Source organism: Lytechinus pictus, chromosome 14, assembly GCF_037042905.1.
Source record: "Lytechinus pictus isolate F3 Inbred chromosome 14, Lp3.0, whole genome shotgun sequence".
NCBI lineage: Eukaryota > Metazoa > Echinodermata > Echinoidea > Temnopleuroida > Toxopneustidae > Lytechinus > Lytechinus pictus.
The window spans coordinates 11,109,240-11,228,863 of record NC_087258.1 but is presented as its reverse complement, the minus strand read 5'-3'; the positions used below and the strand labels follow the sequence as shown (position 1 = coordinate 11,228,863).

The window sequence follows — 119,624 nt, the reverse complement described above, 5'->3', positions numbered from 1 at the left end:
TTGTTCACGACCATGCATGTAGAATCGCCGTTCACATGTCAAAGCCACGGTGCGTTATCATTTTACTATTGACCTGTTGCGAGTTGCATAAATTATACCCAAGCGTTCATGAACAATCAACTCCGCTTTATCTCAAAACTCCTTGACACAGCTGGGAATTTTCGCAACATTATTACGCATGCAAAATACGAAAAATTGTTATCCTTAACCCCAGGTTGACTTCGTAAGTTAGTGATAAACATTTCTAATATCGTAGATAATGAATTGTAGTATGGGAGATGTTGTTCACGGTAAAACACATCGGTGCTCTCTTGGAGATTAATAGTAATTTGGGTTCGACGCATAAAATATAATCAACATGAAGCTACACTCTAAAAAAAAAAACGCTTTCTAAAATTTTAAGCACGTTGTTTAAGCCCATCACTCTGAAAACTATTGTTTAAACATTTTAAACAACTGTTTAAACTTTTAAAACAAGTTGTTTAAAAAGTTTAAACAATTACAAAAAGGTTTAATAAACTTGTTGTTAGAGTGACAGGCTTAAACAATTTGCTTTATTTTTTTACTGTGTAATGTTTTCATGTTTAGCAATTTGAGTTTACTTTGTTGACCTTGAAATTATGTTTGTAATAGAAACGGGGTCCAAACAACAGAATTACTCAATACTGCTTGATTCGTTTTTTTCAATGAGCGTTACAAAAGTCGGTTTAATTCATTGACTTAATATGGTTGCCATTCTTAAGCTTGATTCCCACAACACGAAATGGATTTCATCATAGTCAATTGATCAGCTGTTTGGATCAGTGGAAGGGAGTGGGGGTTGCCAATATACCCCAAATAATTTATTAAAAAAAAGCAAAGAATACATATTGTCAATAACCATATTTCTCAACATTTAATTTTCATTCAAGAAGTTTGGATTTCACTTTTCGTCGCACTCACGGGCAAGAAATAATAAAATATGCCTGAAAATAAAAAGACAGCAAAAATAGGCCTACATTTCAAACGTTTTTCAACAAAACCCCCTACTTTTCATGCATGCATACTTGGTGAAGCTAAACATATGTGTTCTAAGTTCTTCCTTTTCTTCATAACGATCTTGCTGTTTAAGCCTGCATTATTGCATGTGCACTTTGTGAAAGCCTTGCTTTCCCCTTTACTTTTCTACCTCTTGCGCGTTTAAAGCCATTTACATGTATAGTAATTAAGCCAGCATAATGAACCTTTCAATCTGAACATTGCTGAACCCCAACCCAAAGTTCATTCCACCTCGTTTTTCTGCAAAAACCGTTTAGTTACCAAACCATAATAGAGCACAAACATCTTCGAACCACTGGAGTGCGAAGTCACAGGTGTTTAGGCCAAGTTAGGGAAACAATTTTCTCACAATCTGACAAGCTCTTTGAACGCAATTCTTTTAATATTCATTCCAGCGCATCGTCTGCGCTGCGTTGTTAAAAATTGTGCGAACCGCCTTTTTTTCTCAACGTGTGTACACCAGCGCTGGGCTGAAATCATCTCATCAAATCAATGAATAAAACTGTAAATGCAGTTTATCGCTGGAACCGTCCAAAAAGCTGAAGAAATTTGATATCATCATGTCCAGATTGGGCCAGATATCAAGGATTCTTCTCCGCAAGAAGCAAATCAATATGGATCCGAAATCAGCGGCGGCTTCAAGGCTTAGGAGATGCCTTTCCGTATGGGATTTGATCCTTCTTGGTATTGGTAATACGTTGGGCGCCGGTATCTATGTCATCACGGGTGAGGTGTCGAAATGGGTCGCTGGGCCAGCCCTCATACTCTCCTTCATGATTGCTGCTGTTGCCGCCATTCTAGCAGGTATGCTATCAAAATTATTGATATTTTGTTGAATAACTTACTATTTAATAATATATCTATGTTGTGTCCTCAAGGGAAGTTGCCATGGCAATGATGCAAAAAGAATGAATGAATAAGTGAATGACCGAATGACTGACTAAATGAATATATGATTAAAGGAATGGTAAATTAATAAATGACTGAATGATCGAATGAATAAATGATTGATTGATTGATCCATTGATTGATTGATTGATTGAATGAACGAACGAATGATTGAAAAAATGACCCAAATTGAACGAATCCAAATGAATTGACGTATATTTCTGATAGGTTCAATTGATAATTTAAATTAGGTTTTATGTATAATTTGCATAATTTAGCAATTTGATATTTGTACAGCGCATATAGAGTCTCTTGACTATTATGCACTATAAATTTCAAATATTATTATCATCATTATAGCAAGATTCAACTTTCAACATATTCAATCAGTGTTTCTCATGTTTTACGTTTTGTTTAGAATATGATTGCTTAGAAGCTTATGTTAGGAATATATCGTCGTTTTAGAAACAAAAAGTCTTGGCAATCATGCCCGCTCTTTTAACATTTTCTCAAACGTTTCTTTCTTTCCCCATAACCCCCTCCCCTTGATCTCTCGCCTGCCCCCCCCCCCCACCCTTCACTGCGCTCCTGTTTTTAACCAGTCATATATCCTGTAATCCTTGCAATTAGAAACACATACCTATTTCGCGATTCATTTATATTATTGGAAATCATCTGTATGTGTCTAATCTCTCAAGTAATTACTCATTATTTTCAGGAATGTGTTTTGCTGAGCTCGGGGCCCGCGTTCCAAAGGCGGGTTCTGCTTATGTCTACACCTACGTCACGATGGGCGAATTCATTGGATTCTTCGTCGGTTGGAACGTCCTCATTGAAAATATTCTAGGTATCAACAAAATATGAAAAAATCCGAAAACATTCATTTAAATAATTTCACAGAAAAGGGTGACATACATCAAAGGAAGGACAATTTTCAATACACAGTAAATCAAGAAATTGACATGTATTAAGTTCTCACAAACTGGTTTGCTATCGTTAACTTTAATACGGTTAATTGATTTTTTTTAAATTATCTTAACATCAATGTTCAAATGTTAAGCAATAAATACGGGTAATTGAACAGTGCTATTTTTATTCAAACAATACATTATCACTTCATACAATAAACCAAGTTGTATAAAGCGCTTTTATTGTATAATTTCAAAACCTTTTGAGCTAAGATTTCGAGGTTTTTGAGGCTTTCTTTAGGTCTGGCATGATTCGATATACCATTTCCCGGTAATTTCTACCTGAACTAGAAAAATATTATATAATCCTTCTAAATTTCTTTCCTTAAATATTTTTGGAAATAGGAGCAGCATCGGTTGCCAGGGCAACCTCAGCCTACATCGACGCCATGATAGGAAACAAGATGGATGCCTTCCTATCCGCCAATTTTGCCATGCACACGTCATGGTTAGCCGAATATCCGGACTTTCTTGGGACCGGGTTCTGCATTATTTCATCAGGTAAACTAAGTATATAGAGATCCGAGTTAAGGATTTTGAGATGATGATGATGACGGCGGTGACGATGATGATGGTGATAGTGATGGTGATAACAATGATGATAATAATGGTAATAATGATAATGTTTACAATAATGATGATATGATAATGATGATAATATTGGTGATGGTGATGATGGTGATGATGATGATGATCATCATCATAATAGTGGTGATGATGATGATGATGATCATAATAATGGTGATGATGATGATGATAATGATAATAATCGTAATGGTGATGATAATGATGACGATAATGATGTTGATAATACTCGTGGTGGCTCACAGTATTTTTGTGGCGGCATTGATTTGTAAACAAATAAGACGCAGAACAAAAGAAACAGCTCTAGAGTACACGATATAATACACACTTAAAATGTTGGTTAACATACTGTCCACTGTGTTGGGTAATGTACAGTATGTTGGTAAAATATATATACTGGGCAATTATTATCCAATTTAGCAAATTTATTACCCAATTCTTAGTTTTTATTTCCCAATTTGGGCAGATTTTAACCAAAGTTGTGTGGACAGTATGTTGCCCAGAGTTGGTTAAAAGTTGGGATTTTTTTTTTTGCCCAACTATTTTAAGAGTATGTTGCAGAAGAAAAACGGCAAAATTTTATATATACCACCCGTTATCTTTATATCACTCCCACATTTGCCCTTCATGATTTTTTTTAGTTTCTTATTCATAAGTTGAGACTTAAATTATTGGCAATTATTGGTACCACAGTTCTATCGTTGTAAATCATTTTTCTGGTCCTCATTTCTTCAGTATTAATGGGCATCGGTGTGAAGACGTCCTCTGTATTCAACAACGTGTTCACCGGTCTCAACCTGATAGTCATCGTCTATATCATCATCTGTGGTTTCTTCAAGATCGTCCCTTCAAACTGGACCATACCCATGGATCAACTTCCAAAGGTAGATGAAAATATCTCTCTTTATATTCCGAGATACAGCATTTTTATTATCATCATTATTTATCCGTAATACTCTTCCGTTGTATGAAGCGCTGCGGTTTAAAAAGCGGATGATTATTATTTTCATTATCAATATCATTATTATTTTTATCATTATCATTATTATTATTATCATTATTATTATTATTGTTATTGTTACTATTATTATTATTAATATTAATATCATTATTATATATTATCATTATTTATTTCATATCTATTTTTATTGGGGCAGGGTCTGATAAAATTACTATTTATCATAAGATCAGGCAATTCATTCTACAGGGATTCATGCTCCATACATTCTTAAAATCACGCATAACAGAACACACAGTTTACGAAACCCCATCGACTTGGATTATTTCGGTAAAAATCACGAACATCATCATGCGCTTTCATCTAGAGTAGATGTGAACTGAGCATGCCCAGTTGGTAGTGCTCATTGTAGGATTGAATTAGTATACCCTTACCTAATTCCGATAACCGTGCTAGATTCAGTGAGTATACCTAATACGTATTCCCTATGCACTTTGTGAAGAGGTGACGATCTTAATTAGTACCTCTGCAAATATAGTAGTACGTCTTATTTAGTGAGATAGAACCTGTATATTGCGGTGCTAACCTAAAAAGGTTCTCTTCAAAAATTCCGATCGTATCCTTCATATTCCATTAGGGTCGTTTTATTGACAAAAATAATAATGCTGCCAACACATACATAAGTATATTTTACAATAATACCACTGTACACAATGTTTAATAAACTCTAAATCTTAAGATATACTATATTTTGAATTAAAGATTCAGTTATTCATACTTGACCAATAACTCGATGTGTAGATTAGCTGAAGCAAGGAGTAAATGAACCGGTTCGAAAAGAAAATTAACAAAAATTTTGTTCCATGTTTTTGTTTGCAGGTGCCTTGCGACAGCCAACCAAGTTCGTCATGGATAAATAGCTCCTCATCATCATCGTCATCAGTTGTAACAGATGGCCCAGAGATGTGCTCCGAGTTCGGCACTGGGGGGTTCTTCCCCTATGGACCCGGAGGGGTGTTTGCTGGTGCAGCTGTCTGCTTCTATGCGTTTATTGGGTTTGAGGTTGTAGCTTCTGCAGGTAAGAGCAATAATGCACATGAGTTTTAAAGATTTTAGAAGAAGAGTGTGGAGAATTTTGTTTTAATAATGCTCGGCAGGCAGCGATATAATAGAACTTAGTAACATATAACTTGACATACAGGGCAAAATAGAGAATAAAGAGTGAGAGAGAGAAAGGGCAAGACAAACTACACGTGTCGATTGAAAGCGAGGTAGAAAGAGAATAATGTAGAATGTAAAATGCTCAAAAGGGGAAGAAAGAGAGAAAGAGACACAATAACAAAAGAACTTTATACAACCGTGAAAAATTACTTTTGTCATTTACTGCTTAAGTATGTAGCATTTATCGATTTCGAAACCGCGGCTTCTCATGTATTCATCGACAACATTGCTGCCATCCCTCTTAATATTTACGTGTATATATTATATACACTTTAACCTTAACCACGTGACCCGAAACTTCTGACCAATCAGGTGAAGAGGTACGCAATCCGCAGAAGACCCTTCCAATCGGCATCATGGTTTCTTTGCTCCTCACCTTCTTCGCATATTTGGGCGTGTCCTCGGTTATGACGCTCATGTGTCCGTATTTCCTATTGGACGAAGAGGCTCCGCTGCCCGTCGCGTTCGACAAAGTGGGTTGGACCGTAGCTCGCTACGTCATTGGAATGGGCGGGATCTGTGGGCTCATAACAAGGTAAGTTGCTGAAAATGACTGATGAAAACTTAATTATCACCTAATTAAGACGGTAGATTCTTGGGGGCATTTTCTCTTCATTTTAATATTCACAATTTCAGTTTTATTCCCTTGGGCGGAGAGGGCGCTGTACTACGGCGACCTGTTACATGGTATTTTGTCTCTGTTTTTGTCGCTTATTTTCCGGATTTTGTGATTTGTCTTTGAAGTTATGTTTATGTCATCATGTTCGTCAAATCCATCTCGTGCATCTGGGTATGTTTTGTGCTACTTTTCGTAATCGTTCTACCACAAAATAGTCATGTATATGCATCACCAGGACAAACTACTACTATCAAGTATTCGCGAGAATACTTATATTACCTAGCCGACTACACAACGTCCAAGTCTAGCCCATTGAATCTCCCAGAATGGACACCGACCCGCGAGGATGATAATGGCATACCTCAGCAAAAGCGGAGAGGGAAACGCGGAGGGATCCGCAACAGAATTCGGAAAAGGGGAAACAGACCCCCATTACCTGCAATTACACTAAGCAATGTTCGTTCACTGTACAATAAACTGGATGAGATTCAAGCTCTAACAAGGTACATTAATGATTTCCGGAATTCGAGTATAATATGTTTTACAGAGACATGGCTAAACCCTGACATTAATGACGATTGTATACGAATAGATGGTTTTAATGTAGCGAGATTGGATCGTTCATTTCAACAAACCAAGAAAAGACGCGGTGGTGGGATATGTCTCTATGTAAATGATAGATGGTGTACGAACTTTACAATTAAAAATTCTACATGCAACGAAAATCTGGAAATGCTATGTGTGTCACTTCGCCCGTTCTACTTGCCCAGAGAATTTCCCCAAGTTCATTTATTTCTGGTCTACATTGCTCCCGATGCTAATCAAAATGAAGCAGAACAGCTTATTCAAAATAAAGTTAGGGAGATGGAAGCTGAATCACCGGACTCCCCCAAAATTGTACTCGGTGATTTTAATCACTGTAGACTGGAAGCTATGTTGCCGAACTATTGTCAAGTAATTGACAAGCCGACACGAGAAGGGAATATATTGGATAGATGTTATTGTTCTGTTAAAGATTCCTATAAGACCGTAATTCGACCTGGAATAGGACTTTCGGATCATAACGTAATACACTTGCTACCAAAATATCGGCAGAAACTTAAAACGCAAAAAGTACAGAAACGAGTGGTACGAGTGTGGAATAATGAAACAATTGACAACCTCAAAACATGCTTTCAAATAACTGATTGGAATGTGTTCTTTGAAGCTTCGGACGACATAAACGAAATTACAAGTGCAGTTAATGATTACATCGTCTTTTGTCAGGATTTACATATACAAAGTAAAACGATTAAGGTGTACCCAAATATTAAACCCTGGATTACTAAAGATATTAAAGGAATCATCAAAGCAAGAAAGGAAGCATTCGATGCCGGTGATCGACTAACCGTAAAGTCGTTTCACACTAGACTGCGTCAGGAAATAAACAGAGCGAAACGAGACTACCGAAGAAAGCTCGAAAATCACTTTCAAAATAATAATCCGCGAGCAGCGTGGCAGTGTTTGCAATCAATGACCGACTATGTTCCCAAAAGAGATCAATCACTCGCGAATGTTGATGACCCTTTTAAGATTGCAAATGAACTTAATAGGTTCTACGGACGGTTTGATACCCATGACTTCAGTGATATAATAGACGGACAGATAGCTGAATTAACTGACTCTCGAGATGATACTATTAAGATTAAAGAAGGAGATGTATTAGCCCAATTCAATAGAATCAATCCAAGGAAGGCATCCGGGCCCGATCTAATTACCGGAAAGGTACTACGTAATTGCTCGAGAGAACTGGCATTGCCGTTTTGCGTTTTGTTCCAAATGTCGTTAGATAAACAAGTGATACCCCTTTGCTGGAAGTCTTCTATTGTTATCCCTGTAGCAAAAAAGCCCCGCCCCTCTGAACATAACGACTATCGTCCAGTAGCATTGACTTCAATAGCGATGAAGTGCCTAGAACGAATTATACTGAAGTATATTCTCCAACCCATAAAGCACCTGGTTGACCCCCATCAGTACGCCTATCAGCCAAAGAAGTCCGTTCAAGATGCGATCCTTTATTTGACACATCTTCTCTGCAAGCACACAGATGAAAAGAAATCGTACGCTCGCACTTTGTTTGTTGACTTTTCGTCCGCATTTAACACTATTCAACCCCATCGACTTGTCGAGAAGCTGAAATGTCTGGATGTGAAACCGTCCCTAATTTTATGGCTAACTGACTTTCTTCGGAATAGAATCCAGCGCGTGCGCGTCCAAGATGCTTTGAGCAATCCCATGGTAACGAATACAGGTTCACCCCAGGGCTGTGTGCTCTCTGCAATCCTATTTGTTCTATATACCAATGACTGTCGTTACCTTTCTCAAAATGTCTCTATTCTCAAATACGCAGATGACACAGTTATAGTTGGTCTAATTAAGGAATGTGAACTTGAGTATCTAAACTGTGTAAAATGGTTTACCGACTGGTGTAATGACAATTTCTTAGATCTCAATGCAACAAAAACCAAAGAAATGATATTTGACTTTAGAAATAATAAACAAGTAGAACCAAGTGATTGTCGTGTTAGAATCAATGAAGAGGAAATTAAAATAGTTCATAAGTTCAAATACTTAGGTACCATTATTGACGATGGATTAAAATGGGGAGATCAATGCAATTCAATTTACAAGAAGGCAATACAACGGATGTATTTCATAAGAAAATTGAAGTCATTCCATGTTGACCGCACCATAATGGTTTTATTCTATAGATCACTTATTGAAAGCATCCTCATATTTGACTGTGTGGTTTGGTTCACAAGCTGTCGCAAAAAAGATCTGAATATACTAAGTAGAATGGTCAGACAAGCAGAAAAAATAACAGGACACGACCTAAACCTCACTGATGTATGTCGAAACAGAATACTTGAAAAGGCAAAAGAGATACTATACAATAATGATCACCCATTGAATGTAAACTACGAAAGGATGAGATCTGGTAATAGACTACGGTCAGCACGTTGTCGAACAAATAGGTTCTTAAACTCATTCGTGCCAAGCTCAATCCGAATGCTGAATGAGGAAGGGATTGTATAAGAATAATGATATGCCTAATAATGTAAATTTACCTTGTCGGGTAGTTGATGTTAATTCTTTAAAACAACAATATTGAAAATAAAAATAATATGTAAATACTGATAACAATAACAATTACAAGTGGACAACGCTGTGAAGATTTCTAGTACTGATTTATTACAATTTTAATGTAATTTCAATTCAATATCCGATATCTAACTTTCAGTTCAGATTTCCATTTCAATCTTAATTTTAATGTCAATAACAGTATTTTTTTTCAAATGCTACCCAGTGGGTAGCATTTGCACGTGTATATCATAATTGACTATATGTGATTGTTTGATTTTCTGTAAATATGTTCATTTTCTATGCTGTTATGTATGTTCAATACCATGTAAAAATGCAAATTTCCACTTATTTATTTATCTGGACAATAAATACTACCTTATGAACCTTATGAACCTTATTAAGTACTATGTATTGATGTTTGTATATCATTGATGCTTAATTTCTTAATAAACACTGGATTTTTATTATTCCAAGCTTGAATATTCTTCGTCCATGGTAGACTATACAATTTATACAAATCATTTTCATGATGAATATTAAAACTTTTCTTTTAAAATCTTTTCTCATATCAAGCAATACACTTTTGTTATTTTCAAAGTGTCTTTCAATGCCACACCATGGTGGTAGACATTAAAATGTAACACTTTTCTATCGATTTTAATTGTTAAAAGGAAAAGTCCACCTCAACAAAAAGTTGATTTGAATAAAAAGACAAAAATCCAATAAGCATAACTCTTAAAATTTCATGAAAACCGGAAGTAAAATAAGAAAGTTATGACATTTTTAAATTTCGCTTAATTTCACAAAATAGTTATATGCACATCCCGGTTGGTATGAAAATGAGGGAACTGATGACATCACTCAATCACTCACTATTTCTTTTGTATTTTATTATATGAAATATTCTTATTTTCTTATTGTCCTGTGAAGCAAAGTTTTATTTCTCCCTGAACATGTGGAATTACCATTATTTCACACTTTATGGTTCAGTAAAGTTGATCCTTACTGTCAAATCTGTAAAAATGAAAATATTATATAATTCAAACAATAAAAAACAAAAGAAATAGTGAGTGAGGGACGTCATCGATTCTCTCATTTGCATGTGAGTAAATTGTGCATAAAACTATTTTGTTAAAAATAAGTGAAATTCTAAAATGTCATAACTTTCTTATTTTACATCCGATTTTGATGGAATTTTCAGCATTATGCTTGTCTGATTTTTCTCTAATGATTTAAATTAACATTTTCTACTTTTTTTCCTGATTTCTCTCCTAATAGCTTGTATGGTTGCATGTTTGCTTTGCCACGTTTTCTCTACTCTATGGTCGAGGATGGGATGATATTTAAGTTTCTTGGAGTTCATTTAATCTACATCATAATTCATAAAGGGTCTTTTAATGCTCCATCATGGAGGCAGACATTATTCCCCAACCCTGTCCTCATGAATCTTATTTCTGTTTTAACTTGTCTCATTTCTTTTGATTTCTCTCAAATAGCTTGTATGGTTGCATGTTTGCATTGCCACGTTTTCTCTACTCTATGGCCGAGGATGGAATGATTTTCAAGTTTCTTGGTGAAGTTCATTCTCGTTTCCAAACGCCTCTCTATGCCTGCCTTACATCTGGAATAATTGCAGGTATCTCTCCTTGAATCAAAACGACTGATTTAAATGCCCTTTCTTTCGAGTAATGTGTGAAAAAAAAATGAAAAAATGTGTTCGGTGTCAATAGTTGGTTGGATATACGGAGGAAATAGCTCTTGAATAAGGTAGAACCTTTAGATGAATATAATCGATTACGTAGCTAAGGTTGATGGTTAATGCATAAGGCCGAACTCATTAAAAAAATTTGAAGGAGACTATATTTTCGGATTACTAATGTTCTTTTGCATTGCATCTTATGTGCTGACATTGATAGAAATTCAAATTAAAAATATATTATTTATTTACTCCAAGGTCCCTTAACACAAAAGTTAGCAATTGATCGAATTTCACGATTGATTGCACATTGTAGTCAATGGAATCAATCGTAGAAAAATGTTCTACGATCATTGCTAAGCTATGTGTTATGGGCACCAGGTGCCTTTTTTTAATGAAATAATTGTGCATTTTTAATGTTCGACTATTTTCGAACAGAAAGGAGACAGAAGAAAGTGAAATTTATATTTTGAAGTGATTTGAAAACAGGCTTGATTAGATTAAATTCATCTTATTAAAAGTCACCGTTAAAGGAAAAAAAAACTTAACTCTTCTCCATTCAGGTATCATCACGCTGGTCATCGACCTCCAATCCCTAGTTAACGTCGTGGTCATGGGCGCATTGGTACCTTTCCTCACCGTGGCGGCATGCGTCATCATACTCAGGTACAGTACATAGGTCAAGAATGATTTTCGACCATTGAAGATGTTTTAAACTTGATCCATCACTTTATTATATTCTTTTCATTATCTTTTATCCCCCTCAAAGACCAGGGGCCCCGTTGCAGAAAGAGTTGCAATCAATTGCAACTCTAAAAATCATGCGCAACTTGATTTTCAACCAATCAACAGCGCGCATTTTTGACTTGCGATTGATTTTTTGACTTGCGTTTAAACGCAACTCTTTCTGCAACAGGCCAGATCATTGGAAAAAAACGCGTCAACGTGCTATTCTTGATTCCTTTTATTTCATTTGTAGCTGTACTTCTCAACGTTTCTATCTCTATGTAGGCTATATCATCATGCATACACAATGACCGATGGTGATACACTCTGTAATCAATCTTCTTAAGCTTAGAGATGCATTGGTCAATTAAGAGGGCACTTAATAGCATTTCTATTAAAAATACCAGTTTCTTGTAAAATAATGACAAGATATTATAATCATTTTTTTTTAAAGATAATTCATAATAAGTGCCCCTCTGACAATGTATTCTTTTCAAATTCGAGTAGATTCTATAAAAAGCGAGAAATTCATTTGTAAAATATTTTACATCCTATACTAAAACTCGTGATTAATCTTTCAAGACGCAGCTTATCCCCATTTGCTCCATGAAAATATGTTCCCTTGTCTTCCTTCCTCTTGTTTTTAAGGCAACATTTGTTTTTCTGTTTCAGGTACGAGCCTGACATGTCAGCCCCGGCCTCCTCACACACCTTTCTCTTCCCGCAGATCGACGGGTACACCACGGGATATGCCGATGCCAAACGATCCAGCGTATCTAAGTTCCTGAGCCAAGCGTTCAGGCCAGTTTATGACGAACCGACGCCCCTGTCATTCAAAGTCGTCATATTCTGTGTGGTTTTATTCAGTAAGAACCAGATGAACCTTTCGGATTTTGATATTTTATTCAAAACTATTGGGGGCATTATTCTTGAACCTTATAAAAAATTGTATCCTTTTGTTAACTTCAAACACATTTCAAATGTGCTTGATTGCTATATGAACGTGGTGGGATGATGTCATTTAGAGATAAACAAAAATATAAGCAAAGAAACATTTGCTTGTTCTTAGCCGTACACTCTTCGCAACAAATCATTTCTACATTAGTATAATCCAAAAATATATGGTTTTGCAATAAAAGCAAGCTTAATTTCGCATTAATTTTCGTTATCATGCTGTATGAAAGAAAATAAAAATTGTGACATGTAAACTCATAAATCATAGATATCTACTTTAGACGTGGAAGAATTTTATATCGATTGAATACTTTAAAATCAAAGTGTATTTATAATTATCTCATTATGTACAATCATATTTCGTTACCCAGTTTGTACGTGTTTCGGAATGGAATCCATGATCATATTTGCTGAGGAAGATCTCGCGAATCGCGAGATTTGGGCAATTACTACGGCGTCTGCAATCGGAGCATTAATGCTCATTCTTTTGATTGTCATTTGGAGACAGCCGGAAAGCAGAGTCTCAATAGCTTTTAAGGTAACTGAACTATCAGAGAAATTGGTGGAAATTCTTAGATATTCGTAATTTTCAGAATAATATGTAAATATAACAAACATGATAAAAGGACTGTTTACAGAAATATGATATTCAATCGTTCAATTCTTTATATGAATGATTTTACACTTTAATCTGTATAACAGCTTATTCCTCATTTGCAAATTGTTAATGTAATTTATTCATAAACGAATGCTGTGCTGTGGGACTACTGGATATACAATTAATGTTTTATAATAGAAGTCATAAAAATCATGCAATATATGAATTGTATACATGCCATATTTGAATTGTATTTTTTTGGGGGGGTACTTTCAAATATCTGTTTTGTTTGAAATTAGGTATTACCGATTGGAACCGAATTAATTTAACTTTAAGTCACAGCTAATAAAATCAGACAAAATGCATCTTAGCAAGTCTGTAAACAATAAGGTATTGTAGATTTGATAAGTATTTAAGTGGGGACAGAAGAGAGTCCGAATACCTAATGATGGACTGAGTGTTTTGCCAAATAGATGATACGGAACAGTTTTGGTGGCAGCGGTGGGTTGATAATATAGTACAGTCGCATTCAGTCTGTATTCTGCATTCGTTCACGCCACTCTAAATCTTTCTAGTGTATACGTTCTGCATCACTTCCGATTGGTAGGGAGTTTTTGATTCGCGACGCGGAACACTTTCAAGAACCTAGTAAATGTATTGTCAAACTCCCTTCATGACAATGAGCAACCAAGAAGTCTGTCGAAAATCAGTGAATTAAAACAGCAATATCGTCCTTGACTATGGACATTCGACATATTTGCAATTTTTCGTTTAGCTCCAAAACTTAGAACGAACAGCTGGTCTGGTTCACCAATTTTCGACAAAGGCCTCCCACCTGTCCATTGTGATTCTACGTGAATTTTCAATACATTTACTGTGTGCTTGGATTTGTTATGCGTGGCAGTGCGAAAACTCGCTAGTATTATCGGTTGTGTGTTCAACTCGTGTCTCTGATACCAATAAGAACTTGATTACTAACTTATATCTCTATTAACCCTTTGCGCGCTGATGTTGCAATCTTGCACATTCGTACAATTAAATTCAACAATAATAATAATTAGTTTTCTCCCCTACCTTCAAATAAGAGAAGCTAATGAAAGGCAATAATTCTTGAATAACATCTAAACTATAATCACAAGTATCAATGGTGCAGTATGGAAATTTAAATTAAAAAAAAAAATAAATGGAAAAAATGTCATTATTATCCCCCAAAAATTAATTCAGCGTGCAAATAGTTAAGAGTAATCTTCTAGGGCACTCTTGATGTTTCTTATGCAAAAATTTCATGTAAGGTTAGGTACTCCTCATACTCCTTTTTTCGGTAGACATGGTAGAGCAGCCCGCTTCATAAATAGTTATACAACTATAGAGTTTGGAGTTGACTCCCAGCTGACGCCTTTTCCCAGTCATATTTGACTTTGTAGAAATAAGAGTATCTCTTCGTTTCATTTTCAGGTACCCATGGTACCGCTACTGCCTGCTCTTAGTATATTCATCGATTCTTATCTCCTCATGAAGATGGACGCCATGACATGGGTTAGATACGTCGTCTTAATTCTTGTAGGTAAGTTATTCAGAGGTTGGTTGAGTAATACATTTTTAACCAATCAAAAACGCATTTTTCAATTAGGTTTTTTGTTTAAGTTGCGTTCAATCGCAACTATATCGGGAATGTCCCTTGGTGAGATCAAGTTAATGAAGTATCTATAGATGATTTAAGGAGAATTCCACATTTTAATCATCTCCCGTAAATCTTCATTTTTTCTACTTTATGGATTTTGAAAAATAAATTGAGTGCTTCCCCCAATAGCAACTCACCAAGAATTATATTCATATATTCAAACCTAAAAAACGAAGTACATTATACATACGAATGAGTTCCATAGATTGCTGCCACTCTTAACCAACATGCCAGAATCCTTAACCCTTATAGATGCCCCAGATCTTGTTCTTTCACTTCAAAGACACGGTTGGAGAACTGACCCTTGGGAAACAATTATTTCTTGAGGGTTTTTATTTCTTTTATTATAACTCATATAAGATGATTGAAGCTAAATGTGGGTTAGCATGTGCGATATTAAATAAAACATTGTATAGAAGTAGAAAATAAACACGATTCAAATTTACTGATCGTTTTATTTTAATATTCAGGTTTAGTCATCTATGTGTGCTACAGTGTTTGGAATAGCAACGAGCGTTACGTGAAACCGAAGCGATTCCGCTACCCAAGCACCCCGGCCGAGGCCCAGCAAGGCGGACGATGTCGGCGTACTAGCAGCATCATGCTTTGTAGCGAATCCGGCTGCACCCACGATCTTCCGCATAACCTGCTTGACATCGGAAAGAAAAATAGTGTCCAGAATACAGAACCGACTGAGATTACTAAACTTATCAGCGAAGCTTCAACTTGATCGCTTTTCTCGATTCGATCTCCTTGTCGCAGTCCGCTGTCGACACTGATTGCTGGTGGGACCGTATCCGCCGCTACACCAGACGTGCGTCATTTTAATAAGGAAACGTCTAAATTCAATCGATTAATATATACCTCCATTCTCATCTATACTTTAACAGAATTTCGCAAATATGCTGGAAATGCAAGACGCCTTGGCACTTTTTAAGTGCTAGTTGTGTGTGACCTTGTTTTCAGAATTCGCATTGAAGAAAGCAATAGTACTTTGGCGATGTCCTATTCACAGATATCCAGCAATATATAACTCATAAAGTGCAATTGAATAAATTTGTGCTATTATTATATCATGATATTGTAATATCATAATTAATAGGTCTAGCATGTAAGAGCAAATTCCAGCCGATGTAAATATGGGTCGTTTCCAATATATGTTCTTAAATCAGTAATAACCTCGTATTATTGGACACTTTTAAAGACTATCAACAATACTGCTCCCGTCATGTGGATGAAGACAAATATTTTAAATGCCTTTAACATCATTTACGAGATTTATTGAACTAGATAATAGAGGGATCCTTTTCTATAGGCTTCATGTTTGAATTGTCGGGGCTTTTGTTATCACTCTCATATGTATTGATCATATGCTGATGCTAAGTTCTCTTAAAACATGCAGGCTTTTTAATTGAGTGCTAAGTGGCCAGCGTAAGCTATCAATATATTATGGGCATTCCCAAAATGATTATCACACAATTGCTACATGCGATGTCATTCCAAACTTCCAAAAGGATTGGTCAAAATGACCATTCTCTTGGTTGATATGTGTCTGACCATTAAAAATTGTCTATCAACCAAATTCCTGGTAAATTTTAACCCATAATTTGGTTAATTTTGACAATTTTTTCTTGGTCGGACACTATGAACCAAGATAATCTGTTTTTTAGAGTATTGTTTGAACGCTGTTTGTCATACATAAGAATGAAAATGGTGAATATAAATCATTTTAAATGACTTGCCTCTTCAATTATCTTCCCAGCAATTAAAAAATAAAAGTAAATGGAGATAATGTGCAATAAAGGACAGGCAAAAGGGAACTTGATCTAATTTTTGTTGAATGGTGCACCGGCACTTCGGAAAAACACCCTTAATGAATGAAATTCGAGTAAAGATGATCAAAATACCAGAAAATGAGACATGCGCCCATTTTTGTACATTTAGGAATTAAAAGATCATGAATAAAGAACTTTGCACTTTTAGTATGAAGTTAATGAATAAAGTGTTAATTAAAACAGGATAAATTTCAGAAAATAAAGTATTTGATATTCGCCGTTGTCTCCGAGCGAGCAGTTAGGTATATACGACAATGGAAAAGGCCCGGAATAAAGATGTAATAAAAAAAAGGTTAAGAAGAACAAGAAAAAGAGTTTGATTAACTTATCAGATATGTAAAGCTTAAGATGATTAAATAAGAGTTCGAAGTATCTCTCAGAAAAAGGTGTAAATAATTTAGAATTTAAACCGAATCCTTTAGATAGAAGATATTACGTCAATCCACAAGCACTCATTGCATGTGGAAAAATGTAATATTTGCATCTCAAATGGGAAAATGACAATGAAAAGGGTCACCCTTTGCAAGAGAATATTTTGATTGATTGGTGCCAATTATTAGTATATCTGCTGAAAATGAGAATTATTGAAAGATCTTAATAAGCAATAATCATAAGGCCGAGGGAGAGAACGCCTGAAGTTCTGAAATACTGGATATACTCTCACACCCCCACTTCCTCTCATCACATGGTTGCAAATGTATTATTTCAATGAATCTCATTAATTTACTGACACTTTAATATTTATGTATTTGGGAAATGGGAATGTCGTATATCAGAGAGAAAGCGCGACAGAACGGTTACGAAACGGCCGAGGACTTAGAGAACAATGTGAATACGTGCGAATAATCCCTGTGCACATGGAGTAACTTTTATAGCCCATTTCATCTTCAGGTTTTTCAAGACATTATTTAGACAATATAGCTCCTTTTGCTCGAACAAGTCAGAACGGTGCTCTTTTCTTGAGCAATGCACTGTGTGACCATGGGTTGTCCATATAGTTTTGGCTAGTACAGGGACATTGAAGTGTGCTCGCATTGATTTAAGCGTTAGGTCACTTCCACGAATGCACTGAATACTTTGGAAATACCATGTTCAACTTTTCGATGAGAAATTTCTATTTGTGAAACAAGGGTTAATTAAGTAGATTGTTGAACCTGTTGTCTATGACTTTTGACTTTTTTCCAAAAATATAAATCGTTTAGCATGACATTACAGGTTTACTGTTATAGTATAGCATTCACTTTTGAGCTCTCATTCTATCCAGGCTTAATAAGGAAAACACTTATAAGAAGTCGAGTTCGCGCTCCTCGTTGACCGACATCTGAGTGCCTGATTTTAACCCGGGATTGTTAACCGATTTTCTACCTTTTAATTTGGTGGATCAGTTTTGAATATTTTCATAATTTAATGAGCGATTTCAAATGATAAAAATAATCTCACTAAATTTCTATTCATCCTGTTAATGAAGCATGATTATTCCTGTGAACACATATGTATAAGTTCAAGAAACGAAGAATATTTGTGTCGATAATGCCACGGAAATTCTACTTTTTTATTAACGTAGACTTTGAAGGAGAATGTTCGATAATCTTCCATTATTTAAATTGTATGGCGTTCCAACGTCTAGCTTTTAGAAATACCGGTATTAACTTAGTTTGAATACTACTGTTTTGATGTAGCAATAAAGCATATCGCTTCATGTGACAAATGAATTCAATTGACATTTATCCCAGCCTGTCTCATTTTCACCTTTCCAAATTATTGTAAGACCAATGACTGCAAAAGATAACTTTAGAATACGCTATTTTTATATATATATCATTCGATTTTCATAAACAACAGATTTACCTTGAAAATTATCAGCAGAAATGTGTTTTTATTGTGAGAGTATTGGTGTGATGATGTGTGTGCTTGTGCGAGGAGAATGTGATTGTGTGTTTTCGCGTATGAATGTTTGGCGTTTGGGTGCATTTATGTGCACGTGTGTCATGATGATATAGAAGCCTGATCCGCCGGGGAGTTGTGTTATCAGTTGCGTATTTGATTTTGATCATAATGAATTCATCATAAAAATGAAACATCTATTGATATAAATTAAATGGAATGGATCATCATTTACCTATGTATTCACCTATCTATCCATCCATCCATTCCATCTCTCCAGTCATCCACCCAGCTATAAATCCCTCTACCTCTCTATTCACTTATCTATCAACATGTTTATCACTCATCTATAACTCCTTCCCTCGTTTATCAATCTTTGCACAAGCCCATTCACCTATCTATCCAACATGGCTATCACTTTATGAATCAGTCCATTCATACTTCCATCAATAATTCATTTCATCCATCAATTCATCTATCAATCGAAGTATCCATCCATAAATCCATTCACTCTATCCATCTATCCATTCATCTACAAATGGGTGAGTGTATAGATGGATTATTTCCTACACATTTGACTAAAATATCCATCTATCCCTCAATCTACCGATGCTCAATTCATGGTCATCTTACAATTATCGATGTAACATTTTCTGATTTGAGTTAAGAAGAGACTCATCAGTAAATCCATCGATTCCATTAGTCTCCATCTCGGATTGATGTTGAATTTTTTTTTCAAACAATGAGAAATGGTGATCACACAAATCGATCTGGGGGGTGTTTCACAAAGATTTAAGTATGACTTAGAGTCGCACTTAAATTCCGAGTTGCATACAGTATGAAAGGCTTGACCGCATTGGTCAGATCGTGTCATGATGACGCGCACTCCTGTGTATCTATCAATAAGATCGCACGTTGCATATCATGTACGCGTCAGCATTTAAGTGCGACTTAGGTCATACTTAAATCTTTGTGAAACACCCCCCAGATCACTCCCCCAAAATAAAATGTGTAATGATCAAGTTTTAAAAAGCAGATAAGTGGAAAGATGTAAATGGAAAAAATACAAAAAAATAGGAAGAAAGTAAAAATAATAGAAGGATTTGTGCTTTGAATGCATATATTGCAAATGATTATTTCCCTGTGGACCTCTTTACTATGCAACAATGCAGTCTTTACTGGAATTGGAGACAGTAACTCCACACTACATTTTGAAACTCCTAAACAAAATGGTAGACTAAATATAAAACATATCAGAAAGATTTATATTATCTTTATTCATATATTAATGACAAAGACATTTTTTCAAGCATGATATACAGGTACATGTATTCACATATGTATAAACTAAATGTGTATATACTATTGATGAAAGAGCTGCACATAATACACGATAAAACCTGTCTAAAAAGGCAATCTGTGAAAACATGACCAGGCTTTGGTAATGTACACAGTGGACCTTTCTTTACAGTCTGCCCATTGAACATGGACCCAGTTACATGAAACTAACTACTAAGGCAACTCCGCCATCCAATACTGACAACTTCTATTGAATGATTGATTCTAATCGGTTTTTGAACAATGATAGGTACAACAGTAGCTATTGTACAACGCCTACTTAGCTTGTTGTACGAGAACAAATGGGAGGCTGAATGTCAAACATTCGTACCGTTGCACAAAAGACGTACCATCCAAAATGTACCGTCCAAAATGTACCGTTGCACGGCTTTATGAGGTGACGTCACAATACGATTTAATTCATCGCGCTCGATAAAAATGAACAATACGCGTATAAGCCAGCTGGCTAAATGCGCAAGGCTGCCCAAGGTTATGTGCGCTTGTGGGATTTTGCTTTCTGCTTTCGGTATTTTTGCTCCCTTTTCATAGATTACTATAGGGATAAACTCGTTGTTTTTTCATATTTTCGCTAAATTCCGAGGCGTTGTACAACACAAATAGCGAATATTCTTATTCGTGCAATGGTGCGAGATTTCGCATTCGGTGAAAGAAAGAAACGCTCTATTCAACTCATGCGAAATCTCGCACCATCGCACTCATGCCTATTCGCTATTTGTATACCATCAGATGGCAAAGTTGCTATAGTGACAACTGTTATGCAATGGGACATTGATCAGAAAACTTCTCAACACCTAAATTAAGCCCATAGGCCATGTCTCTTCCAAGTTAATGCATATATCTTTGTGGAATACAAATTAAAATTGAATGATCAGAAAGGGGTAGACTTATCTAAAGTGTATGCATTTCCAGTACACAACAATTGAATTCAACAACAATGCGAACAACCAACATGTGTTCACATTTTAAGTGAAAAATGATAAGGATTCAAAATGATGTACAAGAGTGTGTCGTGGAATCTTTGAGCTTGAATTTGTACAAATTTTAATACATTTTCTGAAAGGATCTCACAGAATCATGTTTCATTTCATGAATTCTGAAATTTTCTCTTAAATGATTTCTCTATTTTTTGGTGATGGATCTGCTCATAAAAATTACACTACTTACAGACCAATCACAATAAGGTGTGTTTCTTTCCAAGGAAAAGGATTGCAATATTTAATCCAGTTGCATAGATTGCTTGTTGCCAAGTCTACAATCCTCTGGCAAACTTTCAAGTTGTTAAGAATAGCAGTACAGTATGAATGAGTCAGCAATGGAGTATTTTCAAAATATACCCAACTCAAATCATTGTGTACCTTGAAATGAGCTAGAATATGAATGAACAATTGACCAACAAGAGAAATTACCATAAAAGAGAGGCGACCATTGGGACAAATTTGACGGAATTACTAGTAATAAAAATAGATGACCCCAAACAACACATCAACCATTAAAACAATTGAAAAAAATAAGAACATAACTTTATACAAATAATATATATATAATATAAGAGAATCATATGTGCATCATATGCACTCCAGTTCAGCCATTGTAAATTTAATTAGCAGAATGTAATCACATGACCTAATAATTTTCTGGAAAGTACGTAGATTTTCAGAAAAGTACTTAAAAACATTATTCAACAGAAAAAAGACAGAAGTAGATGATTTAAAATGATTGAAAATGAAACACAGAATTAATTCATTAATAACCCCAAAACATAAAAATAAAATTATAATAATAATAAAGGATATTTTGTATAGCTCACATATCCACCTTGTTAGGTGCTCAAGGCATGAATTAGGGCAATCATCTATTTAAAAAAATATGCCCACTACAATGGATGAAAAAAAAATCAATCTTTGGTCAATTTTACAAGGTTTAAACATATGCAGAATAGAATTTATTAAATTTCAGTTTCTAAGTAGAAAGAAAGACAATGTATTGGATTGATAATCAAGGTGATATGAAATCATACTTTAATATACAAATAATAAACATCATCAATGGCATTAGTAAGAATGACACACACAAGATACCTTTGGAACAATTCTAACATGCCCAAAGCAGAGCCGAGGGCGATTTGACTGTTTCAAAGGTAACAAGTGTGTGTAATTATTCTAATACCTGACCAAATGATGTGTATTTATTGTTTTACTATATAGTGATGTGGATCATTATTCTTTGATAAACCATTCTCATATTAAAACCAAGACCGGTCAATAGAACGAGTCAATGATACCAGTCACCTTGAAAATTTCCTGTTAAATGACCAGTCATGTGATCAAATTCAGTCAATCATTTGTTCATTAAGATCCATATCACCATTCTATAATGCTTTATACTGGCTGCATAATTATATCACCAATTTGTACTGGTTTATACTTGCTGAAAATATATATCTCAAAAAGATACACAACAAATACAGAAAGGAATGTATTTAGAATCAAGGTGAATTAACGTGGAAAGATCCTGAATGTATTTTTCTCTAAATATATAAATTCCAGCCTGTTTATTAATCATGATATGATATACTAAATACAAATTTTTTTGCAATATTTGAATCATACTTTTTGACAATTCATGAATAGCTATAGCGCCTATTTCCAATTTCGGTAGGCATTGAAAATGGTTCATTGTTTTAAGGAAGTCAGTGACAAGTTCAAGCAATCTTATTGAGACTACAAAGTTGTCCCCCCCCCTCGAATCAAATAAAATTGAGAGCTGAAATGTGACTGATTTTCCTCTGTCGAATTCCAATGACAAAGCTTATACCAACACTTGTAAAACCAGTGAGTTTCATTTGCACATGAAACAGTGAAAAAGGGGCCAGATAATCTAAAAAAAATATGTACTGGCATACCCAGACTGTCCCTAAATTACATTGATATTGCATGTGGTCAATGTGTAAGAATTTTTGTATGTTTTGATAAACAAAATTGTACAATCATGATACTCACCCCATTTTTCACCATACATACATACGAATTAGACAGACAATTTGACGAGTCATGGTACATATATTTCTACTTTTAGACTCTATTTTAGCTGTCAAAGTTGAAACTTTGCGCACATGTCCAATTGTAGGCCCCCCAAAAATTGACTTACCTACCCTAATTCCCGAGACATCAAAATGGCAATATGATCTGTTTCCTGCACTAATTGCACTATGAGGGTAGGTGGCATGAGAGGCCTAGGCGTATGTCACAAAATGACTATAACTTACTGTGCTCCATACACAAATCAAAAAAATCCAAATAAAAATGAAAATATAGATATTTTGAGATTGTAGATGCACACTGACCATATTTATACCCTGCAAACTGGATGTAAGCATCAATTGTAAGTATATGAAACTTACACTGTTTCGGGGTGTTACATGAATATATTTTCAACAAATTTTAATACGTTTTAATTGCAATTTAAAAAATGATCGACCAGTTTCACAATTGATACAATTTTACAATTAATTCTAGATGTAGTAAATCAGTTTCAGTCCTGGTTGCACGAAGCAGATACACAATCAGCTGCAAAACTGTGATTAAATGCAAGACATATGACTGATTTTGAAACCCCAAACAGATTTGCAATTAATTTTTAAGTTTCTGTACAATGCCCAATTAGTCTCTTCTGACAAGATAATTGAACAGCAAGGTATTAGGAATGGACGGGTCGTCTGTGTCTTTCCCCAGTAACCGGAAATAGTAATATCCACTGTAGGGCAACTGTAGCATGAAAGTGACAAAGCCTTCCCCAAACTCGGATCGAACGGCTTGTGTCATATCCCTTCCATTATAGCTCATCTCATGCTTTAGGAAGATGCGAGCATTGGTACCGATGGTGATTTCTGTTTCCGGTTCTTTGGTCACGATGAGAGGATCTGCATTGGTGAAAGCGGTTAGCCCGAGCGATGAAAACGCTGGGGTGGCACCCCAGATTCCGTGTTCGGGCTGCGGCATTGGCTGGACGTTCTGGCGTACTTGGTGCGCTACAAGGAGATAGCTGCAGAGATGAGAAGGTTTGGGTAGACCAGAATAATGGACGTAGATGTGAAGGGCATATCGCCCCATGTTGGGCGGCGTCACGGTGAATACAAGTTCCTCGTCTACCGTTCGCTGCATGGTGTAAGGCACAAGCCGTTGGTCATCTACGCCAAAGCTTGTCAATGTATGGGTGAATTTCAATGGCTGGGTCATTTTAAAGCGGATGGTGAAATCGCTGCCATCTGTGGACACAACCACACCTGATGTATGTGAAACCGGGACAAGTCCTGCACTCATCGTTCCAATCGGACCCCAGTGGTCTGCTGGCGAGTACGGGAGTGGCACGTTATCTCTGCTTGGGCTGTTGCATCGCACAAGATACCTGCAGATCTCGGTGTAGCTTTCTAGATTAAGCTCTCCATCTAGGTACTGTTTCCTGGCGTACATAGTCAGGTAGAACTGACCTGCTTCTGGGATCCTAACGTAACACGCCATCAGCTCATCCCCAACCTGATGGATGAACTCATAAAGGTCAAAGGGGACACCACTTGCAGCTACATCACGGTCACCGTTCACAGTGGACAATCGGCACGACAGAATGAATCCCGATGGACAGTGGATCTGAACATTTAAGTCTCCGTTGGGCACATCGATGATGACATTCTTGTGACTCCGAAGGCAAAAGCCAAACTGACAGAAGTCCGGCTTCAGTAGAACCTGGACATTGAACTCATCTAGAGATAGCGGTGACTGAAGCAACTGCCATGCAGGGTCATTTGGAAAGTGGCTCAAGATAATCACATCCGGGTCAGCAAGGAAGTAGTGTTCATCGTACTCGAAACGGAAGGGGTCATAGGTCACAGAGCCAGCAATATGCGACACTCCCCAGTTGCAGTCGACGAAGTGCCAGAATCCATCGATACGGACTGAGTTCCAGGTGTGCTGGAACTCTGGCTCTTTGGGTGAGATGAACTGCCCTGCATGGTAGCCTTTGACCTTCGCGATACCACAGATCTCAACACACTGAAGTCCAATGTATCTGGATAGAAAAAAAAATCATTATTCAATACTCATTGTCAAAGTGGTTGCATCTAAATCACACAGGACACATGAATAACTCAGTGAGCTCCAGTTACACAGAGCAGATTTATGATGATAATTGTGCATTTTCCTTGCATTCTCAAACTAAATCTGGAGTCAAGTCGAGATGCTAACTTCGATTAAAATTAATATCAATGTGCCATCTCCATAGCTATGTTTTACCATTTTTGTCTACAGCATGTTTTTATCAAGCTCTATTTTTTGTTTGTTTCCCTCAAGATTCCTAGATTTCTGTCACTGTTATATAAAGATGTCAATATACCTGCACATTCTCATGAACAGTGTCGAGAAGGTGATCTTCTGATGATAGAGCCCTTTCAGGACCCCCAGCGGAGTATCATCAATGACATCATTCAGGTCCATTTCCTCACAGTTCTGAGCAGTCAGCCACCGGAAGATCAGGCGCACCTTCTGAAGTTCGGTTGTCCCAAAATCGGTCAGCTCGTTGACCAGAGAAGAGAAGGATGGCTGGGTGACCAAGCTCACTGTCTGGGCCAGCTATGGGGGCAAAGGACAGAGGGGTATGTCTCTGGTTGAGCTAAGATCCAAATAAGTTAGTAAATTCTATATATGAAACAAAATGTTAATTTCTGGACAAGGTATGCTTGTTCACCAGATTAGAAAGGGATGGCTGGGTGATTAAGCTAACTGTCTGTTGATTAGCATTTTGAATTTTGATTTTGATAAGATATTTTGAAACTTGGTTAGCATTTCTGGTTGGAAGAGAAAAGCTTTTAAATATATTCTGTACAGAACTAGGGAAAAAAATTGATACACAATCTCAAAAAGAAAATTTTGTAAAGCAGTCATTAAAAAAAATATGTAGAGCATATTGCAATGTGATACAGGGAAAATTATTCCCCAAGGAAGAATATCTATGTAAAAAGGTCTATAACAAAGGAATGCTACTAGAATTCCCCTCTATCACTTAGACCAAATGTGGTGGACCAATCACTCTCAGAGCATTGATTAAGCAGAGGGTCAATTTGACAGTTCTCCTGACATTGCGCAACTTACAAGTATTCCACAATGTCTTGTAGTCTGTAGTCTCTCTGTTAGAGTCTGGGAAAATTTGATCACGAACAGTACTCCTGTTCATTCTGTTTTTGAACTGCATTAACAACATGCATATCAAAACTTTCAGGCTGGTCTAAGAATCGAACATACAAACATGCTAAATGCTACACAAAACATGCAACCATTGATCTAGAACTACCTTTATGGCATGGGCATCAATCTGGCGGAAGATGGAAGGATCGGTGAAGAGTTCCCGCTTTCGTTTGCTGGGGTACTCCTCCTTCAGGGGTATGATGACGACATCGTTGGACTGCGTGGGTGTGGTCCAGAGGTTTGTGGAGGTGAAGACGGCCAACTGACTTGCATCAATCCCAAGGTCCTATGAAAGGTCAAAGGTCGCATTAGAGTTTACATTATAGTTTGAAGTTTTGGAGTGACCCAGATGAGATGAATAACATTGGGGCCTGTGTCGTAAAGAATTACAACTAAGGTATCTTTGCCATTATTGTAATTGTCATTTCCATGGAAACCTAGATTGTGATTGGCTGATGAGCCTTGATACCATATAGCACACTTTTAGTTGCAATAATCACAGACAAGAATTTCCCTCTGGAGATTCCATGGACAACTGCTCATCCTCAAATATAAAAGACCTCATAATGAGACAACAAATCTTGTATTGCATGTAGCATTTCATTAAGATTATTAAATCAAATTTTGATTATCAAAAATCCTCTCATAGAAATTATTTTTCTTCCATTAGGGGATGCCAGACTTGGAAATGAAATTATTTTTAGGAAAGGCAAAAATCAGATGAGAAAGAAGATCTGTTTCTGTGAATTCTTTTGTTCTTTTAGAGCAACTTTCCATGAATATAGGTTCCTGTTAACCCATTTTTTTATCTTTTCAATTATACTTTTCTGATTTTCTGGCGGTGAGTCTTGGGATTGAAGCCATAACAAAAGAATACCATACCATTGAACATCTTATGAAAAATATATGCATTTTGTAAGGGTGGGTGGTAGTCACTTTTTACTTACAAGTGATGGTGCAATCAAATGCATATGTTAAAATCACACACACACAAACAATAAAGAAATACCAAAGTTATGTTGATTTCATAAATCCCCTATTAAGAATTGTCAGAAAATGAATAAAGCATGGAATTGTAGGAGACAGCAGTTTGAAAATGAAATGTTTTCTTTATTTCTTTGGTTTGGGATCATACTTGTATTTGTGCTGAGCTTGGGAAGAGGGTGCAAAAACATTAACAATATTTGAATACGTGTGTTGGCAGGCATACACAAACTCAAAACTGCAAATACATTTTTCAATACATCATTTAAATCAAGGTTAAATGACCCCCTCCCCAAATCAACAAAACAAAATTCAAAATAACTCATCAATATGCAAAAACAAAATTGTGTAAGGAAAACTAATATGGATTTAGTAAATTAAAAATAGCTTCTGGGGTATATATTTATCATATTTCACACTGTAGGATGGCTTGCAAAAATAATGATGTGCATAAAAAAATGAGAACAGCCCACAAGGATAAAATGAATTCGTTTTTAAAAGGTATTAAGATAAAATGAAATAAATGCCCACTTTCAATCAAAACACATTTACAGTATACCTTTTGATCCTCCTTGTAAATTAGAAAATAAAATGGGGAAAATAGCATGATTACACAAAGAAAAGAATTTATTCTTCATCTCACATCAACAGAATTTTTCTTTCCAGAAAAGTGGTAGCATCAAACTTTGTTAAAGACCCAGACCGGACCCCAAAATGAAAATGACAAATCATATACCAATCGAAAGTTTACAGACTACTAAATACAGCAATGTAAGCTTTATGCATTTTCACCACTTAACAGCTGAGTATTTTGCCTAAGAACAGCTCCAATTATCAGGCTTAGAAAACAGGCTTTATTGTGCTTTTCACCGGCCTCGAGACCGTGACGTCACGTTGTGATTCCATAGGTTTGTACACAGAACAAGTGGAACGCCTCTGGCAGTCTCGCCTGCATTACGCGATTTAATATAGTAGCAGTGCTAACTTTGAAAACTACTATAAAATACTACAAAAACACCATTCATATAATGACATAATACCACATTCATTGACCATAAATGACATTTGAACGGTGACTTAAGCCTTGTCAACTACACCCATGTCCACATTTCATTCACTCTATCCATAAACTTTGATGGCAATTCAACAATTACCCCAACATGGCCTAAGTTTATTGACCTTAACTGACCTTTGACCTTGGTTTTGTGACCTGAAACTCACAGGGGATGTTCAGTGATACTTGATTACTCTTGTATCCCAAGTTTTATGAACTAGATCCATAAACTTTCATAGTTAGGATGGTAATTCAACAAATACCCCCAACATGGCCGAAGTTTATTGACCTTTAATGACCTTTGACCATGGTCATGTGTCCTGAAACTCGTACAGGATGTTCAGTGATACTTGATTACTCTTATGTCCAAGTTTTATGAACTAGATCCATAAACTTTCAGAGTGAGGATGGTAATTTAACAAATACCCCCAACACAGCCAAAGTTCATTGACCTTAAATGACCATTGACCATGGTCATGTGACCTGAAACTCGCACAGGATATTCAGTGGTACTTGATTAACCTAATGTCCAAGTTTCATGAACTAGATCCATAAATTTTCAAAGTTATGATGGTAATTCAACAAATACCCCCAACTTGGCCTAAGTTCATTGACCCTAAATGACCTTTGACCTTGGTCATGTGACCTGAAACTCGAGCAGGATGTTCATTAATACTTGATTAAGCTTATGCCCAAGTTTCATGAACTAGGTCCATATACTTTCTAAGTTATGATGACATTTAAAAAACTTAACCTTAGGTTAAGATTTGATGTTGACGCCGCCGTCGGAAAAGCGGCGCCTATAGTCTCGCTCTGCTATGCAGGCGAGACAAAAACTGGGTGATTTTTTTGCTTTCCAGATTACGCATTTCATTTTCTTCACTTCCATCACAGAGTGATATCACATATATTTTTTCCCGCACGCTTGACTTTATGAAATCTACAGTTTTGGACTAGTTATTGCCATATTTTATTTCCTGCTTATATGGCGCAGATTTCAATTCTATCTGCATTCAGATTAAGTGTAACAAATTTTCCTGACATACCAATTTAGGCCCAATAAGAGCCAAACAAAACAAGTGGAATGCCTCTGGCCGTCTCACCTGCATCACGCGATTCAATATAGCAGCAGTGCTGATTTTGAAAACTACTATAACTCGCACAAGATGTTCAGTGATACTTGGTTACTCTTATTTCCACGTTTTATGAACTAGACCAATACACTTATAGAGATATGATGGCAATTCAACAAATACCCCCAACGTGGCCAAAGTTCTTTGACCTTACATGACCTTTAACCTTGATCATGTGACCTGAAACTCGCACAGGATGTTCAGTGATACTTGATTACTATTATGTCCAAGTTTTATGAACTAGACCAACACACTTTCAAATTTATGGCTGTAATTCAACAAATACCCCAATTTGGCCAAAGTTCATTGACCCTAAATGACCTTTGACCTTGATCATGTGACCTGAAACTTGCACAGGATGTTCAGTAATACTTGATTACTATTATGTCCAAGTTTCATGAATCAGATCCATTAACTTTCAAAGTTATGATGGTAATTCAACAGATACCCCCAATTCGGCCAAAGTTCATTGACCCTAAATGACCTTTGACCTTGGTCATGTGACGTGAAACTCATGCAGGATGTTCAGTGATACTTGATTAACCTTATGTATAAGTTTCATGAACTAGGTCCATATATTTTCTAAGTTATGATGACATTTCAAAAACTTAACCTTAGGTTAAGATTTTGATGTTGATTCCCCCAACATGGTCTAAGTTCATTGACCCTAAATGACCTTTGACCTTGGTCATGTGACATGAAACTCAGGCAGGATGTTCAGTAATACTTGATTAACCTTATGGCCAAGTTTCATGAACTAGGTCCATATACTTTCTAAGTTATGCTGTCATTTCAAAAACTTAACCTCAGGTTAAGATTTGGTGTTGACGCCGCCGCCGTCGGAAAAGCGGCGCCTATAGTCTCACTCTGCTATGCAGGTGAGACAAAAATCACAAAAAAGTAGTGAACAGTTGTAAGTTTCCCTCCATTTGAACACTGAATAATTGTGACTGCCATTTTCATCTGAAAATGAACAAAAAATATTGAATTCATAATCTGGAAATCAGAAAATCACCCAGTTTTTTTGTACACAAACCTATGGAATCACGACCCTCCATACACAACATGACGTCATCATTTTCATGCGACGTAGGGGTGCTCAATCGAAACAAGTTCAGGAGGAGCTATTTCATTGATTTCTATTCAATTTTTTAACTAATGGAAGGAGATATATGTTATATTTTTTATATATTTCTATTCTTTCTGTTGATGTATGGTTGTTTTTACCCTGGTAAGGGTCTTTTAGCCATGGTTTATCACCAGGGTCCCTTAACACAAAGGTCGGCGATTGATCAAAGAACAATTCTGATTGGTTCATATTCAGTCTACTTAGCAAAATGTGCATGCAACGAGGATCTTGATTTGTCATTTCTTTTAGCGATTAATCGCTGACCTTTGTGTTACATGCCCAGAGGTGTTTATAAGCTTATGAAAGAGATGTGAGCTTTGACTTATCACCGTTTAAGACAGCTTGCATGAATAATCTTTTTTTTTTAATATATACTGTATGTTTCTCAAATGTATTTCTTACCTCTGTTTGGCAAAAACTAACACTTCCAATTGATGACGAAAGAGTCTGAGAAAAACAATTTTGCCTGTTTCAAGTGTTTTCCACAAATTCATGTATCTCTATATACATGTACATGCAATTTGTAGCATGAAATGGTACTCTTTATACATACTCTTTGAAAACTGAAATTCACAATCTCTAAATACTTCATAAAGGAACCATTCATGTTAAGGAATAACTCTTTATTTGTTAATTATTAAAAGTAGTGCTTGATGAACTTTGTAAAATGCACATTATAACTCTGATTATCATCATTATTATTGTTAAAATTATGTAAAATTTATAAGAATAAGCTTGTTTTTTTCTCTTTGTCTCCTGTAAATATTTATGAGACAAGTTTTTTTTTTTTAATCCTGGCCTACAATAGATAAATATAACATAAAGTTTAGATTTTGAGACAATATCCCAACCAACCAATTTAAAACCATAATGTGATATTTCCATCTTGAAAGAAGTCACAAAAATCCACTAAATAATGATTAAATTTAATTCTAGTGAATTGAAATCTACATTTTTATTTTTCTTGTTATGGTTTTATGAAAATCTTTGTTGATTTATAATCTACAAATACACATAAATTTGCTTTCTTCCACTACACATTTCAGATTACTTTCCTCTCAGTATTGATAATTTTGTATGATATTTCATATGTGGAGTACATCTAAATGGAATACGATAAGGTTTGATTAAATACAATTCAATAAAGATAAAATGTTCTGATTGATACATTTACAGAAAAATTTGCATGAACTGAATAGAATCAAATAATGATATACAGATATCTATATATAAGTAAGGTAATTTCTGGCCTGCATCAGCTTTTAAATGCCAGTTAAGTCTTTAGGTTCATTAAAGTTTTCCCTTTCCAAGGAAGCCTTGACAATTTGCAAAAAAAAAAAAATTTCGGGGGCTACTTTTCACAATCTACCGTGTATATCTGCAACATTGGATAAACTTTAACATTGTAAATTAAGGATTTTTCTAAGGATCCTTTTTAACTTTCTAGGGCTCATTTGAGCATTTCCGTGTGTAATGTTTTTCCTGCAATATAATGATATAATAAAAAAAAATATAATTAATATCTAGCATTTATTCATATATGAATGATAAAATAATCATTTACTCTCAAATATTTATTTTCTTACCATGTCTCCATCCTCAATGTCCTCATCAGATCCATCATCAACAATAACAGCAACATTTACAGCTTGACCTTTGACATTAGAAATGACCTGTTCTGTGTTATGAATATCCGACTGTAATCTCTGGGAGGAAAAACAAAACACAAAAATAAGGATGATTCATAGGGGAACAAACTGAAGGTATTTGAAAGATGGCAGTATAAATGAAGATCTACGGCCTCATGCAGAAAGAGTGGCGTCATTTTACAATTATCATTCTCATTTTTTGTTGAATCAATGTAAACTACAGAATTCTATGAATAACAGCAAGTTAATCAGATTACATTATAACTTTTCATTATTGTCATCGTTAATGTCATTGCCATCAATACCATCCTAGTCGTGGCCATTAGCGTCATCATCATCATCACCACAACCATCATTATGATTATCATCTCACCACCACCACATCCACCACTCTCTCTCATCACTATCATCATCATCATCATCATCATCAACATCAACCTCATTCTCATCATAATCCTCATAATCCTCCTCCTCCTCATCATCATCACCATCATCATCACCATCACCGTCACCATCACCATCACCATCATCATCATCCTCTTCCTCCTCCTCATCATCATCATCATAATTAAAGGACAAATTACCTTTTGGTCTAAACTTTGGTTCATCTGTTCCATATTCCTTTTATGTTCTGCCTTCATCTTGTTATACTCTTCATCTGAAACCTGCCCCTTCTTGGTTTCTATGACAGCAGACATGGAGATGTCGTAGAAATCGATTGCATCTTCGAGTTCCTCAAGCTCTTCTCCGCTCAGACGATCAACTTTAGCCTTCATGGGTTCAAAGGAGAGGAAGAATAAGAGAAAGACTTTTTACCTTTTACTTAAGCAAATTTCTACTTAATCTCTGTATTCCTATTGATAAAAATATGTTTGCCAGGATTCTAATCTCATGCTGTGGTAATCTGAGAAAGTACTAAAAATACTGATAAATCTGATAGAGCTTGGGCCTTTTCAGACAACTTCTATGAAACATGTTTCATGCTTGGTAGAGACAAAATGCATGATGCAATCAAAAGATGGTCTTTCTATAGAGGTGGCCCCTAACACAAGATACATACATGGCCACTATAGACAGATGGCCACTTAAACACAGGTGATATTACTCATGAATTGCTCCAGGAGTCTCTTCCTCTCCTCCTCATTTCCACTGAAGCATCTTCCTCCATTATCTTCTTCTTGCTTTTAGTTTTTATCTAAAGCTTCCTCATCACACCTTTTTCTCAAAGGACACAACATATGACCACTACAGACAGGTGGCCTTTCTATAGAGGTGGTCACTATCACTGGCTACATGACTCTGCAATTGCTCCATCGATCTCTTTCTCTCCTCTTTGTTACAAAGCATTTTCCTCCTTCTTTTCCTTGCCTCTAGCTTATCAAAAACTTTTCATTATCCTTTTCCCCAAGAGCAGAAGACACATGGCCATTAAAGACAGATGGCCTTTCTACAGAGGTGGTCCCTAACACATGTTACATTACTCACCAATTGCTCCAGGAGTCTCTTTCTCTCCTCTTCTTCGTTTCCAAGCATCTTCCTCCTTCTCCTCCTAGCCTCTAGCTTATCTTGAAGATGCCTTGCCTGTCTTCCTTTAGCCCAACCTAGCCTCTTCTTAAGATCGTCCATCTCCTCCTGGTGTTCCCTCAAGAGACGCTCATACTCATCATTGGGCATCGTTGATTTACTTTGTTCTACTTTGGAGAAGAAGATGGCCTCCTGTTGCTTCATCTGATCTTCGATGCCATTGATTTCTTCATTCCTGCCTTTGCCCTGGATTGAGAGGGGAAAGTAATGTAATTAAAATTGAATTATTTGGTTTTCTAGTTCTGACATTGCTTTGTAAGGTGAATTTTTCTATTGACCGGTCAATCATGGCCTTTGAGATGATAGTGATTAATCGAATTACAAGGTTCCACATCACTATTTCATAAATATATATTACACACATCATTATAATCGGGCAGTAGAATAAATTACCCATAATTGTTACCTTTGAAACGGTCAAAGGGCATTAGAAATGTTCCAAAGTTACCTCATGCATATAATTCTTACAGGGGTGTGAGTGGTCACAAATAAAAAGATCTGAAAAAAAGCTGAAGAGTGTTGAAAAAGTCTGAAATAAAAAGAGCTCCCATACTTTTTGTAAAGAGGAAAGCCAAAAATAAGCTGAAATCAAGCTGAAAATCAAGAAAAAAAATGAAATCAGCTAAAAATCTGAGCTCTCACATCCCTGTTCTTACCAACGCCCTCAATGTTGTGTATTATTTGTCTACTGTTTAACATGGTATGATGAATGGACATTTGTACAAGTACATAATTTACAGAATTCCCCAGTGTCCGAAGAAGGGAAAAATTACAATGGGGCTTGGGGCGATTTTGCTCTCAAAATGATCAAATGAGCTTTGAAAAATATAGAAAGAGACCCAGGAAATACCCATTCACTCCAATGTTGAAGGTCACCCAATGTTGTAGATTATGTAAAGTAGCACCCCCTCCAAAAAATAAATGAATGAAATAATGAATAAATGAATGATGAATGAATAAATAAATGAATGAATGAATAAATTAATTAATCAATAAACATACAATTAAGTAAATAAACAAAAAATAAAATAGCAATTAAATATAAAATAATAATATAAAAAAATAAATAGAAAATAAACAATGAAATAAACAACTTGAATAATTTTCTTTTGCCTTATTGTTAAGTGTAAAAAATCACTGTTTCATGAATGTGGAATGATGAAGGAAATCAATCTCACCTTCTCAATCAAAGTCTGTTCCAGTTTGTCCATATTCCTCTTATGATCATCAAGCATCTTCTGATATTCCTTGTCAGAAACCTTGCCCTCTTTCTCTTTGATGTCGGATTGGACTGCTTCATCATAGTTCAAGATGTCCTCCGCGATGTCGTTGAACTCGTCCTTGCTGAGTGGCTCAGATTTATCATTCTAAAATGATAGAATTGAAAGTATCACCGACTATGATATGCCACCTAAAATATGATAATGACAATACATACAAGTGGCTATGCTATCATCAAGTGCTAATCACTCAAATTTAAGTGCCACTTGTAGTTACATGTACTATCTCCAAATGAGTTTTAACAGAATCCAATAAAATGACCGCCCAATTATTTGTAGGAATAAATTAAAAATATGTGCAAACGATTCTGGTACAAAATACATAATTGCTGATAAATTAGCAATTTTTTTATTTTTATTTTTTATTTATATCAATATTCACCTAGGGTAGCCACTTCAGCTCTTATGATCTGTTCTCTCAACAGGCCCTGCATAGCAGCATAATGTCATTTTACCCTTCTCCATTCTAATACATGTACCTCAAGCACTTCAAAAGGCAGAAGGTCCCATTTCAAAGTCTATGGTATGGCTCGGCCAGGAATTGAAACAACAACAAAAAAATAGTGGTACCGAAACATTTCTTGGTCTCAACATTGTTTACACACAGTAGTTCACCCCTCTAAACCTATAACTTTTAAGATGAACTTGCCCTGTTGGGCAAGTAAATTTTTAAATAGTTGGAATATATTTGCCTGAAAATCTATTTCACTTGCCCGAAAAAATCCTTGAAAAAAAGTTTTACTTCTTCAAAAGAAAATATTATGGTTTTAGAAACCATTGACCTTTTTTTCTCTCTTTTGACATGCACTAATGTACCTTGTTCTTGCATTTTTTTTACAAAAAGATTTTATCTTGCCCGACATGACCAAATTTAGGGTCGGTAAATCATATCAACCCTAATTTTGGTAATTCTACTGTTAGAATTTTGCTTGCCCAATTCGGGCAAGTAGTTTTGGTCTTTACTTCAAATCACTTGCCCGACTATAACTTTTAGTTGCCCCAGGCAATCGTGCAAGTGCTTATGTAGCACCCTGGTCTGGCCATATCGTTCCAGCGCCACTGGGACCAAAGGCATTGTAATGAGATACAAATATAAATGGCAATGATTAGTGGCGGATCCAGCCGGATAAGACAAAATACGTTGGACCAGCCACCTACTATGCACAAACAATATGGACCGTGAAATGGAATTGTGTCAATCCCGGCTGGATCCATTGCTGATAATGATAAATCTCATGAGATACAAAAAGAATCAATAAGTACCAGGAGCTTCATCAGTCTCATCCGCTCCTCCTCCTCGTTCTTCCACATCTGTCTCCGTCTCCTCCTCGCATCCAGCTTATCTTGGAAGTGCATCATCTGCCTTCCCTTAGCCCGGTCCATTCTCCTTCGAAGCTCCTCCATCTCCTTCTGATGCTGGGCCAGGAGACGCTCGTATTCTTCCTTGGACATCTGTGATTTCCTGGACTCCACCTCAGCGAGGAAAGTGGATTCCTTGACCATCATTTCTTTCTCTAGGGTCTCGACATCTTCTGATTTGTCTTGGCTCTGTGAGTTCATATCAAAATGATAGGGTTCATGATCATAGGACTATACTATCAAATGTATGGCTACTCAATCATCATCGGGATTACTATCAGGAATTCTTCATCAGATCACGGATGTTATCCCTCCCCCAACTCTCTTCTCATTTGTAGAAAGAATATATTTTCTCATGTCATCACACCAATTAGAGGAACCTTTTCAGTGAATAATATTCTGTGTCTGTACAGCGCTTTAGAGAAGTTGTTTTGATATGATAATCTCTTCATAAAAACAGAATATTATCATAATTAATATTTAAGCGTAACTTAAAGACAGAATATTATCATAATTAATATTTAAGCGTACCTTAGTAGAAGTCGCAGACCCTGGTCTCTTGAACCTCCTGGCGGCCATCTTGTCCTTGATATTCTGCTCCATACGAAGCCTCTCCAGGGCCAACCTCTTCTCCAGGCTCTCCATATCTCTCTGGTGAGCATCCATGTACTTGAAGAGGTCCGCAGCGGACATTTCCTTCTTGGCCGACTTTTGGCGGTTCTTGAAGTCGTGGGACTTCTGGTCGAGGATGACCTGGAGTTGTTTGATCTCTTCCGCAGACATTGGTTGCTCTGTCTCATCAGCTTCATTGCTATTGCCTCCCTGAATTTAGGAACACAGAAATTATTGGGCACACAGTATATACATGTATACAGTATAAGATAGAGAATTTGATAACTGATGCTGTAATTTCAGAATTAATCTTTTTCACTTCTTTCAGACTTTTTTTTCAATTCCATATAATTCCTTATTTATCATAGATTTGTATTTTTTTAATATTCATAAAATGTTTTTATTATACTAAAGACGATGTAGAAAGAGCATAAGAGTATCTTGTACAAAAGAAGCTTGTTTCACAAATGGTGTTACAGGTGAAAAGCAGTCACTTTATAACAACTAAACATGAAATCCTTGGTTTTGATTGGTAAAAACCTTCATGAAAATGGAAAGTGATAATTGATAAATTATGTCTGACATGTCATGATAAATAACTAAACAAATTTTTATAAATAATAATAGTTATGGTATTCAATTTCTCATATTTCTTTTCTCATTTTTGATTATCAACCATATCTTACCTTCTTCCTCCTAGCTTCCAGCTTGGCCATGAGGACCGCCTTCATCCTGGCTTTCTCTAGGTCTAGCTGGGACTGCATCATATCCATCTCCAGACGATGTTGGTCAATGAACTTCTGGGCTTCGGCGTTCGACTTGGAGGCTAAACATCAAGAAAGTCAATGTAAAATACCAATGAATTTTTAATTTTTTGATGTTAAGAAATAATGAGAGATGAGAACAAAGTAAGTCCTTTTAGGATCTAACTTTTAGTTTGCCTTGTGGCCCAAGAAGAAGAAGATCCTAGCTTTAACCCTAAACTAAGTCTTTTGGGTTGTGTGAGCCCCAGCAAGGGATAATGTGAGAAATCAATTTATGAGGACAAGAAAGGAGAAGGAGGAGGAGGAAGAGGAAGAGAAGGAGAAGAAAGAGAAGGAGAAGAAAAACTGTAGATAAGGACAATTCATCTTGAAATTGTTTGCAATGACAAGATTACATACAGCTTCTTGCAAGACAAACCGTTTCCACATAATCAAAATAAATTATGATTAGAAAGAAATATATACATGCATATTACAATTCAAACAAACAGCAAACTGCCACCAAATGAAAAGGCAGGATTCCAGAACTTTGGATATGCAATCCTAGGCCCCTTCTTACAAAGAGTTAGAATTGATTCAATCAACCTCAACTTTAATGTAAGAAAAAGAGAAGAACACTGAATTAAAAAAAAAAAAACAATGAATGTATAAATATGCATCATATCAAGAAAATATTTTGAACATATATGTATTTTGGATGTTGACATTTCTGGCTTTCCATAGTTGTGGTTTATCGGATCAATCGCAACTCTTTGCAAGACGGGGCCCTGAATGTGGCAATTTGCTCTCAAAATAGAAGATCTTTGGCCCATACCTTTGATCTCGTTCAGTTTTTTCCTGAAGTTCATGTCTTTCTTGCTGATAGCGAGTTGTAATTCCTTTATTTCATCGGCAGACATCGCATCTTGAAGGGTGGGGTCCTTAGATACAGTATCCGGATTGGTCATGGCAACGGTTTTAGCTTCCAATTTAGCGATGAGTTCCTAAAGGGAACAAATTATTTATATGTTCCATGGTCAAAAGATTTGTAGGTGTATACTGGTGCTCTTGTGTGAGGTTGAGAATGCGGTCAATTTATCATCATTATCTTCTTCACCATCATTGCTATTACCATCATCAGCACTGTTGTTGTCATTGTCTTCATCATCATTTTTAATATCATCATCATCACCACCACTACCACCATCGCCACTAATGGTCATTATAATCTTAATCATCATCATGATCATCATCACCATCATCATCATCATCATCACACTCACCATCATCATCACCACGACTACCACCACCGCCACTAATGGTCATCATAATCTTAATCATCATCATGATCACCATCACCATCATCATCATCATCATCACCACCACCACCATCATCATCATCATCAATCACCATCATCATCACCACCATCATTATCATTAGCTTCATTATTCCTACCTGTTCTTCTTTCTTATTTGCTCTCTTTGCTCTCCTTGCAGCAAGCTTGTCCAGCAAGGCGTCTTGCTGCCGCTCCCTCAGTCCGTCAAGTTTTGTCTGCATATCAGCAAGCTCTTGCTTGTGAGCGGCGATAAGACGCTTGTATTCTTCCTGGGACAACGTGCTCTTCTTCTCCTTCATCTCCGCCTCAAACTGGACCTGTCGTTGCTTCAGCTCCGCTTCCATCCTCTGCAGCTCTGCAGCTGTCATTGCCTGTGAAATTGGAACATCACAATTAAAGTCCCAAGTTTTATTATTTTTTATGTGTATTTTGCATTCTCCAGTGCAGACTTGATGCAGTGTTTTGGTGACATAAAAGCATTTGATAAAAGTGTGAGTATTCATTACTGTATGCATATACAATGAAAAAAAAAATTAATCAGCAGGTTTTCCCCTAATTCATGGGGCTTTTTTTTCTTTCAGATTTTGCTTAGATTTTCATAATTTTTACTGTAATTGTAATTCTTGTAATTATTTTTTTGGGGGCATGAAAAATTGTATTTTTCAAGAAATACCTTTTCCTTATGACAGAAAACTGAGGACTTTAGGATAGATCTGATTCATACACAAATTAATTATTCCTTACAAAATCATTGTACAATGTATTGAATTATATAACTTACATTCCACAAATCCAAAATACTGAAGAAAACAAGAAATTTCAACAGGTACAGAAGGTCATCAAGTTTTGATGACACCCTTAATGGACTAACAGGACAAGTTTCATAACAGATAAGTTCTCTGCTAAATGATTCTTGGGTATAGGATAGCTCCCTAAGGAAATAAACTCCTAAGATTTTCATTGAAGGAGTTGCCTTTTCGGTAACATAAACTCTACATAGACAGATATTTGGGGGGGTTCCATCATAAGAGCTGCATTCTACAATAATGCTATATGGGCAATTTATTTTGCGGGAGTGGTCTTCTCAGGATCGAGCCTCGATCTTCTGCATTAATTCTCACCTGTCAACTCCCTCAGAGAATGCCCCCATCCCTCCTTACCCCAAGATCACCTCCCCTGCAGGCAACCCTCTTTGAACAATCAACATGATTCCTAGACAAGGGGCCCAGTTTCACAGATGTGCTACAATAACAAGTGCACAACTTCTGTAACAAGTTCACCATTGACCAATCAAAATTCAATAATTTCAGTAGCTTTAAACTGTTACTGCAAATTGGTTATCATGACAGGTTTTATGAAACGGTACAAAGATGTTCCTCAAGGGCAATTCCCCCTGTCAACAGTCCTTCTGGGAAAGTTGTGCAGGAACCTCTTACCAGAGAGCATGTATTTGTATTCTCCCTTCTCTCTTTTTCCTTGATACATGATAGTTTCAATAGCCCGAAAATTCAATAATTGGAACATTTGATGCAAAATGGGTTGAGCCCATTTGATATAAGATTATCTGAGGATTAGACCAAAAGCTTACAGACCACGTAAAAATAAACCTACAGAAGTGCACTTCCACAAACCTTCTCAGTGTTAACCCCATCTCGTCTCCTCCGTCGCGCATCCAGTTTATCCTGTAGGTTCTGTCCTTGTCTCAAACGCTGGATGTTCGCCTTCCTCGACAACTCCGCAATCTCCTCCTCGTGCTTGGAAAGCAGGCGTTGGTACTCATCAGCCGATAGCTGTGCCTTCTTGCTCTCCACCTCCCTCTGGAAAGCAGCCTGTTTGGCCTCGATGTCTGCCTGGATCTTGTCAGCTGAGGCAGCCTCTTCTGCATTTTTCGCATCTTGTTCGGCCTTGGCCTACAAAAGGATGGAGGCGTTGAGATCGATTGCCGACTTACTCAGATATTTTGGTTTTATTTTGCAATTCATTAACATAAACAATGCAATATTTCATAAATGTACATGTATAGAGACAGCATGACCCTTGGCCTACAAAATGACTCGGGATAAAATTGATTACAGGCTTACTCACTATATTTAACGCATAACTGACCATTCTGTTTTACATGTTAAAATCGCTTAGAAAAAAATATCTAGTGCTATACACAGTAACTATCAGTGTTATGTTCAAGGCTGTAAAGCTGAGGTCATAAGGCACAAGGCCAAGGACTTTAGACCTCCTTCAGACGTCAGATGCCAAAGCCAAGGGGAAAGCCACATATCTGTCCCTTGGCCTAACCAATACTATATAAGAAATGGCCTCTAACCTCTGCCATCAGCCTCATCTCTGCTTCCTTCTCCGCTTTCCTCGCTTTCCTTCTCCTCTTCCGCTCCGCCAGCTTGGAGTTCAGCACCTCGCTCCGCTTCTCCTGCTCCCTCTTCAGCTCCGCCTCCAGCTCTGCCATCTTCTTATTGTGGGCCTCCAGGATCTGCTCCGACTCCTGGCCCATCGCCATCCCCTTCTGCTGCTCCAGGGCCAGCTCCATCTGGGCCTTCTGCTGGGCTATCTGCTCCTGGAGTTCCTGGTAACGAGCTGTGCTCTGAAGATCAAGCTAAAGGAGCATGGAGAATAGGGGGAGGAAACATATTAGTATGGGCATAGCGGTTTGGTGGTAGTGACTCTTGCCTTTGAAAGAGAGGATCATGGGCTAAAATCCTAGTCATGGCATAATTTCCCCCAGAGGGATATTGATTAAATTGTGCTGTCCTCATTCTGGGTGAAATGAATGCTGCCAACATTGGATAATTAGTTGAGAGTGAGACCGGCCAATGAAATAATTTAAGTGTAGAAATGATTGAGATCAATAGAAATGCATGCAAATGAAACAAAATCTTATGGTGAGAAAGGACGAAAGTGAGTGAGTACATCACTCTCAGTAAGTAAGAGTTAACACAGCATCTACATTTATAGCCAATAGATGATGCAAATCATTTGCAAAGCACCATTTTAACTTTGAAAACGTTCAAAGGTCCTGTCGCCCACAACATATCACACATTATTCACACAGTTACATGAAAAATTTGGTCTTTAAATATACATTTATTATGCCACTGAATTTCGACTAGATACACGTAATCAGTGCTTTACAAATGCTATGTATTATCAATCATGTATTCTATGTTATTCAGGGACATTTATGTATTGCTTGACAGGCAAAACAATGTCTTTTGAATTTGTATGGTTTAACCAATGAGTGGTCAGAACATGTTAACATTATCAAAATTTTTGGCCATTTAAATTTTCCCTAAAATTCAACCTGATCTGTCACATTTGCTATTTGCTACCCATATCTAAACAAAATATTTACACATTAAAATATAGAAAAAATATTCACACTGCTCTAACTTAAAGAGTACATCTTAAAGAATAATAGGCTGATCTATAAAGATAAGGCATACATGAACCTATTCATTCGTAATGTTACGCAATACATGTACTTACATTTGTTGCATCACCTCCCCCATCTACATCGGTTTGTTTATTTTTCCTCCTCTTCTTTTTACGAGCAGCTACCTTGGATGCAAGAGAAAACTTCTGCCGTTCTTTCTCCTTCTCTCGTAGGAGGGTCATCAGCTCCACTTCTTGTCTGGGGAAAGAAAGTGAAATATGTGTACTTTTTGAATGATTGTTATTCTGCAATATTCTATTGTTTTCTACAGATGGTGAAAAGGACTGTGGATTTACAACTTATTAAAACTAACTTGTCATAAGGGTGGACTTCCCCTCATAATGCATCTGCTGTCCTTTACAAAAGTAAGCAACTGATTTTTTTCTTCAAAATTTAGTTTTTCTTGATTTGGGATATTTTCTGCATGCTCTACCTGATACTAAAGGAATTTGAGTTACTTTCCTAATATCTGAAATATAGACGTTTAAAAAAACAACTCGATATAGAAATGGAAATAGAATGGAAATTTGAAGTACTCTACTCGTATGATTTTGTTATTTTTAGTTTAGCTTTTCAAACAAAGTCTTTGCCTCATGTCTTAACCCGAACTAGGTCAGGGTGGGGTACCAAATTAGCCTGGCCTACTTGGGGTTAAATTAATTGTTACCATGTACTGGAGATTAGTCATGATAGACTAACTTTTATAGGTTATAACTGTATACTGTTAAGGCAGTGCTGCACCAGCCCGAGTTTGCTCAATCTCGAGATATTAGCCCGATCGGCCCTCTTCGCGATTAATCTCAAGATTCAAGGAACCCCGTCTCCACCATCGCAAGAGCGATTCCAGCTCGAGCGAGGTATCGATGCATTATGGTCTGAGGCCGTGAATAAATAATCCAGAGTGCGTCTGCATGCACCTGCGAATTGGGGGATAATTCGTAAAATAGCATGCTATTTTGCAAATAATTCCAAGTTGACTTGGGATTGCAATCTCGAGATTAATCCTACGAACTAGCGCGATAATCGCGTCTCCATTACAAATAATCTCGAGATTGTTCAGATCGGGATAATTTGCCGCATCAGAAATAGCGCGCTAATTTGAAAACTCGGGCTGGTCCAGACGGCCCTTAAGAGACAGTAATTTTGCTGAGTTTTAAATTACTCCTGGTCCCTGTTTGAAGAAGAGTTGCAATCAATTCAGGCCAATCATACATTTCAGCTTGATATCAACTTAATATTGAATGTAGTCAATAATGATAATTATGTGTTTTCTGACAAGGCTTTACCATCTGATAATAGCATAACGTTGTTTATTTAAATGCATAAACATTTCATATTGACTGGGTATTATATTTGCACATGGAAACAAACACTCTTTATTATTAAGTTCTTTGTTTTAATAAGTAATGCATCTGAACATTTATTGCCATTTTATACCGATTTCATTTATGTATATTTGTTAACCCCGACTAGTGAGGAGAGCTTCATAACAGAAACTAGTTTTTCTTTTAGTCATCCTCAGGCACTAGTCGGTGGTAATTACTTCCTCTTATACATATTCTTGTTGTCCTTTGCCTGGAAATAAAATATATAATTAAATAAAATAAATAAACTATTTATTTTCACATAAAACATTGACACATTTTCCTCATGTCCTAAGAAAACCCATTCCACAAATCTGCTTCCTCTTGTCACTGGATGGCAGAATTGGTCATTTTATTCTTACTTATGGTTGGCAATCATCTGTTCATATTCCTGCTCGGAAAGTTTTGCCTGTTTGCTTTGAAGTGCTTCCTCAAGTTGAGCTTTCCTGTCTGTTCCGTCTTTGTTTTAATAAGTAATGCATCTGAACATTTATTGCCATTTTATACCGATTTCATTTTTGTATATTTGTTAACCCGACTAGTGAGGAGAGCTTCATAACAGAAACTAGTTTTTCTTTTAGTCATCCTCAGGCACTAGTCGGTGGTAATTACTTCCTCTTATACATATTCTTGTTGTCCTTTGCCTGGAAATAAAATATATAATTAAATAAAATAAATAAACTATTTATTTTCACATAAAACATTGACACATTTTCCTCATGTTCTAAGAAAACCCATTCCACAGATCTGCTTCCTCTTCTCACTGGATGGCAGAATTGGTCATTTCATTCTTACCTATGGTTGGCAATCATCTGTTCATACTCCTGCTCGGAAAGTTTTGCCTGTTTGCTCTGAAGTGCTTCCTCAAGTTGAGCTTTCCTGTCTGTTCCGTCGAGATCTATCCGGCGACCACTCTTCTTCTTCTTCGGGGTCTCCTCAACGGTCTGGATCACTTCTTCCCATTCCACTTCATCGTTCAAGTTTTTGTTGGACTGGTTTGCAATGATATACAACAAAGTTTTTAAAATTCTATGCCCTCAATGTACCGAGCTGGGCACCAGCAAGACTTTGCCTTTTTAAGCGAAGAGGCAATATCCTTTACAGTGAAAATAACAAAATAAATACATTCTACAGATATGATAAGATAATCTGGATTGGCACATATCTTCTTTTTTGGAATGAGAGCGCCTTTAAAAAAACTACTCAACAGTAACAACAGGTGCGGAGATCCATGAAGGGGGGGGGGGTGCAAATGTGGTACCTCCAATTTCCATTTGGAGTTTTTTTTGCTTGTCATGATCTTTTTAAGAGGAAAATGCTTCCAATGGAGGTGAACCCTGCCCATTTTTTTTTTTTCCGGGGGGGGGGGGGGGGGGGGGGGCTTGCCAGAAATATCGCATACCATACTAACAATGGGATACAATAAAAACAACAAAATACTAGGAAACTATAAAATTCAATTCACTGAATACATTTTATTACATAGTATTACACAAGAATACAATGGGATACAACAGAGACAAAGAAAATTAAATCTACATTGTAGTGAATAAATTGTGTAAAGAGAATCGGGATCGACTGTGGGGTCTGATGAGTCCTATCTACATTTCACTTTTCTTTGACTCAGGCGATAAGGTCTTAGTATTGTGTATATTCCAGGGCCCTGTCTTACAAAGAGTTGTGATTGATTTGATCAATCTCAATTATGGAAAATCAGTAATAATATCTAGAATGGAGACATTCGTTCATAACGCTATCTTAATATGATGTTGACGTTGACTTATTTATTACATTGATATATCAATGTGATCGTATTTATAAATGGACAATGTGTGTAATTATTATAATAAAAATAATGGTTTCAAAGGATTTCTATAGTTAAGACTGGTCAGATCAATCAATACCCTTTGTAAGACAGGGCCTTCATATATATACAAGTATCCCTGAAAAATTCTTGCTAAATTATACCATTATCATTAAAATAAAATACCAGCTTAAAGGGTGAAATATTTATTGACTGGCCTTGAGGGGGGGCATAAAGTATATTGCCCACAACATTATCACACTGCACTTCTGTGCAAGAAGCAGATCGGCAATCAGTTTTGAATTTGCAATTACCTGCTAGATATATGATTGATTTGGGTATCCCACATAGATTTGCAATCGATCATAAGTTTCTTGCAACGGCCCGTAAGACGGATCTCAAATACTCACCGAATTGTCTAGTTGGATGACCATTGTATCATTGTTCGAAGAAGCCATCTTGTCCCCGTCTTCTGCGACAGTCTCTATATTCTTGATGGTCAGCGATGCGGTGTTTGCCAAGTAAGACGAGAAGTCTCCACCTTCTCCTGTGTCGGATGCTTCAAATGTCTATAAGAGATTTCACAGACAAAGTACATATCCTATTAAAAATAATAATAATACGCAACATTGATGCAGCACTTAATATGTTCTGAAGTGCTGAACTTTACCTCGACTTTAGCACAGCTACTCTGATCAGGTGCTCAGGCATTCAAGGAATTATTTCCTATCATCCTAAAATACACCAGGGTGGAGAGTGGCAAATGTACATTAATGCCTTGCCAAAGGCTGTGACTGCTGTGGTTCAAATTCTAAAGACCTAGATCCACTGATCCACAATAGGCAGTGCTGCACCAGCCCGAGTTTGCTCAATCTTGAGATTTTTGCCCGATCGGCCCTCTTCGCGATTAATCTCGAGAATCAAGAAAACCGTCTCCACCATCGCAAGAAGAGCGATTCCTGCTCGAGCGAGGCATCGATGCATTATGGTCTGACGCCGTGCATAAATAATCCCGAGTGCGTCTGCAACTCCGAATTAGCGGGATAAATCGTAAAAAGCGCACTATTTTGCAAATGATCCCAAGTTGACTTGGGATTGCAATCTCGAGATTAATCCTACGAACTAGCGCGATAATTGAGTCTCCATTACAAATAATCTCGAGATTTTCAGATTGGGATAAATTGCCGGATCAGAAATAGCGCGCTAATTTGAAAACTCGGGCTGGTGCAGACGGTCCTTATATCTCTAATAACATGGTTACAGGGGTCAGCTTCACATTGACAGAACAAAATCAATCCTTGATCAAACCATTTCATTCAGTCACAATTATTTTACTTACCGGTATATAAATTCAATAAAAATACATTAGACACGGTCCTCACTGCCACTTTTTAAAATCCTACCAAAAATACATTCATTCTTCATCGTATGTATCCAGAATAAATATCAATTTGAATACCTCACAAATGACCCGTACACAAATGCAGATGAGCAAACATCATTTGGTATGGAATGTTTTTTCTGTATCCCCCACATACCAGGTGGAGCAGAACATTGCAGTGTAGAACTCCTACAAGCGTGTGAACAACACATATATGTCACAAGTTCAGCATATATCACAATAAAATGACAACACCACATATAAAAAGTATATATGACTCATCTTCACGCTTTTGCACTACCGTATCTTAAGTTCAAAATTAGCTACATGTATTGATACATCGTACTGTCTTGACCTTTGAGCCAATTAATAAACAAGGCCCATAATTGCCCTAACAGTGTTTTCAGTGCAACCAATTTGCTTGTTTTAAAAGTTATTGCATCTTTATTCAAAAAAATTATGATATGATACCTCCTCAATTCCTAAAACATGTAATTCAAGATCAACCAGGGGCATAGCCTATTAAATGGCCACAATGCCCGTTATTGGCCTCCGACAATTTTGGTGCCCTTTTTAAATTGTTCCTATTTATAATAATAACAATACGTCCATTTATATAGCACAGTTACTATGTGCATATAGGCCTACTCAACTGTGCTTTGATTCATGGTATCATATAATATCATATTATTTGTGCTATAATAAAGAAATATGTCCTACAAAGAGTGGTCTTGCCCTAGAATATATTGGAATCTAAATGGAAAGTTGTTTAAAAGAAAACAAAATAAATCTCTGATGGGCTATTAAAACCTTGTATCTCAAAACTTGAAAAAAATCAGGATTACTCAGAAAAATATTTGTTTTAGAGCTGACATAAATGACAACACTCTTTTGCCTAGAATTAGTTCTCTTTCAAATATTTGGAGACTGTTTTCATATGTAGAATATAAAGAGGTTGCAACTATTGTCATAATTCTAAAATACAGCTCTTCTTTTACCTGTCCTCATTTTTTTTTTTGAGATACAGGTCTACAATACCCCAACTGCCAATTGTCAACGATTAGTCTTAATAAAACATGCTTTTGTGACACGTGGAAGTGCAAAAAAAATAACTGACCCAAATGGACCAATATGCAACTGATAATTATATGATGTTGTTAAGACAATTCCTGCTCTGAATCTGTTTTTCATAGATTTGGAAATAAAGTCTACATCTACTCTACTCTAGTACAGATAAGAGTTAGGGGGTGTTGCAAGAAAATATTTGCGATCAATTGCAAATATTCTGTTGCAATTTTACAACTGATAGTACCATGTTAGCTGTAGCAAATCAGATTAAACTTCTTGTTTTAAGGAGCAGATTAGCAATCAATCACTAATTTGCAATTAACTGCAAGACATATGAATGATTTAGGGACCAAAAATAGACTTGCAATTGATCGCAAGTTTCTTGCAACACCAATTAGAGTTAAAGGATTCTTAATATGTCATGTCCAGTGTGCTGGTGCTAATGACTTACCCCAATACTTTTATCTCCGACTTGCAAGCTAAATTTATTGTGGCCGACTTCCTTTACAGTCGCCTGTCCGCCACTCCCACTGGTGGGTGGAGCTTCGTCCAACTCTCCCGTTATCTTGATTGGCTCTGATTTATTGGGGACGACCACTTCTGCTACCACCACGTTCTTGGCCCCGCCCTTTGGAGGAGGGGCTCCGTTCTTGGTCTTGGAACTCCCTGAACCCATAGTGATGATCGGTTCCTGGTCTTGTTAGTTAAGCATCTGACAGTGATATAAAAATATGAATATATAATAATTCTAACACCTTTGCATGTTAAAAACCCCGCTGTAGTGGTCCACCTGCACTCCCCTAATCAGTTAGTGATTCAGTTCGCTCTTCCCTCCCAGGCACAGGTGATGCCTAACAAATAATATTAATGATGATTTTGATGATGATTCTGATGATGATGATGAAAAGAATTCTAATATACTAGATAGAACATGATATAGGCCTAACCCCACAGGGATTGAATTAATTCACGGCCATTCAGGGCCATAACCATGGATGTCCAATCAACGGGCCTTGGTGCCCCTCTTAATGGGCTTGGAAATTTTTGGTGCCCTTTTTAATGTATGCCCTGGCGAAATATAATAATAAATCAGTTTAAAGAAGAGAGAATATCTAGAGAAGCAATTTAAATAATAAATTTAAAGAAAAGAGAGAATATCTAGAGAAGCAATTTATAGGACATATCTATCAAAATAATTTATGAAATACTTGGACCAAATTATATATGGCTTATGACATCACTTGAAACTAGAAGGGGCAAACTCATCAGACTTTGCCCATGGCCGAACGCAGAATATTCTCAGGGGGGCATGATGTACATGTATAACAATTTTCAAAAATACTAAAAAGGGAGGGAGCAAAGCGACTGAGCATGTCATAGGGGCACATTTGCGCTTTCAAAAGAGAAACCTAATAATTTCAAGCACACTTTTGGTGAATTATGTAAAAATATTAAGTTAAGAAATGTAAGATTTCAAAAATTCTAAGAGGCGAGTGGCCCCCCCCCCCTTGCTGTGTACGGCCATGACTATGCCTTTAAATAAAAAACAAATTTATTGTAAAAATACCATCATCATCCCCCCCAAAAAAAAAACCAATGAAGATTCCATTTTGCGAAAAGTTAACAATACAAGTACCAAGAATTTATTTGCAAAACCAAGATTAAAATACACCACTCCAGTCTGACACAGCTGCTTCACTAACATTCTGCAAGCCTAATCTTGTCATGGTATACAAACTGTGCAATACTGTGTTACTTATCTTCTATCCCTATTTCAAGTGCAAATATTATATTCAACTGACATTTTGTATGCTTTTAAATGCGCATTTTATATTTTTCTTGTTTCATATCATATTTCACTGGCCCTTAAACCTTGATTGAACGGAATTGAATTGATATGAGCTAGTTTCAATTTGCATTTTATGCAAATCCTCAAAATGGCAATGTTATTTCAAATTCAAAATGACAGGTTTAGTACAACCCTCAATATATATTTCGTACATATTATTTCACATTTCCTATTATATAAAAGGAAAAAGTATTTGACACAAGGGGGGGGAGAAGTGTTTTATGAAAGTTGTCAGCACTGACTTAATTGTCAGTACTGATAACATTCATGAAATGGTCTCCTAATGATTTTATTAAAAGGTGAGCTCTATGTCTATAAAGTGTTTATTTTCTTTTCAATTCAGAGGTAAGATTCTTGTCAATTTAAAGATTACTGGGCATATTAATTAGCACAATATAGCATTAATTCTGTGTCTTTAAGTAAAATCAAATCAGATGAAATACAGGACAATCGACAAAAAAAAGATCAAGAAAGAAGGCTACACAGTGTTAGACTTGAGAAAAAAAATATACAGAATTGGAAGGGAGGGTGAACGAGAGAATGAAGGAAAGAAAAGAGATGAATTGAGAAGAAAAAAGAAAAAATGAAGGGGAAAATGAAGGAAATAATACAAAATATAAGAAAGTTCTAATAAAAGGATGAGAGAGAGAATAAAAATAGATAAAAAGGTTTCCGTCATTCTTTGAATTGAATATAGAAAGAAAAAAAAAGAAAAGAAGGGAAGATGAATAAATGTGTAAAAGTCAAAATAAAGAAGAGAAAGACAAAAAGAAAGTAAGAAAAAAGGAGGAGGAAAGAAAGAATGAAGGAAAGAAAATGTTTCCTTCATTCTTGAAAGAAAGAAACGAAGAAAGAAGAAAACAGGAAGGAAGGAGGGAAGGAATGAAGGAAGAAAGGGAAAGAAAGTATAAGGGAAAAGAATAAGAAGGACAAAATGAAATAAATAATGAAAGAAAGAAAGGAGGAAAGAGAGGGAGGAAAGAATGAAGGGAGGCCAGAATGAAAAAAAAAAAAATAATGGAAGGAGAGAAAGAACAAAAATAAAAACGAGTGGAAGGGAGAAGGAATGAAGGAAATAAAAAAGGAAATGTAATAAAGAAGGCAAGTAAGAGAAAGAAGGAAAGAAATACAATGTACAGAGAGAGAGAGAGAAAGGATCAGGAAATAAAAATAGATATGTAACAAAAAAAGGGCAAGAAGGATATAAAGATAGAAAAGAAAGAAAAAGGAAGAAGTTCAAACTTCAAGCAAATAAAAACAATCCAATCATATAACAAAAATCCTAATGATATTTGGTGTTTTTTTTAAATATTTTTAAAATTAAACAAAAAACTCAAATGGTTTAGAAATGAATAAAATACAGGACGTCTGGTCACCCTGGTCCTGGCCGAGTCAGTCCGAAGCTTGCATGCATTCAGCGCGATCTAGCTCGAGAGTCGACTGGCTCGCGATCGCTCGTGTACGTCCGTACATGTAGAGCATGCGCTCAGAGGGCGAGAGAGGGGTTTCCCCAGCTAGCTCCTTCGTCGATTAGTAGCGCAGCATGCGCATAGTGTAGTTTAGAAAGTAAGATGGCAGCCCCCATCCAACGGGACCGCTGGCGATAAATTGGCTCTGATTTGACATATTTCCACTGTTTTTTTACTGGTATGACATTGTATGAGAGATAATTGGCCGATATTTGCAATTTATCAAAAAATTATTAAACTTTACTGTCAATTTATCTTTTTCATTTTCAAAACAACCACTTGCCCGATCGGGCAATTGACTTTGAAAAATGCTTGCCCGCACATCAATTTCACTTGCCCTGGGCAAGCGGGTTTGCCGCGCCCTGGATTGAAGAAGTATTACTATTGGATTTGGAAATAAATTCAGAATTGTCGATGTTAATGCATTCCTTGATGATTTTACATCTGTTTATTTAGTTTTACGCTGTAATTCATATTGTGACAAACATGCAATAATATTAATAAAAATAAATAAATTACTTACTACTATAATGAAACTAAGATCATTACATTCATAAAATCAGAACTCCAGTTTCATCATTGCCTATATGAACTACACTGTGGTCTGTGCGCAGTGTTCACACCTGTCCGTACCCGGCACCCCGCCCGCGCCCGATACCCGGCTGCAAATGCAGGAGTCTCGACCCTCGAGGCTCGACTACAATTTTGCAACTCATTCATTCATTTTCAACCAGAAACTGGTCTCGAATTCCACTCTCTACTTCGGCTTATGAGTTATGTCACGAAACGTTCCTCCTTTTAATAAACATTCATCAGCATCAAAATTAAACTTAAAGTAATAGACTGATAAAAAGGGGCACGTCTTACTCTGAAATTTTGGTTAGAATAATCACTCAAAACGTTAAGTGTCCATAGCGACGTCAAGCGGACTCCATCTTTCAATAAAGAGTCTTCTCGTGATTCACTGCACTGCGCATGCTCAGATCAATTAAGTTAGGTCTCTTCACCCTCTGGAACAGGTGTACAATTCATCACCCCCCTCCCCCCCCCACTCCTCCTCCCGTATTACCTTGAACACCGTACCCTCTCTTTCCTTTACCAGTCCCTTTGGCTTACTCCAAATTATTTTGATTCAAGAGACAGTGTAAACTAAATATACAATCAGTTCAATTTACATTTTAGAGGAAGATGAGATGATAAGATGAATTGAGGTACGATGAGGTATATAAGATGGAATACTAAGATTGGTGATCCGGATGATAAGTTCATATCCTACTTATGTTTATTATTGAAGTACTTTATTTTCATTTGTATATTCAGCAAAGTTGATCCAAACTTTGGAGCATTTAGATCTTTTGTTAAGAAGCAAAAAGAAATGGAATATTGTGTGGCAAAAAAAAAAAGACTCAAACTCGCGGCTCATTTTAAGAAATGGAAGTTTGAATAATAATTTTTGTCATCTGCACATGTATCATTGTATGTATCCTGTTTACTGTGTATGAGCATACGTATACTTGCCATCAAAGCTGTGTAAAATATCACGTCTGTGTCATTGCATAAATCTTTCAACTTTTTTGAAATTATTATTTATATTTGTTTTTGGTGTTTTTTTTCTAATGTTGTTATGATTACTTGTATATAGTTTGATTATGTTTGATTTTTTGGTTTATACTTGGTCTGTTTTGACCCAATAAAACATATATATACCAAAAAGTATTGGTTTTGTGATAATGGTGATGATAGCGATGTTGATGCCGACGGTGATATGGTGTCTAGATTGAGAATAAAAATATTAGAAGGGTAGAAATTAAAGGAGAATGAAACTCTTGGAGCAAGTTAGCTTTTGTGAAAGCAGAAAAATCAAAGAATAAGATCAACAAAACTTTGAGTAAAATAGGACTAGCAATAAAAGAGTTATGAGCATTTGAATGTCGAGATCACTAATGCTATGGAGATCCTCCCATTGGCAATGCGACCAAGATCTGTGATGTCACACACGTACAACTCTCCCATTTGGACACTGAAAATATACCCCAAAACATCTCTTTTTGCTCATTCTAATCATATGACAAACGATTCATCAATGATATAGTGTTGTGAAACCTCTGTACTTGTCATCTCATAAAGAGAACACCTCACCTTGTGATAGACTCTATAAAAGTGAGAATATAAGTGAAATAAGTACTAAAGTAATGAGGGAGTTGTACGTGTGTGATATCACATATCTTGGTCGCATTGCCGTTGGGAGGATCTACATGGCACTAGTGATCTCAATATTCGAATGCTCATAACTTTCTTATTATTCATTCAATCTTCCTCAAACTTTCAACAATATGTTTCTTTGATTTTTCTCTTTGATATGGATTCAGCTGGTTTCAAGGGTTTCATTCTCCTTTAACACACATGAATTTCACTAACTATCTTGCACTAATATAGCTGAGTTTAGTTTTAAAGCCGGTGGATTAAACTGAATTGAAGTATGATGTAAGGTAGCACAAATTGTAGGACAAACACGAAGAGTGTAAATTGTACCAACATTTAAAAAAAACCAGTAGGCCTATGCTCATTTTATTTTAATCTCCGATGACAAAATGAATCCATTTGGGGGCTGAGACTATAGGGCCGCGCTCACTCAACCATGCCGTGGTCTCAACCTATGTTTTATCATGGACCTATTAATAGGTCCATGGTTTTATCATGATATGCGAATACTAATACTTGTATAAATGCCTAAAACAACCACTTCAACATTTATGCGGATGTCATGCATTCTCAAATTTAAAAATCAGTTAGCTATACTAGCTAGCCGGAGATCGACAATTTTTCAATCGAGTTCAGCGAGTACGAATAGTGCTAGAAAATGCGTAAGGGTGAAACGATTGAGATGGATAGCACTATTATAATAGCATTGATTATATACAGGAACTATCATTATATTTGTAAAAATTATGTTCCCTATAAATTGCACAAAATGTAAAACTTGGTTTCCAGACATTCTCACGGCTTGCATCGGGCATTCTTATTTTCAAACACTGAAAAGGGTGAGTTGGTGGCACTCTAGTCAAACAATTTCTTAAAACTGTTTGCAAAAGCCTCTTCTCCTAAATTTTGAAAGGGGATTTACTCTTCATGATGTGTCTAAACAGGGTTGTAGCTACGAGGGGGTGTGCCCCCCATGGTGCCCCCCTCCTTGAAAAAAATTGGCGGAGCAAAAAATAAGGAGAAAGAAAGAATAAAGAAAAATAAAGGGATATATAGAAAGGAAAAAAAGGAGAGGAAAATTAGAAGAGGGAGACGAGTATAAAATAATAAGACATGCAAAAAATAACTTTCATGTCACTATATCAAATTTTCTCTCGCGCTTCGCGCTCACATTGCTTGTTCGATGAGATTCATATATTGTTCAAAAGGCTGATATGGAGCTTAACATATCAAGTTTTGAAGTCAAAACGTAGGCATATCAGCTAGTGTTGCGCGCTCGCATTTTGATCGGTGAGTATGTATACCTCTATATTAAGTTTATAACAAGCTACTTAAATTCCCCTTTTCATTAGAGTTTATAACAAAATCCGGCTCGCGATTTGAGCTCGCATTAATTTATCTAAAATATATTAACCCATGCGTTCTATTCATAATTACAAAATTGTTAAAATATCCACAGTTTTCAGGCCTTAATGATAATTCATCAACAAATTCCACGCTCTCATTAAGCATATTAGATTAATAAATGAGTAAATAATATTTTCATAAATTCCTAATAAATAAATTGGCCCCTTTTCAGAATGGAATATCGACAAGTTTCATCTCGCGCTTAGGAATAATAGGAAGATAAGCATCATTTTCATTATGATGACAAAATGTCCTTAGAATGTCCCGGCCCTATGTCAAAATGATAATAAAAAATATCAGCTCGTGCTTCGCGCTCGCATGTTTATTAAGTGTGTTTCACATCCACTTCAAAATTTCCCTACACAGTGCTTGAAATAGTTTTTAAATTGACTCTTTTTCAGATCGGAATATCGAATGTTTCCATCTCGCGCTTCGTGCTCGCATTATTAATCTTCATGATAAAAAAATGTATTCAGATCGATGCTCAGATTCTAGGGCTAAATCTAAATCACGCGCACGCATGTTTATTGAGATAGGCAGCTTGTTCTTTATATAAAACGTTCTTAACTTATCAAGTTTCAGAACAGAATATCAATAATTTTCTGCTCGCGCTTCATGCTCGCATTATTAGGAAGATGCCCAACCCTATTCATGATTTACAAAACATGAATAGAGTGTCCCGTTTTCTCAGGTCTAAAATCTGAATCGCACCAATTGTTTAGTTACATACCTATTCCTTTTATGATTACAATTGCTTAGAATGACCTTTTTTAGGTCGGAATATCAAAAATTGTCAGCTCGAGCGTCGCGCTCGCATTATTTAATTGCTGAAATATGTATCGTCTTTGTGGCTAACTGCAAACAGTTCTTATCAGGCCAGAACGGTAATTTAAAATTTCTGCTCGCAGTAATCATTTCACGCATCTTGTTCAAGATCACAAACATGGCCCAGAAGGTTAAATTTGAAGGACAAAATACATGAAAGTTAAAAAAAAAAAATCACTTTTTTATATAGGGCTTATGAGATTATTTCATATTTATGTTGTTTTCAAAGCTAAGAAGCCCGTAAGAAGGAACTGTGACTAAACTACCCCCGAAATTCAAACAAGCAAAAATCCACTTTGAGCGGCCGATCGGGGAAAATATGGGTGAAAATAATATCAGGCCCCACTCCCTAGTGTCGAAAGCTGGATCCGCCCCTGTGACACATACACACAGATGAAAAAAAATGTTCCCCCATTAAAAAGCATGGACCCCTGTGCCCCCCAGGAAAAAAATCCTAGCTACGCCACTGGGTCTATAAAACGTTTAGCTATTTATACACCTCGAGTTGGCTTGAATCTCCATACCTATCATATTAATTTCATTCAACGTTAACTGAATAACACCGAGGCATATAATGGCTATCTATCATACGAATTGAAGAGTTTTTGGAAGTACATGGATTCATTAAAGAAAACTAAAATGATATACCACAGTGGTGCAATTAGTCAAATCTTTTTCTAGCGCCGGACGAAAAATATATTGCCTGTTGACAAGATGATATCGTTTTGTGATAAATTTTGACCTATAATCGAAAAAATAATATTCACTCTTTATCATTTCCCTTTCTCTCTCCTTTTCCTTTTTTTGCTTGGTCGGATCTTTTTTGGGGAAGAACGCACAAAGTCCGCCCCTTATTTATTCTCCAGTAATAGGATATCAGCCGACATCACTACATAGGGTGATAGTCTGGTGGCCCATTTCAAAATAATTAATAATTATTTTTCGTTAATTTCTTGCAGGAGACAGTGTTCGGGGGTGAATTTGCATCCTGCTATAACTCCAAAACCGGGGACCTCATCGGCTCATCGCTAGCATAGATAGTAACTACATCTTCAGCAGAATCGGCTCTCATTCTTGAAAAATCTGATTGAATTTGCATGTGTTTTTACGGTGAAATAAATCAACATTGTGATCCCTTGTTTTCAGGTCTAATCGGGGGTCTAATATATAATTACATAATCACGTACATCTTTGCACTTTGGCTTATTATATAACATACCTTGTAACATACCTTGTTGTGGGCGTAAAGTTTTACCTAAAAAACTTGTTTGCCCCTCTCCTCCTTCCAATTTCTATGATTTCATGAAGTCATTATAGTGGAAGATAAACTGGTACAGGTTATATGGCGATGTGTGGTTTCAGCAGGTAACGTTATTAATGGGAACATGGGCAAGTAAAGGATTGGTCAGGGTTAAACTTTTCCTTTTTGAGGTTCCAAGATTTCTCTAAGTTTGATTTGAAAGAGTTTATGGAAGTACTCTTCACAACTTGATTTGGCAGGTTGTTCCACTCTGATACTACTCGGTGTGAGAAAGAATTTTGTCTTTTTCGAGTATTTGCTCTGGGTTTCTCAATCTTATATATATGTCCTCTAGTTCTGGAGTCTTCATTGAATTTGAAGAATTTAGAAGTCTCTAGATCGTCAGTTCCTTGAGTTATTCGGAATACTTGGACAAGATCTGCTCTGTGACGTCGGTAAGATAATGAAGGTAACTTCAATTGGGCCAATCTTTCCGGGTAGCTTTTGACCTGTAAACTTGGAACTGCTTTTGTAGCTCTTCGTTGAACTCTCTCGAGTTTCTCCTGATCCTTCTTCAAGTATGGATGCCAAATCTGTGAACAATACTCCAAAGCAGGTCGAACTATGGACTTATAAAGTAGTTTGAAGCTCTTAGGTTCAAGGAATGAGAAAGATCTCTTGATGATCCCCATCTTCTTATTTCCTGCTTTTGCTATCTGATCTATGTGTTGAGAAAAACTTAGCTGATCGTCGAAAATGACACCCAAGTCCTTTTCACTGTGGCTGACTTCGATGGTCGGGCCATCCAAACTTAACTTATAGTCATAGTGCAGGTTCTTTCTGCCATAGTGAAGGACTTTACATTTTCCTGTATTGAAGGGAAGTTGCCATAAGATTGCCCAACTTTGAATCCTCAGTAAATCAGCTTGAAGGATTTCCCATTCTTGATCGTTGTTAACTTCAGCAAATAATTTGGTATCGTCAGCAAATAACTTGATAACACTTGCTTGAGAAGCTAGGACATCTGGTAAATCATTTATGAAAATCAGAAATAGCTCCGGACCGATAACACTCCCTTGGGGAATTCCACTACTGACTCTAACAGAATTTGAGAAAACTCCATTAACAACCACCCGTTGCTCTCTGTTCTTTAAGAAGGATCTGATCCAATTCAAGACACTACCTCTGATTCCATATGAATGAAGCTTAAGCAGAAGTCTTCGATGGGGGACGCTATCAAATGCTTTTTTGTAGTCCAAATATATACAGTCAATTGATTTTCCTTTATCCAAATCCTTAGTCCATTCCTCAATAACTTCCAGAAGTTGAGTAGCACATGATTTGCCTTTTCTGAATCCATGTTGATGTGAGCTATACAGCTGGTTTGTAACCATGTGATTAATAATATTTTCACGAATAATCTGCTCCATAACTTTGCCAATTGTACTTGTTAAACTCACTGGTCTATAATTGTTGGGATTACGTTTATCTCCTCTTTTGAATAATGGAGTTACATTCGCCATCTTCCATGCTACAGGAACAGAACCACTCCTCAAGGATTCATTGAAGAGATCGGCAAGAGGTTGGGCTAGTTCATCTGCAAGTTCTTTCAATATCCGATTTGGAATCTCGTCCGGCCCTGGAGACTTAGTTTTGTCCAGCATCAATAATCTTTCCAAAACCATATCTCTTGTAATGACAATATCATTAAGTGTAGAGTCAAAGGGTCTATCAAGAAATGGAGGAAGATTACTGGTATCTTCTTGCGTAAATATTGATGCAAAAAAGTCATTTAACACCTCAGCTTTATCAAAGTCATCATCCACAGTTGTGCCGTCTGGCCGAGTCAACTCTCCAAGACAGGATTTGGATTTTGTCTTCTTATGCCACTATTATGTGCAAAGTTTGGTGAAAATGATATGGATTTCATTTTAACTGTGGAATTTCCTTAATCACTACATGGTACTATCTTAATATACTATGGTAATTAAATGAAGATAAGGGGAATTTACGTTCGGTGTAATCAAGTATACACAGATTTTTATCTGATTTATAAATTCTAGCCAAACACTTCCGGGTGTAGAATGCGTGGTAGAATGAGGGTGATAAGAAATAATTCGTTCACTCTCTCCCGGGATTCTCCATCAATAGCTGAAGGAATTTCCTTAATTTGATTGATCATTAATTATTAGCTGATGGTTTGTTATAGATATGAAGAAATAGTCTGAAATTAATGAAAACTCTATAAGACAATGAAAACTGATGTAGAGTTTCGTCTTGAATATTCATGCAAAGGCCTTTGGTATTTTTGCCAAATAAGGAAAACCACTGGGAGGGCGTCCCTATTTGAAAAGCCCGGATGTACTTATTCTGCCATTTTGGGAGGGTTCACACGGAAGAGAGCGGCGACCGTAACAAAAACAAAGAGTCATAATCTATTTCTGAGAGCCTAAATTCAACAAAAAAGATGGTAAGTGAAGCTTAAACTCCTTGTAATATATTTATCTTATTTATTTCCATGGTTCTTTGTGATTGTATGAAATAACTGTTATTTTGTCGCTGGTTATTTGGAGTCGCTACTGTAAAGTCAGTCCCACACGTTGACAAATTTGTAGGGTGAGGTGAGACTACCGGGTAACATACCTGAGTAAAAAAAAAATGACAGTGACACTTCACAAATTCCCAATTTAAGGAAAAATATTTCATGAAAATATGATTATTATGTATGGCCTGAAAGAGTATATTCTCCCAAATATACTTTGATACCATTATTTATGTTAGGTAGGACCAAAAAAAAACGAAACTAAAAAGTAATCAGTAAAATTAAAACTTTTTCAGATTCAGAAATAGGCCTACTGTCTTTTAATAAAAGACAGTATTTCTGAATCTGATAATAAGATAGTGATACTGCTAATTAACTAGGCCTAAGTGATATATTTGATAATCATTGACAAATGTCATGACAGAAGATCTATTCTAGGACAAAAAAAAAATGAAACAGCATTCATCTGCTATCTCGAAGATGAAATTAGACTAGATTTGAATGCACGTTAATATGCATGTTATGAGAGGAGTGATACTTAAGTCTTAACTCAGTAGAGGCGCACGGCCAATATGGGAGACTCTCCGATAGGGGAGACAATCTCCCATATTGGAGACTTGCTTTGCAAAAGAACAAAAGAAACAACACCAACAAAAGCGTTATTTTTTCCACCCAAAATTTTGTCTCACTTAGGTCAGAAGCACTCACACGTATTGCGAGGTTAGTATTAGTATACTAACCTCGCACCACGAACCGCGTTTGGCAGTGGATTTCTAACTAGTGGGTCGCGCGTGCTGGGATCTCACTTCTTGGGTCCACAACACACGACTTCTATGGCTTGAATTTTCTGTGCGCGGCGGCATGTAATGAACCCTTGGGTGGGTCAGAAGCCCATTTGTTTTGTGTGTGGATGACAACAAAAATCCTTATCAAAACAAAAGTAGACGGTGAATTTTTAAAGTAGACGGTGAAAAGGGGTAATTTTTTCATGAGGAATCTGCCAATCACATTTTTATTTGCCGCCGAGGTAAACCTTTTGCAGCAAATGTAAACAAAGAAAATTGGTCTCCCAAACTGGAGATTGTCTCTGAAATTGGATACCCAAATTATTTACAAAAGTCTCTGATATTGGAGATAATCTCTCTCTTGGGAGACAGTCTCCCATATTGGCGATGCGCCTCTAGTGTAACTCATCATGTTCATTAAGAACACAGATTCTAACGTTATACTAGTAAGTAGGCCTAAAGTGCCCAAATATCGGACACTTAAGTTAAGCATAATTGGACCAAAACAAAAATACAATCATTGAATCAAATAAAAATCATGTTTATATCTGTAGGACAAATGTTGAATATCAATTTCATAAAAAATAGAATCGAAAAAATTATGGTAAACCGAAAAACGGAAATTATTTACTTACTACCAGAGGCTTTTTTTTGCAGAAAATCGGACGCAGTTTCCAAATATCGGACGCGTAGAGTTGTGCGCCGCGATCAATTTGGCGATTTAAATCACACTCTAGACCCCAAAATAATTGCTTAATTGTTGATAAAATAATATATTTTAGCTGTGCAAATGCCGATTTTAATTATTAGGGGAGAGCGGGGTTATTTGGAACGCGGGGTAAGTTGAAGCATTATAATTTTCTTTAACGCCTAAGTTAAATAAATTTATGCAATACTGCCCTCAATTTATTGCTATTATTGACAGCCATCCACCATATTACAGACAACACATGTGCAACAAGCCTGGTGAAGTTAGAAAGGAATTTTTGTTTTTTCACCTTCTGAGTAATTTTTTTCTCTTTCAAAAATTTTGTATTATCTCAGAGAAGTTTATAGGGGCAGGTCCAAGCTATTGTCCCCTCTGAAGCCAAAATTAAATCTTTGCCTAAATATAACATATTGTATGTCCTTTTAAAGCTTATACTCTGAAGTTTTTGTCTCACCTGCATAGCAGAGTGAGACTATAGGCGCCGCTTTTCCGACGGCGACGGCGGCGGCGGCGTCAACACCAAATCTTAACCTGAGGTTAAGTTTTTGAAATGACAGCATAACTTAGAAAGTATATGGACCTAGTTCATGAAACTTGGCCATAAGGTTAATCAAGTATTACTGAACATCCTGCCTGAGTTTCATGTCACATGACCAAGGTCAAAGGTCATTTAGGGTCAATGAACTTAGACCATGTTGGGGGAATCAACATCAAAATCTTAACCTAAGGTTAAGTTTTTGAAATGTCATCATAACTTAGAAAATATATGGACCTAGTTCATGAAACTTATACATAAGGTTAATCAAGTATCACTGAACATCCTGCATGAGTTTCACGTCACATGACCAAGGTCAAAGGTCATTTAGGGTCAATGAACTTTGGCCAAATTGGGGGTATCTGTTGAATTACCATCATAACTTTGAAAGTTTATGGATCTGATTCATGAAACTTGGACATAATAGTAATCAAGTATTACTGAACATCCTGTGCAAGTTTCAGGTCACATGATCAAGGTCAAAGGTCATTTAGGGTCAATGAACTTTGGCCAAATTGGGGTATTTGTTGAATTACAGCCATAAATTTGAAAGTGTGTTGGTCTAGTTCATAAAACTTGGACATAAGAGTAATCAGGTATCACTGAACATCCTGTGCGAGTTTCAGGTCACATGATCAAGGTCAAAGGTCATGTAAGGTCAAAGAACTTTGGCCACGTTGCTGGTACATGTATTTGTTGAATTGCCATCATATCTCTTTAAGTGTATCTGGTCTAGTTCATAAAACGTGGAAATAAGAGTAACCAAGTATCACTGAACATCTTGTGCGAGTCATAGTAGTTTTCAAAATCAGCACTGCTGCTATATTGAATCGCGTGATGCAGGTGAGACGGCCAGAGGCATTCCACTTGTTTGTCCTTTTTTTTTTCTTCTGAAAACTTAAAGTTAATGAATGCCAAGGTCACGATTCCAAGAAATCATTAATTAGCGTGACGTACGGGACATCACATTTTTTGATCTGCAGATAATGCAAATTATATATTTGAAAATATTTCTGTGGGGACTTGTAGTGCTAAGTTAATGCAAACATTTGAAAGAAAAAAATATTTTGAAGTTAAATTAATTAAGTTAATTATCTGGTGTCCAACAGGCAGTGTCCCATACGTCACAATTTAGCATATGTTTTTTTAGATTCTAATGAAGAAAAAGTTGAACAGTTTTCTTCACACTTTGGAGAGTTCTAATTTATATTACTATACATACAAAAATTAAAGTGAATTTACTGAATTAATTTCATGTCTAATTATATCAGTTCATTAAGCTTTGTGACGTACGGGACAAAAGTGTGACGTACGGGACACACCATAGGATTTCTATGTAATTCTAATTAGGTTATTTTTCAATTGGGAGCAAAGGTAAAGTAAATTGAGATAAATAATATATCAGTGGTTGAATATTGGTAAAAGGCTGATAATAAAGTTATGATTTGTAATAAATAACAAGGGTGCATGTATTAGCATACTTGTTAACATATGTTATTAAATAATCTTTCATAAAATATAAGGTCATAAAGTTTTTTTATGTTTTGTTTGTTCATATACCGGTAGAAATATATATATATATCAATCATAATTATCCATGTAAAACTTACTTACTTTGGTTTACATCCAGTTAATTATAAATTTTGATGAAATGTCACTTCCAATTCGTTTAACACATGGAATTATTTGCAAGACATCTTTCATAATATTCATAAGGTCGTAAAGTGTTTGCTATGTTTTGTTTCAGTGTATGCTATTAAAGAAATATATATCAATCATGATAATCCATGTAAGACTTAACTTACTTTGGTTTACATCAAGTTGATTATAGATTTTGATGAAATTTCACTTTCCCCATTCGTTTTACACATGGACAAATGTCCCATACGTCACAGCGCGGATGTTTATATTTTGAGCTATTACATGGGCGGAAATCTGTCCCGAAAGGTAGGGGGGACCATAGGGGCGGATCCAGCCTTCGCCAATAGGGGGGGGGGGCGATTATTTTTCTGCTATATGTTAATCCCCGATCGGCCGGTCGAAAATGATTTTTGTTTGTTTCATTGAAGGGGTAGTCCTCATGGTCACTTCTTAGCTTTATTCTTATAAATCAACATAAATATATAATATCATAATCCTTATTTATATAAATGCGAGCGCGAAGCGAGAGCAAATTTTTTTTTTTGGGGGGGAGTTTTATGTATTTTCCCCTAAAAATTTGAACATTCTGGGCAATGTTTGTTATCATGAAAAAGATGTGTGTGCAACTAAATAATTACTACGAACGCGAAGTGCGAGCAGAGATGAACTGATGAAAAAGGTACCTGTTAAAGACTGCTTGCAGTTAGCCATGAAGACGTTACATATTTCAACAATCAAATAATGTGAGCGCGAAGCGCGAGCTGAAATTTTTTGAAATTTTTACCTACAGAATGGAAATTCTAAGCACTTTTTGTAACTTAAACATAATAGGTAGGCCTATATAACTAAACAATTGATGCGGAGCGCGAGCGGAAAATTTTGAGATTTAGACCTAAGAACGAGACACTCTATTCATGTTCTGTAAATCATGAAAAGGATGAGTTATTGGGGGTCTTCCTTACATTAATAATGCGAGTGCAAAGTGCAGCCAGTTTATATATGTTTATATTCGTTTAATTTAAACTGATCGAAAAGATACTTGTTAAGGACTGCTTGCTCTTAGCCATGAAGACGTTACATAATTATTTCAACAATCAAATAATGCTAGCGCGAATCGCGAGCTGAAAACTTTTGACATTTCTACAAAAAGAATCGAAAATTATAATCAATTTTTGTAATCGTGAACAGGGTAGCTATATAACTAAATTGTTGCAAGCGAAGCGCAAGCAGAAAAATTCGAGATTTAGACCTAAAAACGGGACAATCTATTCATGTTTTGTAAATCATGAAAAGGATGAGTAATATCATGAATATAGGGGATCTTACTATATTAATAATGCGAGCACAAAGCGCGAGCAGAAATTTTTTGATATTGTGATCTGAAACTAGACAATGATTTAAATAGAGAACAAGTTGAATATCTGAATAAACATGCGCGTGTTTCGGATTTAGACCTAGAATCTAGGCATTCTACACATCTTTTATCATGAAAAATTAGAGCGAGCGCAAAGCGCGAGCTTAAACTATATGATATTCCAATCTGAAAAAAGAGTCAATTTCAGCTATTAATTTCAAGCACTCTGTAGGAAAATTGTGAGGTGGATATGGATCGCACTTAATAAAGAGCTGATATTTTTTCATTATTATTTGAGTTTTGACATAGGTCCGGGACATCCTTAGGACATGTCATATGAAAATAATGACTATCTTCCCATTCCTCTTGCTAAGCGCGAGATGAAACAAAAGGGACAATTTAATCATTAAATTAATATCTTATTTATTAATGCCTAATGAGGGCGAGAAATCTGATGATATTATGGCCTGAAAACTGGACATTTCAAGCACTTTTGTAATTATGAATAGAATGCATCAGTTAAAAATATTTTTTAACCATTAATGCGAGCGCAAATCGAGAGCCAAAATCTTTGATAAACTGTCATGAAAATCAATATTGAGACATACATAACTCGCCAATCAAAATGCGAGCGAGTAGCGCTATCTAATACGTTTTGACAATCAGACTTGAAAAGGGATATTTTTCAAACTAAATGGAATACACTAAAATAATAGGTACTTTATTCGAAATTTGCGAGCGCTCAGCGCGAGCAGAAAATGTCAATATTCAGACCAAAAAGCTGTCATATTAACAGAGCACTTTTAAAAAATCAGTTTGTAAATCACACAAAATAATGAAAGTTCGATTTCCGAGGTGAAATGTGTAATGTATATTGACTTCCAAACTTGATATTTAAAGGAGAATGAAACCCTTGAAACCAGCTGAATCCATATCAAAGAGAAAAATCAAAGGAACACATTGTTGAAAGTTTGAGGAAGATTGAATGAATAATAAGAAAGTTATGAGCATTTGAATATTGAGATCACTAGTGCCATGTAGATCCTCCCATCGGCAATGCGACCAAGATCTGTGATATCACACACGTACAACTCCCTCATTACTTTAGTACTTATTTCACTTATATTCTCACTTTTATAGAGTCTATCACAAGGTGAGGTGTTCTCTTTATGAGATGACAAGTACAGAGGTTTCACACAACATTATATCATTGATGAATCGTTTGTCATATGATTAGAATGAGCAAAAAGAAATGTTTTGGGGTATATTTTCAGTGTCCAAATGGGAGAGTTGTACGTGTGTGACATCACAGATCTTGGTCGCATTGCCAATGGGAGGATCTCCATAGCATTAGTGATCTCGACATTCAAATGCTCATAACTCTTTTATTGCTAGTCCTATTTTACTCAAACTTTTGTTGATCTTATTTTTTGATTTTTCTGCTTTCACAAAAGCTAACTTGCTCCAAGAGTTTCATTCTCCTTTAAGCTCCATATTCTGATATTGAACAATCCCCTAACAGGCAATGCGAGCGCGAAGCGCGACCGAAAATTTTAAATAGTGACACGAAAGATTCTTTTTATTTTCCAAGTCTTCCCCTCATCTTATTTTATTCACTTTGCAAAATTTGACAAGCAAAAAAAAGGTTTTCACCCAAAATGTAAGGTCATTTAGTCCAAAATACATGTATTATTTCTAAATGTGAATGAAGCATTTTTTTTCCATCATAAAAGACCAAAAATAGTAGGGGGGACATTTGATATTGTGTCCCCCCTACTATTTTTGGTAGGGGGGACACGTCCCCCCTGTCCCCCCTGGGATTTCCGCCCATGAGCTATTACATAATAACAACAATGAGTTCTATCATTTCATTCATGGCTAATGAAACTTGATAAGATACAAGATGAAAACATGATAATGAGAGATTTCCAGCTTATTCCAATTCACAGAGTTTTAATGACAAACTTAAAAAAAAAAAAAATCAGCTTTTGTCTGGTCCCGTACGTCACAGTGCATATTAATTAAAATATTACTTCGTTAATGGAATTGTAGATCACTAAGTTTTTTACTGAATAAAGAGGGGACAACTGGCCTTCCAAAATCCATAAAAGATTCTCTATTGTGCATTTATTTTTTATGTTACACAACTTTATAAAAGTCTCTAAATGTCCCGTACGTCACAAGTCAAATAGCTTGGACCTGCCCACAGATCAAGTTGGCCTGTTTGAGGGTATAATGGACACTTGTACCAAGCTACTAAATTAGGTTATTAATATGCTGTGGGGAAGTCCCTTTTTTGAGTTATATCATAACCTTGTTCATTGAATGAGTGCTTTTTTGTGCTGTAAGCTTATAAATTTCAAATGGGCCTCTGGGGTTAGTTGGAACAAAATTGAAGGGGCTAGTTGAAATATGTTCCAACTTACCCCAAACATAATTATGAATAACATTGGATATGAGAAAAAAATGTATTCAGTATTTCACACTTGTCTGAACATGTATTGTATACCATGCTTGTTTTGTTTCTCAGTTAGGTCTGAGTGTGCATTTAAGGCCTATTGTAGGCCCCTAATGCAATATTAACCCTTATCAAACAGGGGGGGGGGGTCAACTTGAGCCCCCATTTGACAAATTTCGTCACTACGCCGTTGCGTGAATTTTTTTGACCGCACCGCTCGCTGACTTCTTACTTTCAAGTCTTGCGCATCTTTTGAGACCAAATTTGCGATGCCTGGGTGCGCGTTTTCTGAATTATGCAACCTTTTGTACGTGCATGTCAGACCAAAAATTGCTCAAAAACGTGATTGCGTGTACAAGGTCAATGCAAATTGTGTTTTTCAACCAAAAATCATAAATGTATGATTTTATTTACTTTTGTTGGTTCAAATGGATTTATTTTATGCTATTTGTGATCGCAAAAGAGTCCCCAACAAAGTTAATCAGAAAAAACAATAAAAAACAAAGGTTCGAAAAAACATAGAAATACAAATCTAAATAACAAAAAATACATAAGAAATTGTATTTTTTGCAATTTTGTGTGGATATTTGTTATAAAGGTAAAAATTGATACTCTCACCAAAAATTAGCATTCTACTAGCTTAATAAATAGAGTTAAAGACAAAAACATACAAAATTTAGGGCAAATTTCATATGCTTATTTGCATAATTAATTAATAAAAAAATATAGACAGTTAATTTTTGTCATGTAAATTTGATGCAGAAGTACTGTACATGAAATTGCTGATAGTACACTTAATTGCATGTAAAATCAAACACACACAAATGAGCGGAAATCTACTACACAGTTGGCTGGCGTGAGTGGCTGTATAATAAAAAACAAAGTTCAACAAATCCACTTTTAATATTTTAAACTTGAAAAAAAATAAAGCAAATATGCTAAAACCATGTACATATGTAATATTAAGGTTGTAAGTAGTTTAAGTATAATTTTTAATTGACCATGCAGTGTTCCAACTTACCCCATACCATGTTCCAACTTACCCCGTACAGGGGTAAGTTGGAACGCTTGCGATGGTCTTGTTCAAGGTGGATTTTTTTCAGTAACCATCATAGAGTTACAAATTTTATGGGGTACATTTGAAGCCCTTAGATATATGTGTTGGAACGTTTGCAATGGTCTTGTTCAAGGTGGATTTTTTTTCAGTAACCATCATAGAGTAAAAAATTTTATGGGGTACATTTGAAGCCCTTAGATATATGCTTCAAGCTGATATATTGATTGTTTCTTAAATAAAATCTATTTGGATTTTACAGCCATTTTTGTCAAAAATGTTCCAACTAACCCCGGTCTCCCCTACTATCAATAATATTGATATACATGATATAGAAATCGGTAAATAATGATAATTTACTTACCAAACGGACGTCTTTCGACCTCGAACATCGGACCTCTTCGCTCAGTTGCATGCGACTTTGTTCTGAAAACGAGCATGCGCGCGTCAACAGCACGCATTTCCAATTCAATATATCCGATGTCTAGGATCATGCCATATTTGGAAGAGTGTCGAATTTCCCGCCGTAAGGAACCCCCGCGGAGGTCATTGCAGTTTTTTGCGATAAAAATGCCAAGGAAGAGAACAAATCAAATTTGTGCCGACACCTTCAAGATGTCTGTGACCAAAATATCATCATCTAATTCACATGTGCATTTAATAGTATATGAAATTAAATTGGGATGGTGTTTTTGGTCTTTATCTTTCACTCCTTTGGAACACAAAATAATTATTTTCAGATTCAAGTGTTACAGGGCTTCATTTTTGACAACATACCAGAGATGCAATTGGCAATGTGATCTTGCTTCTCAGATATTAAAAGTCGCTCTAATTTTAACCAGTGTCTTTTGTTTTATATCCCCTCTTCTTTTTTTTTTTTTACAGGCTGATGTTCAACTTGATTGTGCCTTGGATTTAATGAGGCGGCTTCCACCACAGGAAATAGAAAAGAATCTCAGTAACCTTATTGACTTGGTGAGTAAAATTACAAGATTTCTAACAAAATCTGTATTCAGACGGTCAATCCAACCCTTTAAAGGTCAAGTCCACCCAAGAAAAAATTTCCATTTGAATCAATAGAGAAAAATAAAAAAACATTGAATTGGATGTAAAATAAGAAATACATTTCAAAGTTTCAATATTTTTCACAAACAATTATATGCTCCATTCAGGGATATTCAAATGAGAGAGTTGATGATGTCTCTCACTCATTATTTTTTTTTATTGTTTGAATGATACAATATTTCATTTTTGAAGATTTGACATTAAGGAGCGACTTGACTGAACCATACAATGTTAAAACAATAGTAATTCCACATGTTCAGGGACGAATAAAACCTTTAATACATGACAATGAGGAGAAAATTAGTTGTGAAACCCTTCTTATTTCCTTGTCAAATTTCTCAGTCAACCCCCCCCCCCACCCCGGGAAAAAAGCTAGATCCGCCTCTGGGTTGATGTCATCAGTCCCCTCATTGGCATATATTGACGAGGATGTGAATACAACTTGTTTTTTCAAATTAAGCTAAACTTTGAAATGTCATAACTTTCTTATTTCACATCCTATTTTAATGATATTTTCATTGTTCTGCTTGTTTGATTTTTCTCATTCTGTTCAAACTTTTCAACTTTTCAACTTTTTATAGGCTGGACTTGTCCTTTAATTGACTATTAAAGTTCTATGTAAAAAAATTGAATTGAGGTGTCAATCTACTCTCCAACCAGGTGTTCAGTCAGTCACTACACGGTAGGATGCAAAAACCTACTCTTTGTAGTATACCATGGAGCTGTGTTAATAGCTCCATGAGTATACCTAATATAGTAATAATTGAGTCTTGGAACTGTTGTTGAAATGCTCCCCAGTGAGAGTGGAGAAAGTGCATTCATTCTGTAGGGGCATGAAATGATCCAATAATGAGGGTAATTACATTTAATACAATGTATATTGGATGGCTCAGAATGGAATACCAGAAATATTCCATGAGTTTGGGAAAATATTCCACGAAACGCAGATGAGTGGAATATTTCTGGTATTTCATGAAATAAAGCCATCCAATATAATTATTATCATCTACAGTGCGTATCAAAAAAAAGTTTACACTTAGAAAAAATCCTGTAAAATTATACATTTGAAATATCCTGAAGATTTTTCCACATTCAAACATTGGTACAGATCCATTTAAGCAAATGACATATAACTGTCGAAAAATATTTCCGTTTGAGTGAACACCACTTACTATTGGAAAGTTAGTGAAAAATGATTTTCGCAGAACTTTGAAAGAGTTATGCAAATAAAAGTAGACCTTAATCATGAAGAACACGTGGCATTTAGCTAGAAAATTGATTTCAAGATATCTTTTACCTTTTTCAACTTGTTTCCTTGCCCAAAACTTTTCGAAGAGTGCATTGCGCCCCACCCCACTCCACACACAGAGGCCATCGTGACGATATTTGCTTTACACTGAGCTGTGATTTACATGAAATGGCTTAGGCTTGATTTTCATTTTGTTAATCATTGTCAAGCTTGGGAAAAGTGTGGAGAAAGAAGTATTAAATGAAAAATGATATTTAAACCCACTTTAAATGATAAAAACTTTGTGAAAACATGCTGGAGATGTCTGATATAAACTTTTGTTCAGATCCAGTTATGTCCTCAGATCCAGCTGGAACAAAAAGGGTAAAGGATGTGATTACCAAGTGTTGAAATTTCAATTTGGGTGGCAAAATCGTTACAGAATGCTTGAATGTATCCGTTTTATTTCGATTGACTAAAAGTGCAAGGGAAATGTATGAGAAATGTTTCGCAGGGTAAGTTTGATTTTGCCCTTTCCCCTTGACACAACGAGAAAACAAGCATTTCTGCGCAAACTGATTTCTGCGAGCTTTACAAAAATGGACAGTGATCACTCAAGTGTAACATTCTGTCAAAACTTTTACTTTCATTGGATAGATGAGACCCAAACCGAAGATTATATGTGAAAAAATTACCCACATGTTGTATATTTTTTTATTCCCAGGGCTTTTTCAAAGTGTAAACTTTTTTTGATACGCACTGTATACAACCCACTCCCCCCCCAAAAAAAGAAATTTGATTTAACAAGTCATATATCACTTATCACATTATGGCATGATTGGCATCATCACTTTAGAATTAATTCTGGTCATTGACATGCGACTTACATGTAGTTTATTATGACGTCATCTGTATGCTGTGCATCGCATTGTTTTCATTGTCGTACGTGTAGTTTATTATACGCATTTGTACATGCGCACTAGACTGTTGAATATGGTCTCATTTATTTATTTATTATTTATTTATTAATTTGGTTTTGTTTACCCAGGGTAACCCCATCAATGGACTAAGCACTGTTTTTCTTGGGAGCCCTGCATACGAGTAACAAATACATACATATAATAAATACAAACAATGAGAAACAAGGAAGAAAATATGTTCAAAGAGACAAGCAACCTGCAGGACATAGACTCATACTCAATGTAAATTTTGTACAGGAGCCTATGGGATATTCGTCGGATTTCTGTCATTTTAGGGATACACTCTGATACTGCACAGGCTATTGATGCAGACCAAAATATGCATTTTTAATGTATGGCTAAAACACTCTATATAGATGATAATGATGATTACTTGTGAAGTGCCTAATATTATTACCGGTAACTGATTTGGTCAAGCATGGATGAGTATCCAATTTTGACTTTAAAAATTAAAATATGTTTTTAGTAAGTCACAAGTGTCATCTGCAGAATTTGTAAAGATCATTACCTTCTTTTTTCTGGTGAATTATCAAGGGTTTTGGTTGATTATTATTAACCACTAGACCTTGGGTATGAATTTCCTGATTGATTAACAAAATTTTGGGGGAAATCCCAGGTGTTAAATTTGGAATCGTTCAATTCATCTGAATATTGTAAAACATTAGAAAACAGCTTTTAAAAGAGTTTTATGTCTCATTCAAATCATCCCTTTTTTAAGGGTGGACCTCCCCTTTAAAACCAGTTTTATAATACAACTATACCATGGTGCCTAGAACATTAATAAACGAAACCACAAATTTGCTTGTCATAAAGTGATAGATCAAAAGACTGCCTCATTAGAACTTGGCGAGTGGTTTCCTGTGGATTATTTTTAACACCATTATTAGACTTCCCTCGCATGTAGATTGACACTTTTGGTAATCACTGCTGTTAAAGTGTGTCTACATGTGTGCATAGTATGAGCGATTTCTCTTCATATTCTGGTCAATGATCAATCATACTATTAATTGTATTGTGTGCATCTACATGTACATGTACCTGTTAGTACATTATGTACTATTATAGACCATCTGTATAATGCAGAGTTGCGAAGTAGTACAGATTTTCCATATTTAGTACTGAAAAATAAGAAGAACAATGGTTTCATGCAAAATACTGATTTTTTAAAGTTTCAGTTTTATGTGTTGTCCTATGGTTACGTATTTCTTTGAAAGTACTCTTTCTGCAACGGGCCCCTGGGGCCCGTTGCAGAAGGAGTTGCAATCAAACGCAACTCAAAAAATCTTGCGCAACTTGATTTTCAACCAATGAAGCACCCGTATTTGGGACTTGCGCTTGATATTTTGCCTTGCGTTTAAACGTAACTCTTTCTGCAACAGGCCCCTGATTTCCTTACCAAAATACTGATTTTCAGCTAGATTGAAATGTTCTTGTTCATGTTGGCAGCTCTGATAATGGGATTTTCTGTGTGCATGAAAATATATATGTTATAGTTAAAAGCCTGTGCATATTTTGTTATTGCAAGATGAATCCTTCAAATACTTTCCATCCTTTATAATCAATGCAGTCGTAAATAGGCCTATTACATGTCCATGGATGCAAATAATAAAATTTTGAACTTAAGCCCTCATAATATCACCTTGTGCAATATTTCCTTTAAAGCCTTACATGTATAAAGTTTTGGGAAAGGGTCAGTAATGTGAACTATATTCAAGTATCATCAAACATTACAATATTACAAAAGCGGAACAATCAAATAATGTGGCAGTTTTGTGGCTGTTAGGATTCAAATTCAAATCGAGTGCCCTCTCTTGGTAATGATTTTATTTGTATTTCAAATAGCAGTTTGAACTTTAGAACATTTACTTTTCATATTTACATGCAAGACTCTTTTTCCAAATGTGTTGGGCACGATGATGCCATGATAATTGAATGGGGCAGGGTATTAATCAACGTCAATGATATTTATATTTTCTTTGTGTGTGTGTGTGTGTGTGTGTGTGTGATATAGGTACCGGACCTATGTGAGGACCTGCTCTCTTCTGTTGATCAACCACTCAAGATTGCTAAAGATAATACATGTGGAAAAGATTACTTGTTGTGTGAATATAACAGAGACGCAGACTCATACAGGTGAGTAATCACAGGGTGTATCAATAATAAGGAATCCAAAAGGAAAGGCTTTACGTGTGACCTCTTCGAACTCTCCTATATGTACATTTTTTACAGATTGTACATGTTGAAATTTTTGTCTTGCCTGCATTGCAGAGCAAGACTATAGGCGCCGCTATTCCGACGGCGGCGGCGTCATAAACATTGAAATCTTCACCAAGGTCAATAAATAGAGTAAAATTCACAAAGCAAAATGCTGAAAATTTGATCAAAATTGGATAACAAATAATGAAGTTATTGAATTTTAAAGATTTGCATTATTCCGGTGAAACAGTTCTAGGCATGTCTTTAGGTGGACTGATGATGTCATATCCCCACTTGTTGTTTTGTATTTTATTATATGAAATTAGGTTTATTCAAATTTTTTCTACCAATAACTAAAACAATTAGATTGACAACTGATTTTTAGTGCATTAGTTATCTATTGCCGCAACTTATTTCATCATAATGGAGACACATCATTAACACATGTATGATAAAATGAAACATTTATGATTTCATGTAGTAACCTAAGAAAAGTGAAAGTGGGGATGTGACATCATCAGCCCACGTAATGAATATTCATGACAATGTGCATATATTAAACTGTTTTCACAAAGTATTGACAAATTTTAAAATTCAGTAACTTCATTATTTATTATCCCATTTTGAGGAAATTTTCAGCATTTTGCTCTGTGAATTTTACTCTATTTTAATATTTAGATATAAATATTTTCAGCCCGGACCATCCCTTTAAGTTTTTGAAATGTCATCATAACTTAGAAAGTATATGGACCTAGTTCATGAAACTTGGACATAAAGTTAATCAAGTATTACTGAACATCCTGCCTGAGATTCAGGTCACATGACTAAGGTCATTTAGGGTCAATTACTTTGACCATGTTGGGGGAATCATTATCGAAATCTTAACCAAGGTTAAAAAGTTTTTGAAATGTCATCATAACTTAGAAAATATATGGACCTAGTTCATGAAACTTTGACGTAAGGTTAATCAAGTATTAGTGAACATCCTGCCTGAGTTTCAAGTCACATGATTTAGGTCAAAGGTCATTTATGGTCAATGAACTTTGGCCATGTTGGGGGTAGCTGTTGAATTGCCGTCATAACTTTAAAAGTTTATGGATCTGATTCACGAAACATGGACATAAGATTAATCAAGTATCACAGAACATCCTGTGCGAGTTTCAGGTCACATGACCAAGTTGGCGGTATTTGTGGAATTGTCATCACAATTTTGAAAATTTATGGATCTAGTTCTTGAAACTTAGACAGGAGAGCAATTAAGTATCTCTGAACATCCTGTGCAAATTTCAGGTCACATGACCAATGTCATTTAAAGCCCAACTCAAAAGTTTATTCATAATGATGTATGCCAAATAATCACATAATTCATTTTCACACTGTTTACCTACCCCCCTGTAGGTTTAGTGTATTTTTTTCTTCCGTGTTATTAGTATAAATTTATATATTGTTACACTTTTATGTATTATGGATCGGGTGCCCTATTCATCAAGCTTCTTCTTTTAGGGGCACCCTAATCATTTAAATGATTCTATTTGCAATGATATTCATGTATGATTTAAATACAGTTGTGCTCAAAAATGTAGTGAACCCAACCACAAAATGCACTCCTTCGTGCTGAGTGTTGAATGTAGACAACAGCATTACAATTTTCTGCAAGCCCAGAGAAACAAACTTTATGAATGTAATATTTTATTCCCTGACTTCACAATCAAATATCTAAAACATGGCAGAACTTGAATACTTTTAAATATGTTCATTTCCTGGTGGGGTTCACTAACTTCTGAGCACCACTGTATATATTAATTTGTAAATGATTGACTTAGTTGAATTGAATTGAATTGAATTCCATGATTGTTTGTGAGAAATCATGACTCATTCATAACCATTGAAAGATACCAAATCAGGATTGGATGACCATGCTTCACTGGATACTATTGTTCTAAATATTTTCTGTAAAGCCCCAGTCACATATAGACACGGATCCTCACGGATCAACACGGCAATGCCGGCATGATCCGGGGAGGTCCGGGATAGCTTTGCCCCGGATGACTGTAAACACGGCATCAACACGGCAGCTTCACACGGATCTACACGGACCATGCCGGCAGAGCACGTCGTCAACACGGACCGACACGTCAGCAACACGGACCTACACGTCAGCTACACGGACCAACACGTCAGCAACACGGACCAACACGTCAGCAACACGGACCATCACGTCAGCTACACGGACCAACACGTCAGCAACACGGACCAACACGTCAGCTACAAGGACCAACACGGACCAACGCGTCAGCAACACGGACCATCACGTCAGCTACACGGACCAACACGTCAGCTCAAGGACCAACACGGCAGCTATATTGACCAGCACGGCAAATGAAAATCTGTTCATAATAATGAGCTGATATTTATTTATTTAATTTTTTATTTATTTATTTTTTTTTTTTTTATCATCCTTGTCGCAACATTATATTATGTTGTTTTTAAAAAATATATCAAAACTCAAAACTTCCTTAACCAGTAAAAACGCTGTTTTTTTTATACAACACAGTTTACTGTTTTAAAAGTAGTTGTTAAGTACTTTAAATCTTGAACGACAAATTTAATTTCGATTTGATTTGATATCACTTTATTGAAATCACAATAAAGGAAAGAAATTTACAAAGTCAATAGAAAACATAATACAAATTAAGATAGGCCCAGGTCATGACGCATAACTGTCGATGCAGGGCAGTAGTATAACACTTAATGTACAATTTCGATGTAACAGGTACATTACATAAATTATATACATATAACATATTTAAAAAAAATGAAATGTGAAATAATAATAACAGACAAAGTTGGGGTAAATATTAGAAAAAAAAATATTCATACATGCACTAAGTTTACAAATATTAGGTTGGGGCCAATATCCAAAGCGTAAGAAAATATCATGAATCATTTAATCATCCATTTAATCATAAATAAATTGAGCATGTTTGTGTCAACTGTTTAACAACTACTGAAAAGTTCATAAAGTAAATAGCGTTGTAAAGATTTGATGGGAAAAAAGAACACGGACTGCCAAGGATACTCCAGGCAGCCACACGGACTTACACGGCAGCTACACGGACCTACACGGCAGCCACACGGACCTACACGGCAGCTACACGGACCATCCCGGATGGCTTTGCCAACCCGGCAGTCCACGGATGACGCCGGATGTTTTTGACAGTCAAAAACTGCCGTGTTGGCCTCCCGGACGTTCAAGGACCAACACGGACCACCCCGGACCTCCAAGGATGCCCAAGGCGCCAACACGGATCTCTCCCCGGACCACCCCGGATCAGATCCGGGGTGGTCCGGGGTGGTCCGGGGTCTATATGTGACTGGGGCTTAAAATAGCAGATGGTTCATGCCCACTGCACACACATGTAGCATAGATAAATTGTGAAAAGTTACCCAGGCCTGAGTTACCCCTGAAGAAGGGAATGCTGAATATTCTCTCAGGATTACTTCCAAAAAGTATAATTTTTATGTGTTACATTGAAATTACTCACCATGTTCTTACATAAAGACAAAAACAGACTATTTATGAGAAATTGAGAAGTGGTAAGATTTCTATTTTGTCCTTTAAATTAGTTGGGCAATTCCACAAAATGATCAACCTTTTTGTACATAACATCCGACCCCCCATTTTCTCAAGTCTTACTTCACTTTATAAACTGACCACGTCAAGGTCCATTAAAAACATTACAGACTGTCAAAAGAACAAGAAATCAGAGACAGAAAATTTCATGAAGGTCCCACATGTAGGGGGTCCAATCGGATGTACATATTTTATGGAATTGCCCAGTTGTAGATGTATACATCATGTCGGTTCTAGTGACCTATATGAAACTTTTCAATATTCCTGTGAGGCTACATGAAGCTGTCTTTTCTCATTTTGTTCTAGTGCAAACATGCTTTATGACTTCTATTTTTAACAATTACAAGGTACATGTGTATGACACCAACCAAGATATATCCCTCTTTTCTGCAATCCAGGTCTCCGTGGAGTAACGAATATGATCCAAAACTAGAGAATGGGGCTGTCCCCTCCCCAGCCCTCAGGAAACTTGAAGAGAATGCAAACTCTGCCTTCGATACGTACAGAGAATTGTAAGTTATAATCTAAGTCTTAGCAACTTATTGTTTCATTGTTAAACTGCAAACATGTAGTTGTTTGTGTTCTGTTTTCCTCCCTGTCTTTAATGCTCTGAAGCACTTTGAGCGTCTAATCAAGATGGAAAGTAAGCGATAAGTCTTAATATTATTATCATTATTATTATTATTATCATCATCATTATCATTATTATTATTATTATCATTATTATTATTATCATTATTATTTTTATTATTATTATTAAGACTCTGTTTTCATCTACTTTCTTGAACTGGTTTTAAACCAATTTAGGAAACCATTTTTTTCTAAAGATCGCTTTGCTGGCATTCTCATCACCATCTCCTGAACTGGTTTCCAGGTCCACCTCATGTAAAGTGGTCCTGTTGCTATGGTAATGCACTCATTGGAGTCACATGTTCTGTGTGAAATTTGAAACCACAGCGTAGGCAGTCAACACACAGTTTGCTCTGAGTAGCATGCCCCTACACTCCCCTCCAAAAGTTTGGGAACACCTGCATTCAGTGTGTGCTTTTCTATACTTGGTAGACTTATTGATATTCAGGCTCATAGCACAGTTGAATTTTTGTTTTAAAGTGAAGATTATACAGCAGTGTAAATTTTGATATTGATTCAAACAAATTTATACTCTCTTAAATGGCTGGCTACCAGTCAAGATGGCATTCTCTCAAAATGCTAACTTCTTTTATTACATGCAGTTATTGCAGTTATTCAGAGCTTTTACACTAATACATGTGCAACTTAATTCATTTTTCCTTTTCCTAGTCAGAAGTCAGACACAAAAATAAAATTAAACAATACTCAGTGTTTCACTGATATGGAAAACACAGATGAGTCTCACTTGTTGGGCAAGTTTCTCGAACCTTCCTGTCTAGTTCTTCCCAAAGCAGCTCGATGGGATTGAGATCTGGGGACTGGGGCGGCCAATCCATGATTTCCAGGACTTGTTTCTCTTCCTTTTTCTTCAAGTATTCTTTGCATAGTCTTGACGTGTGTTTTGGGTCATTGTCCTGCTGGAAAACGAATCCTCCGATCATGCGTTTCCCTGAAGGGATGGCCTTCTGCTGTAGGATTGAATGATAGCCGTTCTGGTTGAGGATACCCTCTACTCTGTGCAAGCTGCCTACCTTTCCTGCACCAAAGCAACCCCATACCATGACATTACCACCACCATGTTTCACAGTTGGCTTGATGCACTGGGCCCAGCATCTTTTCTCCCTTTCGCCGTCTCACATAGGTACGTCGCTTGCTGCCAAACACCTCGAACTTTGATTCGTCAGACCAAAGAACCTTCTGCCACTGCTCCAAAGACCAGTCTTTATGCTTCCTAGCTCAAGCAAGCCTTTTCTTCCGGTTCTTTTCTTTGAGGAGAGGTTTCCTTGAAGCCACACGGCCCATCAGCCCTGCTCCACAGAGATGTTTCTAACAGTTGAAGAACATACAGGCATCTCACGGGTGTTGTTGAGGTCAGCTGTAATCTGTGGGCAAGTCAGACAACGGTTGCGTAGACTGCTCACCCGAATGTATTTATCTTCAGCAGGAGATGTTGTTTTTAGCCTACCACTTCGTCTCCTGTCCCCATTAGACCCAGTGGCCTCTTTGCGTTTCAGGCTGTAGTGAACAGCATGGATACTGATCTTGAGTTTCCCGGCTATTTCTCGCATGGAGTAGCCTTCTTTCCTCAAAACTACAATTGACTGACGTGTTTCCAAAGAAAGCTGTCTTGTCTTAGCCATTTTAATTTTGTGACTGACTTCTGACTAAGAAAAACTGAATAGGCAAAATGAATGAAGGTGCACTGGAATAAGTGTAAAAAACTCTGAATAACTTTTGAATTCATGAATTTCAAATTGCACTGATGTCTACTCCACTTCCATGAATTTTCTTTAAAGAAGGATTAGGTATTTGTCAAGTTCAGATGTATTCCATGATAAAGATGCAGATTTCCATAAATTAACTGTCTTATGAACAATACTGAGCAACAAATCCTGAGGACATCTGCTGTAACATTCACAAAATAATGGGAAGAATTTCAGAATAGAACCCCAAACAGAACAATGTTAAAAGAAGTTAGCATTTTTAGAGAATGCCATCTTGACTGGTAGCCTGCCCTCTTTGGCAGCTGCACGGCTCTTAAGAGCTTTGAATTTGTTTTAATCAATGATAAAATGTACACTGGTGTATAGCCTTCACTTTAAAACAAAAATACAGCTCTACTATGAAGCTTAACTTCAGTAAAGTCTACCAAAGTTCGAAAAACACACGCTGAAGGCATGTGTTTCCAAACTTTTGGAGGGGAGTGTACATGCACATTCTTGTACTTTCGTGCAAAGATCACTTCCCGAAGAACGGTTGTGTCCTCACCTACTCTTTAACCAGTTTTATGAGTCAAAGAGGTCTTGAAAACCACTTGTGAGGTGGTTTTTCCATAATGGCTTGAAAGACCAGTTAAGATCGCTTCTTAGACCGCTTTGAGCATTCCCATTACACATTAAACTGGTTTTTAATAGACTGGTTTCCACTTCAGTAGATGAGAACAAGTCTATAACAATAACATGCACCCATCACCTTTCAAGTCACATGGAGGTTATATAAATGTAATGTAATGAAGCAGTTCAGGAAAGAATTTTGTTTTCCATATTTGATCAGCATTTTTGGTCATAAGAGAAAATCTCTCAGCTATGTCCTGTACAGTCCTGTGTAAAAAAATCTGCCACACAAAATAATTTTTGGGTAGCATTCTTTAAAAACTATTTAAAAACTATTTGTATGGAACAAATTGCGATGCGATACTAGAAATATTATTCCCTACAGTTTATGTACTGCCATATCACATTATATTTACATTGTATGATGTGTAATTTTAATAAGGATTATAGAAATTGCCAATTTGAAGAATAAACACAGATTAATGTTTACCTTGAGAGAGCTACATACCTGTATGGGTTCATTTCGATAGATTTGTCTTCCATTTCATGATCAGAAATTTGTATCTTTAATTCCAGGTACTTTGACGGTGGAGTATCGTCGGTGTACTTCTGGGATCTGGACGACAAGAGCCAGGTCCAGCCCACCAAGACCGACGGTCTTCGTAACTTTGCTGGAGTTGTACTAATCAAGAAAGCTGGCGACGGTTCCAACAAAATCAAGGGATGCTGGGATTCCATTCATGTTGTTGAAGTGATGGTAATGAAATTTTTTTCTATTCCTATTTTTAGTCGGGGTAGAATAATAATAATAATAGGCATTTATATAGCGCCATCTATCTAGAAATATTCTACTCCGAGGCGCATTGTTTATTATTATTACCCCGGCTTTAGCTCGAGCTGCCTGTCAGCGCTCAGTGCATTCAAGGAATCAATCCTGCCGGGTACCCATTCACCTCACCTGGGTTGAGTGCAGCACAATGTGGATAAATTTTTTGCTGAAGGAAATTACGCTGTGGCTGGGATTCGAACCCACGACCCTCTGTTTCAAAGTCAGAAGACTAATCTACTGGGCCACAATGCTCCACAGTAATGCATTTTCACAGATCCCCTACTGTAGCTATCGCACTGTTAACAGAAGACTGCATGCTTGGCTGATTGTCAATAAAACTGATCCACATTGTGCTGCACTCTACCCAAGTGAGGTAAATGGGTATCGGCAGGGAGTAATTCCTTTAAAAAAGCTGTGAGCATGGAAATTGGTTGCCGAGCGCCTTGAGCACCTAACAGGATTATTTCAAGATAGATGGCGCTATATAGATGCTTATTATTATCATTATTATTATTGTAATTGTTACAATATCATTTGTTTTTATATGGACCAGCTCATACTTCTTTAATGATTTAAGTTACTGTCTATGAGCCAACATGCCATTTTTATTCATACAATAAAAATTTATTAACAGTTCCTCCAATCTCAACAAAATCACAAGGTGAACGTTGCTACTGCCCCGGTTTTATGGGGACATATTTCCAAATTCTTTAAAACCAATTGATACAGATCACAAATTAAAAACTGCTCTTAATACTTATCTTTTCAACATGTTCCTCAATTCAACATAGGGAACTCACTATATCTTTTGCTTTTTCTTATTTTCTCAACTTCTAATGCCCCTTGAGACATTGTCATTCAGCAAGTAAATTGGCGATGTGGCACTGTCATTTCATTCCGGTTTAAGTTGCCCTTTCTACAGCCTACTAGTATTCTTTTGCACAGATTTCTGGGTGGAATAGGGGCACATTCGACATTGCTCTCCCTCTAGCCAAAATTGGCATTCTGGGACAATTTGCCCTTCTTCTATTATCAAATTTTTACAAAAATATGGTGATTTTGGTAAATTTGAAGTCATCACAAGCAAGGGCTTATAATACTCTAGATCAGAAAATATGAAAACAAAAGTGCAAAGCAATTTTTTTTGTCTATGACATCGGCCATATTGTTCCTTTACTTGCCGAACGAAGACATAGTTATGTTACGTGGAGAAGGTTTACGGGTCACCATGTGTAATATGAAGAAGGGAAAGGAAATACAGGCAGAAAAATCGAAATAGAAAGACGAAATTAGAGGTATTCTTTTCTTGAAAGTGAGTGAAGTCCTGGAAAGGACCATAAACCAGATGAAATGAGCTGAATATGGCTTGAGTAGCGATGGTTTGAGTAGTAGCAGGATGAAGTGAAGAGAGGTTATTCGACGTTTCGGGCAGGTTGACTGTCCGTCTTCAGGAATTATGTTATGTGAGATGCGCTATATAAATATTATCATTATAATGATTATTTTTGTTAATTTTACAGATAAAAGCTCAGGGCAGGAATGCACACTACAAGCTTACTTCAACGGTAATGCTATGGCTTCAGGTATGAAATGACATTTCTATGACATTTTCTCCTGCCACATATTACTCCTATGGGAAATCCACACATTAAAGAGGCATTTTACTGAGAAGTCGAGGTGGGGGGGGGGGGGGGTGAAGGCATATTTCAGAACTTGCTCGGCTAGATACAAGAATGATAATGCTCAGTACCATGATTTGATGCCAAATCTTTCGAAGTTTGTGCAAGGAGAAATCAATCAAGCTATCATCTGGAAAAGTGTGACGTTATCAGACCAGGGGAGCGTTTAATCAACATTTATATCTAACAAGTTGTCTAAAGAGACATTATTTTCATGTATTAAATATAAATCCAACAAAAAAGTACAGTAAACCCATTGAAATTATCATTTGCTAATTGATTCTGGTAGAAAATTCATAATTGCTGAGAAATTAGCAAAATAAACATGGAGTCCAGCAGAGGTGGGGTCTTTTTCCAAGCAATAATTACACTCTCCCACATGTGTAAATCTGTGTTGGAGATCTTCAGTTTGATTTTTATCAGCATAGATTTCAGGATTTTTCACAGAGTTAGTTTTGTGTAATTGAACGTGGGCCCCATCTTACAAAGAGTTACGATTGATCCAATCAACCTCAAGTATATGGAAATCCATCAATGTCATAATTTTTTCTTTGGGAAATTTGCTAAACAAAGAGAAGCACATTGAATTTTCAAGAAAAATATGAATATACTGTACGTCATATCTAGGAAATATTCAAAACAAACATACATTTTAGATGTTGACGTTGCTGGCTTTCCATAGTTGTAGTTGATTGGATCAATCGTAACTCTTTGTAAGATGGGCCCTGTATTAACACTGATTTTACATTTTTCTCATAAAATATTTGCGGCAATTGCATCCCTTTTAGCTTTAAGCACTGTATAAAAGCAGAATATGATATGATTGTTATTCATATTATATGGGTATGTGGTCATTTCGTTAATGATCTTTATTCATCTGGGGCATGTAACACAAAGCTTATCAATCAACATAGAACATTGTTTTAACAATATTATTTGCATTGACTACAATGCATAGTACAATCAATCGTGAAAATCAAGGGTATGATTAATCGCTTACCTTTGTGTTACGGATCCCTGGTGTGTGTTTCAAAGAGCTATCCATAAGTAACGTGCGACGTTATGAAGACTGGTGATCCTTTCTCAGGAACTACATCAACACCAATGAAGATGTGGTGCGTATCATTTACCACAAGAAGGGATCACCAGTCTTGCCTAAAGCCAAACACCCACCAGGAGCCTGTAACACAAAGCTTAGCAATCAAGGTAGAACATTGTTTTAACAATTGATTGCATTCACTATGTAATGTATGATTAATCATGAAATCTTGGCCCCGTCTTACAAAGGGTTACGATTGATCCAATCAATTGTAATTCTTTGGAAATCCATCAATGTCATAATTTTTTCTACAAAAAATTTGCAAAATGTCCTTTGTAAACAAAGGCGAACACACCAATTTGTCGAGAAAACAATGAATTTATATGTATACACATAATCTAGAAAACATTTTAAACAAAAGTGCATTTTAGATGTTGGCGTTGCTGGCATTCCATAGTTGAGGTTGATCTGATCACTCGCAACTCTTTGTAAGACGGGGCCCAGATGTACGATCAATCGCTAACCTTTTGGTTACGGGACCAGATATTAAATTTCCATGGTGTTTCTTTCATAATGTATTTATTTGTAATTAAACAGACGACCAAGAGCGGATCAGGAACAGTCAATCTCGGAGGAAGTCTGACAAGACAGACTGAGCAAGATCAGCCGCTTGGTAGCGGCAACTCGCACATAGGAAATATTGGCCGTATGGTAGAGGTATGTAATAATATACAACTAATGCACGTCACAGAGGGCGTTAGTAAGAATTATATGCATGAGGTATCTTTTGAACAGTTGGACTGTTTCAAAGGTTACAAGGATGTTAATCATTCTATTGCCCGGGTAAAATGCTGTGTATTATATGTTTTATAAGATAGTGATGTGGATGCGCATTATATAATAGACTACGTTCATCTAAAAACTATGACCGGTCAATAGAACTAGTACCAGTCAGAGTTATTGGTATGTTTTTTCACTGTTCTGCTTCTTACATGTTCAAGGATTTTAAATAATTTTTTCTTTGTGTTCAAAATTGATCCATCACTAGTAAATTTGCAATTGATTGCAAATATTTTCTTGCAACACCCCTTTAGTCTATGATTGAAACATTTAAATGAGCAATTCATAAAGTCCATAAAGTTCTGCTTATAAAGACTGCTTTTCTTGTTTCCTGTGGGTGATCTTTGTGTACAGATTTCACTGTGTATGTTCCTCTTGATGAAGCATCAGTTAACCTTCCTCTCATCTTATCCCATTCTATCCTTTCCATTCATCCTTCTATTTAGGAAATGGAAAACAAGATTAGGAACACACTCAACCAGATATACTTTGGAAAGACAAGGGATATCGTTAATGGTTTAAGGTAAGTTTACTTCTTCAAGTATTTTTTTTCAATATAGTGTCTTCATTTCATTGTTTATTTACTATTATAAATTGTAATTGTAAATCATCTATAATGCATCATGATTTAACCCTGCGGCCTTGTTGATATATCACACTTTTTACAATGAATATATAATATGGTTTTCAAGCACCCGGGCCCCGTCTTACAAAGAGTAACGATTGATCCGATCAATCGTAACGCTATGGAAATCCATCAGTGTCATAATTTTTTTCTATGAAAAATTTGCACGATGTCCTTTGTATGCAAAGAGAAGCGCAGTGAATTTCCAAGAAAACGATGAATGCATGAATATACATCATAGCTAGAAAATATTTTGAACAAACATGCATAATAGATGTTGACGTTGCTAGCCGTCCATAGTTGCGATTGATCGGATCAATCGTAAGACTTTTTGTAAGATGGGGGCCCAGAAATATTGGTTTAGAAAAAATGAAATGGCCACTTGGTCTACACCCCCACATCTACTTTCCATTTGGTCTCATCCAACCTGGTCTAATCCTAGTTCATCTGCCATACAACCTGTTGGTCTTATAACCATTTGGTCTACTTGCGATTAAGCCCATTTACCATTTTGTCTCATATCGGGTTAGACTATATGCATTTATTGTAATATCCACATGGTCTTAACGAAAAATATGCGAAGCTTTGGAACAGATTTCTTTCTTCTTTTTTCTCGATAAGAAGAAAATGCTATGCTTTGGAGCGGCTTTCTTTGTTCTTTTTCTCAAAAAGATACAAATGCTATGCCTTGGAACGAAAATTCGAGTGTAAAAATGGGGGTCCCCTCTGTGGCACATACCCACCACGCATTATATACTCAGTGCCCCCCCAACACAAAAGGTAATCATCTGCTCTGACGCTCATGATCACTTTGTTGGTACTATAAAAATGAACTGTTTATGAATCAAACTTTCATTTGGAAAAATGGATAATAGACAAAGTGGCCGTTAACACCAGGGCCCCGTATTACAACGTCAACATCTGAACTGCATGTTTGCTCAAAATATTTTCTAGATATGATGTATATTTTTATTTTTGGGGGGAAAATTCAGTGTGCTTCTCTTTAATTACAAAGGGCATTGTGCAAGTTTCCTGTAGTAGAAATGACATTGATGGATTCCATATAGCTGAGGTTGATTGGACCAATCACAAGACGGGGCCCTGCTTGGCATTAGATTAGACTAAGTGGATATTAGACCAAGTGTAGCGTAGACCAAATGGATTTAGCCCATGTGATATTAGACTATCTGAAAAGTAATCCCACTGCTTGTAGACCAAGTGAACTTGAACCTTATTGTTGGACCTACTAACCTTTTTCCTTTGTCATTTTATTTTATATTTTCTTTTGTGATCCAGGTCAGTTCAATCAGCAGCAGATGCAGACAAACAGGCAAAACTTAATAAAGAACTATTCAAGGCGCTACAGGAGAGGAATTAGTAACGAAGGGAGAGAGAGAGAGCGAGCGAAAGAGCGTCTGTGCACTTGTCTGTCTGTCTGTCCAGCATGATCAGCGTTTGGAACCAGTTGCCTGAAACACACCCAGCCTTCCCCTCTTCAATCCACCCTCGTGTTTAGTACCTTACCGCACCCTCCCTGTTTTTTTATCAGTCAAGTCATGTCCTCCAAAAGTTTTGTGTGCAGTATCTTTGCGATGCTGTGTCTTTATACTCATGTAGTGGCATGATATCATACGTGTACAGAGCTTGAATTATGTGATACATAACATGTGGGTTTGTTGTAATACATGCACGCGTAACTGTGATTACGGAATTTTGAACTTTGAGTAACAGGACATATTGCCTTTTTGCATTTATGATAAACAGTACCTGATTGACACACAATTGAAAGCATGTTATCCATTTTGTGTAGTTATGACCTTCTGTCTGTAGTGCAAAGTTGCTATGTCAGGATTAACCGGCATCTCTGTGAGTTTCATATCTCATGCTTCTGTTTAAAAGTCTGGCATCCTAGGTCCTTATGCATCTCACTTCAAACATGATTTGTGCTTCCGTATACTGTCATTTTAGTCAATCTACATACTGCAAGTTTCCTACAAGAAGCTCGCAAGTACATGTATATGTATTATCAATTTATTGAATTCCTTCTTCAAGGAAGGCAATGATGCGTTTAACGCCAAATTGTTGATTATACGGTCTAACCTTGCTTGAGTAGCCATTGCATGTCTGATGACTTGTACATGTATATGGTCTCGATTCTTGTCACCTGTATTGTTTGTAAAAATGTATACTGTGCGTTTTCCACATGCATGTTTAAATTCCAGAGTTCAAATATTCCAGTTGTCATAAACTATTAAATTCCAGACTCTCCCTTGATTCATTGCGAAAAAAACAAACAATCGGTAGTCATTTTAGAAAACATTCTTTTGTCTCAATCGTGAAATTTAACCTGTTTTTGGTAAGCTTTCACGTGCAAGGCAGCAAGCTGCGTCAGATCTATGTCGTAGATGGTGTACTTACTGATGCAGCATGGCGAATGTAAAAAAAAAATGATTTCTTCCATCATCACACCGATTGAATGAACCTAATCAAGGATCAATGGGGAGCAATGAATCAATATGACCATCCAACATTTGAATTTGTAGAGAATAATTCACAATTTTAACGTAAGGTATTGAAAGAAACTGAGGGTGGTTAGATGAGCTGATATCATATTCACAGACATTTTCTTCTTGTTCTTTTATATGGCCTGAGCTGTTTCTATTCTATCTTATTCCACAGAAGCACTATCTATTCCTACGAAAAACAAAAGGTTTTAATATTTAGGATATTGTAGAAATGTAGATATATCTCTCCCTCTATTTCATTGTTGTGTGAAACATGTATAGATATCAAAGTATTATGTAACGTCTGTGATTTGGTTTCACAGTCAAGTTCAAGTTTAAATTACATGAGAACTTCTATGGTATCTCATAAAAATTATGTTCTGGTGTAAATGTAGGCTATTCTACCAAATTGATTATCTAATAATGTATAATGTTGGTATTTTGCTAGCACTTCAAATCCAATTGGCTTGTCTTGCCAGCAAGATCAAGTCAACGACAGGAAAAACAATACTGTTATTAAGGTTATAACAGGCTTGATATTGATTGCATTTTAGGTAACTAATCAACTATTAGCGTGAAGTACATGTAATCAAAAGGGGTATTAATATGATACAGTATGCACGTGAAAGGCTTCCTGTGAGATGTTGTTAACCTTTGGTTATAGGAACCAGGGGCATGTTTCACAGGATTTTAATGCATGTAAGTGTAAAGTCTAAGTTCATGGAAACTCCATTGACTCAAATTTGAGTCTATAATACATGTTTCAAATAATGTATTGTCTGCAAACTTGTCCAATGATTGTTTTGTGAAGCCTGCCCCTGGTGATCCTTGCAGTAAACCTATGGGGAATTCACTCACTAGTTGTCCCCAAATCTAGGTTAGGCATTGAGCCCGTCTCGATCTCTGATTAAATTGAGGGATAGCATCTTCACCACTTTCCAAATTCACATTCCTGTTTTAGTGCACTGCTTTCTAGATGTTCGCTGCCTTTTAATTGTTTATTGTATTTGTCAGTATATGTTCTATTATCCCAATGGTGTGTTGACACAAACATTTATTTAAGAGCATGCCATGCTACATGTGTATGTGTGCATGTACTGGTACATTTGTACTTCTGAACACACCTATCCCATATGAATGCAAGATTTCGATGTCACTTTTACATTTTGTGTTCATTCTAAAGATTTACGCGAAGTATTGCGAGGATCGAAAGATGTCTCATCGTGTACATTATGCTACCGTGTCTGTTAACCCATTGCCCAGTAGAAACAGGTGATTCATGTACAAAGCATATAGGGCTCTAAAAATTCAGTAGAAGATGGGTTAACATGAGGTGAAGCATTGATAATCTAGAATCCTTTCGATATTAACATGTAATTACAAAATATTTGTTTAAAAATAAATAATGCAAATAATGCACAGGAGTTTGTGGGGTATAATAAAAAAAAAGTACATGAGCTTGCTCTGGTTTCATTGTAGCATGTTTTATTGTTATTCTTTGAAATCTTGATAAATAATGCAAATAATGCACAGGAGTTTGTGGGGTATAATAAAAAAAAGTACATGAGCATGCTCTGGTTTGTAGCATGTTCTATTGCTATTCATTGAAATCTGAATAAATAATGCAAATAATGCACAGGAGTTTTGGGGGGTATAATAAAAATACATGAGCATGCTCTGGTTTGTAGCATTTTTTAATGTAATTCACTGAAATCTGATACCCATTGATCTAATACATGTGTGACTTGTGAGAAGAAAGGGGGGGGGGTCATAAAGCATCTTGTTGGTGACTCTCTCTAACAACTGTTATAAGCTATTTAAATCATTACATCTGATTGGCTGAGAGCAAATTTGTCAGAGATTTTTCACTGAAAGATGCTCCGTGGAACCACCCCCTTATTCTCAGCAGAATGGTTTAGACATCATTGCCAGAAACTTGCAATCCATTGCAAGTCAAATTTCAATCCCAGAATCAATTATAATTTTTGCAATTAGTCGCAAGTCCAGTCTTCTTGCAAAGGAAAATAGAAATTAAATAACAAATGTTAAAGTTGATCTGGCAGTTGCAAACTTGAAGATTAGTTTCTTGCAGCATCCTCTTAGATACAAAAAAAAAACGGCTGTATTGTTTGTGCATGACCTTCAGAAAGCTAAAAGTAAGGCATCAAAATCTAAACCTCAGTTTGAAAATAACTTTATTTTGGTCAAATTATGTTTTTCTGCCGAGTATGTGACATACCATGGAATCTTGAAAATTGAAATTTGGACTTGGTGTGATATGTGTTCCAAACGTCGCGTTTAAATATTCAACAAAATTTGTTGTATGAAGCATGTATTACAATATATGTTGTTAAATTACAGCCTTTTAAAGTCGGTATACTCTACTCAGATTACTTTATTTGTGCTTAAATTTCACACTTTTATTTCTTTTGCAAATGTATTTTAATATTCAGAAGGTACACCATAATTTGGATATCTTGTTTCATGTTTCAGTTTAATTTTTCTTAGCCATTCATTTAAAAGAAATTTATTATTATTGTCATCTTTAATTTCTTCAATAAGTTTTAGGACATTTATTCAAATGAGGGTTGTATAAACATGTATCCAGTAATCTCCCCCAATCTTCGCTAGCAAAGTTTATTCATTTATTTGTACTCAGTTATGATGATTACCTTAAATTACATTATGTAGTTTCATTAATTTTACCATTATTTCTAAAATATAATGCCCTACATTTTCAGGGCTTGTTACGCCCGATATGAAGTTCATACATACGGCATGATTGGGGCAATTTTCCAGTGAAAACAACACACTTGTATCTAACTATAAAAGCATTGTAATAGGGAAAAGATTTCCAATGTATTTAAGCTAACATTTATCCTCTATAGTATTATGGTGTTAGATCATCTTGGTAAAATGTTCCATATGTTTTATTGTTTTCACACGATTTTGTTGCATGTACTAATAGCTTGCCATCCATATGAAGCTATCTGTTTTGAAGAATTTAATTTTGATCTAACTCACTCCTTTAAAAAGTGAGAGTGTAATACATATTTTTGTAATGAACTAATCAATGGTTTGATTAAGTCATTCTAACCTCAACTCCATTTGAATAATTTGTTTTCTGTTGGAATAGAAAGAAGGGACCCCAAATTTTATTTTCTTTTTGTAGCAGTTTTCATATTTCATTATTAGGCATGCAGTTGAGTGAGATTTGTATCCCACTATCTGCATAATGTATAGAATTTATGGTAATGCGCATATATGATAGATTGTATATATTTCATTAAAGAAATCAGCTAAAGCTTTTTTTATATGATTAAATCAAGATTATTCTTTTTCTCAAGTCAAATTTATTTTGTAACATCAGTGCAACATGTTTTTATCGGCAGTGCATTGATTTGTTGCTATTCTTTATTCGTAATAATAAAAGAAATTCACACAGAGTAATCACATTTCACAAAACATAAACGTTTCTGCCTGCATCTGTCGTTGGTCTTGGAATGTTGGAAATATTGGGTCGAGTTTAACATTGAATGAAACATTGTGTGAATATACCATTTTTGTGGATGAGTAAACTCTAATACTGAATGAAATGTGTCGTGTGGACTGTATGATATCATAATCATTGCATGAATTCTAACATTAATCCTAACGTACCTGGGCTATTTTGCGAAGTTAAATTCCTGGGGGGGGGGGGCATTATGGCCCTCCAAGATCTCGGTGGCATATCGCGCGATTGCAATGAAAATTGGCACGAAGGTAGGGAATGATGTATTCTAAGCATTGCATAGTTAAATTGCAATAGCCTCATATATTTTATTTTGTACGAAATGATGCTAATATATAAATCAAATCGTACTTTTTCCTCCAATTCACTAAATAAAACTTTTAGCAGGCTAATTTTTGGTGGAAATATTCTTCATAGTATTTCTAACTGCAAATGAAAAATACCAGTTAATTTTGTTTTCTTATCTATTTTCACTAAATTAAATGACTGATTTCAATAAATGTAAAAGATCACTCATTTATGGATTTTAGCTGAAGACACATTTTAGCGTTGACTTTGTACATATACATGAAATCACATTTTGGAGCAATTTTTGGTGTGACATGCACTTACATCATTTGCATGATTTTGTGACTTTTTCCTGGCATCACAAAAGTTGCGCGAGACTTGAAAGTAAAAAGTCAGCAAGTGGCGCGGTCCAAAAAAAATTTGCGCAACAGATTTTTCGCGAAACAAGTTGGGGGGCCATAATGCCCTCTCCCCCCCAGGTTAGTTAGGGATAAATTAATTATGTTGTGTGAATTGTCTGCAATATTGTGTGAATAGTAATATTGAATGAAATTTGTAGTGTAAATTGTCCTCATTGGGTTAAATCTAAAAAGAAATGAAAAATGTTTTTAATATCCCATCTTCTTTGAGTGAACTTTAACATGGAATGACATATGCAGTGAGAATGGACTAGGGTGAACTCTAACCTTGAATGAAATATTTAATGTAAATGAACCATCGTAATATTTGAGTGAATTTAACCTAGAATGAAATATGTATTGTAAATGACCATCTTCTTAATTGAGTGATTTAATATTGAATGAAATGTGTCGTGTGAATGACCATCTTCTTGATTGAGTGATATATATAGTATTGAATTAACACATAGTGTGAATGGACCATCTTCATAATTGGGTGAATTCTAACCTTGAATGAAACCGTAATATCTGAGTGAATTTTAACCTAGAATGAAATATGTAGGGTAAATGGACCATCTTCTTAATTAAGTGATCTAATATTTAATGAAATGTGTCGTGTGAATGGACCATCTTCTTAATTGAGTGATCTAATATTGAATGAAATATGCAGTGTCAATGGACCATCTTCTTAACTGAGTGATCTAACATTCAAGTTGAGTGAAGTATGTAGTGTGAATGAACATCTTCATATACTTATGTCAATTTTCACTAAGCTTGATTGAAATAATGTAGTGTGAATATCCATCTTCATGTTCGAGTGAATTTTAACATTGTATGAAATAATATTGTGTTAATGACCATCTTCATCATTAATTAAGTGAATTCTAACATTGAATGAATTAATGCAGTGTGAATGTGAATACCCATCTTCATTCGAGTGAATTTTAGCATTGAATGAAATAATGTCATAGTGTGAATGACCATCTTCATCCTTGAGTGAATAACCTAGAATGATTGTACTTACATTGTGACTTGCAAATTGGTATAATTCTACTTTTGTCCCATTCTCATTTGGATTTAATCCGCATTTTTATCTGTTTTCTTAATATCCATTTGATATCATATTTTTTACCTGGCCATTTTGAAATATTTTGTTGTTTTCAGGAAAACTTTGCACATTTATGTACCTGCTGAATTATTGAAATAGGAAAACTAATGAAAATGAGACAACATTTAGTACAGATCATTTGGTCATAAGACATGGAAGTTAGCTCAAGTGGGTTCAGTCTAAGTGGCATTCAGATCAGGTGGATATACTGTGAGACCAAGTGGGTTTTTTGCAGACCAAATGGGTATTAGACCAAGTGATGATAACAAAAAGCAATTACACCAATAAGATCAAATGGCTTGACCAAATGATGTTAGACGATAATGTAATCAGACCTAGTAATGAAACCTATCTGTTCAAATAATTCCCATACATTTCTTCACCCCCTTTTCTGAATCTGTTCTCAAGCATTTCACTAGCTCTTAATTGCAGCGCAGTAGAATGTATGCACATAGTTTCTGCGCTATATAAATCAGTATATATTATTATAATTATATATGTCTGATGATAATTCTTCATAAAACGGCATAACTCAATTTATCCCCCATTGACCCCCCTCAAAAAAAAGGAAAATAAAAAAAAATATCTCTTTGTAAACACAAATGTTTCTCCCTCTCTCCATCTTATTTGATTGTATTTTGAAGAACTGTAAGAGAGACGATCGAATATTAAATGGTCGACAATAAAGATGTGAATTTTTAATGGTCTCTTGAAAGCGACCTACCACTTTTTCTCAGGGTTTTGTTTTTACCAGCAATACCCATCCTTTTTTATCATTTCATCAAGATATAATGATATAATTGTGTGGCATGAGAATGAGTGTTGGGTTTGTTTTAGCTTTACCCATTCAGAACAATTCACCTCGACAACGGCTTCATTCCTTTTAATTCATTACATTATATCCTGATCATTACTGAACAAAGTGGTTGTGGTATGGAGATCTATGAGAGTTTGTGAGAAAAAGTGTTTTAAGAAGGTTTTTTTTTCTCTCTCTCTTTTCCCTACAATAGTAAACTCCTACTCCTATTTCATGATGTCTCTTTATTCTTTTATTTCACCAGTTTTATTTTATGCATTCATATATATATTCATAAATGAATGAAGTTATTTTTTCAAGTTTTTATCTGATCTTATCTTATCTACTTCTATCCTTCTCTTCTTTTAATTTCTTCTCCTTTTTCATCATCTTCAACATCATCATTATCATTTCGATATCATCATCATTATCATCACCACCACCATCATCATCATCATTACCACCACCACCACCATCATCATCATCACCACCATCATCATCATCACCACCACCACCAACATCATCATCCTTGATCTCCCAGCCACTCTTTCATGTCTCCTCTCTGCTATGTCAGTATAACCTCTCACCATCTTTCTCCTAGATGCATCATGACAGTAGCTGAACAGGAGGAGATCATAGCCATACAGAAGAAGATGATGGCTTCGGCTACCAGTTAGATCAAGAAGAGATTATCGGCTGCTATATGTATAGCTCAATTCCCCTTGCTCCATCATCTTCATTATTCGTTACTTAAAATTATATTTTAATGCCATTTTTCTCTATTTTGATAATTTGGTAAAATGAGATTGTACACTACATACTACCGTGTTAAAAAGGCCTTTGGCCGATGTTGTGAAAATACACGATAGAAATTAAATATACAGTAGCTCCATTTTAAGCAGTGTACTGTAGTTTCATATTAGACATATTCCACCGAAAATGTGTAATTTATGGAATTTATATTATGGGAAAGCTGCAAGCATCACCATGCACTAATAAAAAAATAAAAAAAAACATAACTCACTTATTCATTAATGGATTTTCATCAAACCTTCATCAATATTTTTTTTCTTCTGTTTTAATTAAAATCAACTTATTGCCAGGATATAATAAAAAACAAACAAACAGCAAAATCCTACCCAAATTCCCCAAATCTGGCATATTTCTTATCGGAAATATCAATATTTCAAAACAACTCCTTTTAATGTTGATTTTTTTTCCGTTGAGTAATCCCAAATTGTACTATCGGTTTCTTGTCTATTTCCTGCTACCACATCCTTTGCTACGTGTTTGTTTGAATCGTTCAGGGATCAATATCATAATCACCAAGAATAGTTTTTCTTTAAAATATTTTTGCCAGAGTAGAATCATGAGAAAAGTGGCTCTGATAAATCATTACTCGCTCAAATATGGTACTATCACAAGAGTACTAAATTACAAGTATTTATGTTTTTGCTAGGAGATCAAGTTATTATTATATCTTATGATATTCGCAATAAAAAATAGTGTATAATGTAGGGGGCTACTCATGTATTTTAATATTGAATAAAAGCAGATGAAATAAATTGAATTTAGACCAATGTTCTTTATTGATTGAAGATTCTTCAGTGCAATTCTACAGTATATCATTGTAAGATGAAAGTCAAGAACAGCATATAGCCCCAACAATTAAATACCATCAATGCAACATTTTTCTTATTATAGTTCTTCAACACACCGGTTTTTAATCCTTCCACGGTTTTCTTTAATTTTTTTTCCTGACATTGTGTAGAATACATTATAAGTTTGTATAATTCTTTGATGTCAGCAATATGCCTTCCAATATGTGATTTTACAAGCATTGCTTAAGTGCACACTTCCCTTGTTTCCATTTCCATATATGCCCTATTTTATTTAAAATCTTAGGTCCATCCTGTAATTAATTATTATTATGATTGAAAGGAAATGAAAAGTCTTCCATTCGTTGTACTAATGTAATTTATTGAATTCACAAAAAAATAGTAGAATAGAATGATAAGAGGTTGTACTATCTATATAGTTTAATTGATGCATTAACATTACTTGAATACATGGTTTATCAATTTTAAGCATTTCTATTGTACATATCTCAAAATGTTCAACAATTATTAAAATCTTGTCTATGTGGACCAAGTAGCATGCTTTTATTGTTCTTCAGACTGTTATATTTCAACTGTATCTATGGCATAGACCTATATTGTGAAGAGGAAATGTTCAAGTTTATTAATATTAAAGCAGTTAGGTTGGAGTAAAAAAAAAAATCAGCCTAAGCGAAATATATTCTTTATTGGAATGGTAATTGATTTTTTTTAAGATCATGATTACTGTGTTCTAGCAATGGGTAACAATTACCCCTCAAAATAGAAAAACCCCTTACATGTATATACTCATGTAAAAAGAATTATTTCGATTCATATTTAGCTTATAAATGATATGAATAATGAGCCAGTTGCAAAAAAAAAAAAAAAAAAACGTTTTGTAGTAGGTATAACTTTTTCCGTGCACCATGAAAGAGAGAAATATTTCTGGAAAGAACTGTTGGGTAATCTTTTGGAAAATAGCTAGCTAGATGGTTGGTCCTAACATTTCAAGGGCTTTATCAAGGCTTGTATTTTGTTTTCCATTTGTAGGTTTTATCTTCAAGTTAGTTTTTATAGAAGATGACAAATCAAATCGTTATCAATTGAGTATAAAATGGGAGATAGGACATAGATAGCATTCAATCCTATCCAAAATATATAGGCCTACTCTCTAAAAGTGATAACTTACAATCTGCAGTTTCACATACTTACTATTTCATGGAAATAGTCAGTTTTAATATATATTCTTTGCATGCATTGGTCACATTTGCTGTATTGTACATGTATGTGGTATTCAAACATATTTTTATCTCATCTCTTTTAATTTCATAACTGTAGATTGTTCATGTTTCACAACTTTTTGATTTCTTTAATGTTTTTTTCTTTGTTGAAATAAAGTGAAGGCGAAAAAAATCTTTAAATATGTACTTGTCGAAGAGCTGTCACTTAATCTCCATAACTTTTTATTTGTATCACTTTGGTGTTGCAATTGTGAAATGTTTCATGCTTTTGATAAAATACTTGTTTATATATTCAAAATTTGAAAGTGCATTTGCTTCTGTCTTTTTGATCATTTTGCAATGTGTAGAATAGACCCCATTCTTATGTACAGTGCGTCCCAGAAAAATACCCTGATCAAAATTGTCATAGTAACTTGTTGGTAAACAGTCTAGCAATTATTTTACTCACTTTCACATGAATTTGATAAAAACATCTACCAGATGAACGAGGAGACTCTAACCTTTTACAATGATAGCTCATTTGTCTACTGTACTTTTGATTGTGTTATCGTAAATCATCAATAATTCTGTTTTTTTTTTTGTGATGTACTGTATATCCCACAAACCTCTCCCTGGCATGACATTGAGGGCTTTGTTGAGTTTGACACAGTGAGGATGCTTACATACCCAGTGTGGTCATGGAATTACCCAGAGTAGAATCAAGTTTATTTAAATGCAGTGCATATTTTCATCTATTGCCTTAGAGGGCAAAGTCATTATCCAGGGTGGTGTTTCAAAGGGTTTATTTCCAATTCATCTAATGCCAATTCATCGAATTGCACTGGTGTCGATCCGTGACGTCATACTATTCAAGTGGGGGGGGGGGACATGAATAGATCATCCCCCCTTGAACAATAGATTCACAACACAAATCGATACCCATGTCCAATTGCCTATTCGTCAACTATCATTTGGTCTGCCATCAGTTCGTCCACTATCCACATGGTCTAATTGCCAATTCGTCCATTCACCATTTCGTTTAATAACCAGTTGGTCCAATAGCCATTTAATTAGTCCATATACAATTTGGTCTAACTGGACTAAGTGTTAATTGTGCAAAATGAATGAAAATCAAATTGGTATTAGACCAACTGGTTAAGAGACAAAATGGTCATAGACCAACTGATGATTAGACAAAGTGATGATTGGACTAAATGGTTATTGGACGGTTGATTGACGAAATGTTGGACAGAATGGCATAATGCCATTGGCATTAGACTTAATGAAAGTAGACGAGTTGGCATGACTTTATGCGGGACTTTACGCAGGATTTTATATTGGACTTTACGCACGTACAACTTAATAATGCGGGACTTTATGCACGATTATGCTGGACTTTATATGCATGGCTGGTACTTTGTCAGTTACATAGGGATATCTCATCTAACATAAGAGTCTAGAATAACTTATGAAAAACTCTATGAATCGACCCTCTCTGGACTGAAAATTCCCAGAGAAGGCCAAATTTAAAACATGTGTTTTTACTGTGTACAAGATGCTTTAGACATCCTGAAGTTTATACCCTGGACCCTGGGGGGGGGGGGTATCAGCATAGAAAGAAAATACAGGAAATTGCAGTTTGGCTTGGGTTTCAGAAAGAAAAAGAGGACGCCATGTATGATACGTTTACCAAGCTGCATGCCGAGCAGTCAGTGATATGTATAAATAGGATATGTTGTGTGTATATGGACACATTTCCTCTTTGCTTTTTGGTACAAGGACCTTTCATTTGGCATTACCAACTAAAGTCTTGCAGGATTACTTTCACATGAGACAAAGAACTAGCAAGAACGAGCTCAAAACAATTAGGCCAAAGCAAGTTGCTGATTTTGGTAGAAAGTACCACCGGTAGAAGGTTGTGAACTAAAAATGACTAGACCTAGGCCTGCATTCTCTGTTCTGTTGTGCATACTCCTCGGGAGTTCAAGTACTGGTTTTCGAATAAGCACAGGTTGTGGATTTGGTAGTCGATCTTGCTCATGGCCTCAATCTGTTCCATCAATGCCTACAGGTGCGTATTATTTTGGAACGCAGTCTCTCCTGTGTGTCTCAAACAAACCAGTATTATACGGTTCATCTTCGCGATTCCCATTTGCACCATGGCACAGGCTCATCTGGTACAAAGACTATGTGTTAGAATGGGGAGTATATGGATTTTCAATAAACTTTAACCGATCGCTCTCTAATCAGTGTCCTACCACGTGGGAAGAAGAACCGGCTGGAACAAGCTCAAAAACAATCAAGGAAGTTGAGGGCTTTGGTAGAATGTACCATTACTACAACGGGGAATACTCCTTATTTTCCAATAACTGCCACATGTTTGCTAACGATTTATCTCGTTTCTTGACCCGAGGTACACATCCTGTGTTTTGTGATGCGCAGCATCAAGCGGTGCAGCAATACACGCCCACTGCATGTCCAGCTGAAAACTCGGATACTTTCAAAGCAACGTATTCCCATTTCAAGGGACTTGGATCGACTATTCGATGGACAATGAATAACTGTCGTCGATATAAACTGGATTTGACAAGATTCATGCGTGATTACTGTGAAAGGATGGATGTGTCACGCACATCTACGACCGAGTCTCCGTCCACAACAATTTCCCTCATGGACCTTGCACGGAGGATGGCAAGAGAAAGACAAGAAATGTTGGGCAGACAGTGGGGTACATGGTGAACATACAGTATGGGATATACGTATGTAACCCATTGCTACTGGGTCCATGTACAAAGCCAATGGTAATTCCAGAATTCAGTAGTCAACAGCTAATAACCATAGTCATGGTTAAATATGATGTGACAGAAGTTAAACATCACATTTCTGACACATTGTGATTTTGACTATCGTCGTGGTTTGGTTCTGAAAAAAAGAATACGTCAGAACTCGTTTATACTGCTATTAAAGTGTGAGGTTGAAATATCAATTATCAAAGTGTTAGATTAGTATCATTATTTGTTATTTGAATTTCTTGGTATCATATAGGCCAAAACATTTCTACTTTACATATCACAAAAATAGAAACTTAAATACTGTCTTTATGGACCAAGCAGCATGCTTTAATTTTTCCTTTGAGTGTGGAATGTGAATTTAATTAAATTGTATCTATATGGCATGGGAAATACCCAACCTTTTCTACAGTAATTTTGTTGATACAAACAGAAATTATCCTCATGGAAATTATTCTTTCTTGGAGTGGATTTAGCCATGATGGTGTTAGGGGATCAGAGACTTGGACCATTTGCCAGTAGACCAGTTGATAAAAACTGCTGAACTGATCGGACTCCTCTTCTATACAGCTGCATCTCCTGGGCCCCGTCTTGTAAACAAAGAGTTGCAATGGATATCAAACTCAAGTATAGGGAAATCCATCAATGTCATAATTTTTTTCTTTAGAAAATTTGTCCTTTGAAAACAAAGAGAAGCATACTGAATTGTCAACAGTGAACGTACATGTATGACTATACATCATATCTAGAAAATATTTTGAACAAACATGTATTTTAGATGTTAACATTGCTGGCTTTCCATAGTTGTGGTTGATTGGATCAATCGTAACTCTTTGTAAGACGGGGCCCTGGCCAGCTTTCTTCATTTAATCTTCATCCCATAAACCTACATGTAAGAACCTTACTGAAATCACTTTACAAACACTTAAATAAATGAGCATTAATATGAAAGATATTCCATCTGCTTTTCAAAAGGCTTGGTGTTAGCAAATGATAATCAACTTCCCATGAAAGATCAAGACAGAATGGATGACTTTAAATTTGGTCTTGAACTTTTGGTGTTAGCTCAATAACACCAGCACAACACCTAATTTCAAATGAAACTGGTGCTTGGTAGTATATCACTCAGTGTTGAGATATCAATGGTGTCATATGAAACATTTCACTTGGGTGTTGGATCAGAAGGCAGGTTGATATGTGCTTTTAACACCAACACCATAACACCAAACTTGATATCACCCAGTGCCTTTAAGATTCTGAGCTCTTGTGCACATTACACAGTAAGGTTTGTATAACATTATAACTAGAATTAAAGAAAAAGTAGGCAAAAAGACAAGTTGAATATTCAGTGACAAAGTCATATTTTTTTTATTTTCTTTTTACTCTGTAAACTCTCCCTGGTTCTCTGAAACTAAATTTGGTTCTCATAAAATGGTATCATTTTCATCAGAATATACAAAACAAGTCGGCAGTCAGAGTAGAATAGCGTTTTTTTTTTCTCAACATACTCTGAAAACACCCAATGTATTAAAAAGTGGGCTCATACACAAGTAAACTAATATCACACGTTTCTTCACCATATACAAAACATCAATCTTGTGTAGCAAGCTCCTTTGTATATACTGTATCAAGAGTGTAAAATTCTAAACATGATAGTAATAAGAGACGATACACACATGGGAACCTAAGTCATGCGATCAAATGAGACTCATTAGAGCAGTTATACACAAAGCATGCTGAAAGGAGGGGTGCTTTATCCTAATCTTGAAATATACATCAACCTTAGAAATATCAATTGAATATGAGAACAAATGGGTCATTGGAAAATGAAGATACATAGGTGCTGAAAAGGGAGTCACATATGACTTTAGTCCCATGGTACTTAGATTCATGTGGTACTAGTAAAAGTTTGATCTCCTTTGATGTCTCAATTGTAATTTAGTTCTTTCTCTACATAATTCTGTATTTCTCTGATACAAATAGAGTTAATATTTTCTTATGGATATTGACATCATTCTGAATATAGGTTTCAGAGATAATGACAAGTGAAAATAATAGTCTGTGAATAACTTATATCAACCAGCTGCAAAAAAATAATTTCATATTTCATAGAGAAATTGACAATACATGTATATTTCATTGACAAATTTCACCTTTCCTGAAGAAAACTTAATCAACATTGGTTCAATTTTTGGTTGTCACTAAAAGTAAAATCTGAGAACTTTCCTTACGTTTGATCGACTGAAAAACAGAATTCTGTTACTAAAACAATGGATAAAACAACCGTTAAGTCCTTTCATGAAACGGTTCTGGTAGGAATAAAAATCTATAAAGAGGAGTGAAGTGTTTTTCTTATTTCATGTACTCCTACTGGCCAGATCATGAGAAAAATACACTTGTACCATAGTTGTACATATAATTTTCTAATAAAGATAAAAGATTTAAAATCAAAGATGAATGCATGTATAAAAGAATGGGTTGGGTATAGGGCTTGGTATACATGTACATCAACTGCAGATCCAGTCGGGTTTGATACAATGTAATTTCAGGGGCCGTATTGTTATACACAATCATCGGCCCCTCAAAACTATTGTCTAAAGATCCGGTTGGATTTATCCCTTTTTGACGTCTGCTAGTCAGATCATAATGACACTCTCTAAAGCCCAATGCACACTACACGATCCATTGCGATCTAATTTTCAAACCAATTGTAATAGCATTTGATATAAACATTCCAACCAACAAAATGCTGACGAGTGGAGTTCCGAACAATGATATGAATATTGAAATTAAAATTCTACTTTATTTTGGGCATCCTGAAGGAAAAAAGCAAATTAGACCCAAATTGTAATGTCATAATTGGCTGCAAATTGAAGCCGATTTGGACTTTCCTCGAACCTCAAGGCTTGCAGCAAAACAGAATTTGGATGTTAGTAATCATAGCATTATGCCGAACTTCAAACATAATAAGTTTCATTCTTGGAACTTTCATATTCAATGCAAAATGTGATTTGTTTTTTAAAAATTGCATCGTAGATGGATCGTGTAGTGTGCAGCAGGCTTAATGGATACGTTGAGGAAATATATCTGTATGCAAATCAATGCACAGAAGTGAGTGCATCAGTAGGTTCTGTGAGCATAAGGTAACTATGAGTGAATGATGATCCTAAGCACTGTTTGAAGACATTGAAATTTGTGAGATATTTCCTATTTTTGAGCAAGCGCCATGAGCGCCCAGCTGAGGCGGATACCGGCGCTATACAAGAACCCATCATCATCATCATCTATGGAACTCGCAGAGTGGGTTTAGACTAGTTTCCATAGTTACTGCATGCTCACTAGTCCTACTGATGCACGAACAAACCTATGTATCATTTGTTTTATAGAATGGTGGAATTTTTTTTGCTAAAAATCAATTTTTTTTAAACCATGCTTAAGTAATTACCGACTTATGGATAGCCATGCGTCAGTAATTACTTATGCATGATACCCATTTTATAATGAATAACAATGCATTCAGCAAATTGAACACTATCAATATGCAAACATACAATATGGGACTTTGTATGAACCTCAATGACCCACCATCCATTGGAATATTAAACTTAAGTTTGAAAGCAATCGCATCACATTCGAATCGTGCATGGCAATCCCAAAACATTTGTGCGGTCATCCATGAAAATGATGTAAAAATACAAAGTGATAAGACTCAAAGTAAAATAAAAATCAGTTTGCATAATCCAAATGATTGTCTATGCATTTCGCTACAAATAAATTTCAGCAAACATGAAGTGGAAATAAAAACGTTAAAAAAATCACCTGTTCTATGTTTTTTTTTTATAGCAATTTCATGATTTGCAAAGGAAAGAAAAGCTGTAAAGGTTCTCATATTTAGACCACAAGCACTATATAAAAAAGGACATAAGTATTAACAGATATCATTCGCATTCATAGAAATTGCATTTCATTTATCACAGTCGTCTATTTTTAAAGATCAGTGCCCTTTATCATGAAAAATCAAATCAATTGTACAATTAATCATAACTCTCAACTCTGGATAGCCATTGTCATGATCTGGTTTGGATCAATCACAACTGTTTGAGAGAAGGGGGGAGGGGGGGAAGAGTGATGGAAAGAGAGAAAGAGTGAGAGAGAGAGAGAAAGAGTATTATAACATAAGGGAGAAAATTATCATTACCCATATATGTCTTTAGATTCAAATTAGATCTAATTTCATACGGCTGTTTTGTAAAGGTACACATGGTAATACAAATGAAATGCATATGGAAAGCCATGGGGGTTCTCTATTACATAATCATATATGCATTGAATTTGAAAGATAAAACTACTGAAACATATTGTTGCCTGGTGGTCATAGGGGCGATGTATGCGTACGTCAATTCCAATTCCTATTGGTCAGAAACACAAATGGGCACGTGAGCGTTAACGCTTGAGCGTGCTTTTAAGTAGCATGTGCTTGGGTCTAAGCCCTTGATAATGCCAGCGCTACAGGAATTGGGAAATTGCAATGCACATGGATCCTACCGCCCTCTGACAGGCATGAAAATATATTTTAAGTGTAAATTAGACCATTAAACATACTTTTACTTAAATAATTTGAAAACAAAGATTGATATGTCAGGAAATACTTTTGGCTCCCCCCTAATGGTAATTCATATTCCAGTACTCTGTAAAGTCATACGCAACTTTATGAACAGTTTTGTTAAACGGCCGCCTGGTGCAGGGACAGAGCCAGGGTATTTCAATGGGGGAGGGGGGGGGGGGGGTAAGCCAACTTAATTTGTTTCCTCGATTGAATACTATGATTGTCATCAAATAAACACAACCCAGTGACCAATCCTATCTATTCGTATTGTATTCTTTCTTTCTCCCTTTTTCTTTTTTTCAATACTTGTAAAATCATAAGGGGCGGTAGACCACTGCCCCCTCCCCCTCACACCCTTGCCCTGATGTGTGGTACATAGCTGCAATTAAACACCAACTCCTATTCATAACAATACTCTTGATACTTTGAACAATGGAATTACATCATTAGGTCCTCAGTCAGTTAAGTCACACATGATTGCTAACCAATATCTGCTTCATGTCCCTATTGCATATTATAAGTACAAGCAGCAAATTGCAAATAAGATGGACTAATTTTTAAGCAGACAAACGCAACTAAATATCAACCATTATGTGTGCTTTTTAAGCATTAATACTGGTTTCTTGCAAAACATGACCTGATTCAAGAAAAAAAAAATTCTAAAGGGCGAGACTCTTTATCAGCACTCTTAAACATAAAAACGCCGATGCTTACGTATAAAGACGACTGCCTATGATCATTTGCAAAAACAACTTAAAATACAGGGACGGGGGCTTAACAGAAGTCATCAAAATCTAAATATATTTACAACTGTACAACTTTCATGAACACACAGAAAAATATGACAATATATTCAACCATAAAACATAATAAAACATGAAAAAAAAGGAATCCAGATGGTGTTTCATAAAGCTATTTGTAAGTTACGTGCGACTTAACCGACTGGTGATCCTTTCCTAGGAGCAAAATCAACACCAGTGAAAATTTGGTGCATATTATTTACCACAAGAAAGAATCACCAGTCGCAAAGTCACTCGTAACTTGCGAACAGCTTCATGAAACGCCTACCAGGGCAGTGCTTCACGAAGAGTTAAGCGTGACTCAGAGTCATGAATAAATGACGATGCGAACAGAGTATCCAACGCCTGAAAACTACGCCGTAGTGCGTGTCAAGCACGGTCTGACCAACGAGGCGATGTATTAAATACCGCACAGGAAGTTTAAGTATTTTTTTTTAGTCACTCATAACTCTTTGTGAATCACGACCCGGATTTAGATTAAAAAGTATACTTTAGAGGGGTGCTATGAGGAGGGCAGATGCATGGGTGGCGAAAGGCTCGTGTTTCGCCGAAGAACGGAGCGGATGTCGCCCGTGAAGCGCAGGGCGTCTAGGAAAGGAAGAAGATTGAGAAGCCCCGTGTCGCTCGGCTCGGACATCCATGATACAATGGGGATGCCGTTATCTGCAAAAAAATAAAGCGTAATTGATGGTGAGGGATTAAAAGAAAGTACTGGTACGCCAACTTCGCAGAAGCTAAAACTTTTGGATCAACAGACATCTGTTCAAATTATATAAGAAGTACATGTTTTGCATAACCTGGTTAGCGATTGATCGTACACTGTACACTTGATTTTCACGATTGATTGTACATTGTAGTCAATGGAATCAATCGTAGAAAAATTTTGGACTTATGACTGGCCATGATGCTTCCCATTTGTAATATAGAAATGTGCCCTATGGAAAAATGGAATAGTCCATAAACATAAAATATAAAGGCATGCCTGTATAATCTCCCATCTATGTAACACATAGGCCCGATTTCACAAAGGTGGTTTTGAAAACCCACGGTTGAATCCATGGTTTATGCAGACTTCCTGTATAAATTACGCTTAATTTAGCGCGTATCGAGCGCGTGTATAATAAATGTCCAATGCTGATGCGCGCTTTTGTCACAATGCGCCAAATTGACGCCTGTTACCATGGTTAGATACGCTATTTTATTCATGAGACCACTGTTTGAAGAGTGGACTCCTTAACTCATAACAGAGGACTCATGAATAAAATAGCATGGATAACCACGGCAACAGGCGTCTATTTGGCGCACTGTGACAAAAGCACGCATCAGCATTAGACATTTTTTTATATACTCGGTAAAATAAGCGTAATTTATACAGGACATCTGCATAAACCATGGACTCAACCGTGGGTCTTCAAAACCACCTTTGTGGATTCGGGCCATAATATTTCAGGACAAAAAAAAGAGATGAGAGAAGGCTGGCTTGGGTCGGCAAGTGGAGCAGGTGAGAAGGTAGGTTTGGCTATCCATCTTCAGGAGGTTAGTTAGAGTGCATCCAATTAGAGTAATACGACCACTGAAGTGATTCATTATTGACATGTACCACAGGCAACTGGAAATTTAACTGCAAATTTTAATTCAGACTTAACACTTTGTGATACAACCCCCCCATAATCTATCCTTGCACTGCAAACATGCCGGTGTTAATTTAACACCATCCCGGAATCTATATATGTCCACACCAGAGAAGTATTGAAGCAACACCAGTTTGGAATCAAACCGATGCTATTTTGATACTAATTGGTGTTGTAAAAACACATATCTGGTGTTAGACCAAAACCAAACTGGTGTTGTCTAACACTTCTCTGGTGTGGACATATATCGATTCCGGGCTGGTGTTTAATTAACACCGGCTTTTTTGCAGTGTGGCCAGGCGCAATGATTGACATGTTGCCTACCAACTGAAAAAAAAAAATTATTGGCCAAACTCGTAATATATGGCACTGAGTACGGTAACATTGTGGAGCGTTGTGGCCCAGTGGATTAGTCTTCGGACTTTGAAACAGAGGGTCGTGGGTTCGAATCCCAGCCATGGCGTAATTTCCTTCAGCAAGAAACTGATCCACAGTGTGCTGCACTCAACCCAGGTGAGGTAAATGGGTACCGGTAGGAAGTTATTCCTTAAAAAGCTGTGTGCGCTATGAACGCCTAGCTTAGCCGGGTAATATAGGAGCGCCTTGACCACCTAACAAGGTGGATATGTGCGCAATATGAATACCCTATATTATTTATTATTATTATATTATCACGCCGTCAACGTACCTGGAAAGAGCCTGTAAGCACCGGGAGAGTTATCCACGATGAATATACTTGAGAGATCTGGATGTACTGCTGATAAATCCTTTGTATAGCTCCCTGAGTCTAACGTACAATGCTGAAGAAAGGTATTATAAAAGAAAGGAAATATTGAATAATGGTTAATAACCTGATAAAGAAAAGCCAATCTTCAATTAATATGAGAAATACGATATTCATTTTCTCCAACAATATCAAAGCAACTGCTGTCAGACTTCACACAGCAGTTGCTATGGTATTGTTGGAGAGATATGAATATCTTATTTCTCCTCTTAATCCCCCAATGAATTAATTAATCTTTTGATACAATTAGTACACTTGAGAGATCTGTACATACTGCTGATAAATCCTTTTAAAGCTCCGAATACGAGTCTCACTAGGCATATTCAGACCGACTTGAAGTTTAAAAATACCAGGTATTTTGCAAATGTGAAAGTACAATACTCCTACATGTAAATATCCCCCAAATAAACTACCTGCTATTAATAGTAGGTACTTGTCAAAATGATGATAACTTTTGCAGGAATTTTTCCAAGGTCATGGTATTTAAGCAGTGTGAAAGCAAACAATGACAAGAACTTGTATCTCAATGGGTCACTGTCATATGAATCAGCGAGTATGTTTATAGGTGTGGGTGTCTGAGGGAGCCATTGATACTCAAGACCATACCGCATGTGCTCATAACTTTGAGAACTTACCTAGCAAGTCTCTGGTTTGGGTGGGTACGAGTGGGAGAAATAATTATAGGGTATTTTGAGAGTGACTTGACATTTGCTCCTGCGACAATTGCTCTGGGCTTAATTTTGTCTAAGATAAAGGGTCAGGGTTGAAATAGGGTTTTAATAGGTTTAGGGTAGGGTATAGTGTTAAACTCAGGGTTGAAGTTGGTCATTCGATTAGTGTGTGGAACTTACAGCGGAGAAATTGTCGCCGGAGTAAATGCCATAGAACTATTTTGAGCCCAAAACAAGTTCTTGTATATTTACAGGCATTCTGGTGATCAAGTCGGTCTGAAAACACCTCATATCTCCTCTCACTGGAGTCATTTGGCATAATGAAAAGTGAGCTCATGTGTTAAATCATACCCATCCAATCAAAATCAATCGCAATTACCTGTCTATAGTATCTTCTTTGAAGTAAGCCTCTACCGTTATCTAATTTTTCAACGACGGGCGATCCATAGATCTCCATACTTGCTGTGAAGACTACCAACTCAAACCATTGGCTAACCTGAAAAAGAGCAAGAAAGACCAAGATATGAAATGAAAATAGTTTTGAACTTTGAACTCTTGTATGTAGATGGATAATGATGACTTATTTTGAAGGGAAAGGGTCATTAAAATGATTTAAGGCTTTTGCTTTCATGTGTGGAAAGGGGGAAAGTTTATCAAAGAAAAAAAAGGATTGAAAGGATAAAGAGAAGGTAATAATTTCAAAAGGGAGAAGGGGAGAGTAATCAGAAAAAGTCGGAAGAAGAGGAAAGTACAAAAGATAAAGACAGGGACAGTGGGGGGGGGGGTAAAGTTGACAGATAGACAAATAGAAAATAAAGAGAGAAACAAACAGACAGGAGTAAGTAAGAAACAAAAAAAAAATGAAAGAAAGATGCAAATGGAAAAAGAATAAAATAATGTCAAACATGGAGTGAATCTTTATAACAGTAATTTTAAAAATTAAGTAAATATGTGCAATTGTGAATTGTACAAAATTAAAGAATCAGGGACCCAAATCATTAAGAACTTAAATAGATTAATGTAACTTTGCCGTTAATTCAGGGATGTCAACCTTGTACAACTGCAATATTTTGAGGAAGAAAAAAAAAGTATTTTGGAGAGGAAAACACTATTTTTCAATTTTCTGCAAAAGAAATTGTGTACTAGTGTGACATAATTTTTTGGGAAAATACTAAAATGGTTCTAAAAGGGCGCAGCTGCAAATCAAAATCCATTTTTTTTATAATGGCAAATACACCATAATAGTATTATAGTATTACCATATTTGCAGAAATGCCAATTGTTTATATTTTCAGTATCTTATACTGTGGATTTTTTATTGAAAATAATACAGGTTTCAAAGACAAACTTTTCCCAAAAATTATGTCACACTAGTACACAATGTCTTTTGCAGAAGATTGAAAATAGTGTTTTCCTCTCCATAATACCTTTTTTTCTTGTAGTGTTTTATGTCCCAGGCCAGTAGTACACATTTTAGTCATGCCCACAATTTTACTGTCAGTTCAAGACAGTATATTCTTTTTGTTTATTATTGTACATCCCAACCCTGAGCAAAGAGCGCGCCAATTCCCTTTATCACTGAATGTCATGGACAAATAAGACAACAAGAACCAAACCAAATAGCTCAAAGTCTAATTGCATAGTGCTTGTTCAAATTATAGAGATGGAAAAGGGTCAAGGATTAGATGCGTTCATATGAGAGTTTCACACAAGAGTACAACAACTATATGTCAAGGCTACTGCTTTAAACTTGGATCATATTGATATTATAGGGATGACCAGCATGTACAAATATACCACTTGACTGAAATGCAATCTTTGTAATGGAACATGTATGACCATCAACTTGTATCATCAATAATTTTTAAGTATGTGAACACTTGTTTTGGTCATGTGCGAACACTTGTCGTTATTAACATTATAATGTTGTATATAACTCATCACTCACTTGCTCAAATCTTTAGACATTTGTGAAACATGATAGTTGTTGGTTGTCTAAAACTTAAAAGATTTGTTTTGTATATAATCATGCAATGATTAAACCCTAACAAGTGGAACGCCTCTGGCAGTCTTGCCTGCATTATGCAATTCGATACAGCAGCAGTGCTGCCTTTGAAACTAGCACATCAATGATGTGGAGCTCATCCGGCCTCTCGCAACGAAATTCAACACAATTTTCAGGGACATACATTACTGCTCTTAATATGTCCAAGTTTCATGAACTAGATCCATAAACTTTTAAAGTTATGACAATTCCACAAATACCCCAAACATTACCAATGTTTGTTGACCCTAAATCACCTTTGACCTCGGTCATGTGACCTAAAACTCGCACAGGATGTTCAAGGATACTTGATTGCTCTTACAACCAAGTTTCATCAACTAGATCCATAAAACTTCACAGTTATGATGACAATTCCTCAAATACCCCCAACTTGGCCAAAATTTGTTGACCTTGATCATGTGACCTGAAACTCGCACATGATATTCAGGGATACATGGTTGTTCTTATGTCCATTTTCATGAACTAGATCTATAAACTTAAAAGTTTTAAGACAAATCCTCAAATAACCCAAACATGGCCAGTTCGTTGACCCTAAGTGACCTTTACCATGTTACTGTTTTAATTTCAACATGTGGTGGCGCTATTAAACATGTCAGTGCAGTGTCACTTTCACCGCAATCAAGCAGCAGTGAAGATTGGGTTATTAAAGTAAAGCAGTCCTGTGAGAACTCGGCTGAAAATTTAGTTGCGGACTTTGAACTGTGTCTTTAAACAGCTGCTCATTTTTAGCTCTTTAGAGGAAGATGTTTGAGAATAGCTTTGATGTTCCAATATTTACTCTGTAAACAAAGAAAATCTTATCTCCATCAAATTAGATGCAATAACAAGTAATGTCAATGTTACAGTATGGTGGCATTCTACATCTGTTCAAAATTATACAGAAAGTTTTCAATGTCCATGTTATAAAATAAATGCAGATATCATTTCAACTTATTTTGTGAAGGGCCTGACAATTCAATTCAATTCAATTCAGTTTTATTATGTGAAAGACATTGTACTTGTAAGCAGTCTGGAGACTGACACATACAAAGTTAACAGAAAATCGAAAAATACATTCAATGAATAAAATACTTACGAATTAACCAAAGATACACAAATAAGAACATAAGAGTAAGATCTAATATTGTATTTAAGGTTCATTCACATTCCAGAAACATCATTTAGGGGGAGGGGAATTATGCTACAAAACATCAAGTGGAAATAGAATGACCAAAAAAAATACAAAAACAAATTGGGGTATGTTGATTGCTTTCAATGTAAATTGAAAAACCAATTGTAAAATAGCAAAGTAGATTTGTGAGCTTAACTAAAAATAATACATGACAAGAAAACGTTAAAAATGAGTATAATAAATAATTATGTGGATAAAAATCCGAGAGATCAAAATAATTCACCATAGAATAAATATACTGCAAATTTGCAAGAAACCTCCTTCTCCTCCTCCGACTTATTCATTTTTTCTTCTACTTCTGTACGAGCAAGCAATAAGACTAATCCACTCAATACAAAAGGCCGTTTATTATCTTGTAATTTGCTTTCACATACTTCCTACACTTTCATACTTACTACACTAAGAAAGAAGTCCACATGCGGCCTTTTGTAGACATAAAATCTTTCAGGAACAGAGTCTATTGTAACCTTTGGGTGTAAAGAAATGGATAAAAAAAGAAAAAAGAAAATATTTTAAGTCATTTCTGGATTCTATTAAGCTTTTCTGTCATTAAACAAGAATTTTATAACTATCAATTTAAACAAGTATATTTGGCATTCCTTTCCCATCAACATAAATATATGGAGAAAGTTTTTATCAGATCAAAATATGGAAAACAGTTTTTAGTGGAAGGAAACTGATTTCAAGATGTGGGATTTGAACTCAAGACCCTCTGATTAAGAGACAAGAGTATGAACCACTTCACTAAGATGTACATGCAAAAGGCCTGGGGACACAACACTTGCTCCTGCGACAATTGTTCCAGGCTTAATTTCATCTAAGATGTAGGGTTAGTGTTGCAAAATGGGGTTTTATGTTAGGCTTAGGTTTAGAGTAGGGTATAACCCAGGGTTGAAGTTTGGTCATTCGATTAGTGTGTGGAATTCACAGTGGAGCAATTGTCGCTGGAGCAAATGTCATGGAACCGAAGGCCTGGATATAACAAGGAGGCTTGGCTTTAGAATGAAATATTATGTGTTTGTGAACTATGAGAACACAGTTGTCAACTGAAACCAATGGTTCCAAATAACAATAACATCTGAACTTTGAACTAATTTACAACAAAAACTCCTGTTGAACCATGTTTAAGGGATCCTGTTGAATTATATGGGGGTACCGTATTTGATGATACGGCTGGGGGAATCTGGTTCTGATACAGTGAATTCATGTATGATATATTCAAAGGAGGATGAATACATGTAGTCCAAGTTCCGTTTTCCTTTTCAACAGTACAATGTATAATCCTAAATAAAATTGTTTTGAGTGAAATTCAGTGCAAAAGGGAAAGGTGGAAAGATTTACTGTACCTAATAAGATTGCCAATGTAATGAAAAATTTGAAATATTAAAATCACTGTCTCCCCATGCAAAATAGCAAATTACTTATACTTCAAAACATTTCTGCTAAAGTAAAAAAGCTATTAAAAGAAAAGTACACTTTAATATAACAATAAAACAAGAAAAACGTCGCTGCCAATTTGAAGAATAAAGAATGATCAAATACAGCTTCAAACAATCCATTGTCCCAGATGGGTTGATACTTCACATATCATACTACATAAAGTTGTGCTAAAATGTTAGTGAACCCCACCACAAAATGCACTCCTTCGTACTCAGTCTTGACTGTCGACAACAATGTTCAGCAAGCCCAAAGGAACAAACTTTATTGAGGAACATTTTATCACCTGACTTCACAATTAAATATCTAAAACACTGCAGAACTTGACCACTTTATTAAAGTATATTCATTTTCTGGTCAGATTCACTAACTTCTTAGCACCACTGTATATCATACATGTATGAAGGGGCTGTGGAAATTTTTTCTATAACCGTGTACAAAAACAGTAAGCATGATCACCCCAACCGCCACTTTCAAAGGTAAATTGCCAATTCGTCTACTGCCAACTCGTCCACCCACCACATGGTCTACTTTCATTTATTATGCTTTTCACACTGCATTTCCTTAACCCCATACTATCCTTAACCCGGACTATCCTTAACCCCATACTATCTTTTTTTCGATTCACACTGTCTTTCTTAACCCCATACTATTTGCTTAGCCGGGGTTAACGCCTTAACCCCGGGCAATCACACAGCTCATTAATATTGATGATTTTACCCTACATAGCGCGATTAACGTGCAATTTCGACTTCTGTGATTGGCTAATGCTTAGCCCCACTTTTCCTTAGCCCGGTTTCGATTCACACTGCATCTCTTAGCACCGCAATTGCGGTGCTAGCACCGGAATATGCCGGCTAACCCTGCTTTTTTGCAGGGCCAGATAGTACCGTACTATTTACCGTGCTAGCCCACTTTGCTAAAACGTAGTGTGAAAACGAAGTGGGCTAAGCTTAACCCCGGGAAATTGGTGGGGCTAAGACCCCCCCCTTAGCCCCACCAATTTAGGACAAAAAGTGCAGTGTGAAAAGCATATTAGTCTAATGCCATTCTACCCATCAACATTTCGTCTAACAACCATTTGGTCCATTAACCAATCAGTCCAATCATCACTTCATCTAATCACCATTTCGTCTAATGACCATTTCGTCTCATAACCAGTTGGTCTAATATCCATTTCATTTTCATTCATTTTGCATAATTTAACACTCGGTCCAATTAGACCAAATGGTATATAAAATGGCTATCGGACCAATTGGTTATCAGACGGAATGGCATTAGACTAAATGAAAGTAAACCATGTGGATAGTGGACGAACTGATGGTAGACCAAATGATAGTAGACGAGTTGGCTATTGGACGAATTGGAAATAAACCCTTTACAAATCTTTCTGCAGTCCAGAGTATGTAGCACAAGTTTCATGTTCAAATGGTATAGACAGCCACCACAAGGAGGATGTACATGTAGGCCTACTGGCTATGGCTGAAAAGCACTGTATAATGACTGGAGCATCTACAGTACATACAGACAGCCCCTGGTGGGATCGGATATCAATTTCATAATTTTTACAGATTGATAGATGATCTTGCTCTGTATGAGGGGAAGGAGAAGGTCAGGCACTGATCAGAGGTTACAGGATGTTCACACATGGATAATCTTTAAAACAAACAATAGGTATGCTCAATTTGAATTGTAGCCAGGATATATATGAGCCTATTCAAAAGATTTTTTTTTTAAATCATATATTTTTTTATTAAAATTCTAAATGTCAGACAAAAAATGTAGACTACAATAGGCAAATAAGCCTATATATATATCGGGCCTCATTGAATTTCTGGGGAGCGTTTCATCAACATTTTTGTCCGAAAAGTTGTCAGATCTGACAATTTTCCTTGATTCTGATTAGCCGAGAGGCACTGTTACTATGGTTAACTGTCAGATAAAACAGGACTTGTCATAAAACGTCTGACAAGTCCTTTCATGAAACACTCCCCTAGAATGGATCGGATTGACTTTTTAATTTGTTATACTATGTGTGATTATTTAATTTAATTTTTTCACTTGATGATCCCGACTTACTATCTGGCAAATACTGCGCCCTGTTATTTAGATAAATGTCATTATTTTGTAAGTATGACTGTCGGAGCATTAAGCTATTGTATGAACAAGGCTTTGTACAATATCAAGTAAACTGCAGTGCACATGTCTAGATAGATAACCATCATGAAAATGTAAGCTTTCACTTGAACACAGTTTTATATGATATCAAATACAGTGTGAAGCATAGCACATGACGCCACCCCACCAAAATCATGAAATATTACGCTATTGTGTGAGCAAAGCTTTATAAATAGGCCTACATTATTAATGATATCAAGGAAATTACAGTCAACATGTCTACATCTATTAAACTAATATCATGAAATATCAAGTCATTGTGTGAACACAGGCTTTTATGATATCAAGTAAACTGCAGTGCACATGTCTAGATCTAACTAATAATAAAGTCACCATTTTAACACAGCTTATATGGAAACTGTGGTGCACTTGTCTATATAAAGCATATAAACATCAAATTTTTTATATACACGTACATGAACCTAATAATACAAGCTCAAGGCTTTATATCATAATCAAGTATCCCTGTAGTGCATAATATGTCCTGCCATTGATCCAACCAACATCATGAAATCTTATTTGAGGGGAGCTAACTTGATTTCCTTCTGGCAAAGCTAGGCACTTGTTCTACAGGGACGTCAGTTTCACTTTCTAAATACTGTCTTCATTACATGTAGATGCTGTCTAGGGACCAGGGGCGGTATTCTGAAAACGTTCTTATCTTAATTTTGTTCTTATCTACGTCACGTTCTCAAATTGGTATTCTGAAAACGTTCTTATCTTTTTCTTATCTTTTGTTCTTATCTTTTTCTTATCTTGCTTTCCATCGATGCTGAGCGCGTAAATTTATAATTCGCGCATATGATACAAAGGCGCGCTAAAAGATAAGAACAAAATAAAGATAAGTGGTATTCTGAAAACGTTCTTATCTTTTATCTTTCTTATCTTTTTACGATATTTATGATAATATTTAAGATAGCTAGAGGGTTATTACATCTTACGATGTCCGCATTCTTTCTTGCTAAAAATCGATGGCCACTGGAAGTAACAAGTATTCCTCCCACCCTTTCTTTCATTCACCCTTTATTTTGCCCGTCTCTTTTTTCTATCCCTTTTTTCTTTCTTTCTTTTTTGTCTTTCTTTCTTTCTTTGTTTCTTTCTTTCTTTATTCATTCTTCCTTTCGTTCTGTCTTTCTTTATTTCATTTATTTTTTTTCTCTTTTTCTTTATTTTTTCTGTTTGTCTTTCTTCCTTTCTTTCATTCTTCATTTAAATCTTTTAACTTCTTCCTTAGTTTTTGCGTTATTTTATTTATTCTTTACTTTTCTTCCTTTTTTATTTTCCCTTTTCGATTTTTTCCTTTTTTTTTCTTTCCCCTTTTCTCTCTTTCTTTCTTTTCCTTTTCTCTCTTTCTTTCTTTTCCTTTCTCCCTTCACTTTATTTTTTGCCATTTTTTTATTTCTTCATTCTTTTTCTTTCTTTCCTTCATTCTTATATATTTTTTAGTTCATTTTCTTTGTTCCTTTTTTTCTTTCTTTCCTCTTTCCCTCAATTTTTTTTTATTTTACCCTCATTCTTATCTGTTTTCTTTCTCTTCTAATTTCTTTCATTTTATTTTTTGGTTCTTTTTATTCGCTCGTTCGTTTGCTCTTTCTTTCATTTTTTTTATTTCTGCTTTATCACACTAAATGTGTGCCTCATTTAGGCCTACTATCTTTTTTCTTTATTTATTTCTTTCTTTAGTCTATTTTTTCGCTCATTCTTATTTCGTTTGTTCTTTACTCTTTTTTATATTAAGTTTTAAAAATCTTTTTCTTTATTCTTCAAGTTTCTTTCCTTTTCCTTCTTTATTTTCCTTCAAATTTTTATTCCTCTTTTTATCACTGATTATCATTCTATTCATTCCTCCTTCTTCTTTCTTGTATTCTTTCCTTTTTTATTTCTTTAGATTTTTAAATTTTCTTTTAAGTTTTTTTTTTTTGCTTGCTTTCTTTCGTTTACCTTTTCTTTCTTTCATTGTTTTCCGCTCTGTTCCTTTTATTTTTTTAATTTCTGCTTCATTCTGACCCTTCTCTGTCTTCTTACTTACCTACCTACTTACTGTCTTTCTTCCTGTTTTATTCTTTATTCGTAATTGCTTTCTTTACCTTTTTCTTTACTTTCTTTCTTTATTTTGTGCACATGTCTCGAAATAATAACCAGTCGTTGTTGCGTATAAAATGCCTATTTCGCGCAATGCGCCAGAAAAAGTGTACGCGCAGTGCCCATGATATTCTCTTGACATAAGGAACGCTTCTATTGGTTAAACTGCCAATATAAAGCGCATCTTGATTGGTAATATCTTAAAAATGGGCGTGTTGAAGATAAGAAGGAGGCAGTCCTTACAGAGATAAGAACGCGTTAAGAAGATTTTCAGAATACCGATTTGCAATGATTTTAGCGTCTTCTTATCTCAATGAGATAAGAACAAAGATAAGAACAAAGATAAGAACGTTTTCAGAATACCACCCCAGGCCTATACTGCCGTCCAATGACAAAAGGGAGCAACTCCGTGGGATGAGTTTCTGAGTTAATGAGGAAAATGTGTCATCATTTGGACTTGCTTGTGAAATGTCTATATTTCAGAAATTGGGGGCTATGTGACACAAATCTAACATGTATGGAAAATATCCAAACCAAGAAAAAAACTTTGATAATTTAGAAAGAATAAAATATCAGAGTTGCTTCCTTTTGTCATGGGATGGCAGAATTATTATGCTTGGATTTATAATACCCTGTACTTGTGTGAATAAAATAAAATGCGTACATGTTGGCCTATACTGTTGCTCATAAAGTTGAATGGTAAAATAAGAGGCGTCAACGTAGAAACATTTGAGATAATTGATTGTTGAAAATTAAAACTTAAAAAATATCATGATGAAAAACATTGCTGCTCTGCACAATATGGCAAGCCAAACATTCATTTCAATCATTTTAAAATTGTGTTTAAACTTAAAGGACAAGTCCACCCCAACAAAAAGTGGATTTGAATAAAAAGAGAAAAATCCAACAAGCACAACACAGACAATTTTATCCAAATCGGATGTAAAATAAAAAAGTTATGACATTTTTAAGTTTCGCTTAATTTCACAAAATAATATATTCACATCCTGGTCAGTATGCAAATGATTGAACTGATGACATCACTCACTTACTATTTCTTTTGTATTTTATTATATGAAATGTGAAATATTCTAATTTTCTCCTCATTGTCCTGTGAAACATTTTCTCCTCATTGTCCTGTGAAACAAGTTTTATTTCGCCCTGAACATGTGGAATTACCATCGTTTAACATTTTATGTTTCAGTCAAGTTGGTCTTTATTGTCAAATCTGTAAAAATTGAAAGATTGTATAATTTAAACAATAAAAAAACAAAAGAAATAGAGAGTGAGGGACATCAATGATTCTCTCATTTGCATGTGACTAAATTGTGCATATATAAACTATTTTGTGAAATATAAGCAAAACTTTAGAATGTCATAACTTTCTTATTTTACATCCGATTTTGATGAAATTTTCAGCATTATGCTTGTCTGATTTTTCTCTATTGATTCAAATCAACATCTTTCTGAGGTGGACTTGATCTTTAAAATATTGTTTTATTGCAAAATGTGTTTTAATGCAACAAATCTATAATTGCAAAGACATATCTGTATACCCTTCACAAAATTGCAAAATAAATTATTTGGGGAAAACTATGGGCAATCTCATTTGGCAGAAATTGGCACTTCATGAAAAAGTACCTTAGGATGCTGCTTTATCCCTAAAAAAACTAAATAAATATAAATAAACATAAATAATAAATACCGCAGGAAAACAATATATGGAAAAAAATATCATGGATATCTGCCTTGACCTAGTATTAAAAATATAAAAATTTTAATCACCATCACAACGCATTAACTTTTCTCCTTGAAAATGAATATGGTACTGTATGTCAGCTGAAACAGGTTTCTGTCTGCGTACATTATTTCATACAGAGTTATATTACACTACAGTACAGTCAATATGAAGATTCATCCATCCATAAAGCTCTTAATAGCGCTTCCTGATTCACACATTTTGTCTTTCATTTGTTATTGATCTGCAGAGATGAACAATGCAGACATATCAACACTGTAGGAAATACAGGATCTACACGGATGAACCGACATAGATCTGAGGAGTTCCTATCTACTTTACAGAAACCATATAGGATGACCTGATTACCATGACAACCGCAATCACTTTCTAGTTCTACACTACACAATTTATTTTCCTGCTTTCAATTCATGATTACTTTCAAATACAAATTTCTTAGTCTCCAATCTATTTAAAAGTAAAAGATTTTTTGTTTAATTTGAAGAATAATGAAGGTGTTTTACCATACTTTGCACCAAACGATATCAATTACAAAAGGCTATACATGTTGGCTTTAATACTGTATATATTAGGCCTAGTACATGTATATATTTCGGATCATCAAAATTACAACATAATTTAAATTCCCAAAATGAATGTCAATTGATAATTGCCTGAATGAGATAGGAAGGGGATTGGAAATGAGGAATAAGTTTGCTGTGCAAACCCTTCACTCGAGTATTAAGGGTCTAAATTGCAGCCTACTCATGCCTTGTGTACTGAAGGCCAAACAGCAAGTTTTGTATGTGCTA

At 35.9% G+C, this 119,624-nt stretch overlaps 4 protein-coding genes across 4 annotated transcripts; 2 read left to right on the top strand and 2 right to left on the bottom strand.

Annotated features, from left to right (window-relative positions):
- Positions 1–1,314: 1,314 nt before the first annotated feature.
- LOC129276641 (high affinity cationic amino acid transporter 1-like) lies at positions 1,315–18,749 on the top strand. Its single transcript, XM_054913033.2, has 12 exons — positions 1,315–1,842; positions 2,645–2,773; positions 3,240–3,395; positions 4,215–4,363; positions 5,317–5,515; positions 5,971–6,193; positions 10,897–11,036; positions 11,660–11,762; positions 12,495–12,688; positions 13,148–13,314; positions 14,830–14,938; positions 15,526–18,749. Exons 1-12 carry the CDS (start codon positions 1,599–1,601, stop codon positions 15,783–15,785), a joined length of 2,073 nt encoding a protein of 690 aa, XP_054769008.2. The 5' UTR covers positions 1,315–1,598; the 3' UTR covers positions 15,786–18,749.
- Positions 18,750–22,134: 3,385 nt separating this feature from the next.
- LOC129275884 (trichohyalin-like) lies at positions 22,135–52,570 on the bottom strand. Its single transcript, XM_064109234.1, has 19 exons — positions 52,475–52,570; positions 48,741–49,001; positions 46,251–46,409; positions 44,832–45,028; positions 42,726–42,870; positions 41,551–41,835; positions 40,862–41,140; positions 39,350–39,601; positions 38,729–38,897; positions 37,837–37,976; positions 37,070–37,360; positions 36,443–36,727; positions 35,078–35,266; positions 33,801–34,085; positions 32,900–33,085; positions 32,253–32,372; positions 26,473–26,652; positions 25,519–25,754; positions 22,135–25,194 (listed from the first exon to the last, which is right to left on the bottom strand). The coding sequence occupies exons 2-19, from the start codon at positions 48,963–48,965 to the stop codon at positions 23,793–23,795; spliced, it is 5,025 nt and encodes a 1,674-aa protein (XP_063965304.1). The 5' UTR covers positions 48,966–49,001; positions 52,475–52,570; the 3' UTR covers positions 22,135–23,792.
- A 6,790-nt stretch (positions 52,571–59,360) lies between these two features.
- Positions 59,361–91,412, top strand: LOC129276642 (F-actin-capping protein subunit beta-like). Its single transcript, XM_054913034.2, has 9 exons — positions 59,361–59,751; positions 69,245–69,334; positions 73,644–73,765; positions 77,861–77,974; positions 81,002–81,182; positions 82,775–82,837; positions 84,570–84,689; positions 85,259–85,335; positions 86,734–91,412. The coding sequence occupies exons 1-9, from the start codon at positions 59,749–59,751 to the stop codon at positions 86,813–86,815; spliced, it is 852 nt and encodes a 283-aa protein (XP_054769009.1). The 5' UTR covers positions 59,361–59,748; the 3' UTR covers positions 86,816–91,412.
- A 9,597-nt stretch (positions 91,413–101,009) lies between these two features.
- Positions 101,010–111,843, bottom strand: LOC129275885 (CTD nuclear envelope phosphatase 1 homolog). Its single transcript, XM_064109308.1, has 4 exons — positions 111,773–111,843; positions 108,521–108,637; positions 107,375–107,486; positions 101,010–105,718 (listed from the first exon to the last, which is right to left on the bottom strand). Exons 2-4 carry the CDS (start codon positions 108,596–108,598, stop codon positions 105,558–105,560), a joined length of 351 nt encoding a protein of 116 aa, XP_063965378.1. The 5' UTR covers positions 108,599–108,637; positions 111,773–111,843; the 3' UTR covers positions 101,010–105,557.
- Between the last annotated feature and the right edge of the window lie 7,781 nt (positions 111,844–119,624).

What these genes read in the sequence shown, in the direction of transcription:
- LOC129275885 (XM_064109308.1), bottom strand. Translation starts at nt 108,598, where the DNA reads ATGGAGATCTATGGATCGCCCGTCGTTGAAAAATTAGATAACGGTAGA. An exon ending in AAAGAAGATACTATAGACAG is followed by an intron (nt 107,487 to 108,520) that starts GTAATTGCGATT and finishes ACCTTTCTTCAG; the next exon opens with CATTGTACGTTAGACTCAGG. An exon ending in TGCTTACAGGCTCTTTCCAG is followed by an intron (nt 105,719 to 107,374) that starts GTACGTTGACGG and finishes ATTTTTTTGCAG; the next exon opens with ATAACGGCATCCCCATTGTA.
- LOC129276641 (XM_054913033.2), top strand. Translation starts at nt 1,599, where the DNA reads ATGTCCAGATTGGGCCAGATATCAAGGATTCTTCTCCGCAAGAAGCAA. An exon ending in GAGTCTCAATAGCTTTTAAG is followed by an intron (nt 13,315 to 14,829) that starts GTAACTGAACTA and finishes TTTCATTTTCAG; the next exon opens with GTACCCATGGTACCGCTACT. An exon ending in CGTCGTCTTAATTCTTGTAG is followed by an intron (nt 14,939 to 15,525) that starts GTAAGTTATTCA and finishes TTTAATATTCAG; the next exon opens with GTTTAGTCATCTATGTGTGC.
- LOC129275884 (XM_064109234.1), bottom strand. Translation starts at nt 48,965, where the DNA reads ATGGGTTCAGGGAGTTCCAAGACCAAGAACGGAGCCCCTCCTCCAAAG. An exon ending in AAAACTGAACGAGATCAAAG is followed by an intron (nt 37,977 to 38,728) that starts GTATGGGCCAAA and finishes CTTGATGTTTAG; the next exon opens with CCTCCAAGTCGAACGCCGAA. An exon ending in AGAGACTCCTGGAGCAATTG is followed by an intron (nt 33,086 to 33,800) that starts GTGAGTAATGTA and finishes GAACCCATGAAG; the next exon opens with GCTAAAGTTGATCGTCTGAG.
- LOC129276642 (XM_054913034.2), top strand. An exon ending in ATATTGGCCGTATGGTAGAG is followed by an intron (nt 84,690 to 85,258) that starts GTATGTAATAAT and finishes CCTTCTATTTAG; the next exon opens with GAAATGGAAAACAAGATTAG. An exon ending in GATATCGTTAATGGTTTAAG is followed by an intron (nt 85,336 to 86,733) that starts GTAAGTTTACTT and finishes TTTGTGATCCAG; the next exon opens with GTCAGTTCAATCAGCAGCAG.